This window comes from Myotis nattereri (assembly GCF_964212035.1).
Source record: "Myotis nattereri genome assembly, chromosome: 2".
In the NCBI taxonomy this organism is placed as follows: domain Eukaryota; kingdom Metazoa; phylum Chordata; class Mammalia; order Chiroptera; family Vespertilionidae; genus Myotis; species Myotis nattereri.
The window spans coordinates 210,384,828-210,501,039 of NC_138076.1; the positions used below are offsets into that span (position 1 = coordinate 210,384,828).

Here is a 116,212-nt window from a genome sequence, read left to right on the forward strand (position 1 = left end):
TAAGTTTCCATTTTAGAACCCCAAATTGAGTCTTATGTAATACCTTTCTTCTTAGTCTTCAAGGGATTGATGTTAGGAATATCCTGTGAGCCAACAGTTTCCTCTTTGTCGTGGGTCCAGTTCCCCAACTCTGAATGAAATAGAAACGTGTCTAATTTTGTGCAAAAGATGCAGCATTGCAATCCATTTTCCAATAAGAGAAAAGAGAGGGAAAGAGGCCTTCACAAGTTGTACTTGTTATGGGAGGGAGGAACTTAGAGAGGCGGGTGAGTTATAAATTTGAAGATAAGAACTAAGAAAGTTGAGGTGACTGTTGGGGTCCAGCCCATCAGGTCCAGGGGTTCCCATAGGTGTGGACGGATTCGGCGAAGAAGGAATGACACAGAGGCAGCGTTCAGGTGATCATCATATCCAGGTTCCTCTAGCCAGGATCTCCAGCCAAGTTCTGTAGCCATGTTCTCTCACTAGGTTCTCCAGCCAGGTTCTGTCTTTTATTGTCTTGTTACATCTGTATTTATACCAGTTGATTTTAATCCTATCAATTTCTATTCCAAAGGTTAGGGCGTTTCTTACCTCCATTCCAGGGAGTAAAGATTATGTAGCTTAAGCGTGATTGTTCATAGTTAAAGTGATTAACTACCCGCCTGGCACTTAGTTAAGGGGTTTTATTCCCTCCCTAACTTCAGGGAAAAATCCCTACCTGAGGAAGCAGCCTTTCTCAGAGAGGTGACCTTGGTTAAAACACATAGCGCCAAGAAGGGGAGCAAACATATTAAGAACAGTAGGCCATATACGCCAGGTCCCTTGAAACATATGCTGTGCAGATGTTTCTTCCCTGCAGTGACTGTGTCAAGCAGCAAGGATGGACCGGCTTCCAGCAGGTGACAAAAATCTTAAGGCAGTAAAAAAAAAATCTTAAAATTTCAGAAATCCTTTAGTCCAACCAACTCAAGAGAAAGTGACTCCCAGAAGTTGAAGCAGCCAGTCCCAGTTCATGCTCTGGCTGTGGTAAAACATGTTGGAACGCATCCTGGCTCAGCTTTTCTCTTTTTTGTTTGTTTGTTAAGGGTAACATTACGGGCTAAGTGCACTGAGAACGCATTTTCCCTGGGATTTTAATATTGTGAGTGAACCAGAGTGGTATTAAGTAAGTGCCCCTAAGAATTCTTAATGTTTCTATGGATGCTTGGCTATACTAAGAGAAAATGAGCGTTTTCCTTAAGACCAGCAGCAGCTTGCCAATAGATCATCTCCAGGATTAGAAATTTTCTTATGTGAACAGAATGGTTCAGGGGGAAATTTGTTAAAACTGAAACCAAGCATAAAGAAGCAAAGTGTTTCAGTGCACCTCCTGCATTTTAGTTCAACTCTGGCAGCAAGAAAACAAAACCACATAATCGAAGGCTCACACCCAACTCTCTGAAGCCCCATGTCTGCTAGTTCCTGTGTGGTTTGCCTGCACACTGCAGGACTGACTGGGGGTAGTTTGGAGGAGGGAGTAAGAAGTAGGGAGGAGGAGGAACTTTAATGTTTCTGTGAGCGTGAACCCTTTTTAGCGTGGTAGCTGGAAGACAGCGCAAGGTGTATCTGTACTCTGAAATGCAGTAATTTGTATGTGAATGCATCTTCCTTCTTGCAGGAGAGGATTCTAACTCATTGTCAAAGCCAAGATACAGACTCAGCCGCTTCTCTTCTAAAAGGTATGTCATTATACAACGTCGGTCCACATTCTCTAGACATCTTGAACAGTTTTATAATTTGCAGAATGCTCTCTATGAGTCAGTCCTAATTAAAATGAACCCCATGGGCTCTCCAAATATTGCTTTTAATACTTTGGTCCATCAGCTAAGGTCTCTAAATCTTTTGCTGTGGCAATGGCTGTGGTGATAGGATTTGACTTCTATCTGGCAAGTGAACTAGAAGAAGACCTGTTCCTTACCCAGCGCATTACAGAAAAATACCTCCACTGACTGGCTTCTGAGCCAGATCAGAGAGAGACTTTAGGCCCTGGGATTACCAAGGTGAAATTTCACTTCACCATAGTCAGCATTTAATTCAGACTGGGGAGTGGAGGTGAGGGGCTGAGCAGCAATGAATGAACACTAGTACTCTGAGGTTGGGATTTCTCTTATTGCTCTCATTTCTGCTTCTGTTCGTATTTATGTTACCGTAACAAAGAACTCCAGTTTGGGTTTCTTTACGAAAAGAAAACGTTGTGTTGAAATAGATTTTGAGAAGAGTGCTATCTTTGCCTCTTTATTAACTGTTAACGCTATATCCCTAAGACTGTCTGTAGTTCAGGCACCAAGTCTTAAGACATCTCCTCTATGCTCTTTGCCCCACCTGTTCCTGAATGTGAGGATTGAACACACCTGCCAAGGATTTTACTAACGTTAAAATATTGTACTGAAACACAATTTTGTCGGGGGGAAAATATTGTATTTATATACCCCAAATTAGGCCTTGTTAATTAAGGCCATGCTCTTAATTTGCACATTACTGAAAATAAGCATCCCTAGATCAATTAAGAGAGGAAAAATTTAGGATCTAAAAATCCAATGGAAAGGATTACATGTTGCTTATGTTGTGTCATCTGAGAATGGGAAAGCTCAGGCTGAAGACTCTTTTCTATACAACTACACTTATTATAGATTGTTTAGCTCCTTAGTGGTCCCCTCTCGCCTTTTTTTCTTATTTTTGGTTTCAGAAAAAACATTTACTGTAAGTATATTCTGCTTTAACAAGCCAGTGTAAATTTTTATAAAACTTAATATTTATAAAATAATTTAAAGTGATTCTCTTTACAAAGGGATCCATTGTTAAATAAAGAAAACTATGTAAATAGCTAAGTGAATTTAAATTTCAAGTTTTAAAAATTCTGATTTGTACTCTTTTTGAGAATTATTTTGTGTTTTTATTAAAGAGAGACAGCCCTATATCATTGAATAAAATCACCTTTTTAGATTGAACTGGGAGGTCTCCCCTGTAGTAAACTGTAATCTTATTCTCCCTAAATTGTAATAGATTTTATCTTTTTAAAAAGACTTTACTGAAGCAGAGGGGAAGGAGGTGATCAATTTGTTCAATATGAAGAAATATCTCTATTGCTAATATAATATCCTTTTGAATTTCTTCCACATCTTAGACCCTGATGAAAATCCCTTTTATTTTTTTTTAATCTCAGTAGTTCTATGTCTACCTTATAGGGATATTATAAGAATAAATGAGTTAACATAGATATGAAGTGCCTTAGGAAAATGGCACTATGAAAATGCAAAATGATGCCATTATTATTTTTTTAATCTTGATCATTTTCTTCCCACCTCTTATACAAAGTATATCTCACTACCTAAAGCCATCTTTTTGAGAACCATTGCCTTCTGGACGAGCTGAAAATGGCTCTAGTTTCCACATATTTATTGATTCTCAGAGAATAACATCCACTGGTGTTGGTGACTTGTAGGGTTCATGCCAAAACTTGAGCAAAACTTGCCTCTTTTCCTGAATCAAGAAAAGTCTACAATTGTTCAAAAATGTGTCATTAAGTGTGAGTCCATCAGTATTTTCTAAACAAGTAATAGTAGTTGCTTCTGGATTAGTCGTAGTGACAGATTTTTCATTTTCGTGCCCTTGCAAAACAAACTCAAAACTTGGTCAAGAATCTTCATGACCTAAGCTATTTGAATCAAAGGATAGGGTCGAATGGCCCCCATTTTGTCCATCTCAAGTATTTGCCCAGCATATCTTGATCCGTAAAGAAACAACACAACCTCCTCTCCCCCTCTCTCTCCATCTATCACTCTCTCCCTCCCTTCCTCCCTCCTTTTCTCCTTCCCTCCCTCCCTCTCTCTCTTCCTCTCTCCCTCCTCTCCTCTCCTCTCCCTCTCTCCCTGTCTCTCTCCACTTTGCAATTCTCAGAAAAGCGTACTACATACATAAATGAACATTGACAAACGTTTATTGGGCATTTACTATGTGTTAGGTACTGAATTCTCTTCAACAACTATTATTAAGTTTTCAATAAGCTTGAGCCAATAGGAATTTAGTAACTTTTTTAAAAAAAATTTCTTTTTAAGTATTAACTCAGAGGCAAACGCTTTAGGGAAATAAAACATAAAACTATTACTAAGTACATGAAAATAAAAGTCCTACATGTTCTCCAAAGATGTAAGGCATATATCTTATGAAGAAAGTGAAGAAAATGTTCAAAGTTAAAGTTGAAATATTGGTACAATTAACACCTCTATAACACCTAGATTCAACAGTTGTGAATTTATTGCTATATTGGTTACATTTGTATGTGATTTCTTTCTGAACTACTTGTAAGTTATAGGCAAAATGACATTTCATCTCTAAATAATTCAGTACATCTAAGAATAAGGACATTTGCCTGTATTACTACAATGCCATCATTATACCTAAGAAAATGAACAGTAATTCCTTAATATTATCTAATATCTAGGCCATATCTAACTTTCACCATTCGTCCTTGAAATTTCTTCCATACCTAACAAAAACCAAAACAAAACTAGATCTGATTGTTAAAAAGGAAAGCACATTTTTGTCTTGGTGTTTTATGTCTTTTTATTTGACATTGAATTTTTTAAAAGGTTAGGCCATTTATCTTGTGGAATGTTCCACATTCTGGATTTGTTGTTGCCTCCTGATATCATTTCATTTCTTCCTTTACCCCGTGTATTTCCTGTAAGCTCAAAGTTAGACCTAAAGCATTTATTATATTTTGAGGGAGCATTTGTTACAAGGTGCTCTATATTGCATCTCACCAGAAGGCACCAAATGTCAGGTTGTCCCTCTATTTGTGATGCTCAGTTTGATCGTGGTTCAAGGTAGCGACCTCACTCCAGGGATCTCTGTCGCAAAGCTACTTTTTCTCCTTTGCAATTGAGAAGTAACCTGAGCAGGTGACACTTTGGCACATGGTAATATCCTATGTCCCAACAAACTTCACCAATGACTTCAGGCGATAATCCTTGCCTAAATCAACTAATCCTGTAGGGGTCATGTACATCTTAGTACACTTTGAAGAAGGATTACACATACAAATTCATCATTATCAGCAGCAACAGCAGATATTTATTTTTTATAAGTATTTTTTACTTTTAAAAATTTTATTGTTTGATTTTAGAGAGAAAGAAAGGGAGGGAGAGAGATAGAAAGAGAAACATTGATTTGTTGTTCCACTTTGTGCATTCATTGGTTGGTTCTTGTATGTGCCTTGACCGGGGATCCGGCCTGCAACCTTGGCGTAGCAGAAAGATGCTCCACCCAACCGAGCTACCCGGCCAGGGCAACAGGAGATATTTTATCGAGTGTATACGTTCAGGTAACAACAACAACAAGTAACATTTACTGAATGCTTGCTGTGGAGCCAGACAGTCTGGGTTTGAGGCCAATCCTTCAGTTACTAATTGGGCCAACTGGGACAAGTTACTCAGTCTTTCTGTGCCTTAGTTTCTTAAGCTATAAAATGAGAGTAATCATTGCACCTATCTTATCGTATCGTTTTGAAGATGAAATAATTTATACATATAAAGTTCCTAAAACAATGCCTGTTATTTGCCTGGTCTGGCACTTAGCAAGTATTAACTTATTTGCTTCTCACAATGGCACAATGAAATAAGTGCTAATATTATCCTTTCACACGTGAGGAAACTGAGGTACAGAGAAGTTAGGTAACTTGCACAAGGTCACTTAACTAGTATGTGGTAGAGTCCAGATTTGAACCCAGATGGTCTGATTCCAGAGCATTCTGTATGAAGACTGGCATCCGTCAGGGAGAAGTGACACAAATGAAACTGAATGGAAATCAGTAACAGGACCCCTCACTCCCCCAAGCACCACCACCACCATCCAAGTTTTAAGTTAAGTTATTGAAAATCTGGGAGTATTGCTACCAAAGCATGTTTTTGGTTTTGTTCATCTGAATTAGAGCAATAGATGAGTTTACTTATTGCATTTATGTAGCTTAAGGCTCTGTATGAGGGACTTTAAACATAAAGGATAATACTAGGAACTGAAAAATGTAGAACGATGAAGGAATAGGAAGGAAAAACCTGAAAGGAATAATAGGAGAAGGGAGTTAGGAGACCTCAGAGCCTCAGGACGCAAGATGATATTTTGACATATCATTTTCCACATTCCTGTGCTGTATAAGATGTTGCTGCTAAAACACAAGAGTGTAGCCATTGTCAGATTTATAAAAGACCACACTGGATTTCTTCTTGGGACAAAGGATGAGTCTTGTTAGAAGGTGACTTCCCTAATTGGTTATCTCATGCTCTCAGACATCCGTAAATCAGTCTGGCTCCTGAAGCAACTACACAGAAAAGGCCTTACAAGCTGCGGATCAGTCCCTACCCCTTCATTAACATTACAAAAGGGTTCCAGTGCTGTCCTATTTGCTCCTTTGATTGCCATTACAGAAAACTCTCAAGTGAAATTTTCTAAAGAGAACTAAAAATAAATGAGAAAAAAATCCAACATTAATAATGTTTTCATGCATTTCTAACACAGTCATTGCTAAATTGTTTCCGCCTTTTTTATGTTTTTTAATGAAAAGCACTCTAATTGATCAATTGGTCACGAATAATACTTTTCCATTTGTTTTTCTCCACACCTCTCAGCCTTCCAGAACCACAGGTTTAATGTGGCAGCCTACAAATGGTGTATGATTGGTGTCTTTTGTCTGGTGCTTTGTCAGAAAATACTGGAAACAATCTGCTGGGAACTCAGTAGGAACTCAGTAAATAATATGTGGATAGTTCTCCTGTTAAATATGATTTTAAAGAAAAATCTTTTTAAATAACTAAGAAAGCCCTAGTGGGTTTGGCTCAGTGGATAGAGCGTCAGCCTGCAAACTGAAAGGTCCTAGGTTCGATGCCCAAGTTATGGGCTCTATCCCCAGTGGGGGACTTGCAGGAGGCAGCCAATCCATGATTCTCTCTCATCATAGATGTTTCTATCTCTTTCTCCCTCTCCTTCCTCTCTGAAATCGATAAAAATATATAAAAATAAATAAATATTACTAGGAGAGTATGCAAGTAGAAAAAAATCTGGATGATTTGTTTGAAATTTGTATTCATTTTATAGGTCACAGATTTTTAGCACCTTATGGAGCAAAATGTGAAGTCAGATTTGATCCCCTCCCCCAAACAGAATTATATTCTAAAATTATGAATTATTATTAATTATACCCTTATTATTAAGGCTAGCAGGAAGATCTCAACCATATGCTAAATCTAAGGAAAGTGTTGTATTTTAATACAGTATGTAAACTCTTTAAGTTGATCATAAATATGTTGATATCCAAGACAGCACATAGGTTTTCTCTGGTGGTGGTGAGGTGGGGGTGGAGGGGAGTGTGAGAGACACATTTACAAAGCTGAGGAAAGCTATAGAAATTATCTTGGGGGGGGGGGCAGCAAGAGAAGGAGAATATATCTAACTCTCATCCGCACACCCCTTTACACAGAATTTCCATTGGTCCATGGATCCCCGGAGTCCATCCATATATCTTTGACAGGAAAAATTTCCTTTATTTGGAGTTTTGTCTTTTTTCCCCCTGAGCCTTATAAAGCTTTGAGAAGAGCTTTTGCACATTATCTCATTTGATCTGGCTGTGATCTTTGAGGTAGACAGACCGCATATTTTACCTCTGGTTTTGCAGAGTGGGAAAAGTAAAGCTCGAGGTTAAGCCACTTGCTATAGGTAATTTTGCGAATGTCTGCCAAGACTGTACCACGGCTGGTAAGCTGTAGCCTTGGCCTCCTACTGCACGGGTCTGGGCACAGCATTCCGGAGCCGCAGGAACCCTTTCTGGGACTGCTGGAAATCTGAGTTCTGGCTCTACTGGAAACGGCCTGTGTGACTTTGAACAAGACGTTGTGACCACTCTGGGCCTCAGTTTCCTTCTTGGTCACGTGTGAGGTTAGACCACGTGTTCTCTAAAGCTCTGTGGGTTCTGTTGCAAACTACCTACTCCCACTGGGTCTGAGAACAGAAATGACCTTTTCTGTGATAGATGGCAAGACCTTTCAACCCTTCCCTGTAGGTCATAAGAGCTGGCGTCCAATTCCTGATGGGTTCCTTTGCAATATCCAAATCCTGTTAGAAACTATAAACATCAATAGCGCTTTGATGGCCTGTTTGTGTGTCGTTCTGCTGGTTGCTTCATTTTCCTGCAGGGCTGACTGTCTCACAGCGATTTTGCTCTAACGCTGCTCTGCATCACACAGACATAACACGATATTTTATTATCCCTCTTGGGTAGTTCAGGGTATAATATGGAAATAAATCATGTTGATGGACTTATTTTGGGCTGATAGACCTTATCCTTCTGAAAAGGTTATTTCTCTTGAAGGACCCAAACCTTCCACCTGATTTTTCATTATTAAGAGTTATTTTTATATTTCCTTAATATCCCTGAAATGTGCTTGGAAACTTGAGACTCATGAGAGGCCCTGCAGAGCTGAATGCAGAAGCCCTGCGACAGGAACGATGTGATCAAGCTTTTGGAGGTATTTGGAGAATCTTTGAGTCAGTATAATTAGGACAAGTTTGTATGTTAACATTTGTTTCAGATTTATAAAAAGTGTCCATAGCATATGCTGCCAAGTACACAAAATCCATGATATAGTCCCAGTTTAATTCTGAGTCTCTCCAGGAAACTAAAACAAGCAGGAAATTCTATGTTCCATATGTCAGGAAACTAGGGTTTTATAACAGCAATTGTCAGAAGTGGAACTGCAGAACCAAGGGTCTGCTGCACATTACAGGACCTCCCCCCCCCCACCCCCACCCCCGCGCTCTTGGCCTCTGGACTCATCCAAGCCCGATACCGCCAGCATGGACAGGATGCTACCTCAATAACCAGGAAGCTGGCAATCTTTATTCGTGATTATCAGCTGATGATAAGAAGTTGGGGGCCCTGTTTCTCAATCATTTTGCTCTTTCAATTTTCTAAAAGAGCTTCAGGCTGGCAAATGGCATTATATCAACTTCTTACAGAGAAGTACATAATTTGCTCCATGTCAGACCATTGGACTGTGGGAGGTAATACTGTCCGGGGATGAGAGTGACGGAGCATGAACTTAGTCCCATGTTTTGTATTCTATTCTCAGCTCCTGGATGACTCAGGGTGCCCCATCCACTCCTCTGTGCTTGAGTGAAATTACACCATTCTTTAACCTGCTACCTAAGAGACTTAGGAAGAGACAGGCATTGTTACCTCAAAAGCATTTTTATGTCTTTGATATAAATATCAATATTTCATTTATAAAATGCATAACATGGTGCTTTCTTATGTAAACAAACCCATTTGTGGAATTTCTGTCTCCTACACCAATATTGTTAAGTAGACTACTAATTCATTTTATAAACCAGAAACTGTGGTGCTGTGACTTGACACTTGGTACCCTGTAACTACCCAAATAAAGGAGAAAGTCTGAAGTCAAAGACTCCCCCAGCTGGAGAGTAATTCCCAAGATCTGCACCAAGCAAGACAGAGCTTTTAGAGTGTAAACTCTGTTTTTCTCCAGCATGGAGACACAAGTTTTATTTTAAAATGCAAAATGTAGGGAGAAGTAAGTTTTACTACACAGCCATCTCTGTCAGCTTGCATTCTTTTATAAAGTGAAGGTTCAATTAGGTGTTATTATCATCAAGAGAGCACGCTGTAATGCTTTGTCGTGTAGACGCTGTAAAAAATTACCTGTCTGGTTACTTTAATTCATCTTTGGCTCCCCTCAGTCTCTAATTCACTGTACCCAGATGTACTGAGAACATTGAGGGTAATAAAACAAAAACAAAATGGTGTCCTTTTTCCCTAAGGAACTAACAAGCTATTAGGGAAACTGGGACAAACAGAAGAAAATGCTACTGCAGTGCAGAACTCACGATGAGATAGCAGAGTAAGTGGCTCAAGGCGGGGCTTTGCAGAGAGGGCTTCCTGAAGGAGGTGCACCTGCAGGCAGATGGGGATGGCTTGCCGAAGAGGCAGAAATACATCCACAGATTTGCACATTTCAAGAAAATCATAGGAGGAGCAGGGTCTTCTTCACTGAAGATCTGTTTATTTTGCAAATGACAGAATTTAGAAGGCTCTCATGATTTCTCCCCCCCCCCCCCCCCCCCGTGGGGATCTAGAAATTAAACTTCTGCCACTGGAAACTGTACCTTAAGCTCTTCTCTCATTTCCAACGATGCCCCTCTCTAAGTCTTACCTTTCAAACACAAATATCCTTCAGCATGATGTGGTTTTACATGCTGTCTTCATCTTAAGTGTTCATCTCTGTCAGACATCAGTTTAAGGCCCCTCCTACACCATAGTGCCCGGAACGGTTCAGAGCGCTCCAGGAGTAGTCTGACAGATGCAGAACACCAGGGCGTAGTATACTCCCTTGATGTATACCTTATCCTTCTCTTAATATGACCCAAGATTGCATAAGCCCTTTGGGCATTCATGTCACACTGCTGACTCATAGTGAAATTGTGGTCAACGAAAAACCCATGAGTTCCCATGTACTACTATTAAGTCAGATCTTGATTCTGTACCTAGGCACAGAGGTTTAAGTGTAGAGAAATTTATCCCTTTTATACTTAATCATATCGGTAACCCCCTATCAAAATATTTCAGAGCTGGCATATTAGTTCTCCTCCCCTCAGGTGAGGGTGTACTTATTTGCTATGAGGGCATAGCTAGTCTCTTGCTGGGTCCCTGGAAGAGGCCGTCAAAGGGTCAGTATCTCCTTCCTATGGATAAATTGTCTGCAACCCTGCACAGATCTACATCTTCAGACAAACTAGTGAGCCTTAACCTTCCTTACTGTAAAATAGGAGCAAATAGGAATGGTTATTTACTTCCCAAGGATACACAGCAAAGATGTCTACAAAACTTGGAGGAAAAGTTACTCAGAGGCCATATATATGAGAGGAAGAAATTTTTATTTTAAGCTCTTGGCAGCTTTCAGAAGATTTGATTTTCCTTATCACTTCAGTATACAGTAAATAACATTCATTTTTTGCAACTGGCTTAAAGTTACAATTGAGTTGTCTGATTTGGGGCTGCAGTAACATCATGTGATATCAGTATTTCAGTGGACAATTTTTTTGTAATTTGTGTAAACACCATAAGGTGTATCTGTTGTATTGCAAGGCTCTGTTTCAAGCAGTGGTTCTCAACTTTCCTAATGCCGCAACCCTTTAATACAGTTCCTCATGTTGTGGTGACCCCCAACCATAAAATTATTTTCGTTGCTACTTCATAACTGTAATTTTGCTACTGTTATGAATCGTAATGTAAATATCTGATATGCCGGATGTATTTAGGCGGCCCCTGTGAAAGGGTCGTTCGACCCCCAAAGGGATCGCGACCCACAGGTTGAGAACCACTGGTTTATAGTGATTCTCCTCTCTCCATCCCCTCCCCAACCCCCATCCTCACCCCTAGCCTCTTCCGTTAGTAAAACAAGAGCTACGAAGACCTTGAAGTTTAGGTTTTCATCAGACTTTTGGAAACCTCTAAAAGTCTTGCCAAACTAGCGTAGCAGTTCATAGGTTTTCATTTCTAGCCAAAGCAGAGAACTCACAGGTAACTTGTATAATATTTATAATTTTAAGCTAATAGAAATGTCACATTTCAGAACACATTCCTATGAGCAGTTTCATTTATTATAGAAAGGTACAGGGAACATCCAGGTTTTTCTCTTTTTTTTTTTAAATGTTTTATTGATTTTCTAAAGAGAGGAAGGGAGAGGGATAGAGAGTCAGAAACATCCATGCGAGAGAAACATCGATCAACTGCCTCCTGCACACCCCCAACTGGGGATGTGCCCACAACCAAGGTACATGCCCCTGACCGGAATGAACCTGGGACCCTTGAGTCCGCAGGCCAATGCTCTATCCACTGAGCCAAACCGGTTCTGGCCATCCAGGTTTTTCTAATCTGCCATTCTAATGCAAATTTTAAGGTTGCTCTCATGACCTTGAAATCATTAAGATTCAACCCCCTCTCCACCCCTCCCCAGTGATTCTGTTTAGGGTCTTGCTATTCAATGTGAAATCTGGGGATCAGTAGCATTGACACCACCTGGGAGCTGCTTAGAAGTGAGGATCCCAGACCCTGCCTCTAGCCTACCGAATCAGAATCTTAATTTTCAAAAGGTTCCCCTGGTGATTCTTATGCACAATAAAATCTGAGAACTGACCTAGGCTGAAGGGATTTCGTCCCACTTTACCCATTATCTACACTGTGTTGTGATACAAAACTTACAAAATTCCATTTGGTGCTTACTAAGAGTTTAGAGTTGTTAGTTAACATTTTACCAGATTTAAATATTCTGTATACATCTAGCTGTTTCTCAAATATATAACTGGCTCTAAAATACTCTTGCCTTTCTGGGTTCTTATAGAGCAGAAGTTTTCAACAGAGGGTGATTTGGACAACCCCTCCCCACCCCCAGGGGTATTTCCCAATATCCCCACCCCATAGAGACATTTTTGGTCGCCACAATTGAGTGGAAGGGGGAGTTGTCACTGGCACCTGGTGGGTAGAGGCCAGGAATACTACTCAGGATCCTATCATGCACTGGACAGTCCCCACAACAGAGACCTAACCAGCCCAAAATGTCCATAGTAATGAGGTTGAGAGGCCCTCTGATGGAGGTGTATGGTCTGCAGAGAAAGAGTCAGGTGTGCAGCCATGCGTAACAGAATGCCGTAGGAAAATGGAGCCATGTGCCACGTCATGGTATGGCCAGGCAAAGAACAAATAGATTAACAGCTGCCTGAGCGATGATGGTGGCGTCTTGGAAGGAAGGGGGTGGAAAATCCAGCCATGGTGACAGGAGACATCAGGACAGATAGAAGGTAACCAGTTCACACAAAGACAGACAACTTCAGGTAACAGGCTGGGCTCAGAGGCTGCACACAGGGAGGTGTGGGCGGGAGAGATACAAGGCTCCTAGCGGGGATACTAGGTCTGATCTCAAAATCATGTGAGACCTGGAGAACAAGAAAAGATTTCAAGTGTTAGGAGTACACGGTGGATTTCAACTGCAGTAAGATGTGGACTTGGGGGCAAGGCAGAGTCCCACTTGCTAAAATTGGGACACCCCAGAGCCAGGCCAGCAGCAGGGGGTGAGCTTCTTTAATCCCTCCCAACCGAGAAGTGCTCCGTGTTGTGTTTGCAGTGAGGTTCACTTGCAGGGAGAGGTCAAGTGCTTCCAGCTATGGAGATAGGAGGGCGAGAAGCAATCTAGGTGCTGACACTGGCTGCTGAAAAATCACAGGATCAGGCCTGGAATAGAACTTGAGAGTGTCTTCAGGTTATTTTGCTACTGCAGGGCCCCTAAATCATTTTGGAAAGATTATCTACTCTTCAAGTATAAAATTTCCAGAGAAAGATTTGTTAAGGATGCGTGTTGATGCCTAATCCAATCTACACGAAGACTTGTGCGTTCTAACCCTGAATCCCCGTCCTGGGGTGTAATGTAGTTGACTCTCTTATCCTACCCTGCACACAGGGTGCTATCTGACACTCGGTGATGGTAAGTAGCACACTGCCTCCACAGCTGCCAGGCCCCGGCTGCCCTGCTCTGGGCTGAAGAATCTCAGTTCCATTAGCGTGTCACCTTGAGTCTCTGCCCAACCTCTTATCCCTTCCTTATTCTCCAGGCGCTCTCCAAGTTTTGTCTGCTTATGATAGTCACCACCAAAATGTATTTATTAAATACATGCTGTGTGTAGACAGCCCTTTGATCGTGGAAAGCAAAGAAGGGAAAATACAAAAGGATAGACATGGTTTGGTTGGTTTTTATTAGTCTCTTCTCTCTCCAAGGAGTTGTCAATCTTTGCCAAATTCATACACTCGTTGGAGCAGTAGTCCTTAGGCTAAGTTCCATTGGGATATTTTGATTGTTCTTGCAAATGCTTTCACTGGGGCCCTCACCTAAGGACAATAGAGTTCACTATCATAAAAAGTAGCTCTGATGTGAATTTAGCTCCAAATAAAAAAGATAAATGCATTTGCTCCATTCCAGAGAAGGCATTAGACTGCCGTGTGAATTTCGTTTCAAATGAGTTGCAAAACCAGTTCTTTTCCACAGAAAGGGGTTTATTCAACAGAATCCATTCACTTTGCTCCAACTGGACTCATTCCATTTCACATCATGTCTCTAAGTAGAAAAGTAAACTGATTTGCAGCAGCTAAAAGGATATGTTGGTGCATCCAACGTCAGTAAGATTATGCCAACTAGATTTCAACCATCGTGCTGGGCCAATGGTTTTAGTTTCTGTATAGGAGTTGCAAAAGCGCACCGCTTCAGTATGTGGGCTGAGAACAGCTTATCAACGTTACAGTAGATTGGGGATGTGGTAGAATGAGAGAGCGCACAGATGTGCAAAATGAGATGAGTGTTCTGCCCCTTTCTGGGGCCAGAACCACTCGGCCACTCCTCAGTGTTATAAAAGACTGTTCATTTTGTCTTATACCCATGTTCTAAAAGCCACCATTTCAGATTTTTGAATTGTGTTTCATATGGCTCTGTTCAAGGTGCGCACCCAGCCCCGCTTGTGGTCAAGCAGGTCCTGGCTGTGGGCTCATTGTGTGCTCAGCACCGTGCTAAGTACCACCTGGTAAGGGGCCTCCACCCTCCACTCGCTCCATCCTCCTCTCTGCTACCCACCGTCTCTTCTGCGTCGCTCTCCATTTCCACAGACACCATCTCCTCAGCTTCCCGCGGCTCTCAGTCTCTATCTTGGGAGCCTTCCTTTCATTTCTCCTGAATTGCTGGCTTTATTCTCGCTTTCACTTCTAACACAAGAAAGCTATTCATGGAAATTTTTCTGATTTCCATAGCTAGTAGTTTCTGTAACTAGTAGTTACTTTCAAAGGAAATAGCTTGTGGAGAAAAAGCAGCTGGGTGATATATTAAAATTCAGTAAGACTGGGTAGCACCGTTGAAAAAGATAATTGGAGAATTTGAGGCACTGACCCCTCCATGGGTAAGCTAGAGGCCTTCAACATTCCTCACAGCCAAAACACGCTCCCTCCACTGAGAACACGTGCTCTGTTCCAAGGACCGAGCCTTATTCTTGCTTGAGCTCCCCATCCCTCACTTAGTCACCTCTCAAAATCCCAGCAACCTTCCAGGGCAAGCCCCAAAACTTGCCCTTTCCCCAGCTCTTCCCCAGACAGGATTCATCTTTTTCTCCCCAGCACTCATGTCAGCCTGTGGTAGAATTATTTATGTGGGTATTGATCTCCCTGAATTGACTGTGACCTGCTGAAGGGCATCTGCCAGGCCCTCCCCTCCCTCTGTGAGTAACAGCTCACAGTGGAGTGGCCAGAGGATAAAGGAGAAAACTCCAAGGACCAAAAATGTCCACAAAAAGGTTTTCTTCCCAGAGGCTGGGCTCAGATATGGAAATGTCCTTGGGTGAGCAAAGACCCCTCTGAAACGGAGCAGGGCCTAGTCAGTAGACTCATAAAAACCCCTTGAGTGGTGGGTACAGGGAAGCTTCTATTTCTTCTTCGCTTTTCTGTACCTTTAAACACTCTCTGTTTACAATGGTCATAAAAAGACCCCATCCTATTTAAAAATGAGTGAGTTGAGTAACTTGCACTATAACTTGATTTTCAGCCTAAAGGTTTCCCTGTAGTTTAAATCACAAAAGCCATCCTTTGCTTCCCAGCTTCATTGTATGTACCTACTGGATATGATACCCCTTGAACTTGTTAGTTCCTTCACACAATGCCAGTTACAAAGAACTCCATGCGCAGGGCGTGGGGCTCTTAGAAGATGAAAAGTTCCACTTTTTAGCATATTTAAAAAAATCCTTCAGCTGATTTAATATTTTAATACCTTCTCTTTGGCAGAGCAATAGTTATTTTTAGGAATCATCTCTGAACCAGTGAGCCATTTAACTATTGCCAAGTACATAATAAGTGCTCAATAAATATTTTTAAATAAATTAGAATGATATGCACTTCTGAACGAAAGACAACTTGAGTCCTTTAAAGCAGAACACAATGGGTAGAGTTTCCAATTGCTGGTCTTTATGTCCATTAGAAATTATAGAAAAATGGGAAGTTGGGTGGGGGGTATCAGACACTGTTATGGAAACTGCATGAATGATTTAGCAGATTGTAATTTTGTTTATAGTGACTTGATACACAATTATTTGAGGTTTTTATTGTCATCCTGGATTAAAGCTGTGTTGTTACTATAATAGATGATTGGCCCAAAGCCTTCCTCCAGTGCCAGACTCTCTAGCACCGCTTCTGTTCTCCCATCAACAGCCCAGGGTCCCCCGCCCCCCAAAACTCTGTGGGATGCAGTCCTGGCACAGACCCCTAACCTCAAATTCGGGCCAACTTTTCTACAATGCACTTTCTCCCCTTCACCTGCCGGATGCTTCTTGTTCTCAGACATTACACCCTGAAATTGGGGCTTTCAGTGAGTTAAAAAGGGAAATACAGAATTACCTGGCTCTATCAGTGTTTTAAGTACGTATTCTTGTAGACTGAAATGAGAGCTTTGTACAAAACCACTTGAATTCTTTTCTTAAGATATGCTAATTTTTCTCTCTCTTTGATTGAACTGTTGACCTTCTAGATACATGACTAGTTATTACCTCAAGTATGTTTGGAACTATTCTCACCCTAACCATTCAAAAATGTAATTAGCATGAAGACATTATTGTAGGAGCACATCACCTTGGGCTAGGATCTTATTAGATAGCACAAATTGAGCGGAATTAAGCATGCTCCGGTGCTTTAAAAAAAAAAAAAATCTCTGAGAAAAATTGGTGGCGTTGGAAGAAAAGTTAAAATTAACGCTTTTGTGAGCCCTCTCTTGCTCATACATTTGGTTTGTATAAGAATCCAAACGTAGAGAAGGTTGTGGTTCTGTTTGAAAAATGAAAGCAACTCTGTTTTCTCAGAACTCAGCTTTTACGATGGGGCTGCTGTCACAGTTCTAGGTCAACCAAAACCCAAATAATACATTTTAGAGCTCAAGCTTTTCCCCCAAGAAATGCATAGCATTTTAAGACATCATCCCACTTATCCTCGCAACAACAGATGCAACAGAGAACGGCTGTCCTCTGGGAGATAATTAACAAGCAGGGGAAACTGAGGCTCAGGGAGGTGCAATCACTCGGGTTACACACGCTCCTGCTTGAACATTGCCCATCTCTTCCACCGTGGAAGGCGCTCTTTATTTTCTGATTGAAAACCATGTCGGGCTGCCTGCTCAGTGATTTCAGTACGTAATCCGGAGTTTGGGGCTAATCCCAACTGTTATGAAACCGTATATGAATAATAATGAAGCTCCTCATTCCTGGGATCGCAAAGTGACCATTTCTAGTTCATTCCAGGGCACTTTGGATGCCCCAGTGGGGCCCTAAATGATGGGAACTTTCAAGAGAGCTCTTGCCTGATTCTATCATTCACCTCATGTGTGAGTCTATAATGTGTTTCGGTGCACAGAGATGTGTCACATAAACAATAATTTCTCCTTCTTGTACTAACGTTTTCCCCTAATTGCAAAAGTATTTCTGACCTGAATTTATTCTTGTCGTGTCTGTGTGCGCAAGCAGAGTCTTGTTCGTCTTTACAATATATTAATAATGTATTAATTAGCTTCCCAGTGCTGCCCAAACAAGGAACAGAAAGAATTGATCTAAATCATGAAACATGAAACAAAGCTAACACTTTGTTAATTTTATTTTAAGGACAGTCTCAGCATTAGGCAGTGTGTCAAAATGTAGGCCTATTTTTGAGCGAAGATAACAGAAAACACTGCTCAATTAATAAAACATTTGTTTAACACCTACTGTGCACAAACTCTGAGAGGCAAAAGAGGCAAAGACAAATAAATTGGCTAATTTCGTTTTATAGTCCTAGTTAAAAGGCAATCAAGGGCAAGGTAATATGTGTTTTGATTTAGTGTCAAATTAGCTTACATATATCAGATGGAACCATATGAAATTGACAATGTCTGACAGTTTTTTACCAAAAGAAGTGGCAATTTCATGATTCAACCTAATATTAAGATACCCTTGTCATGCTGTACCAGCTCCTAAAACATTAATACTGTTCGTTTTCTTTCTATTTTTAAAATTAAATGATTCATTTCAAGTTGAAGCTGTCATTATTAGACAATCAATAGAAAGTAAATACAGGTCAGCGTTTTTCATATTTATTTTTGTAGACTCAAAAATAATATATATTTTGTAGGTTTAAAGTTTTCTATTATATCAGATACTTTTGTTTATTTGACATAGAGTCATGCATCAGCCTGCTCCTGGTTCTTCGTGTGTGATGTTCCCCAACTTGGTTTCTCGTGCCATTTCCTTAGTGATTTCCATTCAGAACTGGCATCGCTCTTCCCTTCGTTTCTGCAGAGATGTTTGCTTGTAGAACACTCCATTTATTTGGGAGATTAAATCCAACATCCGGTCTACCAGTCAGGTTACTGAGAAATCAGAACAGCTCACCATATGTATATTCTACTAAATATGTTCTTCTAGTTCCATCGACATTTAACAATTATTTACCAGACACCTATTTTGCACGAGCCATGGAGTCAGTCCTCTGCCGAATATGAAGTTGTGTAAACAAAAATGTATGTATTAATATAAATGCAAATGTAGTACTGACTATATAGACCAGGCACTGTCCCAAGTACTTGACAAGCATTCCTCTGTTTAACACTGCCCAAGGGGGTAGATTCCATTGTTATATTCATAATAAAGATGAGGAAAACGGAAGCCAGAGAGGTTAAGTGAGCTTTTAGAACCCAAACACTTAACCAAGACACCAACAAATTACCTGGTTATTGTGGGAACCCCAATGCTAGAAAGCGAGTGCTTTTCCCAGGCCGTGAACTAAAAGTCTGACCAGTTAACAATGCCTCCTACTGCCCTAAATATCAGCCAGGCCAACTTGTGTACAATGTCAGCACACACTTGAGCCTATCCCACTGGGTTTACTCCCAGCTCAGGACACGAAGACACACCCTAGTGAGGCCCCTGACACTCACTGGGACACAGGCCACAGGCACTGACCAGGGCATTCTTGCAGAGTCACATCCTACCCCAAATCTTATCACAACCCTGCCAGAGGTCAGGCACTATCAAGAAAATGTTCACGCATCTTCCCGTTATGCCCAAGGTGTGAACACAGATAACATATCTAAATTCGAAGAAAATCAACAGACATCATCTCAGTCAACCTGAAAAGTCAGTGACTCATTCACAGCCTTTTCACAGGGCTCCTGCCCAGCCACCCGGTTCTCCTGTACCAGCCTCCGGGCCTCCCACAGCCCGCGTGCAGCTCAGCGCTTGATCACTCTCTGCCGCTGAAGCTGATCGGGTGAGCGTTGCCTTCCTTTTGTACAGGCATCTGAGTTGCTAGGCAAGCTGCCGCTTGTCTGTGCCGACAGCGACCCCACTGCTTCGGTCCCCGAGGCATGCTAAATTAGGTCGCCTTGGAAAAAACAACAAGGAATAAGATGCTGGCTTTTCAGCCCCCAAGAGTAAAATCCATCACTCTGAAGATAAAATCATAACATCTAAATTTGACCCGATTTATGTCAGGTCTTGTAAATACAGGCACACATGTGGATGCTTAAACCATGTATGCTGACTGCTAAAAACAACACAACACACTGTCTTATTAGAAAGATAAGAGCTGGCAGGCCAGCTCACCAGAATAAAGGGAAATGGGCACTCTAACTTTACACACACACACACATACACACACACGCACGCACGTGGCTGTAGTGAAGTCCACAAGACAGTTAGTTGCTCTGGCAATGACGGGCAAATAATGTTTTCAAGGATTTTCGTGTTAAATTTAAACTAGTCCCATGAACTTACTTACTTTCACGAGCTTAGCTTTAGGCCTCCACTCTCAGATAGAGATCTGGCATCGATTTCAGCCTCTAAGTGGGTCAGAGCAAAGGCTCAGGAGCCAAGCAGCCCTGGCTGGGATTTCATGGCTACCAATTTCCAGCTGTGCATCCAGGTAAGTTACTTAACCACACGGTGCCTGCATTTCCTCACCTGTAAAATGAACTCACATGGGTTTGTTATGAAGATTTGATGAAATAAATGGTAAAGTGTTGAGAACAATGCCTGGTTCGGAGTAAGCCCGGGATTGATTTGTTTTAGTAACTTGAAATGGGCTTACATACCCCAGTTAGGAAGCCTTGAGTTCTGTTCTGTTTTTAACTTTAATCTTTGTAGCAGTTCAATCTCATTTCTTCTTTTTCTATGTACGTGCAGAAGGAGGATGGCTAGTCGTCCTTGGAGTACAAGCTTTCAATAAAAGCCTTTATTAAGTTTCTTTTCTGCAGTAAATGATCCAGATTACTTAGTGGTTCTGTTTTACATGTTTTGATCATTTATTTGAACTTCTCAACCATCTCCAGATTTATAGTACATGCAGAAATATTGTCTAAGCAATTTGGTTTTGAAATTCCTTATCATCTATATCCATTAACTCAAATGTTTAAAATCCATTGTTCATAAGATCAAAGTTAAGTTCTTTACCATATTAGTAGGTTGGTTTTATTCTGTCATATTGCCATAATCACCTAATTTTCAAATGCATAGTTCAGCACAAGCTGAACCAGAGAAACCATAGGTCATTCATTCATTCATCAAATATTTATTGAGGGTCTACTATATGCCAGGCCCTGTGCTATGTTTCAGATTATAAATAAGACACTTCCGTCTGGTTTGTGTGGTTCAGTGGATTGAGCGTCATCCTATGCACCAAGAGGTCACTGTTTGGATTCCCAGTCAGGGCATATGCCCGATTGCAGGCTTGATCCCCAGTAGGGGGTGTGCAGGAGGCAGCCAATTGATGTTTCTCTCTCATCGGTGTTTCTATCTCTCTCCTCATCTCCCTTCCTCTCTCTCTAAAATCAGTAAAAATATAACAAAAAAGACACTTCTTACTTGAAGGAGCTTACAGCTTGGGAGGGAAGACGCGGAAGTAAACAGACCATTGCAAACGCCCGCCATTAGATGCTGTACTTGAAGTGAGACGGCGTCAGGGTAACCCTGGGAGAGAAGGGAGGGAGAAAGCAGCTCTGCGTGCTGGGAACAGCAGGGCTACACAGAGAAGATGACTTTTGAACCGTACGAAAGAATGACAAGGATTGAGAGGAAAGACGGAAGAGAGTATTCAGGGAAGAAGCAGTCATTTGCATATTGTTTGGCCAGGGAACCTTCAAAGACACAGGTATGAGGGGCCCAGGATCTAGGAAGGATGCAGAGATACAAAGCTTCCTAGGTTAGCTGGGGCCAGGCCGGTAGCGACCAGACCTAGAAGCCTGAGCTCCATCCTGCAGGTATGAGGATCCAGGGGAGGGTGTGTTTACAAATCACTCTGGAAGTAATGACGAGCGGACACTGGAGGCATTTGAGCCTAGAAACAGAGAAATGGGCTGCTGGGGTCATGGAGAGAGATTATGAAGCCTGCGCTAAGGAAAGGGTGATGGAAACGAGAGTCGATTTAAAAGATAGGGTTTAAAGACTCAGGAGAGAGGGCTGTCGGATTTGGGGAAGAGGGAGGAATCCAGAAGGAACTCCAGGTTTCCTATGCGTGAGAGCCATGACACCATATAGTGCCATCATGGCACGAATACAAGTTGGCACAAATCCTTCTAGAAATGCTCCTCAAAGATGTAGGTCCTGTTGAAAGTCCATAGGGAATGCCAATATCACATGCAAAGAGCAATATATTTCTTACTATTTATTCTTTTTAAAATACCCATTAATATATGTGATATACATGAGTTAAGATAATACTTATCTGGGAGTCTTCATTTTTTAATTGTCTGGAAATTAGTTTTCCAAGTACGATGTTAGCATTAGTTCGTTCTCTATGCCTGACATATATCTATTTGTTTACTTATTTCTTATCTATCTCCCCCCAGCTGAAAATAAGCTCCATGAGGTCAAGGACTTTGCCTCTTTTCTTCACATCTCCATCCTCAGCACCTAAAATGGTGTTTGACTCGTGATGGGTAAAAAGAAACAATCCTGGCCTTTGCTAATGAGGAAAGAAAAGAGAAAAAAAATTGGATTTAAAACAGTTTTTCATGAACAGATCCAATTTTCAAAAATGGAACTGAAGTTTAAAAGCTATTTTTCTTCCTGAAGCTCTACTTCTGGGAAAATCATAGTGCCAGCTTAGACGGTGGTTTTAACTGCCCGGTTACAAATGCTGTGCAGTTGTACGATTGGCAAAGCTCAGCTTCCTTCAGTGCTGTTGGATCAGTAAGGAAGTGGTGATTTTCCTTATTGATTTAATGCCAGTTCCTCTTTTGTGAAAAATCCCATGTGCTGCTCAATGAAACATGGATGATAAAAACTGAACATCGGGTTCAGACTTAAGTAAGTCACTCGTGTTCCTCTCTAGTCAGGTGATGCTAAACCGTTTCTACTTTCAGTCTGCAGTGTTCAGCATTTTCCCCTTTAAATTTAGCAGAGTGATTATTCCCCCTGGTGGGATGCACATATGCTCCCTTTGATCTGTGAAATAGCTCATTCCTGGATGAACTTTAAGCTCCAAAGTAACGCATATAAAATACTGTTTATGAATCGTGGGAGAAATGTTTCACAATCGCATTACTCCAAATGGTTGCACCAAACCACTCTCTCCGAGGATCCTTTTGTTTTTATCCAAGAAGAGAGAAAAAGAACTTGAGGCCACAGCACTATGATAACAATAATAATCATACTTCCCATGGATTTTACTCCGCAGGCTCGTATAGGCTGCAATGTAGGAAACGTATCATCAGCGAACACTTACTGTGAGCAGGACACTGTGCCAAGTGCATAGACTCCCAAGAGGGGTGAGGCACAGTTCCTGTCTCTGGGCTTACAAATTAGCTGGGGAGGTACAACCAGACCACAAAGTAAAATCAATAGTCACAAATGAACGGCATGGCCAGTAAGTGCCACACAGGGTTCAGAGGAGGCTGGATGTCTAGACAGCATTCATAGAGGAGATGGACTGGAATTTGACTGGGACCTTTAGTGGGGGGTCTGGAATGACAAAAGGCAGAGAGGTGGGAACATTTATGGATTCCATTGCCAGGAGTCCCATCTGGCTGAGGTGGAGGTTGTGGCAGGTAAGGAAGGGGATGGATTGGGGATGGCCTTGAATGCCACTCTAAGGACTTTGGGCTTGATTCTGTAAGTCAACTGGAATCATTGAGTGTTTGAGCAGAAAGAATATGAGCTAAACAATGTTACACAGAAACTAGACCAAGCAGGGATCTGTGCTATGAATTTCATTGGGGGCTTTCAGAATTGAGATGAGACCTCGGCCCAGGCTGGGGACAGTAGGATACCTCCATCCTGCGGTACATTTCTGTGACTGCTTCTTAGGGAGTCCTATAAAATTGTGCTCAGTGTGCCTAACTGCCTCCACACTCCAAGACCACCTGATACTGTGATATTATCATGTGCTGCAAAGAGCTTTGTGATTTGTACATAGAACAGACTCAGGTGTGGCCTATGTGCAGACTTCAGAATCCAGGCAACTTCCAGTATAAAAGCTGGGAGGAATCTTGGAGCTTGCAAAGTCCATCTCCTCAGCTGACCTATACAGAAGCCGGCCCTTGCCGAGTTCCCACGCTCGTCGGGGACAGGTCCAGGCAGGACCAGATGTCCTTACTGCACTCCAGCAACGCGTCCAGCATGGTCCAGATTCTGCTTTGAGATGTGTGTGTGTACAGATTCTGGCAGAATCCAGAAGAAGTTTTTGGCCCCCTCACTGAGATAGTTGAAGTTCCTTTCCTTTACTCCCCCCAGACCCCCATTCCAATCCAGTCCTCACCCGAGCCCCCACTTCACTTCTGCCAACTCCCTGCCTCTATGCTTTCCTACAACACCTCTGCCTTCTAGCTCTCTGCTCACTCCCGGTGGTTTCTCTGGCCTGCCATTAATTGTGTTGTCTTCTTTGTCTGGAACTTTTTAAGGCCCCAGCTTAGGCCTCACACCTTCAGGAAATGCCCCCTGGCCTCAACCCCTCCCCTAGATATACTAAGGTCTCCCTCCAAGGAGCTCCCACACTACTTGCACGGAGTTCTGTCTCTGTGTCTCCATGATGTGTTATCCTCTGTTGATGGGCCTGCCTCCCATCCTTCAACTGTGAGCTCCTGGAGGGCAGGAACTGTGGCTCTGCATCACTGAACACCCCGTATCTAGCCCAGGGCCTGGCACACACTAGGCATTTAAAGGTCTGTTGAGTGAATGAATGGCATTTGCCTTCATGGTGCATTCATTCACTTAATAAATACTTATTGAGCAATTACTTATAATCAGCACCTCAGTAGTCACACTTACATGTCAAAATATACCAGTGCACTCAAGCTCCAAATTATGCATGCATCAATTATGCTTCTAGAGCAGCCGTTTGAAATGAATAAAACTAAAAAAAAAAAGACCATACCCTTTTATGTAATGATGTTTACTTTGAATTTATATTAGTTCACACAAACACTCCATCCATGCTTTTGTTCCGGCCCTCCGGTCCAGTTTAAGAACCCATTGTGGCACCTCGAGTCAAAAAGTTTGCCCACCCCTGCTCTAGAGGGTTAGCATGCACACGCAGCAGGGACTGCGTGCATAACCACACATACCAGAGCTAGCAAATGCATAAAACTGTGCCAGATGTCCCTGAAATTTACAAAGACCCAACAACCAAAAATGACAGTTAGCTCCATAAGCCCTCTACAAGAAAAAAATGCGAAAGAACAAAAGAACCTCAAGCAGAAGGAAGTGGCTATGCTTTTTGTGTGTGTTTTTTCTGTGCGTTTGAGCCAGGGGTGGGGGAGATTTATCAAAGCATTCTATGCTGGGCAGGTTCATGTAAGTCTGAGTTCCTCAAGGGTTGGCTTTAGAAGCTGTTAGGAAAATTCATTGCCATGCAGGAGTCAGGGGACTGGTTTTTATTCCGCTGGAAATTGTTAATGGGGACTGCATTAGCGGCTCCTTATCGCTTTGCCTGATAGAGAGACAGCAGGTTCACCCAAGCAATTCTGGAGCCCTGATCACTGCCAATTAGGGGAGCATTGTCTGGCTGACATAACCAAGTGAGTATAAATATATTTATTGTGATTAGAACGGGGAAGGGAGACAGCAGAGAGGTTGAAGCAGAAGCTGCCACCCCCTTGCCTGGCTCCGGCTTGTATCAAACTCAGCGTGTCTGTCACCAGGTGCTCAGTAAAAGGGGTCACAGCTTCTTAAGGTGGAAGGCACCGTGAGAATTTGAGACTAGCATTGTTTTTCCCAGAAGAGACCCCGTCTCTCCTCATTTTCCCTCCTCTCTTCTTCCCTTTTTGAAATAATTCAGCAAAAGCTGAATAGGGAAGAGAAACCAGATGCCACGTTGATCACATTTTAATTCCACCCTGTTGGCCATGCCGCCCCCACTCAGCTTACCTGCAATTCAAAGTAATCTCAGGGAATAATACTGTGACAGGACTTGCCCCCTCTCTGCCTGCCTGGGTGTGCGAGTCTGTCTGGCATGGGTCTGTCTCATTGTGGACTTGTGGGACTTTCGTGGGAATATCTGTGATGTGTCTCAGAGCTGGGATTGAAAGACCCCGATAAAAATAGTCCCCTGCAGTGGACTAGATATGGAAGGAATTTCAACAGCTAAAAAAAATAGGAGGGCGATGTTTAAGTCCCATCTGGTGGCATTCTTGTCTGACTGGAGAGTGGGGTTTAAGCATCTGCACAGATTTCAAAATGCAGGCGGCATTTATTCATCCCCAGACAAATGGCCAAGTCACATGGTTATAGGAGTGGTCAACAACCGAATTTCAGCTCATGGCTGAATTGGAACTCCGGCCAATGCAGGGCCAGTCCATCAGACATGTGACTTTTCTTTTCTCACCCTTGACTATTGGATGTAGGGAGCAGCTCTAGGGTTAAGCCTCCGGCTGACCTGTGGCAGGGCCACAAACAAGTCCCAGCCTGGAGGGCAGAGCTCTCCCAGCATAATTAAGTCTGACCTTGTAGCCCTCCCTAATTCTTTCATAAGTAGCTAATGGGCTGTGGGAGGTACAGCAAGTGTTGTCAAAACAAGAACATTTGTATACATGTTAATCTACCCTTGTTATAATCAGATTATAAAATAAAGGATCAGCTTGCAGGCTCGGTCTGTTGTGTCCTCATCCAGGCACAGGAGATCCACCGAGCTGTATTCTCTTGTCTGTCTTTTCTTCAATCCTTCACCACCCCTCCTCAGGTTCACCTTTGGCCATGCTTGTGCAGCACAATTGGATAACAGCAGTTACAGAGCTGAATTGATTTCAGCTACTTCCCTTAGCTCTCCTCGTGTGTGCTGCTCTGTTCCGCACTTGAGGGCTGGAGACACTTCCCACCGGCTGTAGCAGAGTGAGGAGCCCCCTCCCCTGGGTCCTGTTCCCTTCAGTTTGTCTTCACAACCGCAGATTGCTCTCAGGCTGTCTTCTTGAATATTTCAAAAATGATTTTATTTCTGGTGGCACAGATGTAATATGCAACCATATTAAGGAAGGTGTAGATACACAAAATAAATAAGGGGCCCATGTAGGAGAAATGTCATCTGTAGATATCACTTAGCCTAAAGACATCTGACCGTCCTTATTCAGCCTATTCCTGCTAAATGTTTCCTCCTTCAGCTGCTCAAAAATTGTGAGGCCAAACTCTTCTCACCTAGCAACCAGAAATGTGTGTTCCCTTTGCTTTTCAGATCATGATGGACAAAACACTTTTTTTTCCTGTCTTCTGCCTCTTGTGAGCAATATTGTTTTTGGGGAACTGGAGCTCATTTATCTCCAAGGCAGAAAGAAAGTCATTCCATATTTATCCGTTAACAAATTACCACTTACAGTGAAAATACGGAGGAGCTCTCACACTCTGCGGCAAATGAGGTTATCCGTCTTGGCTGAACCTTGGCTGATGGACAGCCACTGTTCCCTTCAAGTTGGCTTAATTTTCTCTCGTTGGTTTTCATTGCTTTATAGCAAAGAGAATTCTTGGCTCTTTGTTTGATTCTGCTTTTGAGGAATGGGCCTGTCTCCTCGGGGTGGTTTGTTTGTGAGTTGGTTGGATTAAACCCCTAACATTTATCGAGTAGCCTATTGTGTTGGGTGCTGTGGGTTCCTCTGAAGTCTTCCCTGCTTAGTCACTAATCTGAATGCTAACTCCCTTCTAATCCATTGTCTTTCTGCCATGTAAATGGGGACATGAACTCGCCATTGAACAAGAGACAGTGGGGTGTCATAAACTGAGCTTGAATTCTGTAGTCAGCAAGACCTAGGTTGTACTGCCGTGCAATCTTGTGTCGCACATTCTTTGTTATAAATACTCGTGGGAACAACAGAACAGTCTGTTGTTCTTCTTTGCTCTTCTCCATAATGAGATAAAGCCAGACAGACAGTGAAGAGCCTGGTCTAACTAGGTGGTACAAATGACAGATGACTGACTGTAAGAAGGTATTTTTGGCCTGAACATTTAGGTGGCATTCATGTTGTATTTGATACATGTCACTTAGTTAAGAGGCTAAAACCTCTTGAACACACACAAAACTCTTGATCTGGTTGGACATTACATCTAGCAACATTTTGACTCTTTTTATTCAATGTACTTCTCACTAGGAAGTGGTAAAAGAGATGATAACAGTCCAGTTAATAGTATTGTCCCAATGTCAGTTTCCTGGGTTTGAAACTGTACTATGGTGATGTAAGATGTCACCATTAAAGACAGCAGCATAAAGGGTACAGGGGAACTCTCTGTACTATTTTTATTTCCTGTGGGTTTATTATTATTTCAAAATAAACATATTTAATGAGAGAGAATACAAGTGGGATTGCAATTAGGAAATGAGTGTTCATCTTGGTTTTAGTCCCTGCCTGGACAAATATTTACATTTTGTTTACCTCCTCCTCTCCTTTTCACATATAGACTTTGTGAGCAGTCAGATGTAGGAGCTCAGGCTCATTTTTCTATAGAAGAGAAGAAAGAAGTAGAATAAGCCAAGAGAACCACTGCCAACATCAGATTAGAAGTCCTACTTCCTGCCTCTCCCCAACCCCCTTCACCTACACAAACTTCCTTCCTTCCTTCCATTCAACGGGAGATGCCACACCTGCTCTACAAACGAAGTCCTTCACCTGCACAAGGCATCCATCCCTTCCTGCTGTTTCCAAAGGCTCAGTCCTTCTGTGTAATCTTCCCTTGTGAGTGCCTTCTGACCTGGGGTTTTAACAGCCACCTGTATGAGAATAGCTCCCAAATTGATTTGTCTACTCATATCTTTTTGCTGGGATCCACACCTACGTACTCACCCCCTGACTAGGAATCTCTACCTAGTTGTATCACATTTCACACTCCTTCCAATTTATCTTTTCTTTCTATATTCCCTTATCTCTGAAAATGTTACCATCTACCATATTGCTCATGGCAGAAATGTAAGAGCCATTCCTCGACCCACACTGCCCAATATTGCAGCCTCTAGCCACATGTGCTATTAAGTACTTCAGATATGGTTAGTTTAAGTTGAAATGTGCAGTAAGTGTAAAATACACTCCAGACTTGGTTCAGAAAGAAGAGTGCAAAATAGTTTGATAATATTTTACACTGATTTCATGTTGAAATGACAATATTTTGGATATATTAGGTCAAATAAAATAAATTACTAAAAATAGTTTCCTCGTACTTTTTAATGTGCTTCTAGAATATTTTAAATTACCTGAGAGGTTTGCACTGTATTTCTATTAGATAGTGCTGCTCTAGACTTACCTGCCTTTTAGCCACTCCCAATTGACCAAGAACTCACAGTGATTCTCTCAAGTCAAGACACGGACAATATTAGTTAAGTGAACAGGCTGAATTTGAATCCTGGCTCCACATATTTTGATCCATATGAATCTGGACATGTATTTAATAACTCTTTGAACCTCAGTTTCCTCACCTGTCAGATGCATATAAAATAGTTCTTACTCCTCAGGTTCTTGCAAGCATAAAATGAGATGATATGTAGAAAACACTTGCTATGGAGATAAAAGCATGTGCAAAGGCCCCAAAGTCAAAAGAAAGAAAATGGTCTCTCTTCATATTTCAGGCCTTCATCATTTCTAGCCACGACTTACAATAGTCTTCCCATGTCCAGTTCACCCTGCCCTCCAGCCTCTCACACTGCCACCAGATTAAACATTTCATAATGCAAATCTTATTAGTATTTTAGTTATTCCCTATCACCTTTTGGATAAAGTCCAAAGTCCTTGGCATGTATGCAAGGGCCTCCATGGCCTGCCCTCATCCAAATCACGGTCCCACCCCCTGCCAGTCCATGATGGCCACAATGAACCAAATGGGCTCCCCAACTCCTATCTACACATACTGTTCTCTCTATCTGTGATGTACATGCCCTCTACTTGTCTACAAAACTGAGTTTATTCGTCACCTCGTTTGGGAAGCTTCCCTGGTCCCTCCTGCACCTGTGCCCATCCCAGCATGGATTAGGAACCACTCCTTTGGGCTTCTCAACCATTTGAGGTTTGACTCCACCATCACACTGCTCTCACTTGTCGGGTCGACTTGTCTGTCTTTCCTACAAGACTATGAGCCAGCTGAGGCCCAGGATGGGTTCTCTAGTCCACTCTGGATCTCCATGCTGAGCACAGTACTTGGCACAAAGTAGGGCCTAGTAAATGTTTGTTGAGTGAATGCATGAAGTGTAAGGAGCATGGGAGCCCAGTGGCATCAGGCAGCAGAAAATCTGAAGACTAGCCCACGGAGAAATCGCTGCTTCTTGGCCATGCAGACAGTTGGGAGAGAGAGGAAAGAATCTGGGCAAGGAGTCAGTAATGGAGGATTTGAAGTGAAAGACTATAAAGAAGAAAAGATCATGAAAAAAACAGAACCACATTTGGTATTGCTGGTGGTTTAGTAACTTCCTCTACATGGTTCCAGGAAGAGACGGGCTCTAGGAAGGCACAGATCATATAAAGAAAGGACAAGATATCAGCAGCCGGTTTGAGGACTATTTGTCATCAGGAGTGGATGCATGGTGACACAAGTAAATGTCAACCTGGTGACTACGTGATGGGACTAATAATTTACTGGGGCTGCTGCCTAGGAATTTTTTACTGTGGTGCAAATGCCAAGCATGGAAAATTTTGACAATTTATAGATACGGGAAAGCAGATAGTGAATTTGAGAATAATGACGTGAAATGCCAGAATAATCACAAGAGGAATATCTGAATATGTAAGAGGGCTGAGAGGATTCCTGCTTTATCACAAGTTTGGATTACAAGAAAATCTATATATATAAAAGTCAAGCAACCAGAACGACGGAACGACCGACCGGTCGCTATGACATGCACTGCAGTGGCCAACTGGCCTGATTGGGGCCCCAGTCGGCCCCCAGCAACCTCCCGCAGCCCTTACCCCCACCAGCCCAGCCCCAATTGGACCCCTCCCATGCACGAATTTATGCACCAGGCCTCTAGTTTACTAATAAAAACAGAAATTTCCATATACAAGACCCACTTTTCAAAACTTGTAGTGTTCCATAATACATACTGATAAAAGGATGCCTTTTGACCTACACAATATTAAAAAGAACAAGTAATACAAGAAAGGTAGAGAAAGAAAGTAGGACATTTTAAAGCTCGTAGGATACACATAGAAAATATGTACTTCTGCGTGCAAGCCATAACCTTGACAACAACACCTTAAGGCTTCACTCCAAGACCTCAGGTCTCACTCCACAGGTTAGCCCACTTCCCAATTTTCATGTAAGAGATCTTGTGGGAGAGGCATGTGTGATTTGAAGGGGCACAAGGGAAATCAAGATGAGACGATGGAAAATTGAGATGATTCCTTGTCATGGTTCTTGACACTGAAATTTCCATGGAGAAGGTGAAATTTTAAGTTATACTAGGAAACTATTTGTTGTTCATCTGAATTCAATTTGAACTGGGCATTCTGTATTTCGTCTAGCAGCCCTCCCTGGTGAGGTATGCACTTTCTCCTTCATGCCTCCCGAGAGCCACAGACAGCATGTCTCAGTCGTCAGCTGTTGGTGCATAAAGTAGCCATAGCTAACAACTATTGAGAGCCCACTATGTGCCAGGCGCCATACTAAGTGGTTTAGATGGATATTCTTCACAAGAACACTATGGGGAAGGCATTACTATTATTTCTGTTTTAAAGATGAGGAAACTGAGGCTCAGAGAATTAAATAACTTGCTCAGAGTCCCCCAGATAGCTAGTGGTAGAGCCAGGATTTGGACTCTGGGCAGCCTGACTCCAAAATCACAGGTGTTTACCCACCTCACTTGACATGGCACAGCACTAAGCCAGGGGTAGATACACTGAGTCCCCAGAAGAATAAAAGAACTCGAGCACAGGGTACAATGGGCAGGCTCTGTGGAAGGCCTTGAGGGAGTATTTGAACTTAGACCAGGAGCTTTTGTTTAAGTTAGAAAAGTGTGCCCCTAACTTTAGACAGAAGCAGTCCCATACCAGAACTCACAGCTTGACTACAAGAGCACCAGATGGCCCTGCCCAGTGTTGTTCAGTGTTTAGAGCAAAACCCCCACACCAAAGGTTCTCAGGTTCAAGTCCCAGTCAAAGGCACGGTTAATCCCCAGCTCCAGTCAGGGTGCGTGCAGAAGGCAACCAGTCGATGTGTTTCTTTCACATCAATGTTTCTCTCTCTCTCTCTCTCTCTCTCTCTCTCTCTCTCTCTCTCTCTCTCCCTCCCTCTCTCCCTCTCTCCCTCTTTCTCTCCCTCCCTCCCTCCCCCCTTCTCCCTCCCTTCCATTCTCACTAAAAATCAATGGAAAACCTTGAGTAAGGATTAGAAGAAGAAGAGCACCAGATGGACTTTAACCCACTGCAGGCTCAGCCAGGGGCCCTTGTCCAGCGAACATGCATGACTGTACAGAGCAGCCTGAGTTAGATGACAAAGAAAAACCAGTGCAGAGGTGAAGATGCAGATGGGGAGCTTAGAGAATAATGAGAAACCATTTTCTAAAGCGCACTGTAGGGGGCATGTGGTTTCTGAACTCAATTTAGAGACAGGATCGGGGAGATTGCTGAAGGCCCGAAATGATAGTGGATCAAATGGGGACATGACTCCAGGTGTACGTCAGAAAGCTTCAACACACAGGGGTTGCTGCTCCATCAGGCAGGAGGAATGGGTGGAGGGAGAATGAGGCATGGTATGTAAGGTGACAGCAGCTTGTTTAGAAGACATTAAAAGAAAACTCAATAGCCTGGAAAAGAGGACAAGGAATAGGGAACAGAAAACACAAAAGAGGGAAAATGGGTGAGAAGATTAATTTCTTCCACTTAGCATTTTCCCACGTGTGGCCCTAAAGGGAGAGGTGACCCTGTTCTCGTTTGTTTTCTTCTCCTAAAGAGTAATTAGACTGGCATACAAGGAAAGGGCCACAGGCGCAGCACGGTGGCTTTAGCAAGGCATCCGGTTACATTGTTCATGATACCCTAGAGAATAAAGTGCAGAGGCAGGCCGAATGATAACTACTTAATCTGGTGGGTTTGGAGTTGATACTCAAAGAATGTTGATTCATAGGTTAATGACAACCTGGAGGAGACCAGTCTTTAGGGAAGAAGCTGAGTTCCGAGATAACTGATTTACTTATGATCACGCAGCTGAGGAAGAAAGGAGTCGGGATTCAAACCCAGCTCTGCGTGACCCCAAAGCTCGTGTTCTGTTTACTATGGAATAAAGACCAAAAAGGCATTATGTTTGCTTATGAAAAAAGAGTTGGAAGAGATAACCAGAGGATAGGAATTCAAATCCATGCCCAAAAGAATTGTGACTGATGGAAGAAACTGCCCACGGGGGAAGGCAAAAACAAGGTGAATGGCAAACAGATTAAATGTGAGCTCACATTTTGGTTCCCAAAAATCCCCTGAAGAATTAGAGAGGCTTGGCCTGACTCTGCTTCACGGTGGGCAACACTTGGGGTTTTGTCATAATGGTTGTTGTTGAACTCCCTGACAACCAACAGTGTAACACATCATTAAAGATCTGTGCAGCCCTGGCCAGCATGCTCAGTGGTTAGAGCATCAGCCTGCACACTGGAGGGTCAAGGGTTCAATTCTTGGTCAAGGGCACATATGTGGGTTGCAGGTCCGATCTCTGGCCCCAGTTGAGGCATGTATGGGAGGCAACTAATAGATGTGTCTCTATCATATCAATGTTTCTCTCTCTTTTCCTTCCCTTTTCTCCCCCTCCCTCTCTCTCTAAAAATCAATGGAAAAAATACCCTCACTACTCAGGCAAGGATTTTATATATATACTAGAGGCCCGGTGCACAAAAATTTGTGCACTCGGTGGGGAGGGGGGGTCCCTCAGCCCGGCCTGTGTCCTCTCACAGTCTGGGACCCCTCGGGATGACCACCTGCTGGCTTAGGCCCACTCCCCGGGGGATTGGGCCTAAGATGGCAATCAGACATCCCTCTGGCACCCTGGCAGCCCTCGGGGGATGTCCACTTGCCAGCGGGGAGCAAGCCTAAACTGCAGTCAGACATCCTTAGCGCTGCTGAGGAGGCAGGAGAGGCTCCCACCACCACCGCTGTACTGGCAGCCATCAGCCTGGCTGGTGGCTGAGCAAAGCTCCTCCCATGTGAGAGCGCCCTGACCACCAGAGGGCAGCTCCTGCATTGAGCATCTGCCCCCTGGTGGTCAGTGTGTGTCATAGTGACCAGTCATTCCCAGTCCTTCTGCTGTTAGGGTCAGTTTGCATATTACCCTTTTACTATATAGGATAGAAGCCTGGTGCACAGGTGGGGGCTGTCTGGTTTGCCCTAAAGGTGTCCCGGATCAGGGTGGGGGTCCCGCTTGGGTGCCTGGCCAGCCTGGATGAGGGGCTGATGGCTGTTTGCAGCTGGTCACACCCCCTTCAGGGTGGGGATCCCCACTGGGGTGCCTGGCCAGTCTGGGTGAGGGGCTGAGGGCTGTTTTCAGGCTGGTGGGTGACTGAAGCTCCCAACCTCTCCTTCTTTTCTTTTATTCTGGGATTTATTTACCTTCTATGGCTGTCACTGGAGCTGAGAGCCGGCTTTAGTTCTGAGGCTCAGCTCCAGCTCTGAGACCTCGGCTGCTGAAAGCAGGTATCTGGGTTTGTTTGGCTTCTATATTTGAAACACTGTTGCAGCTCCAGCTCTGAGGCCTGGCTGGCTGAAAGCAGGTTTCTGGGGTTTGTTTAGCTTCTATAATTGCAACATTGTTTCTTAGAGTGCAGCTCAGAGGCCAGCAGTGGCAGGCAGGGAACCTTGGCTTCCTCCATCACTGGAGCAAGCAAGCCTCCTGTTCGCTTCAGCTTCCTGGCTGCCAGCCTCCATCTTGGTTGGCAGTTAATTTGCATATTGCCCTGATTAGCCAATGGGAAGCATGTTGGAGCTATGGTTAATTACCATGTTTGTCTATTATTAGATAGGATATCTGCTGTACAGATAACGTAATTAAATAGTCCCATTCTACTCAGTCCAGCTCAGACCACACCTTGAACACTGGGTTCAATTTCCAGGTAACACATTCTGAGAAGAACATTGAAAAACTGTGATGTGACCTGGAGAGCAAGAAGTCTGAGCCTTGTCACAGGGAGGCCCCTGGGGACATTTCAGCTTATCAATATGAAATTGGGGCTTGTGAAAATCATCTTCATATATTCAGTGTCTTTGTTTCTTAGGGCAGAATTCAGATTGAAGATTATAGTGAGACATTTTGGTTCACCATAACAACTCCTGCCCCTTCAACTCCTCCCTGTGCCCATTCTCTGACATCTCAATAAATTAGGGAAAAACAGGACAAACTTTCGGGGTCACACCCAACTTTGAGAACCTAAGATTTAGGGCCCTACTTGATCAAAACTGCCAATTAAAAAGAAACAGAATGACTTGAAACAAGACAAATACAGGTGTTCGTCAGTTTAAGCAAATTCAGATTAAGACCTAAATTTCCATTTGATGGAAGTAATTTGCACTATCATTCCTCTTATTGACAGCTCTTTAGTATCTTTATGGGGTGACTTAATATATAAAATGTAATTATCGCCAACATTTCAGCATAGATATATCAAATTAAGCAAGGTGAGCTGTTAGCACAAGTTAATATCCACTTTGGCGAGTTTTATGACCAATGAACTGAAAAAAATGACCCACATTCAAATAATAAATGGGGCTTGGGAACATAAGTAAAAGTGACAAGAAGATTGAAGTAGCTGTGGTCGTGCAGTCATCAACTGTACCCTTTCGAGCTTTGCCCAAACAGGAATTAATGCAGCGCAGACAGTGAGGGAAGGGGAGAGGACGCCGGGCGTATTTGCAACGTTTGTGAGTGATATTTCAGCCCTGGTGACAACAGAGCTAGACCATGGAGGCTTTCAAATGTATGACAAATGAGCCGTGCTCTCCAAGCCCAAATCAATAAAAACAAACATGAAGTGAACAGAAGGGGTGGAAGGAAAAGAGAACATAAAGGCACCATAATATCCTGGTGATACATTTGAGGGGAAATCATGATGTGAATAGAAAATAGGAAGTGAAAAAAAATAAATGAAGGCTGGAGATTTGCAAAATGGTCTCTCTGTCTGTCTCCTTCTTGCCCTCCACTCACATCCACCACTACCCCTCCCACCCTTCTTATAGGGCTCATTAGATCGGGCCTGATTCCGGATGGATATTTGTAATGCTTCAGTCACGTTGGGGTTTGACAGCAGGATTCATGGTGTCTCCGCAGACAGTTGTCATCGCTTTAGGAAACAATAAGGCTAAAACGAGGAAATGGCAAGTGGCGTATCTCAGTTTCCCAACAGAGTGGGGCCGGAGAAACCTCTCCAGCAGGGTCGGTGGCTCTTTCTGTTTCATTTTGTTGTGTTGGATTGATGTTCTCTTATGGTGTCGATTAAATAAGAAAAGTGGAGGGGATTTAAAAACAAAAGCATTTTAGATACACTTTTTTTCTTATTAGATTCATGCTAAGTGAGTAATGTTTCGAGGAGAAAGAAAAAAAACTTGAAAAATGCAGAATGTATTATGGGAATATTTAATGGTGGGAAAGATTAGAAAATGAGAGAGAAAACTGAACAGAAAGGAATAGAAGGAGCATAGCTTGTAAGTTTATTAACGGAGGTTGTTTCCATTTCTGCAATTGCCTTAAAGCACATGATTGCCTGGCCCGGGGTCAGCCACGTATATTGCAATCTTTGCCTATTTGACCAAGGTGTGATGGGCTTGAATTCTGTGGGTGTGTGAGAATTGTTGCCACCAATTGCTTGGCTGAAGGACAGCCGACCAAGAAGTGTCGGGGACCCTAAGGTAGTTAGTAATTATCCTGAACTAGTGCAAGATGGGCACCATGTTGCTAGGACTGGCAGAGGCACGCGGTGAAGCAGGGAGCACAGCCTGAGGAGCCAGCAGGCAGGTACTCTCATCTCTCGCCTCAGTTTCTCAGCTATAAAATGTGAATGGTAGGAACAGTAATAATCCATGTAGCAGAGGGAGACCTTTGTGAAGCCCCTGGCACCTGATGGGCCATATCAGTGACTGAGACGGGTAGGGTCTGCGGGAGGCGCCTTGGTAGTCTGAGCTGGTTGTTCTGTGAGGCGTGGTTGGGTGCTCTCCCAGTGTGGCTGCCCCGGGGCTTCCTGTTTAAAGGTAGCTATGCGGTGACTGAGCTCTGGCCCCACAGCAAGGTTTAGAAGCCAAATCTGTTTTCTGTTTCTCAGCCTTCCATTTATCCACTTCCCTTCTGTCAATGCCATCCTTTCTCTCCACTCACTGGATTGTCTTGATTACAAGAGTGTTGTACCTTCCTATGACATTGCAGCCAGGGCTCCGTGGTGAGGACAGAGAGGCTAGCACTAGCCAGGGGTGTGAGGAATAATGGGGACTCGAAAAGCTAAAAAGGAGGACTGTATATGCTTAGTGGGTATACACTTTTTATAAACCGTTTTGAAATTTTCTCTGCAAGAAAGGGTGGTAGGTAGCAGAGATGCTTTAGAGAAAGACACTAAAGTGTCAAACACCAAGGGAGAGCTGGGCATTCTCCATCCTCCTCCCTACAGTGCTGTGGGGTGAGGATTATGATCTGGATTCCTGATGAGGAAACTGAGTCCTGGAGAAGTTGTTTCCGCAGCTACCAGTGAGATCTGAGATTGGAAGCAGGTCTCTCTGACGTCCGGGTCCCAGGGATCTGCACAGTTGCCGGCAGCCTCGCCTTGCAGAGAGTGCCAACTTCAGAGAAGGATGGAATGTGCTCGAGTTTGATAGAACATGTACGTTACACTTAAAGACAAATCTTTTTCTAACAAAACGCTTAAGGACAAATAACATTTGAACTTAGAAAAAGTTACGTTTTATAAGCCAGACTGGTATTGATTTAAAAAGAATGAGGTGATGCATAATCAGAGAAGGAATATAATACTGTATGTCAACTGTGCTTTAACAAAAAATAATTTTAAAAATAATTCAGAAAAAGGAAGAGCAAATGACCCTTCATCTGGGCATCACTCAACTTACAAGGCTGCTCCCCAGGGGAGAGGACCTGCACAGGGACAATCTCCTGATTTGTCCCCCTCCTCTTCTATTCCCTCCTCTCACTATCCTGCCCTCCCTCCCCCCCCCCCCCACACACAAAACCTTAAGCAGGAAAAGAGGAGCTAATTTAAAAAGAGGGCAGCATCCTTGAGAACAGTGGGATCTCCCTAATCCACAGTGACAAACAGGGACCTGCAGAACAGCAATTTGATTAAATAAGGATATACAGGATTTAGAGGGCTCTCCAGTTGTGCAAAGCGTGTCTCTAAGTCCTTGAAATATTTTTATTTGGCTTCTAAGCCTAGCCTAGAAACCAAGTGCCTTCTAGCTAAAGAGATGGTTCCTATTGGAAAAATTGGAAGAAATCTCAAGACAAGGCTAAAGGGTGGGACTGAAACCCTAAGAGGTTGGCAGAGGGTCTGCAGGAGGTGAATTGGTAGTCAGTCAGGTCGGGGTATGTAAAGGCAGCCTCGCCAAGGAGGCCAGAGGATGTGTTATGTGGGGAACACACGTGCACAGAAAGAGGGGGAACGCCCTGGAGGCTTCTTTCATAAGCCACTCCTTGTGGCCTCCACGACTGGCATCAGCAGATCAGCCACCAGGAACTGCTTGCTGCTCTCAGACAGGCTTTGGAGGGCCCCTCTAGTTCCATGGTTCACCCCGCTGGTCATGCAAGGGGACTTATGCTTTCCTGGGGCTTTGGAGGGGAACTAAGGAGTCGCCAGGGGACGAGGAAAGTAAGAATGCCCTGTGTGCATAAAAGCATATATAGTGGAGGCTCTCTGAGAGTATATGAAATCTCAGCCAGCCAACCAGAAACGGTGTGGTGGGGTATGTTTCGCTTGTCTTGACTCACTCTGGTTGCTATGAAATCAAAATGCTTAGATCCCATAGAGAGAGCATCTGTGGAAACAGGCCAGGTCCTCCTGAGAAGGCCGTTTATGCCCCGGGGATCCTGAGCCCCAAAGAAATGGTCTTGCCTCTGACTTGGGTGCCTCTGACTTGGGAGGTCCAGATAAACACAGGAACTGCTGGTTGGAAATGGTTAGAGCAGAGGCCCCTGAAGGTCACTCCCAAGTTCATGGCTACCTGCAAGCTGGGTTGCCGCTGCACGATTCAGCTCCCACCTCACCCTCTGCACCTGACCCAGGAGCTGAGTCTCCAGACAGCCCAATAGGAGGATCTTACTAGAATAGGATTTGAGGGTCTCTATTTTAGAGGATGAGTTAGAGATAATTCAAGAGTAAGCACAGTAAAAAATGTATATGTATATGTAAGCCTTGTTAGACATTCAGGGAGAAGGTTAACATTTCCACCTTGGCCCGCTGATTAAGAGGTCTCCTGTAAGCAGGGATTCTGCTGGGTTAGAATAGAGCGAAACTGTTGTCAGATGAGAACTCAAACTGAGGAAAGGCCAGCCCTCCATCTCTTGGCCATCCTCAGCCTTTTGCTTCTCTTCTTTCCACTTTCTTTTCCGGAACAGATTGGTTTGGCTCTGGAGAAGACTGTTAAAGCAGCAGCTGACAGGTGAACTATAGGTCATTGTTCCTCCTATGCTTATGAATTTTCAAGGTTAATGATTTATGTTGAAACCTACTGTTTTTGTTTTTTTACCTGAATCCTACAGGTGTGATTGGAGCCTTTCTGCCTCAGTTTATCACCTTTTACTGGACATTGGACAGAGGAACAGGGTTTAATAAACTAAGGGGTTTCAACACAAACCATTGACCTGGAGTCAAAAGCAGGAGTGAGGGACCAGTCACTTTGAGATGAACAGGGACCACCTTTTCAGGAAACTCAGGGGGAATTTAAGCATCAGGAAACGTAGGAGCAGATGGCTTCGAATTCTTTTCCATCTAAGCAATTCTGTATTTTATGGGTTTTAGACTCTGAAATGTTAAAATTTATATGCCTTTAAATGCATAAGAGACAATGAGCATAATTGGGAAACCTGTCTAGATACAGGGACTCATGTACAAAGAAAAGTTACAAGATGGAATCGTCGGTTTGGGGTGCACCATTGCCCTCTATTGGATTAAATAAATCAGACCTTTAGTGTGGGTGTGTGTTTCATTATCTCTGGCTGCGTTTGCTGAGAAGTCAGCGCACCTTTGAGTGGGAAATTAATTTATCTTTGTAAGTAGGTCTTATCTGCTGTCTCTTCCCCTAGGAAATCAATGACAGTTGTAACTCTGATGGCAGATGATTTATCATGTTCTTATTGACTCAGCAAACATGTATTAAGTGCCTACTAAGCATTAGCTAGGTATTGTAGGGAATCTAAGAATAAATAATAGCAGTAGCTACTATTAGCATTTGTTGGATACCTACAATGTGCCAAGGTCTTGATACACATGAACACACAACACACAACCCTATGAAGTAAGTGTAGTTACTGCTGTCTTGTAGATGAAGAAACAGGGCACTTGAGAAGTAAATGGCACATCCAAGATTCAAATCCAGGCCCATCAACTCCTAAGCCTACACTTTGTCCACTAATCTATAGCCTTTCTCCTCAAGTTTACAAATGATTAGGAGAGACCGGAGACGGATATAAACGTTTATGCCGTGGATTGGCAAACTGTCACTAGGAAGCCAAATCAACCCATCACGTAATTTTGAGAAGGAGCTGAGATGGTTTTTACATTTTTAAATGGTTGTGGAAAAATCAGAAGAGCAATCATACTTTGTGGCATATGTAAAAGTATATTTGAATTTGAGCATTCATAGATACCATTTTATTGGAGTCCACCTTCACCCATTCCCTCACTCTTCTCCCGGCTGCCTTCTGGACTGCAACAGCACAGTGGAGTGGTTGTAGTAGAGACCGTATGGCCACAAAGCCAAAAATATCTACACTCCGGCCCTTACAGAAATGGTTTGCCGACTCCCAGTCTATACTCCAAAGTGAAAAGCTATATATCAGTAGGAGAGGTTTTTAAAAAGGGCTTTGAGAATTAAGAAGAGGGAAAACGAATATTGATTTAACCCAGGGTGTGAGGTACCTCAAGGGTTATACAGGTGTGCTCAGTTTTAAGACTCAGTGCAGGAACATCCAGACTTTAAAAGAGGTAAATTAAAGGGTAGTGATTTGCATAACAAATTTTCCTTTTCACTTTGTAAAAGGATTCACCACGGGGGTTCTTTTATGGAATGAGCTTCCATATGTATGCTAATGTGGTTCATTTATGAATACCCTATTCATAATAACTTTTTAAGAACAGAGCTATTGTGTACAGTGAGGCTTAGCTACACTTTTTTCCTGGTGGGGTAAGGTTTCCTATTTCTGGAAAGTCATTGAGCTGACCCATCAGCTCCCGAGGGCAGCAAATGCTCTGTCTCCAGGAGGGGCTTTGCCTAACAAATAGAAAGCTGTGGCTTCCAAGTGTCTGCCTTAGGTGAAGTTCAATGGCTGGTACAACTTTACACTTTTAGCCAAGCTCCTCTTCCTAGCTACAGCCCAAAACCTAAAACGTTAACTCCTCACTATTCGGTGTTAACTCCTCACTATTCTATCACTTTATTTGATGCACAAGATAAATTCATAAAAATTATATTTGTTGCTAATGTCCTGATAAATATGCTACAAGCAATACAGTTGATCCTTGAATAACACGGGTTTGAACTGTGCCAATTTACTTATACGTGGGTGGGTTTTTGTTTTAGTAAATATCTGTACAGTTTTTGACCTGAGGTGAGGAGTCCAGGGAAGTGGAGGGCCTACTATATGCACTGATCTAGGAGACTTGAGCAACCTTAGATTTTGGCATCTGTGGAGGTCCTGGAACCAATCCCCCATGGACACTGAGGGACAGCTAAACCTTCGGGAAGTTAAAAGCTATAGGCAGATTTTCAACTGGGGCAGGGGGTGGTCAGCACCCCAAACCCCATGTTATTTAAGAGTCTTTATAAAGAGCAGTGCTTCTCCCTCTGTTTCCCCCCAAGGCATTATCTTAACTGAATTACAGTATAAACTGGGGCAAGTCATATGATCTTCAAATTAGAACTCTCCCCAGAAAAATAAGAAGTGTGGTCACTGATTCAATTGAGGACCCGGCTCCCTCTTTCGATGGATCTTGAGCCTGAATCTTCAAATAGCTTCTGGTGTTACGCAATTGCTCTTTTTAAGAGATGCATGAAACAGGAACCTTGACTATTCATAGCCATCTTAGGAGGAGCTGAAATCTTTTAAGAAGTCTCTTACCATTTTGATGGTAACCATGTGTTTCTGAACACATCCACTAATTCTGGCTTTCAGTTAAGGATTTTCTTTTCAATAAACATGTAGATTTATTTTAAATCAGTTTGGTACATGATACAGATTGGTTTTACAGCTCTTAATGAACTGAACTAGAAATTTCTAAGCACAGCAGTGCACAGAGGTAACAGTGCAACAAATATCTTAAGGTAAAATAAGGTCTTTTGATAGAACTACATCTGCATGAACAAATCAGATAAAAAATTTGAAAAGGTTTCTACATGCCTTCTGGATTAAAAAAAAAAAATTATTAATGGCTCCAGATACTAAGTTGCTATAGGACGAAGGGGGAAAGGCTGAGAGTTTTGTTGCAAGAGCTCTTCTTGCAAAATCTAACTTATTTCATGTCACATGACTTTGTTAGAGCAGTATTCAGATTTACAGAAGAGGAGATGCTTCATCAGCTCCATTTCACCAAAATTGCTATATGTGTTGACATTATGCGTGACAAGGTATTCGTATGTAGGTAACCGACATCAGTTCGGATGGCTATCTACAGCACTGTCTCCTGCTTTTGTTTCCATTCTCCGTGGTGACTCTATTTTAGAAGTAGAGAAGCATTCCTGGTATTTAGTCTGAGTATTTTTTCAAGTTCTTTGGTGGTAAAAGAAGCTTGAATGGAAATGCAAGGGCAGAGAAAATCGTGCCTGGGGAGTCCTGTGCGGTGCTGCCCTGCGGTGAGGCGGATCTGTGTCGGGGCTGCTAATGGCTATTCCCTGCCATTAGTAAAGGGGGAGTGAGGCCCATGCGGCCGGCTGGTGAGAAGCAGAGGTCACAGTAGGGACAGGAGCCCTGGGCTCTGAGGTAGGATTAGGGGGAGGCTGCTGGAGGTGGCTTGCCTGCCCCTGGAAACTGTCACTTCTCATTCACACTCTATGGCAGATAGCATTTCAGCCATTTCTAAAGCTGATCACTGGCAGGAAAAAGCACATTTAATCCATCTGGAGGCTCTCTGAAGGGGTGGCTCTGCCCTCTCCCTGTGAGGCCAGTAGCACTGTTTCTGCAGACAGCATGGAGAAGGCATTGCACTCTCGAATTCTAATTCTAGAAACAGCTTCTCTTCCCCCTCATTTCTCTCTCTCTCTCTCTCTCTCTCTCTCTCTCTCTCTCTCTCTCTCTCTCTATCTCTCTCTCTTTCCTCTCTTCTATCTCAAATGTGTTGCTACCATGTTTTATCATATATTCATATATATAGTTTCCCAGATGCAGTGGTAGTGAGTACAGATTATAAAACAAACAGATAAATATTGAATAAACTACATTAGTTCAGTTTTATTTTTCCCTGGTGGCAATTTTAAACTTTCCCAAATTAAATTAAAACGAATGGCTATAGAGGAATGAGATATAAATTTTGACGCATTCCTATGATCAAACAGGAGACCGGTCTCCAGGGGTGGCACATGGACCATCCTCTGCTCTTCGGGAGGCAGAGAATGGTAAAATCAAGGGAAAAATTTGCAAAGCCCTGTGATTTGAACAAAAACAAAGCATACCTCACTCCCCCCTGAACAGCTTCCTCCTCCGAACAGCAGCTGAAAGATTTCATTTCACAAATGGAAATGGGATGCAAACAAATTTTTTCAAAGCAATTTCATGAATTGTGGGCCTATTTAATTGGGTTTTCTGAGCCAGGATTAATATCATAAGCAGGGGAGCTATGTGATGTGGCTGTCGTTGAAAGCCAGCCACCTGCCTCGTGGGGGAAGGAGAAAAGTGCCCCTATTCAGAGGCAGTTCTGCTTCCGCCTCAACCCTCTCTCTGAAGTGACTGACAGCCAGCCGGGGCCGAGGCCTGATCGGAGTTACATGCAATGGAGGGCAGATCTTCCCAAGCTCAAGGTCACATCTAGAGCAGGCCTTGAATATGCTTTTCATCTCTAATTTATGTGACTTTCTAATATGTTTAGCATTTGCACTCCCCTTGTCTCCATCCTGCTCATTAAGGTAAATTTGCATGGAAATGGGATCTTGGTTTTCAGGACCATTCACCTGACACTTGATCTCCTGAAGTGACCAGTGTTCACTGTTGATACCATGAGGGTGACCCTCAGACACCACATTTTAATGTGGTGCCAACTAGAGGCAAGGCCTTAATTAGGGGAAACTTTGGATGTTAAAGTAATGGAGTGAATCAAATCATCAAAGGCATTTAGCATTCACTAAGGAGGGCAGAATAGGCCTTCCCGTTGAGTGGGTCATCCTAGGTCACAAAAATTTTAATTTGCCTTCAGTGGTTCTCAACCTTCCTAATGCCACGACCCTTTAATACAGTTCCTCATGTTGTGGTGACCCCCAACCATAAAATTATTTTTGTTGCTACTTCATAACTGTAATTTTGCTACTGTTATGAATCGTAATGTAAACATCTGATATGCTATATGTGTTTTCTGATGGTCACGACCCACACGTTGAGAACCGCTGCCTTAAATGAACAGATCTTGAAGAAAGTGTACAAAAAGTATACTTTTTTTCTTGTTCTTTCAAAATCATTTTGATGTGTGATAGAGCTCAGGCAGCAGTGACATTTTACTTTGGCGCCTGGAATATCTTTCTTTGGGGTTGGTAATATTCATCTCTACAAATTACCTTTGGATGACCAAGCAAATGTGGAAAATCAAAGAGATGAGCCCCTTGCTATCACCACTACACAGGTCTCCTCTGTCACTAGGAGGGGTCAATATTTTAACTAAATTCAGAAGTAGTCAGCTCTAATCCCCTGATCTCGGCCGCTGCACCCTCCCACCCGTGGCGGCCTTCCTTCCTTATTTACCCAAATCTTGTCACTTAGGCAGAAATCCCCACTGAGGGGACAATTTACTGTCCCAGTTTACTGGGCACTGAAAGTCAATTAAGTTTGAGTGTTAGTAACCTAAAGGGTTTCGGACTTGGGCAAATTTTGCAAAACATAAAAGCCAACCAGCAGCTTTCAAGACTGTCCTGACAGTAAGCCATTTTAGCAGAGGACCAAAGGATTTGAGGGTCACGGAGAATAAACATCAAATTTCAATGAGAAAGTTCTAGGAGATGGGAGAGATGAGAAGAAAACTTGTGCTGTGTTAGCCAGCCTACCTTTGCTGAGGATAAATTCATTCCATCAGATTATTTTGAAACAAAAATGCTGCTTAGCTTTACCTTCTATAACATTTTGCATCTATTTATTTTATTTTATTTCACCTTCTTACTAGTTGGATATTATGACCCCCATTTTACAGACGAGGAAACTGAGACTCCAAGAGGTTAGTTGCTTGCAGCTGTTCACCAACAAGTCAGGTCTCGGCTCTCTATTACATCCCCATTGCCTCCTAGAACAAAAAAAACAACAACTCAAACACCTCTGTTTCATTTGTAGGCTGACTTATTTATCTTTACACAGGTCTCATCTGTTACTAGGAGGGGTCAATATTTTAACTCAATTCAGAAGTATTAAAATGAAAATTTTCCAAATGTACTTGGCTTACACAATATTAATAACATAAATTAGGAAGCTGACTAATCGAGTCTCCCAACTCTAAAACCAGAAAGCTTTCTATTCTCAAACGTGCAGAAGGACTTGAAGGTCCCCAGTGGCCAGCACTGTCTAATTCTCTTAAATGATTCAGATGTAAAAGATGCAATGGCATCTGTCTAATTAACACCACCGGGTTAAATATAGCTGCCACGGGGCAGCCTCGGACCAGACTGTTTAAAAAACAGTTTTTCTGGCCCCTCAGGCCTCAAGTTAGAGATGATAGCAAGTCTCCTTCCCTATCAACTGGAAATGGAGATGCCCCAGAAATGGTGACAGGCCGGGCCAGGCAAAGGGAGATGAAAAGAGAGTCAGTCTCTGGCTTTCATTTCCTGCTCCTGGCATCTGGGGATTCAGACAGTGATGCCAGGAAGCAGGCCCTAAAGGCTCCATCAAGACTCTTCTCAAAAACAAGGGTTTTCACAGTACGCCTGCGCCAGGCTCTCCAGCCTGAGACAGTGGACCGCTCGCCTACCAACTGCTCAGACTGTCACACAGCACCATCGGCGCCGCTGCCCTTCTCCCGCGGAACGGCACAATGACCGCGTTCTTTCTCTTCCAGCTTCTCCTTACAACATGGAAGCCGTCGCCAAGTTTGACTTCACCGCCTCAGGCGAGGATGAGCTGAGCTTTCACACTGGAGATACTCTGAAGGTAGGTGATGTGAGGCCCAGGGGCCCCCTGGGGAGTTTAAGTTACTCTTGTCTGGTCACTGACTTAAAATAACAGCACATGCCTTTGTTTCTAAAGAAGCACACACAGCTCCTTTCCAAAAGAGAAGCTCAGCTCAATCAAAAGGGTTCCTTCTGAGCACCTGTATGCCAGCCGCCAGCCTAGGGGATGGAGGTGCGGTTGGCATAAGACATCATCCTTGTCCTGAGGTGCTCGTGGTCTGGTGGGGGGGGGGGGGTGGGCGGGGGGGACTAATCCATCCAAAGGGCTGTTGCAGATGCTCTTATCCAAGAGCTCAGGCAGCACAGGTGAGGGAGCAAGCGGTCCCACCGTGGAAGGTGGGTTTGTGGCCAGTGTGGCAACATCAGTTGTTAGGATGTAATGAAGGAGAGTTGGGCTTTTCGCTGAAGCTCGGAAATGAGCAAGCCCATGTGGAATTCTGTGCGCATTGTGAGATTCAGCAGGGCTGGGACTACAGGATGAGGGTGTGGGTGGAAACAGGACTCATAAAGGCCATGCACACCCAGCCTGCACTTGAGTTGTAGTGGCCACTCGCTAAGCTGAAGAGGACTTGGACCTCTTCCAACTTTCATGCCTCACACTGGCAGACTCTGCATCTTAGCCCCTGTTTGGTGCAGAAGAGTAAAAGTGGCCTTCAGGAGGCCACTGGGGCGTCTGTGAGGCCAGTATCCCCCTGCCTGGCCTCAGCGCCTTGGATATCCTGATCCCTGGCTCCCAGCAGCACTGAGGCCACCATTGTCTCACCACTAAGAATTACGCTTGTTATAGAAAGAAACACCCCCAGTATTTGTCCCTCTAACTGTTCTCACCTTGCAAGATCTAGTAAGGTGGTTGCAAAAAAAATGTGCCTTCGATGTTAGAGCTTTTCAAGGTCAAAATGGCCTTTGGCTGCTGACTCAGGAAAAGGTGACCTTCAATTCTTTGGGATCTTATCAAGGTCACAGAAGGGTCTGCCACTTGGTGAGCAATCTCTCCCTTACCTATGGGTAATGTGAACATATGACTCATCTCTCATTGCAAATAGAACCTAATGTCTTGTTTAAATTTTCCCTATTCCCCAGAAAAGTTAAAAGGAAAAAAACACAAAACACAAAACTTCCCTCAACTCCATTTCTCAATTCAGCTTCCAATTTCCTGCCTCTCTTTTGCTGCCAATACTGGGATGGATTCTCTATACTGGTGCCTCTACTCCCTCCCTTCCCATTCATTCCACAGGAACCCTGGAATCTGACTTTCACCCCCAAAACTCCCTTAAAATCCACCAGCGATGTCCTTACGTGGAATATAATGACCCTACTACAATGCCTGTAGAGTGTGACACTTCTAACCCCCTCTCCCAGGTCTGAATGGAGTTCTGTCTGACTTGCTAGCACTGTCCTCTGCTCTGAATACTTTTCTTGGATGACATGTCTCAGGCCATCCCCTTGCTAAAGAGGAGCCAATGCAGTCCAAAGGAGCAAGGACATTGGACGCAGATAAATCTGAGTTTGAATCCCAGCTTACTAGCTGTGCGACCTGGGCCACTCACTTGCCCCCTGAGCCTCGGTGTCTTCAGTATCTGTTTTGCAGGGTGTGGAACGGATTAGAGGTAATGGTCCCATCCCAAAGCAGATGCTCAGTAAGTGGCCACCGTATTGTTAGTATTACTCATTCCTGCTGCCTCTGCCTGTTCCGACTGTGGCCACAGCCCCCTGACTGACCCCATCACCTCCTGTATCTTCCTCCTTCAATCATTCTCTATACTAGTCCCAGAGGGATCTTTCTGGAAGACAGATCAGATCATGTCACTTCCTTATTCAGAAGCATTCAGTGGTCCCCCATTACCAGTTGGTTGAAATCTAAGCCGTCTGGCCCCAGCTTCATCATGCTCACGTGCATGAATACATACACACACACACACACACACACATACATCTCTGCCCCCAGGTCACACTGCAGTATACACACCACCCTTTCTCAGGCTCTCCCCATCCTCCAGATGCCCTTCTCCCGCACACACACATTTGAACACCTCTGCCCCAGAACCCTCACCGATCCTCCCGCTCCCTACTGCCCTGGGAAAATTAAGGACTTCCTCTTCAGCGATTCCCCAGCATTTCACAGGCACTTTATTCAAGGCATTTATGATCCTGGCTCACATGACAGTTATTTATGGGCAGGCCGAGCGTTCATGCTCTGATATGCCTGTACATCCACCTCGGGTTGCTGTCCTTACCCCATGGGATCCTGATTGCCATTTGTGTGTTGGCCACAGGACAAAGCTCTGTGAGGGCGGGGGCTGGGTCTGCCTCAGTGTCTAGAACAGCAGAAAGGTGACCCTCCCTAATAGGTGGTAAATGAATGAATGGTTGACCCCTCCACGGCTCTGTGAGCTCACTGAGAGCGGAGCCACGCCATCTTTGCATCTTCCAAGCATCTAGTACAAATCACAGCCCCAAACAGGTGCTCTGTACACATTTCTTCAATTGCTAGATTGCATTTCTGCATGCTCGTGTGGAACTCCGTCAGAAGGCCAAACTCCTCTTTCTTTTCAAACTCTGTCCATTGCAGCTGTGCAGTGAAGAGAAAAGCTGAGAGGGGCTTTCTGGCTGAGCTTCACAGAATGTCTGCCTCATGGGGGTTAGTGGCCCTGCCTGTGGGTCCCTCTGCATATGTGGCAACACCTGCCCCCCCCCCCCCCCCCCCCCCAGAGCTGAGTAACAACCTGGGAGCCACACTATTGTTTTCAAAGCCATCTCTGGACTGACTCTGCAACTCACTCCCGGGATGCTCTTTTGTGTTTGGCCTTTAGAGCTAAATAAAAGGCTAAACAGACTTTTTCTTTAGAAGGTACAAAAAATGTCTGCCCAGCTTGCCACCAACCCACCCCTCTAGCCTGTGAGTCCCCAGGCAGGGCGAAGGCCCCAGCTTATTCACCTCTGCATTCCCAGTATCTACGTGCAAACAGCAGGTGCTCACTAGATGCTGGTCACAGAATGGTGAACAGGGAACTCCTGCCGGGTGACTTGAGCCCACTTCTCCTGTGAGAGAAGCATTTGAAAAGCCGGGCGCCGGGTGTTTTGTGTTTGTGTCACAAACCTCGGACCTGCAGCTACCCAGTACCAGTTGAATTTGTCAGTCTGACTGTCTGCTTCTGTAGTACATCTAATTCCACCTCAGTTCTTCCTACTAAAACCGCGGCCTAAAAGCACTAAGTTAATCCTATGTCATTAACTTCTTCAATATTTCAAATTTATGCTATGCCTCTAAGAGCAGTAATTCCATCCAATTTTAAAATTCTCCCAACTGTACATTTCGTCCTCTTCCCATATCTAACTTAGTGTCAGGCGTGGAGCCAGCAGTGTGCTCTGTAGGCAGCGTTATGAGAATTAAGACACAGTAAAGTGGAGCGTCAACCCTCCCGTGTTCAGGCCGAACTCCTTGCTCAGGTTTCTGTGATGGGGACAAGAGATAGGGGGGAGCCAAGTAGATGGAGAGATGAGCACAGGAAGTCTGGGGCCCCTCAACGGCAGTAGGAAACCACCTCCCCCCAAATACTCTTCTTTGCAGAAAATGGATTTTTTAAAACCTTGTATTCTAGACACCAAAAATAGGCTGGAAATTCACCTCCCCGGGAACACAGTCTCAGGCAGACCGAACGCCAGGTGGTGGGGAGAAGTGGCGGGCATCGAGCAATAATCTTCCAGTCGCTGGAGGAGGTGGATGGGTGTGAGCCACGATTACTAAAATGACAGCTAGTTTCAGGTCAGAGAACTAAGCACAAAATGTGGTTCTTACCGTGAGGAGCCAATTTCCAAATGGCCGCTTTCACCTCATCCCTGCCCACTCTCCTGTTTGACATTTGCCACGCAGGCCAAACTCCAAATTCCCATGAGACCATTCCGAAACCATAGACCAGGGACACGCCCGCGGGAAACGTCCTCGTGCCTTTATGTGAACACCAGCGCTGGTGCCTGTCCCTAGTTCTTCTTCTGGCCTAGATTTTCTGCTCCCCACACCCCTCAGCATGCACACCCCACACGTCCCTAGTGACACTAACAGCCACATGTGATGTCAGAAACTGTTAAGTTTTCTTTTCTCAGCAATTCTAGAACTCAGTTATGGGACACACTTTTATTTCTTCAGAACAAATGGTTAAACTCAAAACATACATACAGAACACTTTAAAGAACTTACAAAACCCTTCTGTGTCCTTCAGAGCTGGAGTCCTCCCTCATGAGAAGATCACATGTCACAGAATGACATTTTTGAACAACAGCACACCCCTTCTGAAGGAAGGCCAGGCACAGGGCTCAACTGATCTTCACATCGAGGCGTTAGCCCGGGCTTCTGTCCCCGTATTTCCGATCGTCAATTGACTTACCAAAGGTCACGCAGTGAGTGACAGGGCCAAGCTAGAAACCAGGTCTTCTCATTCCAAACTCGACGTGCTGTCCCCTTCCCTCCACCTCCGGAGAGATAGTAGAAAGAGGCCATCGTTGCTTCTCAATTACTTAGCTCCCTTTCATTCTCTTTTCATCTCTGGGAGAGAGAAATCCAGGGGACCTGTGGCTTCAACTCCACCCCTTTCCGGTGACTCTAACATCCCAACCTCGCTGCTGGGTCCAGACACATGTCTCCCACTGCTCACTGAGCCTTTCTCCTCAGATGGTCCCAGAGGCAACCTGGCCTCACCCACACGCAAGCTGAGGCCCATGAGCTTCCCCTCAGACCTGCTCCTCCTCCTGTATTTTCTATTTTAGTAAAGGCATCACCACCCACTCGGTCTCCCCAGCCAGAAATCCAGAGCCTTCCCAGAATCCCCATTCTCCCTTCGCTCCACAAACAGTCATGAAATCCTGCCCATTTTGCTTCCTGATTCCTCTAAAATGTGTCCTCACCTCGTAGGCCAGATCCCCTCCGTCTCTCGCCTGGATGTCTGCAGTAGTCTTCCTGCAGTTCCTTCCCGGACTTCACCTCTCCTCTCCGTCTCCACACTCTGAGGCAGCACTCTTTCTTACTAGTAACTCTAATTCTCACTGTGTTATGTCCCTGCTTTAATGGCTCATCCTTTAATGGTTCCCATAAATGTCAAGATAAATATTCAAATTGTCAACATGGACCATGAGGCCGGGTGTCTGGTTTCCCCTCTCTCTATCTCTGGACAATGACCTAAACTCCCACCAGACTAAGGCATTTCGCTCCCAGAATGCACTGCACTTTCTCATATCCCAGAAGTGGTTCTTTCAACATCAGACTTCTCCTGCGTAACTCCTGTCTTTGCCTGGACAGCCCAGATGTCCCCTCCTCCAGCCAGTCTTTCCTGTCCGTCCTCTGCTTTCCCCTCCATCATAGCACTCCTCTCAGTTAACACACTCTCAGCTACAAGAAACAGAAACTGAAAATTGTTAAACAAGGATTTATTAATTTTCACCCAACTCCAGAAGTAGGCGGGCTCCTGGGTGGCTGATTCCGTGGCTCAGTGGCATCATCAAGGTTCTTTCCACCTTCTTGCTCTGCCATCGTCATTTTGAATTATTGTTCGAGTCTATGCCACATACTGTAGAAACGTTCTCAGAGGGGAGCTGTGGGCAAATATTTGCCTTTTAATGGTGAAACGTTTCCTGAAATAACCATAAGGCACGTAGAGCCAAATCAGGCCAATCACATGTGTAATCACAGTAGGTGATAACATTTGTGATCACTGTCAAGGGAGGACCATGCCATAGCGAGGCAGGACTTCTGGTTTGGCCTGTGACCTGGCTCTAAAAGCAAGTTTAATTCCCACCAGCAATGTGTGAGTGGTCCAGTTCTCTGCATCCTTGGCAGTATTTGGTGTTATCTTTACTTTTTATGTTAGCCATTCTGATAGGTGTGTAGTGATAGCTCATTGTCATCTTAATTTGTGTTTCTCTAATGGCCAATAATATTGAACACCTTTTCAAGTGCTTAATTGCCATCTGTATATTCTCTTGAATGAAATGGCTGTCTGTGTCTGTTGTTCTTTTTTTATTTGGATTGTTTGGCTTTATTACTGTTGCATTTTGAGAGTTCTTTATATAGTCTTGATGCTAAGATATGTATCAAGAATACATGTGGTTTGCAAATAAAAAAAAAGAAAAGAAATAAAATAAAAACAAGTTTAAAAAAGGCATTCTAGATATCTTGAGTTATGCCCAAATTGTTTGTGAACCACATGGAGTGTGCACACAAAGAGTTACTGTTTTCAAAGCTGGCCCCACTTGGATACTTACATTTTAATCTGCTTGTTTCAAAAAAAAATTAGAACAAATTAAATTTTTAAAAGGATCCTAGTTACCTGACAGAGAAGAAAAATTATGGAGCAGTCACTCTTGCCTTCTTACTGTCAGCCCAGACAATGAGCTTAGGTGCTAAGGTCTGGGGCACATGAATTTCCAAACTAGAAAGAGAAAGGGGTTCTGAGAAGCCCCTGAGTGCTGAGTCTGGGAGGCCACGCCATGGTGGGGTCAGCTGTGTAGGTGGCACTCATGGACAGAAATAGCTTGGGGTCAAGCAAAGCTAAACCCCAAAGATAACCTTGCTGCTCCCCCACTCGGGCAGCTGTGTGGTTTCTTTGATTTATTTTCTCTAAACCCACACCCTGCAGCCCCTTTCTTTTGCTTCTTGGTGTCCTCCCTGCAGTGTCTTTGTCCTTCATTCTCTTCCATGTAGATCTTAAGTAACCAAGAGGAGTGGTTCAAGGCAGAGCTTGGGAGCCAAGAAGGATACGTGCCCAAGAATTTTATAGACATCCAGTTTCCTGAGTAAGTATTTCCAGCCTGCTCCCCTTACTGCTCAGCAGTCACTAAAATTATCCGTGCACACCAAGAGACTGTCAAAAATGGTTGCCTTGAGAGGGAACCACGCAGCTGAAGGCCAGGGGTGGGAGGGAGATTTGCATTTCACTGCATTCTCTTTTGAATTTTATACCACCTGTTTAAAGTTCATAAACTAAAATCATCTATAACTGTAATCACAGGGTTTCCAAGAATTCCACTGGGGGCACTGTTGGCCATTGAACTTCAAGAGCAGCTACTTCAAAGCACTCCATTATCTCCCAACCAACCAGCCCTCCCTCCCAGTCAGGGATCCCAAACAGCTCTGGCCCTAGGCAGGCCTGCAGCCGCTCCCTGCCTTCCTGAAACCACGCTCACACCAAAAAGAGAAGTCAGTGGGAGAGAAGGGGAAGTTCCCTTCATAAAGAGGAAATGAAAATTTGAGATTGAATCTCATTTGTCTCGAGAACTGACCACAAGGGTTAGATAGAAAGCTAATCTTGTCTGAGCGGCAGGGACTAGCCAAAGAGCAAAGGTTTGCTAGAAAACCAAAGTGGGGAGGTGCAGCAGCACTCCCGTGAACCAGTGCTCACCACTGGCCTCCACCAGGCCCCCTGTGCTGCCCTTCATCTTCTGGATGACCAACCACATCATGCCCTCCCTGCTCCTCAGCCCTCCAGGGCCTCCGCCACCGCACTCTCAGCCCAGGGCCTTGCTTCCTGGGTCACTGGGACAGTGGAAGCCACCAGAAAAGCCCCTCCACTCCACCCGCTCCTGACTCACTGCATCCACCCACCTCCTGCCACTGCGCCTAGACACTGCTCGGAAAGAACCGTCTGTGCTTCCAGCAAAAATTCTCCTCTCTCTCTCCCACATCAACTATCTTTCCCTCTCTGCTCAGTCATCCCATCAGCAAACAACGCTGCGATTTCTCCCATCCCCAGCCCCAAACCAAAGCAAAACAAAAAACTCTGGATCCCAAATCCCCTTCCAGCTACCACTCCACTTCTTCAAAGGAATTGTTTGTATTAATTATCTCTAACTCCCCCACTCCCACTCTCTTTAGAATCCTTCCACTCCTGCGAACCCTTTTTATCAAGGTCACAGTGAACTACATACAGTCCCGGTGGTCAATTCTTGGCCATTATCTCAGCACAATTAAATTTTTTTCTCCCTCTTCATTTGGCTCTGGGACATCCTTCCTCCTGACTGCTCCTCCTCTGTCCCCTTTGCTGCTTTCTCCTCATCTTCCCCAGCTCCTGTAGTTTAGAATACGCCCTCCCAGTGAGGCCCTCGTGGCAGGGTATTGTAAACTAGTGGCCCGGTGCACAAAATTCATGCATGGGTCCCTCAGCCCGGCCTGCCCCCTCTCACAGTCCAGGAGCCCTGAGGGGATGACCTACTGACGGCTTACGCCCACTCCTAAGCCATGGGAGGCAACCAGGATGATCAGGGGAAGGCACCTGAGGATATTTTTCCATTGATTTTTAGAGAGCGTGGAAGAGAGAGGAAAGACAGAGAGAAACATCAATGTGAGAGGGACACTTAGATTGGTTGCCTCCTGCATGAGTCCTGACCTGGGCCCCGGCCAGGGAGGAGCCTGCAACCTAGATACATGCCCTTGACCACAATCGAACCTGGACCCTGCAGTCTGCAGGCTGAGGCTCTATCCACTAAGCCAAACTGGCTAGGGAAGAATATGACATTTCTTATCCCCTCCAGCAGTGGACCTTCATTTTTTCCTCTAGGAGTGAGGTGGAAAAACCCTAGATCGCCTTCTTGGATTCTTATTACCCAAGGTACCAAGAACACTGCAAGTGGCGTATCATGAGCTTAGCCAATGAGTGGTCAGAAAAGGTGTTCCCTGTGCAGCTCCCATGTGTAGAGGCGGGACTTCCAGTGCACCGCGGCTGCCACACCCTCTCTCTCTGGGCCTTGCAGAGTCAAGTCCCCGCCCACCCGCGTGCACCTCGCCTGCACGCAGTCCTGCCCACCTGAGCGCCCACTGTACATGCAGCCTCCTGGTGATGGATTGTGATGGTGTGAGGGCATCACAGCATGAGGGCGTGACGACCGCATAGGCTTTTATTAGTATAGATACTGTACCCTACTCCCCACCCCTCCTCTTTATTTTCATTGTCTCCTGCTCTTCTCCTCCCCTGACACATGGCCTATTGTACCTATTCTGTTGTTTACTGTACACCCTGCCCCTAGGACGTAAGATCCCTGAGGGCAGGGGTTTTGGTCTCTTCTGCTCACCACTTATCCACAGTGCCCAGAAGAGGGCCCAGCACTTTTTTGAATTATTGATTTGAGAGAGAGAGAGAAAAAAAATTGATTTGTTGTTCCACATATTTATGCATTCATTGGTTGATTCCTGTATGTGCCCTGACCGGGGATCCAACCCGGCTACCTTGGCATATCTGCACAATGCTCTAACCAACTGAGCTACCCAGCCAGGGCTGGCCCAGCCCTTATTAATAAAAGCTATTGAATGAATGAATAGCTTTGGAATGATATGTAACATTGAAACCCGGCCACTCATTTAATATGTAGTGTGTGGACAGCTTTGCAAGTCTTAAAAAGTGTCACTCAACAAATTCCAGTCGGAGGACAAGAGTGTATTTTCTGAACAATCCCCTCATTACCTGCTGCCTCGTCTGATATATTTCCTTTGAGGTGTGGCTGCTGTGGAGCGTATCCCGTTCTTGTTCCCATCCCCATTCGGTTTCCTGTACAAACCCCCGCAGGGCTTGTGGCAGGATCTCAGGGCAAGTGATCAGCAGACCCTCTGCTTCCAGCCCCTCAGAGCCGCCCCCACCGCCCCCTGCAGTCCTGGAGTAAGGACGTTCTCCTGCCACCCCTGTCTGTTCGGATTCCTAAATTCTAGAGAGCACAGGGCTTGCTCACTTTTAAAGGCATCCCACGCCGTGCCTGTTGGACATTCACCTTAAGGCAGTGATTCTCAACCTTCTGGCCCTTTAAATACAGTTCCTCATGTTGTGACCCAACCATAACATTATTTTCGTTGCTACTTCATAACTGTCATGTTGCTACTGTTATGAATCGTCATGTAAACATCTGATATGCAGGAGGGTCTTAGGCGACCCCTGTGAAAGGGTCATTCGACCGCCAAAGGGATCGCGACCCACAGGTTGAGAACTGCTGCCTTAAAGGGACGCACACACTGGCCTTCCAGTGGCAGCAATTAGGGCACCCACCTGGGAGCAATGGGACCCAGTCCCACCTTTGGCCGCCCAGTGATTGCAAATACTTGTTTCGCTTTCCTGTGGGTGAGAAGTGTCTGGCCTCCTCCTGAGCCTGTGGCCACTGTTTGCCTGGCCTGTGGAGGTGCTTGGCCCTTTCCGTTCTGCGTGCTTTCCTAGTAGAGTCCTTGCTGTAGACGTTTTTCTACAGACATTTCCCCCATTTAACTAATTGCCTGAAGGCAATTTTGCTGTTTAAAAAAAAAGATAAATAACTGGTTGACAATTGTTTTTTTATTCTGGTTTCATTTCTTTATTGACAAATCAATCAACTGCCATAAAAAAGAAAATAATTGTTTGGCAGTTTGATTTTGATTTTTTTGCTTGTTTGTTTGGTTTCATTTCTCCATTGATGAACCAATCAATTGCCTTCCACACACAGTGCATTTAAGCTAGTTGTCATTTTGTTACATTTCTCCATTGACAAGTTCTCCTAGTTCCTCCCATTTCTATACTGTCTGTGAGTTTTAGCCAGCCCTCTTCACGGTCTATACCAGCCGTGGGCAAACTACGGCCCGCTTGAAATGAATAAAACTAAAAAAAAAAAAAATGACCGTACCCTTTTATGTAATGATGTTTACTTTGAATTTATATTAGTTCACACAAACACTCCATCCATGCTTTTGTTCCGGCCCTCCGGTCCAGTTTAAGAACCCATTGTGGCCCTCGAGTCAAAAAGTTTGCCCACCCCTGGATACAGTGAGAGGAGACGTGGTCGGGGGTCTTAGCATAGCACTTCTTCCAGAGGAGGAAGATTGGCCCCAAAGGTGGGTTTCTTGTGTTCAAACACACTAATTGGAGGAGAGAAGCCAGGCCCTGTGCGGGCACAGAGTTGAACACACATTTCCCACAGAACGAAGACAAGTGCTCAGCTACATCCCCAAAATAAAATCCGTTATCTGCGCAGCACTGCCATGAAGCCACACACACTTCAACTATATTCAAATGAAGCCTTTTTAACTTTATGTTCTTTTATTTGTCGTGATTTTAACTTTTTTTACTGCAAAATTGCCTTGTGGCCATTAGCAAAAGGGCTTGTGGCAAAGATGTTTCCGGCAAATAGCTTACAGCGAAAATACTAGGAATGCGGCCTTTTCCATAGATGACAGGCGGCCTGACACTTCCGAGGCCGCCACCCTCGCTGCCCCCTGAAAGGGCAGTTTCTCCTCGGTTTCTCCTTTTCCGCAGTAAAGGTTATTTCCAGCCTGGATTTTTGAGGAGGCCCAGGAGCCCGCTCTGTAGACGTGGTTCTCGGGCTGCTGCCGGCCTCGCTCACTTCCAGGGGCACGTGCAGGGCCTCCCCGGTGCCTTGCAGCCGTGGCCGAGCACTGAGCCAGAGCTGGGCCAGGACTGCGACTCTTCTTCCAGGCCCCGAGTCTCAGCCTGGGAGCCCAGGCCCAGCCCTCCCCAGCTCCGCGGTGGCCGCCTCCAGTGCTTGCAGGGGCCCCTGTCCGCCTGGCACAGGGATGTCCCTGCAGTTCTTCCCTGGCAACTTCCCTCCACAGCTGCCAGCGGAGGCTGCTCCCCAGCGAGCCACTCCCCACAAGGCCCCACTTCGGTGCAGCCGCACCTTTCCATGCTGCAGGTTTTTCCAAGCTGGAGGAGCTTCTCCTGGAGGGAACAGAGGGGGCGTCGCGGGCACACTCACTCCTGTGCCTGAACATGCCTGCACGTTTGTTGGGCTTCCAGAGCACGTGGCTCCTCTTTCTCCTTCCTCCGCTGCTGTCCCCAGCCTCCCTCCTACTTCCCCCTCCTATCGCTCTGGCATCTCACCAAAATCCTGTGGTTTTCTCACCCGGTAGATGGTTTCACGAAGGCCTCTCGCGACACCAGGCAGAGAACTTACTCATGGCCAAGGAGGTTGGTTTCTTCATCATCCGGGCCAGCCAGAGCTCCCCAGGGGACTTCTCCATATCCGTCAGGTACTGCCATCCCCAACACCGCCCTGACCCAGACCTCTAAGCCAGGAAGTGACCTCTTGCACGTGACCTATTGCTCAGGAGCATGGTGGCCAAGGAGCCCAGGCATCTTATCAACCGTGATGCTGTCCACTTGCTTCCCATGGCACATGCATGTAACTCCTAGGCACATTGGTCTGTGCAAAAGCATGCGCACATTTCTCTGCCTCCCCCTCTAGCGCAGGTGCTTCCAGAAGGATGGGATTTTTATCCACCTCATCTCTGTGCCTTTAACAGTGCCTTGTGCCCAGTGGTGCATGATGAGTGTTTGTGGAGAGAAGTGGGGAGAATTGTCCACATCCATCTTGAAATCTAAATTGTAACCTTTTACTACAGATGGAAGTCTGAGGCAGGGTCGGAGAGAAATGAAAACCCCTAGTCACCGCTATGGGTACATACGGAGTGGGGGGTGGCCACACAAAACAGAGGCAGCAGGGCAGAGCCGAGGTGGGCGGGGGTGGGGAGACGAACAGCAAACTCCCTAATGCTCAGCACCCAGAGGAAGTGACTCAGTCCAGGCACAAGCGTGACGCAGCGCCACACTCGGAAGCCCCACGTCTGAACACACGGCGTGTGGCCAGCATGTCTGGGGTTGCAGTCACGTTTCAGACTTGGTGACCACATGTGAAAGTGCATAATTCATGCTGATGGCAGCACGGAAGGGGACAGCCTGCACCGTGAAGCCTGCTGCCGAGTTAGTCGACAGGAAATGCTGATCTGGATTATTCAGTATATTTTGAAAGGCCTGCGGCCTGAGTGCTTTAGGTACATAAATCCAATCTCAGCTAATAAACTGAGGTCACTGTACTATTTAGAAAGAATGGATATTTTAAAGACTAGGGAGGAGGGGCTGACAAATAATGGGTCAGTGATTTGTATATGCATGTGCCTCTCAAGTGCTCAAAAATAGCTTGGGCTTGTGCACATTGCCCTTGCAGCCTCGCTTAAACTCTTAATTTTCCTCTCTTTTTCACAGCTTGGACAGCGGTATATTCTAGGTCAGGCCAATACTGATGTCTCACAATTCTAAACTTGTTACATCTTTTAATGAAATTTTGCTCTGTCAGTAAACCTTACAAGCCTAACCTATTTCTTAAGGGCCTTGATTATGGAATGGACCAAGTGAGTTGTCAGACTGAAGGGCACCTCCTGGTGCCTGTGGTTGGCATGAAGTTGGCTCTGGCCTCTTCAGCCCGGAGCTATGACTTCCTAGTACATTTCCTTGATTGAAGTAGATTCTATAAAGCAGTCAGCCTTGCCTTCCGCCAGAGCCTTCCCCTGCTATTGAGGCAATGCAGCTTTTGTAACAGTGATTATTACCATAATCATGATCTCATCTTCTGCAGAAAAGTAGGGTAATGCATTCCAGAGCGAAGTCATTTTTATTTATTTATTTACACATTTGCTTTCTGTCATGGGCACAGATAATTAAGAGCTAATTATAGTTCTGTCACTTAGCATTTGATAAGCAGCTGAAACACTAGACTTTAGCCTTTTCTCTGCCCCTCCCAGAACACGCTCTCTCCACCAAAATCCTGGCAAACCCCTTCCCAGCTCATGAGAGTGAAAGGGTTAATGTTTCTCACTCTGTGGTCTTTGGCCAGAGGCAGCGGATGAATAATATACCGCAAGGATATTCCCTCCTCTTCACCCAATGTGAGAGGTAATGACTGTGAGCTGAGCCATGTGGTGTTACAGGGAAGGAAACTTCTGTGAACGGCCAGGCCATGATTGCACAGTGCTGGCTGCCCCCCCAGAGCAGCCAAAGCAGAGGTCACCGCATGGGTTCCCTGCCCATGAGCAGAGCCCAGCGCGTAAATGATACTGGTGATCGGAATTCCTGTCCCCTCTGAGCACAGACCATCCATCCCTAAGAAAGCGCCACTGTCCTTCAGACGTAGCTTTACTCTCCGACACTCTAAATTCTTGATTTTTCTGCTGGATCAGGCGATTGGCACTATTAACATCAGTTAACTTTTAGATATAAATGTGTGTCCATTTCACACATAAACTTGATATCCTAAATAGAACGACTTGGAACTATTAGTAAAGGTCCAGTCCTCCCTTTTGTGCTGAATAAAATCCAGTCTCTCCACCCCCTACAAATGTGCCCCTGCCCTGTGAGTCCAGCTGGTGTTAAAAGATGCCCATCTAAAGGAGTTAGCATGTGCACATGGTGTAGCAGGCAGGAGTCAGAGACCCGGGGTTCTTGCCTCAGCTCTGCCACTCATTCGCGGGGACCTTGACCAAGGCCCTCCATCTCTCGGAGCCTCAGCATCCTCAGCTGTGACATGGAGACATAAGGATCAACAATCTCTGAAGTCTGTTCCCATGAAAACTCTACAATGCTATGTAATACTTCTTTCCCCAAAAGCTCAAAATGCTTTGCCACCTTATTTATGCAAAACTAAAGCAAGACCAAGAGACCAATGTAGAGACCAAGCATGACACATTTCTCAAGGTAGTGTCTGACTGTCCAGAGCAAGTGTGGGCTTGAAGGAGCGGGTTCAAGGTATTTCTGATAACGGAAAGGTAGCAAGGGCTTGAGAACCCCTCCCTTCTGAGTCTTGGCAGGGTCCTTAGCATAGTACATTTCTCAGGGGTGGCCATATTTCAGATAAACATAGTCAGAAGGTCCTTGACCTCATAGTCTTTAAAGCACTCGACACATTTTTTCTTGTCAAAGGTCGACTCCAGTGTCAGAAGACACGTTACCTTCTGCTCTAGTGCAGCCTGTGTCCTGAACAGCCCTTTCCTCATATGGCTTGACTGGCCCAACCCACCTGCCTAGTGATGAGCAAGCTCCCATATCTCCATGTCCTGCCCTAACAGCACTCGCTTGGCATCCCCAGGTGCCATCAACCCCGAAGGCGGGGACACGGTCACCATGTAACACACAGTTTGGATTTGCCTTGATCTCTAGGCATGAGGATGATGTTCAGCACTTCAAGGTCATGAGAGACAGCAAGGGTAACTACTTCCTCTGGACAGAGAAGTTCCCATCCCTCAACAAGCTGGTGGACTACTACAGGACAACGTCCATCTCCAAACAGAAGCAGATCTTCCTGAGGGATAGGACACGAGAGGACCAGGTCAGCCCATCTCGGGATTGAAAAAAAAAAAGTGTTTTAACATTTTTTTTATTGATTTCAGAGAAAGGACGGGAGAGGGAGAGAGGGATGGAAACATCGGTGTGAAAGAGAATCATTGATTGGCTGCCTCCTACAAGTCCCTGACTGGGAATTGAGCCTGCAACCGGACATGTGCCTTGACTGGAAATCGAATCGTGACTTCCTGGTTCATGGGTCGACTCTCAACCAATGAGCCACACTGGCCCAGCCTATCTAGATACTTTAGGCAGCTGGAGTCTTACATGAACCACCAAGACGATGTATTTGTGGGCAGGTCCTCTGAGGATTCTGAAAGATAGAATCACTGCGAAGTCAGATCTCAGTGTAAACCCCTAGCTAGGTGACTTCGGGAAGGTCTCCGACCCTCAGTTTCCTCATCCATGAAATGGGGATGTCAGTGATACCCACCTCCTAGGATGGTTGTGAAGGTGAGAAGATGATGCGTCCCCTCCCCGTACATCGTTCCTAACCACACCGCGCGCATGGTGCGGTGAGCTCTTACTGGATGCCGTCATTTCGTTACCGACATTACTACATCAGTTTCGGCCCAGAGCCAGAGCTTTGTGACAGGATGTGGGGTGGAGAGGAGGCATTGGGGTAGAAGACTTAGCATAGTACAGGATTCATAGTACTTAGCATAGTCCTGGAATTCTTGCTCTTGGAAAATTTGGAATAGAGTATTGTTTTCACAGAAAATGCATCAGACAGACCCAGCTTTAAATCCAGATTTCATCACTAGCTATCCTATGACCTCTCCAAGTTAAGAAATCTTTCTGCCCTGGCCAGTGGCTCACTTGGTTGGAGTGTTATCCCGTGCTCCAAAAGATTGTGGGTGCTATTCCTAGTCAAGGTACATACCCAGGCTGCAGGTTTGATCCCCAGTTGGGAGCACATACGGGAGACAACTGATCAATGTTTCTCTCTCACATCAATGTCTGTCTCTCTCATTACCCCTCTTCCTCTCTCTAAAATCAATAAAAATATATCCTCGGATGAGGATTAAAAACACACACACATTTAAAAAACAAAAAAGAAACCTGAGTATAGAATGGGCTGTTATGAGGATTAATTGAGAAAATATAGTTAGAGCACTTGCCACAGATTCTGGTCTAGATGCAATGAAAATACTAACTTGTCTTCCACGAGTAAATTCACAGGCACACACACGATTTATAAAATGCTTTCAAAGGAAAAAACATAAGAGAGAGCTATCGGAAGAAGTGTTGACTGGAGTCGCTGAAATCCCAGGGATGGGTTCTTTGAAAAGGCATTGAGACTTTCAAAGCAACACATGCTGTGGGGAAACAAAGGAAACCATCTCTTTCAAGTAATTGGTTGCTTTTCAGCCTGAGAAGTTACAATCAAAGGAGAAAAGGGTGTTCCCACCAAGTGCACACAGAAGCTCAGAAAGAAAAACAAAGGTCAGCCAAGACCTTGTGAATTATTGTAACCAGGAAACGGACAGGCGTATTAATTTACTAGGATGCGCATGCAGAAATAGGCCACATGAAACTGCCCTAAACTGGACTAAATGCGTTCGTATCTGCAAAGTGCTTAGAACACTCCCTGGCATACACTAAACCCCTCTACACTTGTTACATAAAAATCACCCTCTGCTTCCTGAGGTGGAGACCCTTAAGAAGAAGGCCTTGCTCCTCCCAGCATGCCCAGTGCAGCCCTGGTTTCCATGGTGCTGCAAGAGGGTTGTGTTTGTGTCTCATCACCAGGCTATAAAAGACAGTTCAGAATCATGCAAAGTCAATAGCAGAGCTTATCTGGAGGGTAGCATGTCCAGCATTGTGGCAACATGCGATAAGGAGGGGTGGCCTTGTGTCAGAATAAAAAAGAGAGTATCTAAGCTTGATTACACAGAGAAAAAACAAGCCCACTAGGAATGGACTAAATGGAGACCATATGGAAAGTGTCAGTCTGTGACCCAGAGAACTGACATCCCCAAAAAAGGAGAATCTGAAGGTCTGAACCATGGGTTCTAAGATGCCCCCCAACCTGTCAGCAGTTTCTCAGAGCTGTCATGAGCAAAGTCTGGGAACAGCTGCCTGGAGTGGGGGGTAGAGCCAGGAGACATGGGAGGAGGATGGATCATCTCTGTTCTCTCCCAGGGTCGCCGGGGCAACAGCCTGGACCGATGGCCCCAGGGAGGCCCACATATCAGTGGGGCTGTGGGAGAAGAAACCCGGCCTGCGATGAACCGGAAGCTGTCGGATCACCCGCCGCCCCCTCCATCGCAGTATCCCCCGGCCCCACCGCCGGCGCAGCAGCGGCACCTGCAGCATCACCACTTTCACCAGGTATCTGGAAGGGATGGAGCGGGCACAGTGAGGTGGGGACAGGCCCTTCTCTCCCCACCCCCACACCGAGGCTCAGGTCGCCTTGTTCTCACTGCCACTTACTGGGTGAGAGCCTCCCGTGAGGCTGGAAACAGCCATAGCAAGTAAACGCCGTGGTTCTGCTGGGGTCCGGGGCTGCTGGCCTGGCCCCCCTCAGCAGGTCTCACGAAGTTTATGAAGAAGATGCTGGGGCCCGAGCCAGTTTGGCTCAGTGGATAGAGCATCGGTCTGTGGACTGAAAGGTCCCAGATTCAGTTCCAGTCAAGGGCACATGCCTGGGTTGTGGGCTCGATCCCCAGTGGGGGGCATGCAGGAGGCAGCCGATCAATGATTCTTTCTCATCATTGATGTTTCTATCTCTCTCTTCCTCTCCCTTCCTTTTTGAAATCAATAAAAACATATTTTTTTAAAAAAAGAAGAAGAAGGAGGAGGAGGGGGAGAGGGAGGGGGAGGGGGAGGGGCTGATGATGATGCTGGGGCCCCAAGTGGTAGAAATATGATATGGAAACTGCTTTGGCAAAGAAGCCTGTGTGAATCAAACTGCTCCCTGCCTGAACCACACACACAAACACACACTCACACACACACTCACACTCACACCCTTTCTTACCCCAAGGACTCAGGGAACAATTGCTTCATTTTTCTATCAGCACAATTTCAAATCTGTTCACGTCCCTTACCCACCTGGCTGTGGTGATCTACAAGAAAGACGGATTAACACCTGCCGTGGAGCCTTACTTACTTACTTATTTATTTACTTCTCCCCGCCTTATCCAGATGGGATTTGAGGCGGCTTACCGAGATGGACAATACTGCCAGATAACATCGTTCCTAAATTCCTTAGCCGGGCACAGAGTCCTTTGTGAGCAGCGCATATCTGTTCCCCCAGCCTCTCTCCTGCTACCTCCCTCTGCTCCCCACACAAACACACATTTCAGCAGTGCTCCACTACCTTTAGTTACCGGAATGGCCCATTGTATCTTCTTTCATGCCTTTGAGGCTTTTTATATGCTGTCCCCTCTGCCTCAAATGCTCTTTCCTGGCGCTCCCCTTTAAGTTGGAATTCAAGCATCACTTCCTCAATGAAGCCCTCCCTGATTACCCAGGCAGACTTAGACATTCGTCTCCCTGCTCACTTATCACTTAAATGTGCATGATTTCTCCTCGGGACTGACGCCCCGTGAAGACAAGGGACCTTCTCTTTCCAGTTACGTATTCCCATTGCTTAGAACAGTATGAAGTACATGGTAGGGGCCTGATAAGCATTTCTTGATTGAATAAATGGGGCCTGCCATCATCTTTGTCTTCATAATCTTAGGTACCTTTGTCATCCCTCCCCCTCTCACCATCATCTATAGGGTTTATTGCCATCATCAGCAAGTATTACTGGAACCCTGGCCGTGTTTATCTGAGCAAGGCACTGGGGAAGACAGTGAGGGACGCTCTGGAGGTGTGATGACAGCTCCTCTCTTGCATCTGTTTCTAGGAGCGCCGTGGAGGCAGCCTTGACATAAATGACGGCCACTGTGGCATGGGCATGGGCATGGGCAGCGAAATGAACACCACCCTCATGCACCGGAGACACACAGACCCAGTGCAACTCCAGGTGGCCGGGGTACGTGAACTTTCCCTCTGGGCCCAATGGAGGAGGTAAGATAGGCAATTAGAGAAACGGTTGGTTCTCCAGGAAAGATGCCAAACTGCACTGAGCTCAAATAGAGGTAGTGGGAACCCAGATAGTGACCATGGGGGGAGTGTTCCCGTGGGGCTGGCCGTCAGCCTTGCCCCGTCCTTCTCCCATTTCTTGGCTCTGGTTCTGGTGGAGGGAGATGCCCATTTGGGCACTGCCGTTCTATTTGTCACGTGAACAAAGTAGAAAGAGCACCTGTTGACGTAGGGGGTCGTCCTCAAGGATTCTCTTGGGGCCTTGGAGACTCTGTCAGCCCAAGTCCTGAGCCTCGACGATGACTCTGGTGACTTGGAGCTCAGGGCCTTGCAGCCCGCATCTGCTTTCCGTCGCAGCGGCGGTGACCTGTCTCCGGAAAGGCAACGTCAGCCTTCAGGGCAGGCTGCTCACCGAGGACTTTGCCTGGGTGTCAAAGCCAGCAGATTCCTGTCTGTGTGACAGTGGCTCAGAGGCCGCCCCAACTCAGCAGGACACCCCCCCCCCCCCCCCCGTGATTTCCCCCAACAGCGAGTGCGGTGGGCCCAGGCGCTGTACGACTTCGAGGCCCTGGAGGATGACGAGCTGGGATTCCGCTCCGGAGAGGTGGTCGAGGTCCTGGACAGCTCCAACCCGTCCTGGTGGACGGGCCGCCTGCACAACAAGCTGGGCCTCTTCCCTGCCAACTACGTGGCGCCCATGATCCGGTGAAGCCCTTCTCCGGTCGGAGGCTTGTGTCTGAGCTGCCTGCAGAGGAAGCAAGGAGGAAAGGCTGGAACTGCATACACGCGTGCGCGCGTGCACACACATATATGCCTATGGGCACACACATTTGTAATAGTAATTTATTGGCAATTTAGTTGGTTAATTAGTTGATAGGAAAGGAACTCAGGTGGAAGCTTATATTCATACTTGTTTTTCTGCCCCCCGCAAGGTGTGTGCTGGAGGTGGGGGCGCTTGGGGGAGGAGGGGGCAGGGAAACGGAAATCCTTCCTCTCCTAAAGATGGCACCACTTCCCCCTGGTCTTGGGAATTTCAAGGAGCTAAGCAGAGATCCACACCCGGAGCTGGACGCAGAACCGCAGGTGGGGCAGGACTCGGCAGGGCATGTTCTGGCTCACCTGCACGCCCGACTCACCCCGAGGGTTTGTTTGCAGGGCGGCCTCCCTCCTGCTCTCCCAGGGAGGGCGTGCTGGGTTGAGAATTAGGGCGCAGCCGCTCAAGTCTGAGATAGAGCACCTGGGTGTGAGGCCTGGGCAAGGCCGGCACCTTCCTCTCCTTCAGTGGCTGCTCCACGTCCTGTGGCTGGCGTGGAGACACGGGGACACCGTGAGGGCCACGCACGGGGAAGTGAAGGGACTTGCACAGGTCTCCCAGGGGCGAACCTGGGTGTGAGCTCTGTGTCCCCGGCTTCCAAGAAAGCAGCACCCTAGCTTCTGTAAAGTGCTCGGAGGAGCCCTGGCCGAGCGTGCCGGGTGGGAGTCATTGTTCTGTGGCTGCCGGGTGTCTCTTTGGGGCTCTGTTTTCTCTCTTGTCTTCTGCGTTTTGAAGATGCCTTGCCCAGCGGCACAGACAGAAGCCCACGCCACAAGAGCACTGACTAGTGATTGGCTAATTGGTTGGTTGAACATGACCCTGGGTGGGGCCTGGCTTTCAGATGAGCTTCCTGTTCCCCTGACCATTGGACCTGGGCTGGCACCTTCCCTCCACCAAGAGCCGCACCTGGGGAAAGGAACCCCCCACCGTGTCTCCTCAGCACCTCAAAGTCGACTGTGTCTCCCAGGACCCACCCCTGGGCATGAAACAGACCAGCCAGGCTGAGGAACGGGCCCTGGGGAAGGGCGTTCAGTGTCCTCGGGTAGCTGGGAGCACAGCTCTGCATCAGGGCACCTAGAAGGTTGTGCGTGTGAAGAAAGGGTTGGGTTGAGTGTGTTAGTGAGGGGCATGCGGGGTGAGTGGGGGTCTGTTTCTTCTTCCTTCGTCCTTGCTGCTCTAAGGAGGGACAGGGACAACCATCATTGAAGGTGATATAAGCAGAAGAAAGAGTCTGTGACTCAGAAGTAACTGTCAGTGTAATGCGGGCTATGTCCCTTTAGCCCTGAATTCTACGAGTCTCTGATTCCCCACGACACCGTTAGAGAAAAACAGGACAAGAAGGGACTCCGTGGGGGGTCGCGGGAGGGGAGAGAAAGTCGCCTGAGAGAAGCAGGGGACGGCGAGTGTGCGTGAGGGGCGTCTTGTAGCCTCTGAAAATGAAAGCACAGGAAGGAAAAAGTAGCGAAGACGTTTCACAAGGTGAAGGAGCCGTGTGAGAGGCGCAGAGGGAGGGGAGGGAGCAAGAGGTGAAGTGGGACAGGCCAGGAAGACGCTGGAGTCAGCAGGCTCGGCTCGGGAGGAGGGCGGAGGCAGGTGGGAGGAGGAATTGGAGCGGAGAGATGAACGCCAGCAGGTAGGGGCAAAGGCACCACAGGAATGAAGACAGAGCAGAGGCAAAGGGGACTCAATCAGCTTTTTGGTGCGAGGCAATGTGAACACGTTATGGAAAATAAAAGCCAGAATTAATGTCTGTACAGTATTTACAGCCCATATGCTTTAAACAGCCCACAAACGGGATCTGCTGTCTGATTATGTGAGGGTCAGCCCCAGTGAGGACAGAGTGAGAGGATTTGGTTCTGGCCTGGATTTCATGCCTTGAAATACTTTTCAAGAAAGCGATAATAAGACAAGGGCCCTTGTTTTGCGGGGCTGTGCCTAGTGACAGAGAGAGACACACACACACACACACACACACACACAGGAGTCCTTAGCCCGCAGAGGCTGACCGCACAGTGTGGGCAGAGCTTTCAGAACCCCTAGGACCGGACCTTCTCTTCCACCAGAGGCCACTGTGGGAGTAATTTTAACTGAGGTGCCAAAATAGCCTGCTCACTACATGGCTCAGTTCAGAAGGAAGGTGCCACCCTGGCCACCCAGAGAACAAGGGCCTTAGGGACCAAGCTAAGGGGACAAGACCCACAGCATCCACGCCGGGGGAGGGAGGCTGACCCTCCTGGGCCCTGATGCCGGCTGGGGGAGCGCCTGCAAGTGCGTCCACCCGATAGCATCTCAGCCCCAGGGCTCGTCCACCAGTGTCTCTCGGGGCCGCAGAACCAGGAAACGGCACACTGTCTCTGAGTCCGGCTGCAATGCCCTGTGGGACTTGGGAGCAGGGAACTTCCAGCGAAAACCCAGTTCCTGTCGGACCAGTTGGGTTTCACCAACGGCGTTCCGCGTCCCGCGTGCCGAGGCTCGCTGCGTTTAAACGCCTGGCCCCTGCCCCTGCCCACCCACGTTTAGACGGCCCTGGGGTGATCTAAGGCTGGTGCTTCTCCAAATAAATGTGCCTGTGAGTTGCCTGGGGAGTGTGTTAAAATGCAGGTCCTGATTCAATCCTGCCTTTCGACCAGTCTCAGAAGTTCCGTTGCTGGGCCACGGACCACACTTTGCGCACAAGGGCAGGGGACTTGGCAGTGAGCTAAACAGCTGCTTGGATCCCTTTTCCAGGGACATTGGGGCATCTTTCTTTGTTGCTAACAAGTAAGTCCCTTGGGCTGTGGGACAGAGAGACATGATTCAGAACTGTCATTATGACGTCATATTTGGCTGCCCAGGTGATGTATTATTATTATAGCATCTTTATCTCCATCAAGAGTCAGGAAATTTTAGGGGGAGAGGCATTCAGGTGAAGTACAAACTGGGATTTCCGAATAATAATTATTTTAAACATGAGCAGAGGTTACCGAACACGTTGTGAAAGCCTTCTCAGGAAATCTTTAAACAAAATGGATTCCCACCATCAGGTGTGGGCCCGCTGGGAGGCAGGGAGTGGCCCGTGTGACAGCCTTAGATCTGAGCCAGCCCAAAGCAAACCAGGCCGCATGGGAGGCAGATGAGCCTGGCCAGAACATCTGCCATTTGTCTGTCTGAAGTCGCCAGTTCGGCCTAGCTATAGCAAGGCAAGGGCATGCGAAAAACATCGTGTCAGTTCTTTTTTTAAATACTGCCCAGGTTCCTTCACTTCTCTCCATGACCACAGCCATGCCAGCAAAATCTCTCCCTTAGGCAACAGAACCAACCTCACCTTTCTCCCTGCTGCCCTTTCGCTCCTACGCCCTCCTCCACACAGAGCAGTCTGTAAACCAGGAATCTGATTGCATCACTCCCTTGCCCCTCGCACTTGGGTTAAAATGCAGAGTCCTAGTGTGGCCCTGTGAGGCCTGGCCCCTGCCTCCCTCCCCAGTCCCCATCGGTGCCTCTCGCCTCCTTGCCTTCATGCTCCTGCCCCACTGGCCTTCACTCAGCCTCCAGATGGCCAAGGAGTTCTCCCCACGTCCTTTGCACCCACTGTTCCCTTTACCTGGAATGCATCCCCTGTTCTTCGCCTGGCTAATTGCTATGCATCTTCAGGTCTTGGTTTAAGTGTCACTTTCGCAAATTGTTATTTTCTGGCCCCTGATCTAAAACCATCCTTCCCACTACCAGGGGTGGGGAACCTTTTTTCTGCCAAGGACCATTTGGATATATACAACATTTTTCGCGGCCATACAAAATTATCAACTTAAGAATTAGCCTGCTGTATTTGGTCAAACATTTAATTAACTCACCCCTAATGCCATGGCAGGGCCAGACCAAAGGATTTTTTGGGCCTTAGAGGGCCGGTGGGCGGGGAACGTCCTCCTGCATTAGACCGCCTCGCGGTTGCTGGTGCTTTGCCTGAGTAGCACTAGATGACGGCACTAGACTGGCTTGTGTGACTATTAGACTGTAAGCTCCCTGGGGGCAGGAGTCATCTCTGTTTTGTAAACTGTTGTCTGCCCAGCATCTAGCACTGTGCATGACATACAGAGGCTCAATAAATATTTGTTTAATGAATGAGGTGGGCAGTGGCTGTCAAGACCCAAACTACAGGGAATAGTAAAAAATTCGTATCTTACATGACCAGACCATTCCATAACATTTCTCTAGATAGTTAAGGAACAAGATGGCAGTGTGAGGGAGCACGGCTCCCCAGCTTTTCCCCTCTAAGTCAAACTGCCTGTGTAGACAGACACACACACACACTGCACACACAGCGTGTGTGTCTCACACACACTCACCCTTCCATCCACCCTCCTCTATGGATTTCCACATGCAGGTGAAGCCAGCACGTCAGTGGGGTCAGGTTCCGTGCTATTCACAGAGGGCAGACCGTACATAATGAGGCCCTGTGTCTGCCGTGGGGACAGAGGCCCCAGCCAGCCTGATCCGTGTCATAAATCCCAGCAACTCACTGAGCCTCGGCAGCGCAGGTTCTTCCAGGTATGGCTCCACCCAGGGTCATTTGTGAGCACATTCTGATGTGGGCAATTCCATCTCAACAGGTCGGAACTCCCCAGGGTGTGCAGCGGAGGGCGCCTCCCTCCCCCTGCTCCGTCTGACCTGGTTATGGGGAGTTGCTAGGTAACCGCTAGTCAGCCTTTGCTTCCCACGCTGAAGGAGGGTTGGTTACCATGGCAAGTCCAGATGAGATGGGGCGTGCGGGGGAATGGGAGTGTGGCCAGGACTTCCGCAGCCTGGATTCTGCCCTCACTCCCTCTGGGTCACTGGGCCTCAGGGACATCTCTTCATCCCTCGGGGCCTGAGTTTCCTTACCAGTAAAATAAAGGAGAGGCTGGCTCTCTCCTTGCTCTAAATCGCTGATGTGTGCAGCCAGCATAAACTGAACAAACATTTGAGTCCCATGCACCCCAGTGGAGAAGGCACCAGCTTTGAGTCAGACCTGGGTCCCCGTCCAGACTCTGCCACTGACGATGTGAGCCTGGACAAGTCACTTGACCTCTCGGAGGTCATCTGGAGAGCCAGAGCCAGGAGCACAGAGTTGTCATGAGAAGGAAGCACATTATAGAACTGCACGGTAAGGGCCCAGCAAACGGTGGGCAGCCCCTCTGTGCCTTCCAGATGGCAGAGGCAGCCACCTTTACCTGACCCCCCACCCCCAGGGACACGTTCCCACAAAGGCCTCCCCGCTTTGTAACTCGCCTGTCCCGTGTTCAGTCCTGCTCAAGGAAAGTCTCTGTGCATCGGTCAAACTGGTAACTTGCTGCTGGAGTAAATCGACTTCGGGAGAGGCCCCCTCCCTGGGCCTCGCCCACCCCGTCCAGGTGATGGCTGCCTGTAGGGGTGGCCAGCAGGGAACAGGCTGCTGAGGGTGTTGGCCAAATAAAGAAATGATTCTTTTTTTAAATGTATTTCTCAAGTACCGTTGACATACAATATGTTATTTTCAGGTGTACAACATGGTGGCTAGACATGTACAAACCTTACAAAGCGCTCTGCTGATGATTCTGGTGCCCATCTGGCACCCTTCATAGTTATCACAACATTATTGACTATATTCCTGATGCTGTACTTGACATCCCCGTGACTGTTTTCATAACTGGCAGTTTGTACCTCTTAATCCCTTTGATCTTTTTCACCCACTCTCCCAGCCTCCCTCCTGCCTGGCAACCATCAGTTGCGGCATTCTTGACAAGAGCCAAGATTGGGAAGTAGCTTAGGCGTCCATTGATAAATGAATGGATAAAGAAGAAGTGGTATGTATATATAATGGAATATTATTCAGCCATTAAAAAATTGAAATCTTGCTATTTGCGACATGAGCAGACCTAGAGGATAGTGTACTAAGTGAAATAAGTCAGAGAAAGGCAAGTGCTTGAACATTTCACTTATTTGTGGAATCTAAAAAATAAATGAACAAATACAATAGAAACAAACGCATAGAATAAGAGACCAAAGGACTGGTTCTTGCAGGGAGAAGTGCAGGCCATGCCGAGGGGTCGGCAGCAGCTGGAGCCACCATCCCTTCCTCGGCCCATCTGCCTACCTCTGGGCTCTCCGCCCTGACACACCAGCCCACCCAGACCGGGCGCTTTCTCTACTGGAAACCTTTCCCCTGCCGTCTGTCTGTGGCTTGGGTTCCAGCTGCCTCCCGAAGGCGGGGGAGGGGAGATGGCGGCAGGACCTCTGGGCTACTCTGCGATGCCCCTGCCTTTCTATGGGCCTCTGTCCACATCCTCACCAGCCTGCGAGGGCAGGGACAATGCCATGTCCTTCCCAGTCTTCCTTGAGTCTAACCGTCCCTCTCCTGACATGTGCTTCCCGGGCCTGGCCCTAGACATTTAGGTTTCAGTCCCCAAAGACAGGAATGAGCAGACACCAAGTAGGTAGGTAATTCCAGCTCCGGCCCCTTGTTTGAGGTCAGAGCTGTTTTAAAAATGTGTCCTCGAATATTCTAGACACACCCCAGTTCCCCGGCACTGCCAGAGGGTGGGAGAAGGAGACTTTCCATCAGCAGCTCTGAGCCCTACGGGTAAAGGTTGCTCCAGCCGCCTGCTCAGCTGCCAGGGTGCGCCGCTCCAGGAATTCCCCGGGCCGCTGCCCTGAGGAACCACACCGACATTTAAGGGATGACTGAAGCGGACTAAGAATGAGTGTCAGGGAGGGGCAGAAAAACCCAGGAAGCGGGGTGTCCAGGAAGTGGGGTGTCCAGGAAGTGGAGTGTCCAGGAAGCGGGAGCAGTCGCAAAGTAGTTGGGGAGAGGAGCCCATATGTTTCCAAAGTTGCAGATACGACAAAGTCCCCAAGTCTGGAAGGTCTGGGAGGGCAGGAATGTGCCGAGCACATAACAGGAGCTCGATAAAGCCCTCCTGGATGAGGAGGTGAAGGCCTCAGGGAGCCTGTCCAGCAGGGGAGAAGCTCAGTGCGTTCATTTCTCAGGCCACTGGAGCAGGTCAGAAGTGAAAGCTGCTCGCCCTGACCTGTGTGGCTCAGTGGATAGAGCGTCGGCCTGCGGACTGAAAGGTCCCAGGTTTGATTCCGGTCAAGGGCATGTACCTTGGTTGCAGGCACATCCCCAGTGGGAGGTGTGCCGGAGGCAGCTGATCGATGTTTCTAACTCTCTATCCCTCTCCCTTCCTCTCTGTAAAAAATCAATAAAATATATTTTTTTTTTAAAAAAAAGTGAAAGCTGCTCAACTAGTTGGGTCCTAGAACCTCCACGCCTCCTCCTCACGGTGCCCGCTGTAGCCCCTGCCCTCATTCTCACATCCTCTCTGGGAATAGCAGCAGCGAGCACGAATTTCACAGAGGCGTGAGAGAGCCCGCAACGTTTTATAATAGGGCTCATGACACAAGCTGCCACAGAGGGGAAAGTCAGCCCTGGAAACGTACCTAAGCGTATACGGAGAGGTGGGCTACTGGGGGCTGCATTACCCAGGATGGCCTGGGGACGAGCACAGCTACAATTACTGTGAGCCACAAGGTGTCATAGCCTCACTGCACACGCAGCCAGCAGGTGCCGTGGGTGAGGAAGGCAAACAAGAGCCAAGGTCCCGAGCAGGAGGGAGAGGCCCAGTTCCTGTGCCAAGGAAGGAGGAGGTGCGATTTCTCAGGAAGGCCCGTCCCCTGCCCCAGGCGGCCTCCGGAGTTGGAAATGCCACAGTGAGGGGCGCCACCTCGCTCAGGGGAACTCCACACCTAAGGCAGGAGGAACCCGTGGAGAGCCAAAGGCCTCCTGGGATGTCACCATTCGTGGAATGTCCCCAGGCACCACAGGACCTGTGGCTGAAAGGAATGGTTTCCTGGCTGATAAGGCTCTTGTAGAGTCTCAGTAATGGTGCACGGAGCGCTCAGCTGGGTGGCAGGGTGTCAGGCCCGGGGCTCGGGCTGCCTGCACATGTCCCGGCATTTCCACTTGCAGCGGATAACCTTGAACAGACCTCCCGCAGCCTCAGTGCAATCATCTGTACCACCAGACAGAAATCACTTTCACAGTCTACTTTACCAGATCAGGGCAGTCAGATTAGATAACTGTACATGAAAATACCTCCATGGCCTGAAACCGCTCTGCGAAGGCCACTGTGTCACTCATCAACCAGCCTTGTAAAGACAGGGTGTCTGACTCCCCGCTAAACAAAGGAGCCACCACAGCAGCTGGCTGTCATGTCTGATTCCTCTTTCTTCCCTATTCTCAGAGACGTGCGTGTTGTCTAGCACACATTAACTGCTCAAACATGTTGATGGAATAAATACGTCATTGGTATGTAAAGGGAAACATTACAAAAAGTCCGCCTGTGTTTCAATCAGTTAAATCTAAGAAAGATTTTGTCCGATGTGAACTGTCACTAAAGTATTCTACTCAGATTCTCACCTTCTGTCCTACTCCACTTTGTGCCGTGTAACATTTGTGCTTCAGAGCAAAACCATGTCTTCATCATTCCACAGGGGCCTGGACTTGGTCTTGATCAGAGCTGCATCCCCAGCACCCAGAACATGCCCTTGTGCTCAGGAAGGCTCCATGAGGATATGGTGAATGAATGAATGAATGAATGAATGAATGAATGGTTTGAAACCCGTAGTATAAGGCTAAGCATTCAGGAGATGTTTGTTGAATGAACAAGTTATTAAATAAGGGGAGTGCTGTCTTTTACTAATGTCCATTTCCAGCGCTCTCAACACAGGCAGCAGAACAAAGTGGGTAGGAGGTCAGGGTTTGGAGTCAGGTGGTCCAGGTTTTAATCCTGGCTCTTCTTTACTAGCTGGGCAACCTAGAGTGAGCTCCTGAGCCTCTCTGTGCTTCAGTTTTCTCACCTGTAAAATGGGGATGATGATTTTTCCAATAGGGTTTTATGAATTCACTTGGAGGATACTTAAAGTATTTAGCACAGTGCCTGGCACACAGTAACTGCTGTTACTTTTCAATGACCATATCATTCTCTTAATAACCTTCAGTGGCTCCCCTCTAGCTACAGAATAAGATCTAAAGTCAAGGCCCCCACAATTTGGCCCCGATGTCCCTTTCTTCCGGTCCCTCTTACCCATACTTTAACACCAACTACCCTTCACTGGCTTCCAGGCCCTCCTCTAACTAATGTATATCCGTTAACTTGTTTCCTTTCTCACACGCCCTGTAAGGTTGGACTTATTATTGCCGTATTTCACTGATGATGTGACTAAGGCTCAGAAAGGGGAAGTGGCTTCCCCAGGGACACACAGCTTATCCCAGGAAAGTGGGACTCCATTCCGGGACTCTCTGACATGAAAGTTCATGCTCCTAGTCACGGGCCTCTGAAATCCTTGCCATGCACAGTGTGATCTATGAACCAGCACTGACAGCCCTACCGGGAGCTTGCTAGAAATGGAGAACCTCGGGCCCCACCTCACACCTATTGAACCAGAATCTGAATTTCAGCGAGATTCCCCAGGTGGCTGCTAAGCACAGTAAAGTTTTAGAATCACGGTTGTAAACCACTTTCTACCAGTCAGATAGAACTAATTAAACCAAATACATGATCTCATTTAATCCCTACATCAATCTGAGAGCTCACAGGAGGTCAGAATTATTATCCCTTTTTACAGATGGGGACACTAAGGCTCTGAGGGTTAAGTACAGCCGTGCGCCGCTTGACAGCGGGGATGCATTCTGAGAACTGCGTCCTTGGGTGATTTCGTCATTGTGCAAACATCATAGAGCACTTGCACGAGCCTAGATGGGCAGCCTACCACACACCTCGGCTGTATGGGTAGCCTGTTGCTCCTAGGCCACAAGCCTGTACAGCAGGGGGCCTCAAACTTTTTAAACAGGGGGCCAGCTCACTGTCCCTCAGACCATTGGAGGGCCCGACTATAGTTTAAAAAAGAACTATGAACAAATTCCTATGCACACTGCACATATCTTATTTTGAAGTAAAAAAAACAAAACGAGAATACAATATTTGTATTTGCATGTGTCCCGCGGGCCGTAGTTTGAGGACCCCTGCTGTACAGCATGTGACTGTACAAAAAAAATGAGGTTAAATCAAACACAAGAGAAAATGGTATAGTCGAGAGACAGGTAAACACAAGCTGTACGAGGCTGCGGCTGGAAGAACACGGCGTATTCTTTTTACAGCAAACTTTGTTTTGGGTTTTTTTTTATAAGTAGAAAGAGTACACTCTAAAATAACAATAAAAAGTACAGTAAGTACCTAAACCAGTAACATAGTCATTTATTAGCATGATCAAGTATCATGTACTGTATGTAACTGTATGCTGTGCTTTTATACCACTGGCAGCGCAGTAGGTGGGTTTACACCAGCATCACCACAAACACATGAGTAACCCGCTGCACCACGACCTCACCATGGCTACGACACCAGGCTATGGGAATTTTTCAGCTCATTATAATCTTATGGGACTACTGACATCCATCGTTGACCAAAATGTCGCTATGAGGCCCATGGCTGTATCTTGAACTGAACCCGCGTGTACCTGATACCAGCCGGATGCTCCGACACCACCCAATCTCAACTCCCTCTGCCTCGAATGTTCTCGCTCTCTCTCCCCCTTGAATTCTCATCCTTTTAGGCTCCACTCAAAATCCCTTCCTGCTGGGTGAAGCCATTCTTACCCACATGCCATTGGATAGCTTAATTACTCCTCCCCTCAGAGTCCCCACAGCCTCCCACACCAACCTGTCTCTTGGCCCCAATTCATTCTCTCTTTTTTTAAAATTTGTTTTTCAATTACAGTTGACATACAATATTATATTCATTTCAGGTGTACAACATAGTTATGAGACATTTAGATATCTTCCAAAGTGATCACCCCGATAGGTCTCGTACCCGTATCTGACACCATCCCTAGTTATTACAGTACTAGAGGCCCAGTGCATGAAGTCATGCATGGCTGGGGTCCCTCAGCCGGGCCAGCGATCAGGGCCAATTGGGGCCGTCTCTCACCCAGTCCCAATCGGGGTCGATCAGGGCCGGCTGGCCGAGGGGGAGGGACCCTGGGAGATTGGCCAGCTGCGAGAGGTTGGCTGTGGGAGTGCACTGACAACAGGGGGCAGCTCCTGTGTTGAGCGTTTGTCCCCTGATGGTCACTGCACATCATAGCGACCAGTCGAGCGGTCATTGGGTTGATGGGTCATAACAGTCACTTAGGCTTTTATATATATAGATTATTGACTATATTCTCTATGCTGTACTTTACATCCCCATGGCATTCTTTACTAAAGAAGTCTGTGCTGAGCCAGGCACATAGTAGGCCTTGAGTAAATGCTTGCTTCCAAGTCATTAGGAAACAAACTAAATGCTCTCCAGTCTAAAGATGAAACTTGTCTATACTTACAAGTGGAGTGTTAGCAGGAGGAAGGCCTTCCAATCCCCAGGGGTAGAAAAGGACACAGGTACAGTGACAAGCACCTCGTTACTCACCACTCTGATCTTTGGGCTGACATGGGATGGCAGAACCGACTTAAAAAAAACAACTTTTAAAAATATGTGTTTTTATTGATTTTTAGAGAGAGAGGGATAGAGAGATAGAAACATCCATATGAGAGAAACATTATCGATCGGCTGCCTCCTGCATGCCCCCCACTGGGGACTGAGCCCGTAACCCTGGTATGTATGTGCCCTGACCAGGAATTGAACCGGTGACCTCTTGGTTCATGGGTCGACACTCAACCACTGAGCTACACCAGCCAGGCAGACTGACTATTGTAACAAAATTTGCTTATATTTGAAAATCTAATCCTCACTTTATTTTCAGACCATCTAAGGAATAGGAGGAAACCTCTTCAGATTCACTGATTTAAAAGCGGGTTCCAAATCCTGTCATTTCACAAGGGAAATAAAAAAGACAAAGTGCTTTTAATGTAGAGCAAAGAGCCCTGAGACATAGAACCCCAAGGGCTGTTTCTCTTTACGGGGAACTTGGGCAAACCACACGTTTCTAAGCCTCAATTTCCTCATCTGTAAATGAGGGGGTTGGACTAGTTTCTAAAGCTCCTTGCAGCTCTGAGAGGCTGTGCTATAAAATGAGAGAAATGTGAACCCTTGGTTGCTATGATCTGAAAATATTTTGAATGTAGAGAATCAAATGTACAGTAGTGCTTGAACAAAATAATATGTTAATGACTAAGCGGATTCTATTGAATCCAGTGGAAAACAGCAGAGCTGCTGCTGGGGGTGGTGATGTGTGTGTGTGTGTGTGTGTGTGTGTGTGGTGTCTCCTCATGTGCGGCTTTCTTCCTTGAGCTCAAACATCTATTCTGAATCACTAATATGGTAATCAGGCCTCTGGCAGCCTATCTTGCCCAAACACACACACACACACACACACACACACACACACACACTCCACTTCAAATTAAAATGGGGTGAAATTCCATCACTGCTGCTTACTTACTAGAACATCCTTGCTGCATTTTGGGTGGGTTTGTTGGGGTTTTTTTAAAGAAATTTTTATCGTGGTGAAGGTGTTGAATTGACAGCTTCTGGAGGGAGGCCTCTGACCTCAGAAATGGGGCGCGTGGGCCTGGAGCTGGGGTTCTATTATCATTTTCCTTGTGCACACTTGCCCGCCCCTCACCATCCGGTCTAGCTTCGGGGCCCCAGGCTCTCCAACCGGGAGAGGTCAGACCCGCAGCCCCAGAAGCGCCCCGGCCCAGCACGTGCTCGCGCCTCCCCGCGGGGGGCTGGGGGTGCTGGGGGGCAGGACCGCGCACCGGCGACGCCTCTGGCTCCGCAGGAGGGTGAGCTCCCCCCCTTCCTCCCACGAAGCGTCTGGCCGGGGAGGTGGTGGGAGCGGGCCCGACGCCGCACGTGGGAGCTCCCGCGAGTCCCCCGGGAACCCCCACCTACCCCGCACCCCACACGCAGGTCGTCGGTGCCGCTCGCGCCTGCAGAGGCGGAGGGCGAGGCCGCCCCGCCCCGCCCCGCCCGACGGCCGCGCCCGCGCCCCGGCCCGCGCCGATTGGCCGGCCTCGCGGCCAGGTGAGCGCCCCGCCCCTCGGCGGCTCCAGGTGCGGCGGCGGGACCGGGGCCGCTGGCGGGCCGGGCGGGCGGCCGGCACCATGGCCGAGTCCCAGCTGAGCTGCCTGGACGAGGCCCACGTGAACGAGCGGGTGACCGAGGCGCACGCCGCCTTCTACTACTGCGAGCGGCGGCGGGCGGCGCTGGAGGCGCTGCTGGGCGGCGGCGAGCGGGCCTACCGGGAGCGGGTCCAGCGGGAGCGGCTGCGGGACTTCCTGTCCAGCCAGGAGCGCCAGGCCCTCCGCGCCGCCTGGAGCCCCTACGAGGACCCCGCCCCCGCCGCCAGCACCAGCTCCCGGGGCAAGAGCAAGGCCAAGGCCAAGGCCCCACCGCCGGCGCCGGCCTCCGCCGACCCCCGGGAGTCCCTGGCCTACTGGCCCGACCGCTCCGACACCGAGGTGCCCCCGCTGGACCTGGGCTGGACCAACAGCGGCTTTTACCGCGGCGTGAGCCAGGTCACCCTCTTCACCCACCCCCCCAAGGAGGAGAAGGCGCCCCACCTGAAGCAGGTGATCAGGCAGATGATCCAACAGGCCCAGAAGGTAGGCCCTGTCCCCGCCGCCTCGTGGGTGGGGACCTCACACCCAGTTCCTTGGACCAGACCCCCCACCTCAGGGGCCAGCAGCCCTGCCCACCCTTGGGGCAAAGGGTCCAGGACGCCTCCTTCACGTCCTGGGGCTGTGCTGAGGCCTCCGGAGGATGTATGTGACCGTGCTGGCAAATTATAAAGTAATGGGCCGTTGTTGGTCATTATTACTGTGTCCAGGGCACTGGCTTCCACCTGCCATGTGCTCTGGGTCCCCGTGAAGTTCCTATCCCCAGGCAAGGCCCAGGGCTGAGGGGGGCCCTGTGGTAAAAGGGGCCACTCAGAGGTCATGGCGATACCTACGTGCTGCCCAAGGTTTTACGAGACATATCCCGGGCCATTTTCTCATTTGATCTTCAAAACAACGTCCGGAAGCCGGTGGTTTGACCTCCTCATGATGCTCTTAGCCCAGGGGTGGGCAAACTTTTTGACTCAAGGGCCACAATGGGTTCTTAAACTGGACCTGAGGGCCGGAACAAAAGCATGGATGGAGTGTTTGTGTGAACTAATATAAATTCAAAGTAAACATCATTACATAAAAGGGTACGGTCATTTTTTTTTTTTAGTTTTATTCATTTCAAACGGGCCGGATCCGGCCCGCGGGCCGTAGTTTGCCCACGGCTGTCTTAGCCTGATGCTCTCAGCCATGATGCTCTCAGCCTGCGGCAGAGTCAAGGTCAGCCCTAGCCCATCAGATTCACGCTGCCAACTAGAGCTCAAGCAGCCCGGATGAATGAGGAATGTGAGCACCTACTATGTGCCTGGCTCTGTGCTGGGCACTTGGACAAGACAGGTTGCTGGACTCAGCAGCTCAGAAAAAGCTCCCACTTATCTCGTTTGCTATGCACAGGGGCCGAGAGGAAGGAAGGAATGCTTCCAGATTGCCTGATTAGAATTCAGGAAGGGCCGGTAGGTTGTGGGGCAGAGAGAAGATTTTAATCTTTACTCTGTGCCCTTGGGTAGAGTTTCCAGCTAAGATATAGGATGCCCCATTAACTTTGAATTTCAGTTAAACAACAAATACTTTTTTAGTATTAGTATGCCCCACATATTGCATGGGGCATACCGATATTAAAAAGTTAATCGTTATTTATCTGAAATTCAAAGTTAATGGTGCATCCTGTTTTTTATCTACTCGGTCTGGCTCCCCTCCACAGAGATCTGCTAAGAAACACCAGCAGCTTTCGGTGTCCAGTTCAGAATATACAACAGGAGTGGCTTGGGTTCCCTGTTCTAATTCAACTCAATGAATGTGGTTGAAGTTCAGTTACCTCTGGAGGCTGAATGGCCTGGGGAGGGAAGACTAACCTGGAAAGACCAGTGGGAGTTGGGGGGGGGGGGCGGAGGCACCTCTTCCAGGAAGGGGTGGTGATGCAAGTAGTTGGCTAGATTGGCCACCAGAAGGAAGTTAACAGTTAACTTGTTCTGTCCATACTTCCCCCCTCCCTTTTTACGTAATTCTTCTTTGTCTGCCTGAGCTGTCTTTGTATATTGCATTCTGCAAAAGACAAAGGCAAGTTTGAACAGCGGAGAAAGGACGAGGTGACTGCTTTGCGGCAGGCTGCAGGTGGGGTCAAGTCTTGTCATACTAACACGCCTCGATGTATTGGCACTCAGTGTGTGCCAGCCACGGTGAAAATGACTTGCCTGCAGTTTCTCTTGTGCTTTTCACGACAGCGAGGGGGAACTGGGTATTTTCCTTATTTTTGGATTCAGAACAGTTAAGTTACTTGCTGAAGGTCACCTAGCTAGTAAGGGGTTGAGCCAGGATCTAAACGCCGGAGTCCTTGCTCTCAACCACTGCGATACCCTGCTCTGCTGCCTGATGATGGTGCAGCAGGATTAAGCCAAGGAGCTTGAGTGGAGTTAGCCTGGTCACAACCTGGTTGCAGGTTGTATACCCCTGTTACAAGGAGAGATGAGCAGGGCCCCTGCCCACTGGGGCTTCTTGTCTCTTGCGTAGTGGAGTGCTCCTAAGCCTTTAAATATTTAATAACAGAAAGTTTAACCATTGTAAACTGTTCCAGTATTACACTCTGTACATATTTAACAGTAGTTATTTCCTGGGTGCATAGTGTCAGGTGCTGGCCATGGGAGGATATAATCTGTGGCCTTTGCCTTCCAAGAGTTAATGCAAAGGCAGGGGGATGTGCTCAAAGCAAGAGTTTTTGAGGCTGGCTGTGCTTAATCTTCGAGGGCTTCCTGAGGGAGGTGACTTGCTGAGTTAAACAGGGAGAGAGAAGAAACTGGATTGGATAGTGTCTCCATAAGACACTGAGGAGAAGGAGGGAGAGATTTTTGCTTCAAAACAGCAAGCAGCTTTGATTGGCAGAAGGAGGAGCTGTCCTGGTGGGAGCTGAGTATTGTGTGAGGCCTGGTGTGGGGGTCCTAAAACTGGGTGCAAAGCGGGTGACCACCCCCTAGGAGAAGCAGCTTCTGCCCCTGTCTGTACCCGCTCAACTCCCAGGCGCTCTGGGCCCCACTCTTCATCACTGCTGCTCACATGGAAACAGAGCCTTCTTCTCAAAGACCCTGGGAAGCAGGTAGGGCAGAGGGGTAGACTCTGTTTCACAGGGGAGGGAACTGAGGCACGGAGCTCACCCAAAGGTCACATGGCTGTTGATAGAAAGACACTAAGCCCTGGCTTCTGCTCTAACAGCTACCCCTCTGACCAGTGTCAGCCGCCACCCTTACCTCAGCTCATCCAGCTGGCAAGCAGCCCTCCGCGGCCATGACTAGATCCTTCCTCCTTCCTGTCACCCCGAGGGAGGGAGTTTCTTTGTTTCCGGTGAGTCTGGCTGCTGGGAGGCCCGGTGGGGCAGACTGTGAGTTGCTGTAAGTGCAGAGACTGGGGAGTCGGGGAAAGAGAGGTGCAGGACATAGGTGTCCAACTGTGTGCCAGAGTTTTGTCTTTTATCTCATTGAATCCTCAGAATAATCTCATGAGGTTCTTCCTGAGTGATAACCAGAACCTAGGGCTCTGTGGCAACGACTTACCCACAGCTGCAGACCAGTGAGGCCTCCCGACCTGGGCCTCAGGAATGCAGAAAAGGAGCCTAAAGGAGACGCTTTGAAAATATGATGGGGGGGGGGGGGGGGCAGAGGGGCGTGGCCAGTGAGGGAACAGCCCAGCAGGTATGGAGGTGGGACCATGTGGGATGGGAGGAGGTCTTGGAGGCCACTGTCTTATCTGCTCTCCTGGCCTCTGCAAATGTCAGGAGGCCCTCCCGGTAGCACTGGGCAGCCAACGTTCAAACATGCGGCCATGTTTACTTGCGGGGTGGGGTTTTTATCATGTTCTTTCCCTCTGGAGTTGTCTGTGTATTTTAGTGTCACTGAATGGTGTCTTTTGTCTGCTTAAACTGCAGGCGGAAAGGATGCCTTCAGGGACCCAGAAACGAGTCCCTGGTGTGTCCCTGGCTGGCAGAGATGACCAGGGAGGTTGCTGCTTCTTGGGCTGCTAAGATCATTGTCACTGCCAGGGGGCGGACTTAAAGCAGGACCAGGAGAGCCTGGGAAAGTCCCGGTTCTTACATGGGCAGAGCGAGAGGCTCCAACAACTCTAATTGGGATGGACTTTCGACTCTGAAGGGTAACGCACCCCTTTGGTCGCTGCACAGATATATAAATATAAATTTTAATCCTCACCTGAGGCTATTTTTCCATTGATTCTTAGAGAGAGGGGAGGGGGGAACAGAGAGAAACATTGATGTAAGAGAGACATATTGATTGGTTGCCTCCCACACGTGCCCGGGACAGGGGCTGGGGATCGAGCCTGCAACTGAGGCACGTGCCCTGGGCTGGAATGGTGACCCTTCAGTCCTCGGGTCAACACTCGCTCCAGTGATCCAAACCAGCTAGGGCTGGACAGATACTTTGCGGTCTACTGTGTGCTAAGCACGTTAGTAGACAACAGACATATTAAACACTCTTAAGTAGCCTACTGGTCTACTAAACCATCATTATAATACAGTGTGATGAGCGCTTGACGAGAGGGTGTGGCAGCCCCTGAATCGGGCTAGGGCAGGACCTCTGATGCTGCGACCTGTCCACAGCATGTCTGCACGCAGCAGGGAAGGTGAGATTGCACCAAGCCATGCACCCCTCCTTGTGCCCAGGCTCCCTGCTGACCCGCTGACCAGCGCTCCCACGTGTGAGGCTGCTGGGCGGGTTTAGAGAGTATTGGTTACCTGTTCCTCGCCTCTGCATTCCTGGGTCCCATTTCCTTTGAGCCTCAATCCCCTTGTAAGGCCGAGCGCTGTCTTCACTCACAGAGGAGGCCTCCGAGGTCCAGGAGGGTGGAACGCCTTACCTTCAGACCAACGGCAAGATTACCCAGCTTCCCCGAGTCCCTGGTCAGGATGGCCAATAGCCCTGCAAAGATTATAAGCATAACCAGGAGGGGAGGCTGCTGGACGAGGCAGCTTTCGTGAACCAGCGGACAGCGGGGCTTGGGTAGCCAGGCCCGGCCCTACCTCACCTCTGCCTGTTGAAGGGTTTGTTCCCTTTCCCTCGGGGCCCGGTGCAGATGGCACCTCTTCCTTGGCACTTTATCGGATCTACAGTCCAAAAGGGATCTTGTTGTTGTTCTCAGATGAGGCGTCCCGTTTGTGCCGCCCGTGTGCCTGGCGCACAGCTCGCTTCAGGAGAACCCCTTTCATCCCTGCGGGCTGGGAGCTTTGGGAGAGCCGAGTCGCCACCTTGTCCCTCACAGCATCACCCAGAAGGGCCTGATTAGCCACACGGGCTCAGCCCAAAGAGCCCCGGGCCGTCGGGGAAGACCCCCCACAACTTCCCTGGCAGGGCCCACGGGAAGCCAGTGATTTGTTTAAATGATTAGAAACTGTCTCCTATTGGCCACTGTCCCCCTCCTCCCTCTAGAGAAGCAAGTGTCTGGAGCAGTCCCCTGTTGAACTGCACATCACCCAGGGGACCCCTTTACTTACCAGCGTGACAAGCTGTCTGGCAGCAGAGAGAATGCTCTACATTGGGGGGTGGGGGACAAAGGGGGGTCAGAAGGATTTGGGGAAAGGCTCCAGGCAGGGGGCATGCTGACCAGGTTAGCAGCCTTGTTAGAGATCTGGGCAGCTGATAGGATGAGCGAACAGCCGGGTACATATACCCAGGGGGCGTGGCAAAGTCTTGGAGTGAGCAGCTCACGCTGGGAGGCTGAGCTTTGCAGGTGGCAGCCTTTGCCACTGGGTCGAGCCCACTGCTTTCCCCCGTCAGCCTTCATCTCATCGGCACTTTTCTCACTCAGTACATCCAACAGGTAGTACCGAGCGCCTTCTCTATGCCGGCCCCATGTTGGGCATTGGATAGAAACATGAATCGGATGTAAAAATAACCAAGAGAAAAAAAAGCTTACATAGAGAATTTTTTTCAATGTTGCTGATTTGTGAAATCTGAGTCTGATAATACATTCATTAGCCACCTCACCACTGTGTTTGCGAGCTGGTTCCTATTCTAGACTTGCTCCTAACACCTCTCTCCCTCCCTCCTTTCCTGATCTCTTCCCCTTCCATCTCACAGGGACAGTTGACTCTCTCTAGAGCTTCTGAGCTGCCTTTTGAAGCCCGTGGCCTGCGGGTCCGACACACTGACTGCCCCCTCTCCTCCGCTTCTTCCCGCCACAAGTGACCATTCCACACGGGCTTTGTTTTGGACAGTTGCAGGGTTCTCGTCCCACGGAGGCTGGTGATGGTGGTACAGCTGCAGCTCCAGGGACCCAGCACATCAGAGCCCTTGCGGGACCTTGCCCCGGCCTGTCCCAGCCTCCCTGCCAAGGCCCGGGGGCTTGGCTGTTAGAGACGCCTTTGTGCTCAGCCACTGATCCCAGGCGCTGTGGTTTCTGAGCAAAGGACACTCAGCTTCACCTCAGGGACAGAGGGCAGGCTCCGAGGTTGAAAGGCCCTGGTTCTGTCCGGATCTGGCCACTTACTGTGTTCCTTTGGGTAAATCACTTCCCTCTCTGAGGCTCCTGGCCTGCAGAATGGGAGGATAACACCCGGATTCCTGGATGGTTTTGAAAAACGACAGAGGATGTGTGTGTGAAAGACACGGACGTGGAAAGTAACTGCGCCTTCTCTGTCTTTTCTGGGAGCAGGGGAGGGAAGGGCAGTGGAATTTCCTCCCAGAAAGTAGGGGTGTCCAGCCAGGAGGTTAGATGGTTGCGGCAGGTGTGTTTCCTGTTTCCTGTGAGTGCGAGAGGAGGGGCGGCCTGCCCATGGCCTCCCCCTCTCTCCTCTCCCTGAATTTATCTGTTGGCCTTGATTTAGTGGTGGCGGTTTGTCAGGGCGGCTGTCTGTCTGCCTGGTTCTGCTGTCTGCGAGGCTGTGGCATCTGAATCCTCAGCCAAGGATCTGCTCTGGGATGCCCTGTGCCAAGACAAGACAGAAGGCACCCACGCTCCCTATTTCCTAAACTGGGGAGGCCCCAGGGTGTTCCCCTGGCACCATCACCCAGAAAGGCCTGACTCGTCACATAGGCTCAGCCTGAAGAGCCCCCAGGGCAGTCTGGGAGGACTCCCCACAACTTGAGTTTTCCAGGGAGGGTGATGGGCCTGTAGGGACAGGCTGTTCTCTGTCTGGAGGAGAGGGAACTCGAGGCTTGATTCCTGTGAAATCTACCACTTTGGGGCCGTGAAAATGAGGGTGGGTGTTCCCCAGGGAGTGCAAAAGTAGGAGATGGGGCCTTGGTAAGCCAGCGCCTTCATCGTGACCTCTCTTGACACAGAGCCGGGTCTGCTGGGCAGCGGTCTCAGGAGGCCAGGCCACTGCAGGGGGAGGAGGACACAGCTGGGAGCTAGAACCTGGATGTCCTTGTCCTTGCTCTGGCTGTCTTTTTCCTCACCCACTAGGTGACCTTGGGCAAATCATTTGACCTTGCTGGGCCTCCATCTCTGCATCTGGAAAGCGGGGATACTTTTTGCCTTCTGGCTTACCAGACTGCTCTGAGATGCTAGTGCAAGACTATGAGACAGCACTTTGGAAAAGATGAGTAGTGGTTGCAGATACAAGGGATTTCTATTAAGAGGGACTAACATTATTGAAAGAGAGGTGCTTCACATGTGATTTCTGTTGATTAATTCAATCCTTGCAAGAGAAGTGGTATTTTCCCGGAGGCTTAGGGAGAGCACAAGGTCATAGCACTCATAAGAGGCCAGCTGGGCTCCACGCAGGCCTGAAGTCAAGGCTCTGTCCTTCTGCTACAAATGCAGGTTACCACTGGGGGCTGGCCCCTGGGGCCACCTCTTCCCTCTAAAACTTCCAGAAACAAAATATATCAGCCTGGCCCTGAGAAGCTCACCTGTTTGTCTGGAGACGGACAAGTACAAGGTTGCTAGCTGCTCTGACGTGTGTAGTGGGGGAGAGGCAGGGGACACTGCTTGGGGACACAGGGCAGGTGTCCCCGGGAAGCCTCCAGGGACCTGTTGTCCTCGTAACGGCCACTTTCTGGCCCAAGCGCCTGTGTCCTCAATGACATACTGAGACCTTGATGGATTCCCAGCCAGACACCTCCACGTTGCCGCCCCGAGGATGCTGCCTCACCTTGGCGGCCAGGCCCACCTTCCTGTTCTCAGGTGTACAAGGCAGAGCCTGTTGTGGGGCAAGCTTCCCCTGGGGGCGGAGGGAGCCGGCAGAGAACCAACAAGCCCGGGGTGGGTCCTGGCACTGTCCGGCGCTCCCCCGCCCGCAGGCTGAGTCCCTGGGGGATCCCTGCTCTTCCCCCTCCAGCACCTCACCACCCCAGGGCCATGAACAGTCAGCTTAGCTGCCTTCCCGAGAGTTCTCTCTCCCCTTCTCTGAATCTGTGGAGTCTGTGGACTTGCCCAGGGTCCCAGAATCATAGGCCTGGAAAAGGGTGTTTCTAATTATTAGTCTCTCTGGCCCCCCGTCTTCTGAAAACTCCTCCTGGCATCGCTGGGCGAGTGGTCATTATTGTGTTGGGCCCTCAGGACTGGCTGGGCACGTGGGAGGCTCCGCATGAATGTCCCTTTTGTTCTTTTTAGCAGTGAGTCAGCGGATGGCTGGGGTGGGGGTGGGCACCTTTAGGCGGATTTTGAGGACAGACTGTGAGTGTCCTTAACTCCCCTCCCAGGAGGGTTTCCCGGATGCTTGAGAGTCCCCGCGTTCGCTAGTTCACTCAACGTGTTTTCTTCTGAGGACCTAGTATGTGCCAGGTTTCAGAAATATACAGATGAATAAAAAGTGGGCCCTACTCTTCATTCTCATGGGGGAGATAAAAAGGAAATAAATGGCAGCACAGTGAGGCGGGTTAATGGCTGCTACTTATTGAGCAATTAAACTAAATGCCCGACATGTGCCAGCCCTGAAGGATAGGTATCATTAAATTTTCACAAAAATCCAGCAACTTTCCATTTTTCGGATGAGGAAAGGGAGGGTCAGAGAGAATAAGGCCATTCTGCTAGTGGAACTGAGTGGGAACCAAGTTGAATCTGATTCACACCAACCTCCAGGGGAGCACAGGCCCCCAGGAATGCACAGCTGGAGCAGCCAGTTTGGACAGACGGAGCCGGCAGGGGTGGGAGTGTGCGAGAATGGAGGCCTGGGAACACATGGATTCACACTATTCCCCTCACTCCAGCACCTTCGTTTTTGTTTTCTTTCTTTCTTTTCTTAAGTATATTTTATTGATTTTCTTACAGAGAGGAAGGGAGAGGGATAGAGAGTTAGAAACATCAATGAGAGAGAAACATCCATCATCTGCCTCCTGCACACCCCCCACCGGGGATATGCCCACAACCAAGGTACATGCCCCTGACCGGAATCGAACCTGGGGCCCTTCGGTCCCTAGGCCGATGCTCTATCCACTGAGCCATACCGGTCAGGGCTTGTTTTCTCTTTTGTTAAATCTCACCTAAGGATATTTTTTCCAAAGGAGGAAAGAGGGGAGGAGGGAAAGAGAGAGGGAGAGAGATACACATCGATTAGTTGCCTCCCACACACGCCCCAACTGGGATCAGGGATCGAATCTGCAACCCAGGTACGTGTCCTTGACCAGGAATCAAATGCAAGACCCCTTGGTGCTCGGGCCAACAGTCTGACCACGTAGCCACACCAGCCAGGGCTCCGACACCTTCTTGGCCACCTTCCCCAACTGAGTTTCTCCCTGTGCCCTCCACCTGCCTCTGGGGAGCCCTCCCAGGTGGCATCACCTGACGGTGACCACAGAGTTATCCTTGCTGCTGCCCAGAACCTCCCAGGAAAAGTGCCAGCTCCGGTCGCCTCGCTCTGATGGATCAATCAGGAAGCTCCTGGCAGGCCCTCCCTGAGTCCCGCCTTGCTCTGCCCATGCGGCAGGCCCTTGCTGAGTCCCGCCGTGCTCTGCCCGTGCGCTATACAGCGCTCAGAGCTCCGGGCCAGAGCCAGCCCAGCAGCCGAGCCTAAGGATGGTTTGTGTATCTTCATTGGATTTTTTTTTTTTAGCAGCTGATTTATCTTCCTAATTATGTTTAGCTTTAAGCTAATGTTAAAATGAGCTTGCATTAGATAATTTTCACTAATTAACACCAACTTAGTGCAGGGGAAGTCGTCCCAGAAGCAAGCCATGGGGCAGGGAAAAGCTGGCCTAGGATCTTAAGAAGAATTGCCAAGCTCACTCCCCGGCGAATCACATATGGTTCTTTACGGCTGAATTAGTTGCCCTGCTCACGTGGGTACAGCCTGTTCTCTCTCTCTCTCTCTCTCTCTCTCTCTCTCTCTCTCTCTCTCTCTCTCTCTCTGGAGAGCCAGCCTGTATGCCTCCTTCAGCAACCAGGTTTAGGGTTCGGGTGGGAAGAGTGACGGCCTCCTAGGGTCAGATCAGCAGGGAATGAGCGTCAGTGGTGCCCAGCAGGGAGGCGTGACCCGCGCGCAGGGCTGGGAACAGAGCCCTGCACGGAGGCTACATGCCAAGGTCTGGGAGAGAAAGCGGCCTGGCTGGGCAGAATTGGGCTCCAGCGGCTGCCAGTGCAGCAAGGGAGCCTGGTGTTTAATGATGTCTCATTAGTGAGCCTGAAACTGTGTGACATGGCGACAGACAGCTGGGAAGCCGCAGCTGACAAAGCACGGATGCCCCGCTGGTGGGATGGGGCAGCCTGGCCTCCAAACAGAAGAGGACCTGTTGGCCTTGTCCCCGCCCTCTGGATGGGCAGAGGACCCCTCTGCAGAGGGAGTCTGTGTGGGGCAGTTACTGCCAGTCAGGCCTGTGCAGGCAGGAAGGACGTGCACCCCTCCGCCAAGTGCTCAGACCCAGGCCTGAGCAGACCAGCATCCTGGGGAGGGCACACACCAGGGGGGGGCCAGGGACAGAGCACGGTCCTGGGACAGCCTCAGGGAAGAGTGGAACAGGGAAAGGGCATTCCTGTTGCCACAGGGATAGGGTGATGACGGCAAGAGTTGGGTCATGAGGGCAGAGCCTGCTGGGCGCGTTTGGAGAACTTAGAGCAGTGGTTCTCAACCTGTGGGTTGCGACCCCTTTGGCGGTCGAACGACCCTTTCACAGGGGTCGCCTAAGACCATCCTGCATATCAGACATTTACATGACAATTCATAACCGTAGCAACGTTACAGTTATGAAGTAGCAACGAAAATAATTTTATGGTTGGGTCACATCATGAGGAACTATACTTAAAGGGCCAGAAGGTTGAGAACCACTGATTTAAAGTGTTGATTGTCAGGGGGAGGGGAGTGGGTTGGACATACACGGAGGGTCTCCAGCCACGCTGAGGGCTTGATTCTGTGGGCAGTTGGGGGCCAGAGTGTTTGAGCAAGGGAACAGCAGGTTTAGGGCTGTGTTGTTGGATCCACCTGCCCAGAGGAAGCATGATCAGGACTGTGAAACTAGTACCTCCATCAAGCTGGCCCTGCGCACCTACTGTGTGCCGGGCACTGCAGGGAAGAAGGGCAGAGCGCGGCCAAGGGGCAGGCATCAGACCAGATCCTGTCTAGGCGTCACAGCATTTCTTTGCATCCTCAACAGAACCATGAGGTAGCCTCACTATTCAGGTGGAATCCAGAGAGATTCAGTAGCGCCCACAATCCTGCCGCCAGGATGGGACTCTGGGCTCCAGAGTCGCTGTCCCCACTGCCGTATGCCCTTGGACTGTGGAGATTTGCCCCCTCCTGGTGCAGACACTGGTGATGCTTCAAATAGGGCCTGCTGCAGCCTGATGACCAAAGAAAGTCTCTGGGTGTACCCCGGGCCCGACCCCCACCCCCAGGAGATGAATTGTTCCGTCCCCCAGCCCTGCTCTGTGCCAGGGTCCCGGAGCCACCCCAGGCCATCTCTGCTCTGCTGTAGGTTTCTTAGCAGGAGCTCCGGCTGCTCAGGGTGCGGGAATAGCCGCCCAGCCTTGCTCCACCATCAGCTCACCATACAGACTCTTCTCCCCTCAATTAGCGCAAGCTTGACCTTTCTGGGAGTGTAGTGTTGCCCAGGCTTTAGTCAGCACCCCAGGCTGGGCCTGCTGAGCGCGGAATTGAGCAAAAGGAAAACATCTCCACCTTGATGTCTGCATGGGGCGGAGCTCTGAGCTCTGCCTGTGGCTTCCCCCTCACACCCCCCCACCAGCTCTGCGCCCCCACACTGGCTGCTTCCCCCCCCCCCCGCCCCACCCCCCGGCCCCTCCTCTGAAGGGACGGCCTTTGTTCTGGTTCCCTCTCTGAGGAGAGAGCAGGCCTTGGCATTTGCCCACTGCTCCTCACAGGCCCCGCACTGTGCTCCCTGTGCCCCCCGCACGCCTCACTCAGAACTCGGTGAAGGTGTCACCTCCCCGTTTTAAAATGAAGAAACTGAGGCTTAGATTGAGTGACTCGCTCCGGGCCACACCAGCAGGAAGATCTGCTGCCAGAGGGTGTATTCCCTTCCAAACACCAGTGGTTCCGTAACGCGTCACCAGCCAGACAGGAGACCTCGGTTTTTGTCTTCTTGAAGGAAAAAATTCAATCAAGAGATCAAGTGCAGCAAAGCCAGCAAGAGGGTACTGGCTGCCGCAAAAGCGAAACAAGGAAGGGCTCAGCACAGGAGAAGCCGCAGGAGGGCCCAGGCTGGGCCGCTCCCTGGGAAGTCAGAGAAAAGGGGCCTTAGAGACCGGCCCAGGGGGTTAGCCCGGTACAAGCTGCTGCTGCCCATTGCTCCCCTGGTTGCAAGTTTTGTGGGGTCCCTCCGCGCCTGGGAGATGCACACCTGTGGGGGAAGGGGAGGCGGCAGGGGAAGGTGCTCCCCAGAGGGCCTTTTTTTTTTTCTCTCTCTCTCAGGGTTTCTCTCTCTCTCTTGCTGGCGGGAATCTTAGGGGAGCTCTCAGGGGAGGGGCTCTGTAGAATATGCATCAGCTCTCCAGGCGTGCTCCTCCAGGGTCCTGGTCTCCACGGATTGGTTGGCACCTGGGGTCATCAGTCAAGGCAGCTGGTCCTGAGGCAGCCACGGGGTTGCTTGCCTGGTTTTGCGGCTTTCCTGGGCCTGGAGCTGAAATACAACTGAAGCCTGGATGTTATCTTTGGGGAGGAAAGGTCTGGGCGTCTGACTGCATGACCAGTGATATGAAAGGTCAGGGGGTCGAAGCCACCTGACCAGTGATAAGCTAGGGGAGGAAAGGTTGCCCCGGGGGCGAGGTTTTGGTTTTTCTAGTGTTGCTCGTTGCTAGGCACTCAGGGCTTTCCGCCCTGCTGACCTTCTGTATCTGGCCCATCGTCCTTGCTCTGCTCACGTCGGTCTAACTGCCTTGCACAAAATCCAATCCATCCACCACCTGCATTCAGAGCCCCCGAGGGGATGGTGCTATCAACGTGCACTTTCACGGGCCTGCAGAACCCGAACCTCCCCCCGAGCAGGAGGCCAGGTCTGCACCCTCGGCAGGCACACCCCCGCCAGGCCCAGGGGAGTCTTTCCACGCTGACCTCTAAGTGTATCTGTAGCCCCTGATCCCTCTTTGGGGAGCTCAGAGAAGGGCATTCCACAGTTGGAGAGGCTGCCGGGCCGGCCCAGCACTGCCCTCCATGGGAGCAGGAAGGACTGCTCTCTGGTCCCAGACAAACTGACTCCCCTGGGCTGCCAGGCAGGTGGCTGTTCTGGGAGGCAGAAGCGTGACCAGCTTGCCCAGGTGCTGCCCTCCCTACTCCGAGGGACCGCAGGGTTGACGGTGTGGAGTTAGCACCCTTCACCTGTAGCAAGTGAGTTAATGGGCCCTCGTAACTCCAGAGCTTCTTCCTGGGGCTTCTGGACATGCTCTCATCTGAACTCCCAGCAGGCATGGGAAGTAAGCAGGGTGAGCATGGGGGGAGGGGGTGTCAAAGTCAGGCCCCAGGCTCACATGAGTCATCAGAGGGGAGGCAGGGACATGTCTGTAGGCTCCCTTTCTTTCCTCCCTAGGAAGAAGCGACCATGCCAGCACACCCCTGTGATGAGCAGGCTTGACCTATGACCTCTTGCTTTTTCCCACCACAGATCTGAGTGAGAAAGGGCTGGGTCTTTGCCGGAACAGCTACCACACCCACCCCAGTACCTACAGCTCTGCATCAGCAGAACTGGGCAAACCAGAGGGAGAGGGTGGTAGAGTCCAGTTCTACCAGTGCATCTTGGTTTTGTCTGACCAGAGGTGGCCTGGGGTCCTAGCCAGAGTAGGCCTGTCCCCAGAGCCTGCCATGACCACATCGTCTGGGGGTGATAGCTCAGGACTAGTGCCAGACCCCTAGCTTTAGTCCTACCTCTGCCAAGACCCAGATGGACAAGTTAACCTCCAGGCTAGGCTCTAGCTAAGTTTCCTCCTAGCTCGGGGGAAATGTCCTTCTGGAATGTTCTTGAGTGCAGGGGCCAAGTGCAGAGGGGCAGCCTGTGCCCTTCAGGTGGGCACAGCCAGGGGGCTGTGTGGGGCTGCCATGCAGCCCATGCTCCACAGACCGGCTTGAACCCATCACAGAGAGGACAGCATCCTTTGGTAATCTGCACAAAGGTGCTTGCTCTGTGTGCTCGTCACAACCCTGCCCCCTGGCCTCATGTCCTCGGTGTGGACTTCTACCCCTTGGTTAAGTACTGTCCTCACTCATGGGCTGGCTGCTCCTTCAACACCTTCAGTGGATGGGGCAGAGCAGAGAGGCCAGGTCTCAGAGCTGTTGGCTCGGGCAGCAGGCCCTTCTCTGCACCCTTGAGGCAGACCTGAGCTCTGCCTTCCAGCAAGACAGTCCAACCGGGAATTTTGCTCAGCGTTCCTTTTTCTCTCCACCCCAGTGCCCTGTCATTATTGAAATAAAAGAGATAACTACAAAGCTACACCCATCCCCCACAAATAAAACAATAAACATGAAACAACCTCCATTTAGACATTCATTCCACAAACATGGAGAACTGACTTGGTGTTGAGATATCCCCTGAGGGTAAAGATTCTGAGAGAAATCATGATCCCTGCCATCCAGGAGCCCACAGCCAGAAAGGGACAGAGCCATTCTGCAGAGGTGACAATAAAATGTCAAGGAACTCTGTTATTTGCCTGCCGTACAGTGTGGGCAGGATGCAGGGAGTCGTGAACATTGTTGGGTGGGGAGAAGTTCAGGACGTTCTTGGCTGAGTCTTGAGAGATGCATGGATGTTTCACAGGGGTGTGGACGGGGTAGGAACTGCCTGATATGTGTAGTGGTTCTCAAGAGATGCTGGTGGGGGTGGAGGGGGTGAGATGCTGTGATTTTGCCCCCAGAAAACCTTTATTCACATCTACAGACATTTTTTTTTTTTTTTTTGGTTGTCACCACTCGGGATGCTACTGGCATGCTCCTAAACAAACATCCTGCAATGCACAGAACAGCCCCCACCGGAGGCCCCAAGAGGTCAATATTGCCAAGAAATGGTGTGTTGGGGTAACTGCAGGTCATTCTGCAGCGCTGAAGACAAGGGCAGAGGTGAAATGGCACAATGAAGCTGTGTGTGTGGCGGGGATGGGGGGGCGGGGGGGGCTTTCAAATGCCAAGTTAAGGGTTTGGACCGCTCTTGATTTGAGAGGATCACTGCTGCGAAGAATGGCTTGGAGCGCAGAGGTGGAGTAGGAAGGGGATACTCGTGAGGAAGCTATTCCTGAGGTTCAGTAGGAAATGAGGGGCCTGAGCTAGGGCAGCAGTCCAGGGGGAACAGAAAGGAGCTGACCCAGAGAAGCTGCTGGAGCAGGTGGGACCTGCTAGACCCGATGAGGGGTTGGATTTGGACACTGGGGAGAAGGAAGAGGCCAGTGGATGTGGGTAACGGACAGGATGTTGATTTTGGAGACGCGGGGGCGGGAGGCGGTGGAGGCTGGTGAGCAGGCTGTGAGGTCTGGTGTGGGTCATCTAATAAATACACCAGCGGTGCCCGTCGCTAGCTGTCTTGAGCCAAGGAGAGCATGGGGGAAGGCGGAGTCCTTCTCCTTATTATCTGATGGTAATTAAGGAGTGGAGAAAGAGAGCCTGAAAAGCTGGCAGTGTAATTAATGGTGAATGACAGGTAGAGGGGAATTCTGAGGCTCCCTGGGCCCCCCTCCGCCTCCCCTCCTCTCTGCAGCAGGATATCAAAGCAGGAGACCTGAGGCTAAGCAAACACCCGGCGAGAAGTAGCACAGCATCCGAGCCTCCTTGCCAGCGCCCGCAACAGCTTCTAAAGGCTCCCGCCACCCGGCATTAACCTCTCTCCTCCGCCGGGGCCACACATCCCGGGTACCCAGCTAAAGGGCACCGCGAGCCTGCCCAGGGGAGGGGTGGCTGCTCTCTCCCGATGAAATCTGTCTCCCCCGGTTCTGAGCCCGTGACGTCCTTCTTTTAAAACCCTATTCTGCACTGACACCAGGAGTCTTGAAGTCCAGTTTGGTGCGGAGGGTCACGTGGCACATTAAACACCCGAGCACAGGGAGCGGGGCGCTGGTTTTCCTGGGCCTGGTGCTGTGGAGCTGGATGCCAGGGCGGGCCTGGGAGACCAAAGCGGAGGGCAATTATCACTTCTCCACAGCGAGATTGCGGGAGTCGCTGAGAGTCAGCGAGCAATTGATTTTTTTCCTACTACAGATATTTCACTGTGTAATTGGTAGTGACACAGACGGCTGGCTCGCACCAGGGTGCCACAGACCAACCCCGAAAACAGGGCCTTCGGATTCTCTCTCCCTCCAATTTGTGATCCTATCCCATCACAGCCTTCACAGGTGGGGGCAGGGCAGCGGGCTCCGTGCCTGCTCTTTCCATCACAAAACAAAAGAAGCCGCAGTGTGAATCCAGAAGCGCCTCCCTCAGCCAGTCAAGCAATCCCCAGCCATAGATTGAGCGTGGACTTTAAGCTGCACACTGTGGAGAGTTTGGAAATGAGCAGCTGACGGACTCTGGCCTCAGACAGCGCTGGGGAGATAAGACATCAGGACCCTCCAAGACAGTGGGAGGCCGTGTTTGACGGGAGGAGGCCAAAAGCGTCATGTTAAAACCCTCTGTACTTAAGCCCAACCCCACCGCCATACCTACCCCGGACTGTTCCAGGCCAACTGTTGGTTCCGGATCTCAAATACAGCGCTGACTGTGAGCCGCAGTTCGTGGTCCACGGCTATCATCTGTCCCTGGAGGACCCCTCCCTCTTCCTTTACTTTCTCCTTCCCTAGGCAGCCACCCTTAAGCATATGTCCTTGGTCATGTCTGTATCCTTGAAAAACACGCTGTGTTATTTTATTTACGCTGGTATTAGGCTGTAGATCTCATCCTCCAGCATTTTCAATCAGACTCTCTGTTTTAAGGGTAACTATTCAAGTTCTGTGTGCAGAACTAGCTCATTGCTCTGTCCGCTGCGCTGTGTCCATTCCTGACGTTGTCCATATCTGTTCTCCTAGAAATTCACATCTCAGGTGTTGCCAACTCTTTGCTATCCTAGAGAAAGCTGCAGTGAGTGTCCTTGTCCCTGTCCCCTTATAGGCCTGTGCAAAGACCCAGGCGGTGCCCCGGGTGCCGGCTGCAGTTAGACACATCCTGAAGTCCACTAAGCTCTGTTCCCTGTTCCCGGGAATAGCTACCCCAGTGTTCCCTCCCACCAGCAGTGAATGAGGGGTCCCTTTTCATTTCTTTGCTTTAATTTGAATTCTTCTGATTGCTTTATGTACTTATTAGCCATTCAGATATCTCTTCTAGGAATTGCCTATTCATATCCTTTGCCCATTTTCCTAATTAGTTTCCTGGTGTTTTTTTTCTTACCAATTTGCAGAGGTCCTGGCCCTAGATGGGTAGCTCACTTGGTTAGAGCGTCTTTCATATATGCCAAGGTTGCGAGTTCAATCCTGGGTCAAGGCATATACAAGAATCAACCAATGGATGCATAAATAAATGTACAACAAATTGATCTCTCTCTCTCTCTCTCTGTCTCTCTTTCTCTCTCTCTTTCTCTCTCTTCCCCTCCCTTTCCCTTTCCCTTCCTCTCTCTCTAAAATAAAAAAAAATAATTAATTAAAAAATTTGCAGGGATCCCTTGTATATTATTAATTACTTTTGATCATGGATATTGCAGATATCTTCTCCCTGTCACCCTTCAGTTACCTTTGTCTATGGCATCTTTCTTTGAACAAAAGAATCCCTAATTTGTGGAGCACGTCTTTTAAAATTTTTATTTGCCTTATGATTTTTACTTTTGGAATCTTAAGCAATCCTTTATTACCTATGTCATGAAGATATCTTACTAGATATCATCAATTCCTTTATTAGTTTTATCTTTCACATTCAGGTATTTAGCCTACCTGAAATTCACCTTTATATATAGTGTGAGGTAGGGATCCACTGATTTTTCTCTATACAGTAAGCCAATTTCCCCAATAGCATCTACTAAACAGCATCCTTTCTCCACTGAGTTGTGATTCTACCTCTATCAGACTTAAATTTTTATGCAGGTTTATAGGTACACATATGTTTCTGGTCTCTCCATTATATTCCATCAGTCTATTTGTTAGTTCCTTCCTACTTCAGTACCACAGTTCTTATTACTATAGCGCTGTAGTATATCTTACAATCTGGTAGGACAAGTGTTCCCTTTTAGCTTTTCTTTTTCAAAACTGACCTAGCTATTACGATCTTTATTATTCCTCACATCTTAGAGGTATTTGGGTTCCTCAAAAAATATACTGAACTTTTATTGGATTTATTGGACTTTATTAACCCTTTGTAGCCATAAGTGTCTATAGACGCAAGCGGCGGACTTTCCCCACACACCACGCGCATCTATAGCTGCAAACCTCGCATATCAACTCTGGCCGCCCAATTTTAAAATCAGACTTGTTAGTGACATCTCTGGGTTTGTAAAGAAAATTATGGTAACTTAAATTCGTAAATATTCCAGCACATATGGAAGAACTGAGGATGGTTTTCGTTTTGGATGCGTGGCAGTTAACTGGTTAATATGGGAGAATTGGATTTTTAAATATCAAATCAGATTATCCATGAATATGATTTATCTCTTCCTTTATTCACTTACTTAAAAAGATGTTTTTAATAGAGTTTTATAAATTTCTGCATAAAGGTATTAATTCCTAAATACTATGTGCTTAAGTTGCAATTTTGGGGGGATCTTATTTTCTTTTTCATTGATTATTTTTGTAGTAGAGGAATGTTATTGGTTTTTGTAAGTTTTTCTTGTATATGGCAAGATTGCCAAATTCTATTAATTTTAATAGTTTTTCTCTGCATTGTAGGAGGTTTTTCTATAAAAAAATATATCTGTAAATACTGGTAGTTTTTGTTTCTTCTAATCCTTCTAGCTCTTATTTTTTTTTCTTGTCATAGTGCATTGGTTAGGACCTCTAATGCTTTGTTAAAGAGCAGTGGTGATAGTGAGTATTTTTTATTTGCTTGAGACTTAAAAGGATTGCATCTAAAATTTCTGTTAAGTATGCTTCAGGTGGGTTTTTAGTAGTTAGCCTTTATCAAGTTAAGATCCCTTCTACTTCTAGTATTTTTGAGAATTTTAATCACAAATAGGAATCTAGTCTTATCAAATATTTTTTAAAAACCTATTAAGGTAATGTATGATTTCCCCTCCTTGACACCATAAATGTTATAAATTAAAATCATATATTTTCTGATATTCAATAATTCTTACATTCCTAGGATAAACCTTACTTGATTATGCCGTGTTATGTTTAATTCGCTTTTAATGACTTATTCATGTCATTTTTACTTTTAAATTCATTGATGTATAAATGGTCCTAATATTCTTTTTTATCATTTCTTTAAAATTAAGAATTTCTTAAAAAGCAAACATGTCTGTAGTTATTTCTCTGTTCTCTCTTTTATTTGCATATCCTCTGTTTTTGTCAGCCTTGCTAGCAGTTGGTCTATCTTGTGTAGTCTTGTTAGAAAGTCAGTTTTTTATGTGATGTTTCTAAAATAACTTACAGCTGCCGCATCTTTGTGAACCAGTGTGATGCAGTGAAATGGTTGAGTGCAAATGAAGACCCGAGTTCAAACCCCTGCTCTGCTACACGCTGTGTGGCCTGGGGCACATTTCTTTGCCCCTTTGCATTCACATCCTCATCTGTAGAAGGGGGATTCCAATCCTCCTCATTGTGAGGATCATATTAGAAAAGTGACCTAAAGCACCTGGAACAGTGTGGGGCCCATTCTAAGTGCTCGGTGCATGTTAATCCCTGTCTCCAGGGCCTTTCTGCTGTGCTGTTTGCCTGAAATGCCCGCCTGCTAGGCACCTGCTGGCCCAGGTGGCACCTGTGTGCAGATTAGAAGAGCTGTCCCTTCCTCAGGCAGGCACAGCTCCCACGCACCCCCGGCCCAGTGCCCATGCAGTGCACAACCTGCATGCCCAGGCCTGGCCGCCCTGCCCCCTGCCCTGCTCTGTGTCCCTCTGCGCATTTCTCATGGTGCCCCCGGCCGCCCGTTCTTCAGGTTCCGGCTTCCTCACTGAAGTCTTTCTTGTTCTCCCCTGGCTGAGAGTCATCAGTCTCTTTCCTTCCTTCAGCCCCTGGCCCCCACCCTGAATTCACATCACATCTCATCTCTGCATCTCTTCAGGCTTTTATTCCATCTTACCTTATGTCTCAGTTCTTTTGTGCAAATGTCTTATCATTCCTCCCGGATTAATCCCTTGAAGTTAGGGATTAGAGCTTATTTGTCGTTAGATCCTCCCTCTGCCCGGGCAGCTCAGTAAATGTTACTTGTATACGTGATTGGGTGTTAAATGCAGGAGCTAAGAAGAGCCTTAAATAACATTGTGTAAATGGTGTTGGGGGTGGGGTTCTTTAGAGACAGGAGTCGTGGCAGTGCACACGTGTGAAGGTGATGACAGAAACGATGGTGATGGTGTGGGGGGTACCACTTACTGGGCTTCCCATGTGCGGGCACTGTGTTAAGTGCTTCCACAGTCTCTCAGCCCTCCCGACAGCCCTTTGAGGAGGTGTTACTCTTAGCTCCGTTTTGCTGCCGAGGAAACCAGGGCTCTGACGAGTCAGCAGTGAGTTGGGACCCAGGTCTGGTCTGCCTGACTTGACCGGCAGGTGCCCTCATCCACACAACCACTACCATTTATTGAAGGCTCACTCCATTCCAGGCAGTGTGTTTGATGCTTCCCAGACCTTATCTGTCATCCTACTGGCGAAAGTATGTACAGGATACCTCTACTTTGCAGATAAGGAGGCTCATCAAGATTAAGTGACTTGCCTAAGGTCACATAACAGGAAAGGTCACATAGCCAGATCTCTCTGACCCCAAAGCATGCTCTTCCTTCTGCATCATGTGCTCGGTGCTTGGAGCCAACAAGAAAACCCTTGCACTGGAGCTGGGGCGGGGGCAGAGGGGTGGGGGGAAGAAAATAGAGGAAGCTGAGGTCAGAAAAGCATGCCTCAGGCTGCAGAAGGCCTGGCCTGCCAGCACAGCTCATCAGGACTGACTTGGAAATCAAGGGTCCTCGGCAGTGACCTCGCTTTGAGGATGGAGTGGGATGGTCTGCAGGCCACGCTCACTGGAGCTCTGCCCAGATCAGCCCATAGGGAAGTGCAGGGCTTTCCCCTTAGCTTGGCCCTTAGGGAAGCTGCAGGGAGATCGGAGCACCTGCGGAGAAAGCCGTGTTGGCGCAGATCTGCGGCTGGTGGAAATGAGCCCATTCCTTGCCTCTCGATGATCACATCTTCTGAGCCTGCTTGTCTCCACGGGGACCACGAGCAGCTATCCTCAGCCTCCCCATTCTCGCCCATATGGCTTCTGCAGAGCGGCTGGGAAATCCTTACGGGGGAGAGGTTTGTCAGGGATGGCCTGCACCCTCGGGGGTTTCCCAGAGCAGAGGGCCCAGGTGTGCTCAGACATGGGTGAGGAAGTAGAGCACCCAGGAGAGGTACCGATGGAGTTTTTGACTGTTGGCCACCAGGAACTCCAGGTCCAGCTGGTCCTCTCTGGGCCCAGGTGTGTCTCTGCAGGTGTGTAGTCGCCATGTGCCTCACCAGTGCCCTTCCCGATCCAGGTCATTGCTATGGTCATGGACCTCTTCACCGATGGCGACATCTTCCAAGACATTGTGGACGCTGCCTCTAGGCGCCACGTCCCCGTGTACATCATCCTGGATGAGTCGGGCGTGAAGTATTTCCTGGAGATGTGTCAGGGCCTGGAGCTCACGGACTACCGTATTCGGGTGAGTTGCACCACTGTGGGCCGGCCATGTGAGGACCAGAAATTGAGACAGAGATGGCCTCTGCCCCTTTCTCCGCCTCTTCTCCAGTTCAGGGGCTCAGATGAACATCAAGATCTCAATCCCTTCTGTCTAAAACCTGATCTCGTGAACCGATAACCCTAAAAGTACACGCCAAGCTTAAATTATATCACAAGACTGCTGAGGCGAAGGAGGCAGCTCTGGCCCAGATCTGGGGTGCTCAGCCCATAGTCCAAGGTCAAAGCTAGGGCCGTGGTTCTCTTCTGGGGAGGTTTGGGCACCGGCAGGAACCACCCTGAGCTTATCCACACCCAAAGCAAGATTTGCTGACTACTTCCCGCTGTCTAGTTGGGGTTCCCCTGGAAGGCCGTTGGGAGCAGAGCTGAGTACAGACAGGAGCCAGCAGGCAGGTCCCGTGGACGAGAGAGCTCCTCCTCTGCCCCAGCTCAGAGGCTTGCAGGCCCCAACCTGAGTGACACTGTCTTTCTTTTCTTCTCCACAGAACATCCGTGTCCGCTCAGTGACGGGCGTTGGCTTCTACATGCCCCTGGGGAAGATCAAAGGGACCCTGTCATCAAAGTTCTTAATGGTAGATGGTAACAAAGTAGCCACGGGATCTTACAGGTCAGAGAAGGGCCCGGGAGGCCTTTATTCCTCCTAATAAATGTTCATACTCAGGAATGGGCGGGGCTGGAGCCTCCATGGTCCTGGGTTTAAGAGGTATTGTCTGATCCGATGGCAAAAAATAGCCTCCTGGCTCGTCCTTTCCCTCAAACTTTGTGGCTACCGGATTATTCCAGAAAGAGGGCCAGCTCTTCCTGGACATTAAGCACCGCCTGCTTTTCATGGTCCACAGCCAATGGCTGCATTGTGAGGCTCGTTTTTTAGGCGGGACAAGCAGGAAGCAGAATGGATCCGATCTGGGAAAGAAATGTGAGGGTGTGGCCTGGAAGGAATGTCCCCTGAATTCTGAGGCTGAAGTAAATCACCAGGAACATGAGACTAGCTAGATCTGTGCAAGGGTCTGCCCTCCACGTGAATGAAAATCTAGGTGCCCAAAAGAAACCTGGGCACCGAAGCCAGTAATAAATGACCTACGTCCTCTTGCACAGTTAGAGCAGGGGGTTCGCAGACACTCGGTGCGGAGGAGATTCACAGGAGAACCAACAAGGAGTGGAATGACATTAAGAACAGCAGCAGCTCCAGTGACCACTTACTAAATGTGTGCGTTGTGGCAGCCACTGCGCTAGTGTAGCCACGTTCCCTCACTCGAGCCTCGCAGCAGCTCTGTGACGGTGCACCCTGTGAGCCCCATTGTACAAAGGCGCACAGGGTAGAAACCAGGACTGAATCCAGGCCCGACTGGCACCCACTCCCTGCTTTCTGCACTGGAGGCCCAGACCTGGGGGAAAGGGAGACTTGGGTCCGGGGAGGGACAGGTCCCAGCGAGAAGGCTGGGCGGTGCCTTCCCCGGGGCAGCCGGGCATCAGCCTCAGTGGTCGATCAGGCTGGGGCGGGCGCAGCCGGCTGTGGAGATGGGCCTGCTTGGCAGGGGGCCAGGTCACTGGCCTGGGCACATGTGTCTTGCTTTTCCGTCCCTACATTCCCAGGTTCACCTGGAGTTCCTCTTACGTGGACAGGAACCTCCTCCTCCTCCTGACGGGGCAGAACGTGGAGCCCTTCGACGTGGAGTTCCGGGAACTGTACGCCATCTCCGAGGAGGTGAACTTGTACCAGCAGCTGAGCCTGGCAGGAGGTGCAGGCATATTCGGCCCTTACTACTCCACGGTGGCTCGCAAGCTCATCAACCCCAAGTACGCCCTGGTGTCCGGGAGCCGCCACCCGCCGGGGGAGATGATGCGCTGGGCTGCCCGGCAGCAGCGGGAGACTGGCGGCAACCCAGAGGGGCAGGAAGAGGGCAGCGGAGGCAGCGAGTCAGCCCAGCGCCTGGAGAACTTCCTGAATGACCTGGTCACGCTGGAGCAGGTGCTGCCCGCCGTGGAGCCCGTGCCCTCGGGAGAGCTGAGTCGGAAGCCTGGCAGGCTGGTCTCTCCCCGAGAGGCTCTGGCCCAAAATGGCAAGGGAGAAGCGCTCAACGGCGAGGCCGCCCAGGCCAAGGAGGGCAAGCGCTTGAACTCCAGGTTCTTCAGCCGCCGGGCCAAGCGGCCTGCAGCGCCCAACGGCATGGCCAGCGCCCTCTCCACGGAGAACTTCGCGGAAGTGGAGTTCAAGGGGAAGAGGACCAACGAGGGCTCCGGTGCCAACGCCTCAGGTGAGCCCCCCGTCCGGCCCCCAGCCCCCCGGCCTCAGGCCCGTCTTGGGGAGCAGAGCCTTGGACCCGCAGAAAGGCAGCGTGCTGGCTGGAGAGCGCCCTGCCGGTCTGGGTCAGGCAGTCCCTTCCCACTCTGCCCTTGCTTCCATCCAGCCCAGTGATGGCGAACCTATGACACGCGTGTCAGAGGTGACACGCGAACTCATTTTTTTGGTTGATTTTTCTTTGTTAAATGGCATTTAAATATATAAAATAAATATCAAAAATAGAAGTCTTTGTTTTACTGTGGTTGCAAATATCAAAAAATTCCTATATGTGACACGGCACCAGAGTTAAGTTAGGGTTTTTCAAAATGCTGACACGCCGAGCTCAAAAGGTTCGCCATCACTGCTCTAGCTCATGGGCTGGGCCGGCCACTGCGGGTCTGAGCTTCCGTTTCCTCTTCTCTGAAAGGGAGGACGCGCTTGCCTTGCCCAGCTGTTCTGAGGCTACAAGGTGCGCAGAACAGTGCCGGGCGTGGGGGAGTCTGAGAAAGCTTCTCCTCTGTAGATGAAGCCACAGAGGCACAGCGCAGCGGAGTGGCAGGGCTAAGGCCACTAGCAAAGCTGGTTCCTTGTCATCAGGATCTAACCTGGACAAACACACCCCGCCCTCACCGGCGCCCCACCCGCGCCCTAACCCCCTTTCCTCATTCTGCTAGAAAGTGGTTGGACGGGGCTCCTCCCCTGTGCTTATCTGATAAGCGGTGTTTGCCGGCTGCTTACCTCCGGGAGAGATTGTTCCTGATGGTGATATCCTCCTGGCTGTCTCCCTGGGATCCCCTAGCAAGTCCAACTCAAAGGCTAACATGGGCCAGATAAACAAGGTTTAAGTGTATGAGGGCTGCAAAAGAACAAAAGCTTCAATTCTCATAGGAACATAGGTTTATTTTGATAGAGACATGCTGAATACAAAGGGTGGAAATAAATGAGTCATCGTTAACATAAAATAATAGAATGTTTTCTTAAAAATTAATATTTTTTCTGCACATTAACTTAGCAAACACTGAATAACTGTACACATCAATAAGCATAACGCGCCTTGGCTGGCTTGGCTCAGTGGATAGAGCATCAGCCTGCGGATTAAAGGGTCCCAGGTTCGATTCCGGCCAAGGGCACATGCCTGGGTTGCAGGCTTGATCCCCAGTGGGGGGCATGTAGGAGGCAGCCAATCAATGATTCTCTCTCATCATTGATGTTTCTATCTCTCCTCCCTTCTTCTCTGAAATCAATAAAGAAAAAAAAATATATATATATATATTTTTTTTTTTTTTTTAAAAAGCGTAACGCAAGTAAACCTACTTTCCTTGTTCTCCGGAAGCAAAACATTTCCTGTTGCACACACCAAAAAGTCAGTACAAGACTAATGACATGGCAAATCGGCTGCGCTAAAATATTCGCTGCTAGTATTAGTGGAGAGAAATGGTGCGCCTGCGCGTAAGGGGTGTAAGGGAAATGAATGCAACACAATTATAGTAACCAGTCATTAGCGAACGTTGTAGTTCGTTATTAATAATTATGTATAACAGGATATTGTAAACATTAAGTTATGAAATTTTTATTAAAACATTTCTTACATGCCGTTATATTGGCTGGGCCGCAAACATATTCGTTGTGGACTGCATGGGGCCCGTGGGTTTGACATGCTTGCCCTAGAGGACCTGGTCTTTATCGTTTCCTCTGGAGCAGTTTCCAGTGTGGCCTTTGCAGAGGCCGGTGGTGACGGCCAGGGCTGCTGCTGGTGCCTTTTCTCGTGTCAGCATCTCGGAGTCAAAAAGGTTGCCATGTGGGGCTTTCTCCCTCTGTGGCTCTGGGGCCTTGCAGCAGTGACTGGCTCCTGGCCTGCCAGGGAGTGACGACGGTAGGGCCTGAGGCCTGGCCCTGGGCAGGCTGAGCACGCTCAGGACCCCTGCATCGCCCACAGCCTCAGCTTTGACCTGATAGTGAGTGGCCTGATTGCAAGGCTCTCCCCCTCCGCTCATCCCACAGCCCTGCTACAGAGCCTGACATGCTCTGCTCTTAACGTGAGGCCAGGCCTGGAGTCTCGGTGAATTGGGGCCCAGCGGGAGCACCAGTGCTTCACCACTGTTGGCCAGGAAGCATTTATTGAGCACCTCTGTGTGCTAGGTCCTTCCCTGGGTGCTTTCTCTCTCACTTGGCCCCACAATAACCTGGAAGCTTGGAGAGGCGACTTCAGTAGTCCCTAGGCACAGTGGGACTGGGGCCAGGACTCACACCCAGGCCAGGACTCATGTTCTGCCGGGTGGGGGGGGGGGGGGATGGCGGGTGACTAGCCTAGTCCCATTTTCCCAGGGCTCCCTGGTTCCCCCAACACCAGATGCTGTGGCTGCTTTGCACCTCTTGTTTGGAGGCACGGTTGCCATGGTGAACACCTGGCAGGGAAGGGAGGAGGAGGGGTGAGCCCAACAACATAAGGGGCCATTTCCCAAGTCCTGATGGAGGTGAAGTGGACGCTTTCTCTTCCTTCAGCCCCTCACCCTGAGGTGCTGTTTCCATAGAAACGAAAGGCCCATTGTCTTGTCCCTCCTTGCTGCCTTTCCCAAGCCTCTCAGCATCGGGTTCCCTGCTTAAATGCCTTGGGCAGTCTTTGCTCAGTCACACCACTCACAGGGTGCCCAGCAGCCAGCCAAGCAGCCCTGGACTGTGCCCTGGGGAAGCGCCTCTCCCAGAGAGGGCGCGACACCCAAAGAGATGGTGAGAGAGAGAACAGCAAACTCGAGAGTACAAAAAGGGGTGCCCAGCAAGATCATCCTATTCCTCCCTGTTCTTTAGAAGGAACATAGAGTGGCCTCGTCCAGCACAGCCTCTGCCCACCTGGGTGGGCATCCAGTACCTGAGAGCCTGAAATTCAAGTCCCTAATGAGACTTCTTCTCTCCCTGCTGCTTTCCTCCTCAAAGTCCAGGCTGTCTGAGTGCCTCTGCTCAGTCACTAGGAAGCTGGGTCTCTAGGGCTCTGTGCCAGAGGGTCAGGCTCCTGGCAGCACGGAGACCCCAAGGTCAGCACCAGTAACCCTGGTGCACTCGGCACTGTCAGCCGCTACCTTAGGGCCCCATCCCGGGCAAGGCTCCTTGTCCTGCAGTGAACATTCCGGCCATCATCACAACACCCAGCCAACGACCTCAGCTCCCGCCGCCACTCCCTTGCTCCCCACCCTCTGGACATACCCTTTCACCTCCCGGGGCCATTTCCTGGTCAAGAAGAGAAGGGGGTGAGCCGGGGAGGGATTCCAAGGTCCCTTTGAGCTCTGATTCTGACTGTCCTTCCTGTCTCTGCTGCCCTCGTCTCATGGGAGAGCTGGGCTGATGACAAGGTGGGAGAAAGAGAGAGAAATAGAAACGCCAAGTGCTGGCAGCCTGTGAAATTGATGCAGACCCAAGTGCGGGCCTTGGGAGAACCTTCAGAAACCCCTTCCTTTAGGGCTGACGTTCAGCAGGGGGCCACCTGGTGGTTTGAAGGCTCACAGCTCCCTCTACTGGCGAAGCTGAGCACCTTTTCCTTCTGGTTTTTCTCTTGGCTGAGACCTTGCTCCTGCTCCAAGTGCGCTCAGCGCCTTTGCCCAGAGTCCACAATTCAGGGTCCTTCCTGAGGACCCTGGGTCCTGGCCCCAGCTGGTGTTTGGAAACTGCAGTGTCGTGTTATAAGCCTGGGCATCGTTACCGCGGAGGCCCCGGTCACACCGCACAGATGAAGGGAGCGGAGGGAGCCTCCTTCAAGGAACTGCTCCCCCTAGAGAGGAGGCAGGATCCTTATTCTCACTGGCAGATGCCACAGTCCTCCCGCCTTCTGGTTTCTCTTGGGCCTCGGCAGGGCTTTGTCGCCATCCAGGTGGTGAGGTGAGTGAGGAGGGCACATATGGCCCCATCTATTGAGCCATTCGTTTTTGTGTGTGTTTTGGTGGGTTGTTGTTTTTTTATCCTCACGTGACGTAGAGCAAGGAAGAGAGAGAAATATCAATGTGAGAGAGAAACATTGATTGGTTGCCTCCTGCACACTCCCTGACCAGGGATCAAACCTACAACCTAAGTATGTGCCCTGACTGGGAATCAAACCTGCAACCTGTTGGTGTATGGGACCATGCTCCAACCAACTGAGCCACCTGGCCAGAGCTGCCTGATCATTCACTTAATGCATTAACAAATGTGCGTCTCTGCAAAGTCCGCTCCGTGCCAGGCGTTGTTCTAAGCTCCTGGTGCAGCCATGAACAAAACAAGCGAAGTCCCCACTCTTATAGAGTGAGTGCCATACTGCAGAGAGAGGGCGGGGAGGCACTGATCCTCTTATAACGGGCGAGGGGAAGGCCTCTGGCACAGGGACATTTGAGCAGAGACTTGAATGGAGGGAGGGAGAGAGCCAGGTGGACATCCAGGGGAAGAATCTTTCAGAAAAGGGGGATGTGGAGCCCTGAAACCTGAAGGAAGGTGAAGCCTCTTGTCCTTGTCCTGCTGCCCATATCCATGTCCCCTCCTACCCCTCACCCTCCCCCAGGCTGTGTCCCTCCCCCACCCCGTCCTGCCCTGACTTCATGCTGCCTCCTCCCACTTCCCACCCCAATTTCATTCTCACTCAGTATGACCTCCCTTTGAAGTTTGACTTTCTCTCATCAGCCTCCTCCGGGCATCCATGCCACCGATTCTCTATTTAAAACACACACACACACACACACACACACACACACACACACGCACAAACCTTGGGCTGTTCATGATTCTTCCCTATTAATCTGAGCAGGTCTGATTCGCCTCGGAGTCTTGCCGAGCACCGGCATGCTGTGGGCTCCCCACCCCTGTGCGCTGAGGGAACGATGGAACATGAAGAATTTCCCCTCAAACGGTTTCTCTGTCAGAGGCATGAAAATGAATTCTGAGTATAGAGGGTCTCCCCAGGCTCTCATCCAGCCGCATGGCCTGAGCGTGAGGGTGGGGGTTCCTGCCTCTCCGGGGGCAGCTGGGGCGCGTGCAGGCTCCTCTGACGCCCCTGCCCGTCCCACTCCCAACCGGGCTTGTTTCCCTTACCTGCCTCCACCATGCTGCTGCCCCCGGGCCGGACCTTGGCATCTGCTCAGGGGGCCAAGCAAACGAAAGGAGCCCCGAGGAGGAGAAGTGGGGACGGACGTGTCCAGGGCAGCAGCGAGGGGGCTGTGGGGTGGCTTGATGTGGTCCCTCCAGAGCCGCACCAGCGGCGGCCTTAGCCCCGCCCCCACCCCCACCCCCAGGAAGATGACCATCCTCCTTGACCCTGGGACCCTTGGGAAGGGAAGGGACACAGTCATGGGGCCCCTCCCACCGCCTCCAAGCTCTGTATGCTGACAGCACAGTCTCCGAGGAGCTCAGCTGGCCTTGTCTTACCTCCCAAGGAGGGTTGATGGAGCAGGGTGGCGGAGGGAGGGACCCCACTCGGCCTGTCCAGGTCTCTCTTGGCCCAGGGAGGAGGCGGCCACCGCCTTCATTAAATTCACCGCTGAAGTGAGATGGGAAGGCTGTGTGAGCAGCAGGGAGAGGACCCGCCCCTTGCAGTGTGGAAAGGAGCTGGCAGGAAATCGCTGGGCAGCCTCCACCTGGGAGGCAGACAGTCAGCCCCCAAGGAGGGCGTGGATCCAGCGGCCAGCACCTCGAAGGCAGGCCAGGAGCCTGCCAGTGTCTGCCTTGTAGCGTCAGAGCAGGCTTCCCACCAAAGGAGCCTCGGGCCTCTGCTAGGGATTATGCAGGAGGGGACCCGCGCTTCTCTAGCCTGGAGGAGCACAGCTGCCTTCCCCCTCCTTTCAGCTGAACGTGTTCTCTCCGTCCATTCAAACCGCCTCCCTAAGCACGTGGTCCCTGCCACAGGGCCTGGCTCTCGTCAGCCTCCCCACCTTGTGAGGCACAAGCTTGTCCTCTTCCAACCTCGGCAGCCTGCATGGCGGAGGGAGCCCAGCCTGGATTTGGAAAATCGGGTTCTGGAGCCGACGGGCTTTGGGAGCGGGTGGCCCCGCTGCCCTCCGTTGTAAGACAGGGCTGACGGTCCCTTCTCAGAGCGTGGCTGCCCGTGAGGATCACCTGCGAGAATGGCTGGTTATGCTTTGTGGCCTATGAGGCTGCATCCGGTATTAGCTACAGGTGAACCGCCTCCTAACGAGACTTTCAGTCATTGACTGTAGTTGTTGGTTTGGGGTCTACATCCTTCCCCCTGTCCCCCTGAGATCAGAAGAAAGCAGATCCCTCGATGGCCCAGCCAGGGGCGGTCTTGCCGAGGCTGCGACGCCAGGGAGCTTCTTCTGCTTCCCTGGGGCCCGACTGACCTGCTTCCAGGTCAGCAGTTTGGGGGGGAGACAGTGACCCAGCCCCAAACTTGAGGTGTGGGCGGTGCACACAGGAGAGGAGCTGGAGGCAAGTCCACTGAGCCCTTCACTCACAACCTTTCCTGTCTGCGCCCCTTCTCTCTGCAGGTAAATCAAGTCCCAGTCCTGCCAAGTCCAGCAATTGCGTGATTTCCTGAGCCTCGGGCCAGGGGTGGGCAGGACCTGGATGCCCCGCTGCCCCGTTTCATGGAGAACACAGGTCAAACCCTGCACCAGTTTGCACATCAGACCCTACTGCCCCCCGCCCAGCAGCCTCCATCCTGGCCTCGGGGACCCTGCCTCCCAGACATGAGGATCTGCCGCGTCTCAAGGCAGCCACGCGCCTCCACAAGACTCTCGGTGTCTGGGCAGGGCTCGCTCTCCCTTGTTTACATGAAGTGGAAGCTTGACTAGTGTCCTCTCTCCTTTACGCCCGACACCCTCCCTTCACGGGGCCAGCCTCGCCCTGCAGGGCCCCAGATGGGGTGAGCCCTTATCTTTCTACCTGAATGTGGTAGGGTCTCCCGGGCGGCCCCAGCCCCCCGATTTCTCCTTTCCTGGGCTTCTTGGTGCTTCTGGTCCCCCCAGCAGGTCTGATGGGATAAAAGGGAAGAAGACGGGCCTCTGAACTGAAGGTAGAGGATACTAGGTCAGCTGGGACCCCGGCGACTGTGGCCTTCTGGGCGGTCCCTGCAGGCGCCCGCACTAGACTCTGAATGGCGTGAGGATAAGACCGCCCACGGGAGCCGGTGGCAGATGTGGGTGCTGAGGGCCCTTTCCCTCACTCAGCCCGTCTTGGAGCTCTCAGCCCCGAGGGGTCCAGACCTCCTCGGCTATGGCCTACTGTAAACCATGACCGTTCTTATAGTGCCTTTACCTGGGGCTACTCCCTCCCCTCAATGTGCCTTGATTTGCAGCCCAAAGCAGGGAGCGAGCTTGGCCAAAAGGTAGATTCTGGTGGCCTGGGAGGCTGGGCAGGAGCGCAAGCCCTTTCCCCGCCCCTGAGATGGCCCTTCACCCCCTTCACCAGCCAGGACTTAGGTTCCTTGTCTAGTTACATTTCAGCCAAAGACCAGCCTTAGCCCCCTGCCAAAAGGCAGGCTGTGTGGGGCCCCCGGCCTCTCCAAAGGGCCTAATTACCCTGATGCCAGGCCAGCAGACCTGCCTAGAGTCACACTCTACCCTCACCCCACTGTGTGGCTGGGGGTCTGAGGAGAGAGTTTGCTAATGGACGCTGGAGAAATTGCCAAACTGTAAGCTCTGCGAGCAGCCCCCCACCCCCACCCTGGCAGGTGCTGGGGGTCAGAGCCAGCACTGTGAACCCTGAATGCACCAGGCCTCTCACTTCTGAACCAAACTCGTGCCCTGTGTCCTTCCTTCTGCCAAGCCCCGGGGCGCCAGCAGCACCGGAGGAGGGCCCAGATGTCTGTGCGGAGGCTGGTGTGAGGCCAGCCCGGCTGTGCCGCGGTGAGCAGATGTCCTGTGAGGAGCAGGAAGTGGCCAGCACAGCGCAGGCATGGAGAAGAACCGCGGGGAGGGCAGGGGGGTGCCGGGGGTGAGCCTGGGCCCCAGGCCTCTGTTCATCCTGAGGGCGGACCCCGACCCACCTCCCTGAGCTTCTGTGAGGATTAAACACTTTCTGGGAAGTGCTTTCTCACGCACCAACGCCTGGCAGTGTGGCACGTGCTTGTTCTGGGAGGGCAGGCAGGGAGGGCGCGAGGGAAACGGGGCGGTGGCCGTCCCCCCCCCCCCCCCCCCCCGGCGGCGTGGGACACAGGCGGGTGAGGACCAATGAGGGAAAGAGGACACTGTGGATGAGGAGGGTGGACAACTCCGGGGACAAGGGAGGAGGCCGGGGAGCGACCAGGGCCTCTTCTGCAAGACAAGCAGCCCCTGCCCCAGAGCAGGCCCAGCGCCCGCCCTGTCCGGAGCGTAGGAGGGTCCAGATGGGAAGTCCCAAGTTAGTACAGCCTTGAGCCAGGCCTGCTGCCTGCCCCAGTTTCCCTGTGCGCCAAGGCGGGGTTATCCAGCCTCCTAGGAACGGGGTGGGCGATAAACGCCGTGGGAGGGGAAAGAGTGCAGGCACCTCCCCTGCGGCCGTCTCCTCATCCCCAGCAGAGGTTTGGACAAGTGGCCTCTGACCCCCTCCAGCCCTGAGATGCTTGCGCAGAGACAGAGGTGCCAAGATTGCTGGGAATCCTGACGCCCTCGCAGGCGGCTCCTGAGGTGCTCAGCCCTCTCCATCCTGTCTCTCGGCCCCTCGGTTCTCAGGACCTCTGCCCTCTCTCTGTCCCAGCACTGGCACACACTCCGTGACGTATTCTCTCATCAAGTCTCAAGGGTACAGCTGGCCTTCCCAGCTGGATGGCAAGTTCAAGGGTGGCTCATGCCCTTGGTTCCCCCGCAGTGGCTTGCACAAGGCTGGTGGTGTCAGAAGGGCGGGGAGAAACAGGGATGAGAGGGATGAGAGCCTCTGCTCCGTGGGGGGCCTGGCCTCCCTGCCTCATCCTCCACCACCAGCGAGCTGCCCACTTTCTGAGCTGCAGGCTGAGTGTCCACCACTGGTGTGGCTGCTGGGGAAGGACGGCCTCCTAGGAGCACAGGGGCCTGAGGGCTGAGGCCCGGGGGCTGCTGCCACCCCGGATCCTGCCCCACTGGGGCTGGAAGCACGAACTCCTGCATGGGCGCTGGCAGGCGTCCCCTTGAGGCTTAGCAAGGCCTCCCAGTCTCTTGCCCGATGTCTGTCGTTAGGGATGGTTAGTCCTGTGCCTGATCCCTCAAGGGTGCTTTCAAACAGCTCTGCTCGCACCACGGCCCTCTGTCTGTAGAGAGCCCAGTAGGATGTCTCTGCCGAGAAAGGCAGCCCAGGGTTGTAGAGGAAACAAGCCAGAGAGGGAGTGGGCTTTGACTCTGCCGCCTTTTTCTTTTTAATTATGGAGCACCTACTATGGGCCAGTCACTGTGCGAGGTGCTTCGGTCCCTGGCAGGTCTCAATCTAAGAAAAGCTCAGGAAAGAGCTCTGAAAATAAAATTTAAAAATGTGTATATTCAGAGAGCGAGCCTCACAAAGTTGTGTGATGAGCAGCACAGGTCTTATGGTCCCCGCCTTTCAGATGAGTTGCACGGCTCTGCCCAAATCCCACATCACATGAGCTTGCCTCTCTAGCTCCAGGTTTCTCACCTGCAACACCAGTGACACTTTGGAGCCACAAAATTCTGTTGGGGGAAGGGCAGTCCTACACATTAAGGATGTTAGCAGCACCTCTGGCCTCCACATGCCAGTAGCACCCCTCGAGATAAGACAACCAAAAATGTCTCCAGATGTTGCCAAATGTCCCCGGGGGTGGGGGTGGGGTAGGGATAGAAGGGCTCCAATTGCCCCAGCGGAGCAGGCCAGCTCTGCCTTGCAGCCCTGAAGTCCCCGGAGTGTTTGCATGTGCGTCCCCCCTAAAACTGTGCTTTGGCCCAGAGTGGTTGGCTGACTTGTCAACGACTGTGCTTTCTGTGACTGACATAATAGCATCTTCCATCATTGTTCTAGTTACCTTGTTAGCTCTACCCCGCCTGGTCTCCCTGGAGCAGGTGTGTTTACGCGCACATCTGCCTTACTCCACTCCGCGCGCCATCGCGTCTCCTCCCAATCTGTTCCCCTTCCTTCAGTCTCAGTTACGTCCTGCGTGGAGAGCATCATCGGACATACCTGTGTGGGCCCAGCAGCATCCCCACCTCTGAAGGCAGCCAGGGGGGCTGAGAGCGGATAACCTGCCACGCCACTCAGGGCAGGCCTGGGCGGGGGGGGGGGGGGGGGGGGGGCATGTCAGGACCGCACTCAGCAAACATCCACAGAGGCCTCTCCGCAGCTAATTCGCCCCGCCGTGTGCCGTGGACATAGCTTGTCCGCTGTGCACCAGTCAATCACCTCGCCTGGAGGCCCGCGCGGCTGTCACTGTGACCCTCTGCACGGCTGTTTCCGTGGCAGGAGCCTCGGTGCAGAGCAGGCCCTCCGGGCGGAACCAGACCGAGGTTGGGAGGGCCCAGAGAGGGTCAGGAGGCGGCAGGCACAGATGCCAGAGCGTTCCTAGGCTGCGTGATCGCTAGGGCAGCCAGGAGGCCTAGGGAAGTTAGAATGACCAGAACACCCTCCCCTCCCCCGCGGACTTTCGCCTTCCCAGCTGTGACCTGAGGAAGGCCCTGCTCCCGGGTACCCGCTCCGGCAGCGCGTGCTGCCACCTGGCACAGTAGGTACCCATTCCATCCTAGGGGCTCCGGAGCCTGAAGAGCTGTATCTGCTTAACACATATTTGGTAAATGATTGAAAATGTGGCAGTCACCTGATCGAATATGCCAGGCTGACTGACGCGGGGGTGGTGGGGCCTCCAGAACTGATCAGGACCTTTCCGTCAGTTCCCGACGGGCTGGGACTCCGTGGGAGGTAAACAGGATTCTACTCGCTGCTGTTTAATGGCTTCTGGACTGGGTTTATCAGGAGTCCCTCCTCCTCCAACCGATTCCTCCAGGAAGGTTCTCCTTTCAGTCTGTGTCCTTGGTGGACAGTCTCCATCTCCCCACCTCTCCACACCGGGTGGGCCCAGGTCTGGGGCTGCCCAGGGCTGACCCTATCTGCACATTTCCTTTCAAATGACCAACACCAAAGCAGGGGAGAAAGGGACGGGCCTGGAAGGGAGGGAATTGGTCCAAAGTCACCCTGCGGGTTACGGGAAGGGCTAGAATCTGGTTGTCCAGGCCCTCTTAGAGCCCTGGCATGTGGCCTCTCCGAGTGACAGCCTGCTGGAGACAAGTTCTCATCAGAAAAGTGGCTAAAGTTAGGCATTGTCCGCAGCCTCTCAAAAGCACCTGCAGGAACAGATGTCCACGTCCAAGGAGACCAGCGAGGACCTGCCACGGAAGCCAGCAAGTGTGTGGGAAAGACAAGAGCAGGCAGTATGTCCGAAGAGGCCACGGTCCTTGGGGCCCCACCCAGGGAAAGAGCCATCCTGTGCTCAGAGCAAGACCCGGGCCTTGGGATTCTCCTCCTGTGTGCCGCTTGGACTCCCTGGAAGTGGGGTGATTGGACAAGGAAAGGCACTTGACTGCAGTATTAGTCATCTGTTCATTCAATGGCTGTTTATGGGGCAGTGGGCCTGGGGAGGCACGGTGAGCAAGGAAGGCCATTGTGCCACTGGCCGAGTTAAGGGGGATGGATAGGCTGCTTGCTGTGATCGTAGCGGAGGCACGTGATGGCGAGAGGATGGGCTTTAGAACGGGCAGGCTCTGGGGAGTAACGCCCTCAGCACAGGGGCTGGCGTGTGGGAGGGGCTCGGTAACCCGCGGTGCTTTGGGGGAATGTGTTGTATCGGGGCCTTGATCATTTCACTGTTGGGACATTCTCCCCTGGCTTCTCTCCCCTGCTCCCTCCCTGGATACCTGCCACTCTCATGTTGAGTCGTTGGCACACGGGGCCGCATCCCTGTCCACCCGGAGGAAGTTCCCAGGCCCAGGTTTTGAAAGGTGATGGAGAAAACCTGCCAGAGATGCCAGGTTGAGCCTCGTGCACACCCACCCCCACCTTCGGCTCCGTGCGTGTGTTGGTTGCAGGCGTGGAAGAGGGTCACAGTCTTACCTGGTTGTGCAAAAGTCCCACAACTGTTCTTGATTTATAGCAGGGGTCCTCAAACTTTTTTTTTTTAATATATTTTATTGATTTTTTTACAGAGAGGAAGGAAGAGGGATAGAGAGTTAGAAACATCGATGAGAGAGAAACATCGATCAGCTGCCTCCTTCACACCCCCACTGGGGATGTGCCCGCAACCAAGGTACATGCCCTTGACCGGGATTGAACCTGGGACCCTTCAGTCCTCAGGCCAACGCTCTATCCACTGAGCCAAACCGGTTTCGGCGGTCCTCAAACTTTTTAAACGGGGCCAGTTCACTGTCCCTCAGACCATTGGAGGGCCAGACTATAGTTTAAAAAAAAAAACTATGAACAAATTCCTATGCACACTGCACATATCTTATTTTGAAGTAAAAAAAACAAAACAGGAACAAATACAATATTTGTATTTGCCGTAGTTTGAGGACCCCTGATTTATAGCTTGGGTGAAATTAACAACTTTAGTCTGTTTGGAGAATCCTTCATATATAAAGTACAAATTAAACCAAAACCAAAGAAACCGCGCATCCGGAAAAGCCTGTCACCTGCACCTCCCAAACCAGCCCTGTGCCCTCCCTGCAGGCTCCAGCCAGACTGGGCGGAGCTCAAGGGCCAGCTCTGGG

At 49.0% G+C, this 116,212-nt stretch overlaps 2 protein-coding genes and 1 long non-coding RNA gene across 4 annotated transcripts; 2 read left to right on the forward strand and 1 right to left on the reverse strand.

The window, feature by feature from the left end:
• Positions 1-1,547: 1,547 nt before the first annotated feature.
• Positions 1,548-67,779, forward strand: GRAP2 (GRB2 related adaptor protein 2; the record flags this gene model as incomplete). Of its 2 annotated transcripts, XM_081114654.1 has the most annotated exons (8): positions 1,548-1,700; positions 45,941-46,032; positions 52,744-52,835; positions 57,916-58,035; positions 60,995-61,163; positions 63,323-63,511; positions 65,037-65,165; positions 65,745-67,779. In XM_081114654.1, exons 2-8 carry the CDS (start codon positions 45,955-45,957, stop codon positions 65,922-65,924), a joined length of 957 nt encoding a protein of 318 aa, XP_080970780.1. In that variant the 5' UTR covers positions 1,548-1,700; positions 45,941-45,954. The 2 variants fall into 2 exon arrangements, with proteins under 2 accessions (XP_080970780.1, XP_080970781.1); XM_081114655.1 differs by lacking the exons at positions 1,548-1,700; positions 45,941-46,032; positions 52,744-52,835; positions 60,995-61,163 and having other exon boundaries at positions 57,079-58,035; positions 65,745-65,924.
• On the reverse strand, positions 51,454-70,663 carry LOC308535693. Its single transcript, XR_013997290.1, has 3 exons — positions 70,523-70,663; positions 65,436-65,960; positions 51,454-51,635 (listed from the first exon to the last, which is right to left on the reverse strand). It is a non-coding gene; the product is annotated as an uncharacterized lncRNA (long non-coding RNA).
• An 8,462-nt stretch (positions 70,664-79,125) lies between these two features.
• FAM83F (family with sequence similarity 83 member F) lies at positions 79,126-111,599 on the forward strand (the record flags this gene model as incomplete). The annotated part of the gene is made up of 6 exons (XM_081083201.1): positions 79,126-79,626; positions 101,109-101,276; positions 101,797-101,918; positions 102,905-103,566; positions 110,048-110,424; positions 111,327-111,599. 5 exons carry the CDS (start codon positions 79,126-79,128, stop codon positions 110,095-110,097), a joined length of 1,503 nt encoding a protein of 500 aa, XP_080939327.1. The 3' UTR covers positions 110,098-110,424; positions 111,327-111,599.
• Positions 111,600-116,212: the final 4,613 nt, after the last annotated feature.